The following is a 144,179-nucleotide window of genomic DNA, read 5'->3' on the forward strand; positions in this document are numbered from 1 at the left end:
ACTGCAACTCTGTACACTCCATTTGACAACTTCCAGGTGATGCACTTATGTCAACCGAAAATGGAATTGCAAATATACAAAAAAATACAAGATTTTTTCAGCTGTCTTGAAAGTTGTTCTCAAGTTGCTGTATTGAGTCAAAAAGCATGGCTGCATATTCTTTGCTGTTCCCAGGACTGTGTTTAGGCCATGAATCAAAATGCACAATATTATTTGCTATCACTTGAGCTGGCATTGCTCGGCCCTGCCCCTCCCCATGCCCTGGTTTCAGCCCAGACGGCATTAGCACCACATCGAGGTTGGGCTGCTCTGTGTGATGGCTGTGCGCCACTAGGCCGCTCGGCAGGACAGAGCTACCACCATGATGGCACTGGGCAGGGGGTGGCTGCAGAGCGAGCTGTGCTGGGCCGCATACGGCCTGTGGTTTGGCCATCGCTGCGCTAAGCCTAGGTAATATTGCATCTGACAAGGCCCAGCCCTCAGCTGACAGGAACAGGTGAAATCCCAGTGTCCAGCTGAAGAAATCCTGTCTTTCTGTTTCCACAGGAAACTGAGCAAAGTGGTAGAAGTGAGCTAATGGCTCCTGTGGGGTGAGCAGGTTGCCATAAATTGGTGTTCCCAATAGTCTTTGGGAGGTCCTCTAGAGCAGGTCAGTGATGCCAGCTGTCTGCGATCATCTCCTCCGGCATAACTATGTGGGGAAAAAGCCCATTCCAGCTCAGGGCCCCAGCAGCGCAGCTCCAACTAATTTGGAAGCAGTGGTTTAAGGTATTCCCTTGAGCTGAAGCAGAGGAGATGTGCACCGTGGAGGAATTAACGCTCATACCTCCCTGACCAAGCAAGATACCATCCCTCTCTGGCCAGAGCTTTTCTGCAGCCCACACTTTGCAATTCTGGGTCCCCACAGCAGTCCCACAGTAAATCTGGCTTCTGCCTCCTTCCACACTTGTTTCTAATTATGAGGAGTGTAAGCAGGATATGGGACGTCCCAAGACAGGCTGGTAGGACCAGGGCTTCATTGGCCATGTGCGGGCAGCTCCCTGCACCCCTGCCCCAGGTGAGCTCTTAGTACGTGCTGTAGCAGGACTGGGCTGGCAAGCTCTGATTCAGACCTTCCTCATCATCATCAGAGCTTCCAAGCCAGCAGTAGCATTTTGGCTAACAGTGAGTTGCTCAGCTCAGATTTGAAGGCCACTGAGTTTCTTATCAGAGCTAGGATCTGAAATGGTAAATGTTCTCTCTAGGACGCAGGGCCTAAACATAGAAATACTTCAAAAGAGAATAGCTTTTTCTTATCTTCTGGTTCAGAGAGGGCAAATGATTTATGGTTACCTGTCTCCCATATTAATGATACACCTTACTCTCTAGCCTTATTTCTTTCCACCTCCTGTGCTCACCATCCGTAATTCTGAAACCCCTCATTATCACACCTGGCAATTCTCCCCCTGTACTTATCCAAACCTTCTCTTCAGAATACTGAAGCACGGCACTTTTGTTCTTGCTTGCGCTGATATGGGACAAATTAACATCTTCTACAAAGCCATGTGATGAAAGGAGACCCTTGCAAAAATCTCTAACACTGAATATGGAATTGTATAAGAAAAAAACAAATTAACACTGTTCTGTCTCTCTCCATGCTCCTGCCAGAGATACACTGAAATGGTCCCCATCTGCCACCCCACTGCAAATTTAAAAGTGGCAATACTCCATAGATCCTTGCAGCTATGATTAATACTATCTGGGAAGAAAGAAAGCCTCAGAATTCAATGAAGGAGTTACCACATACAAAAGAGATGTTGCTTAATAGTGGCCCGCTTTCATTTTATTAAAACTATAACGCTGAAATTAGTTGTTAGTGTTTTGAGGTCTGCCTTTGATCTTAATAATATATGTGGTGAGAATTGGACAAATCAGTAATTGGCTCCAGCTGGAGACAATGCACTTGGAAAAAAAGCCATTTCGGGATCCTCTGTAGTTGCTTAAGTAAATCCTAGGATTAAGGACATGCAAATTTTACTGGGGAGAGGGCAAGGAGATGGGCTTGCAGTGCTGAACAGAAAAACAAATGCAAATGATTTTAGGTGGGCCAGAAACTGAAAATGCTTCATTTTAATTAACTTCAGGAAAATGGAAAACAGCTTTGGCTGGGTCTATCTGCAGTGAAAACCATCAACCAAGTTCAGTGGTGGGGGAAACCTATCCGAAAGGTTTGTCAGAGCTGGTGAAGGAGGGTGAAGAGTTTTGATGGAACCTGGTTGTGGAGCTACGTCAGAGCAAAGATGGGAACTAAGACTTCCCCCTGAGCCATATCTGCTGATCACCTCCATATGCCACCCGGAGTGGGGTCATCCGAACATCACCTGACGTAAGTGTGCTAAGATCTACAAAGTATTTTAGTATTTAGACACAAGTAACACCTCCCAGAGGAATGCTTTAACCAACAGGCTATAGAGTACTCAAGACTGGATGTGGCTCTGGGCAGTCTGGTTTAGAGGTTGGCAACCCTGCCCACAGCAGGGGGTTGAAACTAGATGATTTCTGAGGTCCTTTTCAACCCAGGCCATTTTATGATTCTATACTTGTTCCTCAGAGGCGAAGAGAAGACACCTGGCCTAGCCACCCCATGTCAGACACCCAGCCTTCTTGCCACTTGTGAGTGATGCCCTAAGTCCCTCAAGAGTCCAGCCTAAAAAATCCAGGGAATTCAGGTCAGAGTTTAGATAGGCCAAAATTACACTTCTTAACAAACAATTTGCTCCCTTTAAACACTCATTAGCATCCCCGGTAGGATGTTGCAACATAATCTTTGATTTCCCTGCTGCTGGGAGCTAATAAGGACATGCAAACAATAATGGGCTAACATCACATCGACTCCCTCCTTCATCTATCATGCCACGGCTCGGGGATGCATCTAACTAAACCAGACACAATTCCCTTTGTCTTTTTGTGCTAAATACAGACATACCTTTGGAACAGCAGAGGTGTTATCCTCTGCCATGCTGTTTTCCAGCAGGATTACAGAAACACTACCTTCAAGACTACCAGCAGGCAGAGTGGCAGTCTGCCAAACAGGTTTTATTCCACAAACACATCCTTTATGCTTCAGTGTTGTGTGCTGTGCACGGATTTCATGAATGCAATAACAACAAAACAAACAAACAAACAAAACTGTTCTCTCGTCATCTCAGAGGTTGTCAGCAACAGTTAAAAATAAGATGGAAATATTTTCATTTTGTTGCTCTGGTTTCAAGGGAAAGATCTTGCCCCATAGGAAAAGAAGAGAGACTGTGCAGCTGGAACGTATTTATAGACTGCAGGGAGCTGTTTGCAATTATCATTTGTAGAACATACCTTAATGGAACCACACTGAAGTGGTTTGCTTGTGGTTCAAAGGCTGAATGTTACTCATACTTTATATATGGCAGTCACTATGAGGTTAACTTGGGCAGGAGCCAAAACGCACTTCTGCTCAGCCGCATGACGTGCATGATACAGCCATGGGGACATCTCCAGGTCTCTGCACAACAGCCAGGCAGGGCTGGTAATCTGTTTTGCCTCTGAAGAGGGATTTCCAGGCTCCAGCATTTGTGGTTAGATTTTAGACAGGAGATGGAGGAATATACAGAAATTCACTATTTGCTTGTACCTTTTCTTGCAGGTAGTGATTTTCAAATGCCAGTTCTTGCCATGCTGTTTGAGTAAATTGGAAGCTTAGTTACTCTGTGTAACTGCAAATACTTAACTCTTGGGGTTCTTTTTTTTTTAATCTTTCTCTCTCAGCACAGTCTACTACACATTCTTGTTTGCTGGTATCTATTTTCTGAGCTATCTACAGATACACAGGGACACTTGGTCAGCAATAACTTCCCTGCATGTGCTCTGACATGCACGAGCCTCTCTCCCTGCCATAGACCTGCATCTGGCCACAGGGTCCTGCAGTTTGGCTTGCAGTCCAGAAATACAACCATACCAAGCGGAGAGATGTAACAGCAGTGCCTAGGGATGACGCTGCCATCTATCTTGAAAGCCCACTCCTGTTATGCTTTTTCCTGTGGAACAATCAGGGCTCACATGTTGCGAAATTGGTGCTTCATTTGGGCCATTTGTGCTGTGATCCTGTAACAACAACTCACACCTACGTGCTCAGTGATTGCAGGTCCTGGCTTCCAGGGCTTGAAGCAACATGGCTCTGCTGCATCTACCATTAGGCAGGCTGCTGGTAACACAGGAGACCAACACAACTTTGGCTCCAACGCCTACAGCCCGGCTCATGGTTTTGCCTGGCTTTTGAGTCACATCCCGGCATGTCTGCTCTGGTGTACGTCAAATGTGTAATGCACCCTCAACCCCCACAGTGATGGCAGCAGTGGGAAGATTACACAAAGTTTCATAGCCTTCCCTGGCACTCCTGCAGCACTTCGGCATTCTCCCAGCAACATACAAATACCTACAGCCCAGTTTCTGCCCTGCAGTGGGTAATGTACAGAAGCGGATAAAAAACAGGACAAGGACAGAGTGATCTTTTTCTCAAGACGTGCTCCCAGCTTCAGGCAATCATTGATTTCTTGAGCTGGAGATGGCACCCAGGGTCTCAGGTACAGAAAGACTTAAAGGACTTATTGTTATGAGCATATCTTAGCCTTTCCAGGACTGGTAAATATGTTTGGCCTTCACAACAGCCTAAGATAACCAACTCCACAATGTGCCTATACATTGGACACATAAAGAGTAGTTGTGATAGAGAAGTTGTTTTTCCCAAGAGAAGCTGTGGGTGCCCCATCCTTGGAGGTGCTCAAGGCCGGGTTGGGTGGGCCCTGGGCAGCCTGAGCTGGTGGGGGGCAACCAGCCAACGGCAGGGGCTGGGTGGGTGGGCTGTGAGGTCCCTTCCAACCCAACCAGCCTGTGACTGTGATACAAATGCTCCACGTTTATCATGAACATGCTACCTGGTAATTTCATTTGATGGCACTTGGATCTTACCTCATGAAGAATATTTCATAATAGTTTTTCATCTTCTACATAACATTCCATCTATTTTATGGATTTCCATTGTACGTCTGCTCAGTAGTCTTCATTTCCAGGCTGCTGAGTGCCATTCTATGTAATCTTTACTTGCAAGGAAGTTCTTAATGTCTCTTACAAAACTGCTGTTTTACTTCATCAAAGTTAGGTAATCAGAACTAAACTCCCAAGGTACAGGAGCACTGTGTGCTTGCATATGGCACAGATATTTTTTTCTTTTCCTCTCCTCTCATTTCAAGTAACATTTGTCTATGGTTGAAATTGGTTAAATATGGTTGAAATCTCTGATTTCAGAGAACTTTCTCCAAGATCTTTGCTGAATACCAATAACCAGTTCAGAGCTCATTGCTGTGCCTCTGCAGCAATGCATTTTCCTGCCTGCCTCTATCACTCTGCACAGCTGACATGCTACTGTCGTGTCACAGCATGCCACAGTGACAGCTGTCACTTCAGTTCCTACATATTTACTGAATTCTCTTGCAACTCTTTGCAGCCTTTTTTACTTTTGTATTTTCTGAGTGGTTAGATACCTTTCCAAATCATTTATAACTATATGGAAGGGCACAGGGACACAGATCTCTGGAAAACCCCTCTGCTACTCTCTTTCTGTCAGGGAAATTGCCTTATTGTCACCCTTTCATCCCTACCTATAATAACTCCCAGGAGGATCTTCCCTTTGACTCCGATAACAACTGGCAGAAACCAAGCCTACTTTCCAAGCAAAGGGAAAATGCACTATTAAGAGCTTCTCAGAAAATCAATTGTGATGAATTATTTGCATGCTTACAGAAATCCCAAATACGGGGCAGCTTCTGTACCAGGAATGACAGAATAGTTTAGGACCTCAGCCTCGAAAGGAGATGACTTGAAGGCTTATGAAAGAAATCTAAAGACCAAGAGTGTTGTCAGAGAGGACTACAGAGAAACAGGTGCCTCACTTTCCTCAAACTCAAGGCCAGGAGTGAAACTGAATCAAAGGCAACAGAGACAGGCTCAGCACCAGCATGAGGAAGGGGCTCACCATGCAGTGGCCACAGATGTTGTGGGTGCTGGAGGTCTGCAGGCTTCGAGGGGAAGCTGGACGAGTACACAGAAGCTAAGGCATCAAGGACACAGCCTTCATAGCCAGCAGAGTCTGTCCCCGGGAAAAACACCGCTGATAGTGGTGTGACTGTTAGATGGAAAGCACTATCGTATCCCTAAGCAAACAGGAACTGCACCACAACTGTATCCCACTCAAATAAATGTTTTGCAATTGCTCTTAAAAAGGTCAAAGTAAGCCTGAAGTACCAACATCTGAATCTGCAAGTATTCATAGGATTTTCGTCTCTCCCCAAGTGCTCTGGCAGTTTGCAATCCTACTGCCCTTGCCTAATCCTATAACAACGTCAGAAACCTATGCAATCACCTACAGTTACTGAACCTATTCTCTAGAGTAAAATTCAAAGCCTTCTACTTACAAAAACTAACCAACGATGGCATGTCAGACCTAAACTGTTACTGAATGAGACAGCAGACACCTTTGCAAATGGAAGCCATAGAGTTTCAAGGGCACAAAGTACAAAAAAAGTTGACTATGCTGATTTCCCTTTAGCTTCCCTTTAGGAAGTAGAAACAGATTAAAGTTTCTTTCTCCCTTTCTTTTTTTCATCCTTGATTGTATCTTCTCAGAGAAAAGGGTGTCTCTGGTTTAAGTCCTTAGTAACAGAAACCAGGACACAGAGATGTTTTGACAAGTACTGTCTCTAATTAGATCACAAATTTCAGAGAGCAGGGAATGTACCTTATTCTGCCTTCCGCGTTAAGGCAGAAGCAATTTGCATTTAAATGCTAATAAATAACTCAAGAAATTTTCAGTTGAATAGTATGAGTAACGACTCAGGGCCAAAAAATGCCTTTGCTGTATTAGCAATAATCCCTGCAGCATGTTGAGAAGGCTTCACTAGAGGTGGTCATGCAGGAAGCAATTACCTTATGTGCAGCTAGATTAAGGCTGGATGCAACCACAGTATGGACAGCACCCTCAACATCACAGTGCAGCATCACTATGGGACAGGGCAGCGGCCATTAGGGCTCACCACACCGATGGAGCCATTTTCCCTTGCCATACTGCAGTATACTCCTTGCCCCCACTCCCACCTACCATAACCATACAGACCTACTGGCAATCTAAGCCAGACAATGCCTTGCAACTGTCACAGACAACACGCAGCCAACACCATTCCAACACTGGCAAAAATCCTCCAGTGTCAGTGATTGTACGGCTTGCGTCAAAGCAGCAGGGCTGATCCTGTTTGGGGCTGTGGAGGTGGAAAAGACAAGACCTGCAGCTGGAGTCAAAGCCTTAAAAGAATGAATTGAGAAATTAAGCAGGAACAGTTCAAGGCTCTGCATGTGGGATGAAAGCCGGCTTATGTTTAATGAATCTAAGAAATTATTCAGTAATAGTTCATCCTCTGCAATGGGATCCCTATAATTAATGTAAGCAGCATCCATTAGAGCCAATACAAATTAGGTACTGGTCGTTCAAATTAATTCTTCGCCTTTGGGCACCTTTAGTTACACAACCAAGTAAAAACTTTTAACAGAGAGAAGAGTAAGCCCATCTTTCTCAACAACTACAAACTAGTCAACCCAAGTTACAGACCTGTAGTTCAGGGAGCCTAATCTGCAGATATGGAGCACTGTCATCATAGCAAGCACACATGGTATCTTGCTTCTCTTCTTCCCTGAACCCAGTGATCAGCTTTTCCTTCCTCTCAGAGACCCTCAATACTTACATGAGGACAATAAAATCTACTACAGACAGATTTGATTTAATGCTGTTCAGCACAGCGTTGAGAAATATTGCTTCACAAAGCATGAGGTCTGAAGCACTGACAATATGTCTGGAGAGATTGGTCTCAAAAGGCACAGATGTATTGGAGACTTCCAAGAAAGAGCAGAGGGACCGCTCAGAGAACTGCTGTAGAGGGAAGGCCAAAAGCACTGCTGCTGTCAGGCTCTTCAGACAGCCTTCATAGAATCAAAGAATCACCAAGGCTGGAAAAGACCTACAAGATCACCCAGTCCAACTGTCCACCTAAAGGATGGTTCACCTTCACCTAGGACTCAGAGCCGCGGTCAAAGCAGGGATAAGCCTGCGCTTTTAGATACAAACACCTTTGAACTCTGAGCAAGTCTGGAGGCCAGACCAAGTTCTGGGGACATGCTTAGCCAAGAGGCAGAAGTTTTGACCTATGAGAATTACAGTCTAATAACAGAATTTTGTTGGCCAGATGAGTACCTTACACAATGACAGATTCTTAAGCCCATCTGTTTCTTTAGCCTGGTTTATTCATCTGGATGTCCTGAAATGCATTAGTCAGTGTAGACATGAAGTAACACATGGAATGCCAGAGGTATGGCTGTCTCAAAGTCAAAAGCTCCAAAACATGCTGAGATTAAGACATGATTTTCACATAGTTCCTATCAACTGTCACCAAAGCCTAACTACACCAGAATGAAACATCAGCAATGATCATCTTCCTTCTTAGTATCTCTACTTAGTGCAGAAACTGGTTTGCTGTTAGGACTTAGCAGCTACAGGCATCCTGAAGAAACAAAGAGGTTGTCTATCAAACATGTAATGTTTGATATGTAATCAAACATAATGATTCTGCCCTCTGAACAGTACTCACTAAAACCATTTTTGGTCAGCTGAAAGAAATCTGGGGAACCTGCTGCTGGTCACTTTCTTGATGCTGTCATTGTCAAAATATGCCTAACCAGAAAAAAGGGAAGGTAGAAAGCGTTCAGACAGCTCAGCACTTCAGTGGTCATACTGCAGACACTTCAGACTGCTGCTTCACACAGGCATCCACTGATTCAGGCCTTGTGATTAGACAGTGCTCAGCTATCCCACCCCAGTAACTCCACAACTCTATGGGGGGAAAACAAGACAATACACATATCAGTGAAAAAGTTTGAAAGAGGTCACATTACTATTTCTGTCTGACCAGCTCTAACAGCATTGTTATGTTGGCTGGACGAATCCAGTGGGACTTTGTTGTTGGTTTTGTACTGTAAAAGACATGAAATGCAAAAATCAATCTCCAAAACAGAGCAGGTCGGGACAGGATTCTACCCTCTAGTAGAAAAGGGTGGTAAAATTAAAAGCTAGAAAGTCTTTGCTGAAAACCCCAAACCAGAACAGATTAATTTCAGCTCTTGGAACTTACACTGTTGCATTGATAAGCTCTTCTCTGTTGGAAAGCGTTTCAAGAAAAAACATTTGGACAGATCCCAAAGGATTTTCCAGCTCTTCTCTCTCCCTTCCTTCCCAGCTGATTTACTGGCTGCTTTACTTACGCTACTCTCTTTCCATATTATCTCTTTCTATGAGAAATTCCTCTAATTTCATGGGGATTGGTGGCTTCTTTGTTCTACTTCCCAGGATCTTCAAAGGCAAAGGGAAATTCAATTTCTTAACTGACATGATAGGCCTATTGCTTCTCCATGATTAAGAGGAAACATGAGTATCATTAGAGACCCAGACACCCGTCCATTGCTGAGCATTACTCTCCAGAAATTGCTTCAGTAGACATCCCATACACTCACAGAACAAGGAGGACTAGGAAAGCTCCTCTGTAAAACTGCTGGGGCCAGCAAGCTGCCTGCCTGGCCCATTTGGTTATTTCATCCTGGGTTACATTGAGATGTAACCTCTTGAATGCAAAATCACACTTGTTTGGTCACATTAAATATCCTCCAATACTGGCAGTCCCAAATGCTTCCACTGAAGTCAGCTTTCCTTCCCACCACTCCAGGGAGATCAAGTGCTTCCAGAAGAACTAAAATAGCCATATGCCTCATCTCTGCTCCAGAGGAGTTTCCGACTTCTTCAGTTTTGACAGGAGCCTCTCATGGGTTTGAGAGACTGTGCAAGAAAATAAAGAATAATCTCCTTTCAATCCTCATAAAAAACTTTTCTCTAAGCTTATCAGTACCTCTGGTTTCCTCTCTAACTGGCTACAGTCAGTTAGTTTAGTGATACTGGTCTCCAGCCACATGCACAGTGGGATGCCGAACACGGTGTTCTCTGCCCACGTCTATGTTTGTAAACTAAACAGTGCCAGGCCCAGGACAAAGCACGGGAGCACAACCCAGACTCTGCTTCTATTAGTTTTTAAATTGCTGTCATGCAGTTACCGTGGTATTGTGCAAAAGAGATTTGTGGTAACTTGTCTAAAATACCTCAGATAGAGGATATTTATTTATTTGCTGTGGAGAGCTGTTCAAAAATACTGCCTCATATTTTCAGTGCAATTGTGTCACAGCCCTGTTGGGAAACCCCATGTCTACATGGGAAAGGAGAAAAACAGAGTAGCTATGACAGGAGTGCCACAACCTTCCCTCTTGATTCCATGTAAAAGAATATCCGTGAAACCCCAACAGACAAGATAATCACTTTTCACTACACTGTCATTTGCATAAGAAGATAAAATCCTTACAGGGAAGCAGGCGGTTTGTTATGGCCCCTACTATATATACTGCACTTGAAATATACAGTTGCAGTATTTCAAAGGTTACAATACGTAAGAAAATACATTTACAGAAGAAATATAGGGAAATGGTACAGACATAATATTCATTACTGAAATATGAATTATAATTGCTCTTCTGAACGTTCAACTTTTTCTATAATTGTACATAACGCTTCAAGAGCTGGGGTCATTTCTAGTAATATAATAGTAAAATTACTGAAAAATTGTAACACAAAACCAACTCCACCCAAAACAACCAGACCCTCCCTAAAATAAGGCTGTAACAGTGGTAAAGCACACTGAGCACTAAAAATGGGATTTTTTTTTTGTTAAAATGACATCCGTTCGCCCATCCCAAGAGGCCTGTACAAAGCATGTGCCAGTTCTGAGCCCCCATCACGCACTCTGATGAGCCAGAACTCCACATCTGAGTTTGTACAAATCCATTCTGTTCAACATAATCCTACATTCAATCCATCTACCACTACCATTTTAGTGCTCACTCTCAACACTGTGCTACATCCGTACATATTTTTACTATAGATTCTGATATCATCAGAAAATCTGTAGTGTAGATACAGGCACCCTGCAAGAAATAGCCAGATGTTAAAACAAGAGATAATAAGTAGGAGAGACAGAATGGCTTTGGCAGAAACCGCTGTAGGGAAGGGAAGGGTGGTTCCAGGAACTGGGAGTATAAATTTTGATTAGGGCTGGGCTGGTATTTCCCACTTCAACTGCCTCCTTTTCTCTTTAATGAGGAAATAGGATTTTCACTTTTGCTCCACTCAGTGAGTGATTAAATGGAAACAAGGACTTGCTTTCATAGGTAAGCCAATCCAAATGTCACTTATGTATGCCAACACTGGGAACAGTGACATTTTATACTCACACATGAATTTGCTGCAAAGCAATTGTGTTTAAATTGTAATTGAATGTAACAGTAAAAAAAATGCAGCACTTATCTCTGCAAATGTTTCTTTCAAACAGAGAAAGAAAAATTATTCTTTTCCGAGTAGCAACAGTGTCCAGGATCAATCTTCACTCCTTGAAAATGCGCTGCAGTCTGAAAACATGAAGTAAGCAAAGAATAGAAGAGGAGGTCCTGAAAAACCAAGGTCAGCAACAGACAGATACAGCTTTGATTTTACACTAAAAGCTGCATGGATGATTCACAGCCATTGCAGTTTTCCTGCACTTTTATCAAAGAACTTTGCTTACTTTACCTCTGCTCATGTGAGGATGTGCAAACTCGCCTGTACCAGAGGATACTCACAAGTATTTCATACAGAAACGCCACTTACAGTGCACACAGGACAACGTGTGCTGCTTTATCAATAGAAATTTGCACTAGGCCCCATATGGATCAAGGTCGTGGGCCAAATTAAAGAACAAAAGAGGAAGGAACCTGCAGTAAAACACAGCTAACACGAGCACAGTCACCAAAGAGAGGAAGGGGAAAAGGGAGAAAGCCAAAATTATGTTTGGGAATGGGTAGGGAAATTAGGAATAGCCAGTTTTATAGATGCAGTGACTTAAGAACAGTGTCACAAAGTTTACATTTATCCATCTCCAAAGTCTTTAAAGTGTGAGGATTCTTTTTGCTCCAGCTGTGTAAACTACAAGCTTGGCTGAATCTGATTATTTTCTGCAGGCTGCGCTATTATTGTTCATTTTGGTGATACAATTGGATTGCTTCTTCAAGCTCACAAAGAGACAGTTATTGAGCAAAATGGACTTTGAAACATGGAGATAATGATCAGGAGCTGAAGTTTATTAATAGATTTACGCACTTTAATTCATCTTATAAAACCCATACTTCCCAAGATCAGACAAAATATATTAGCTATGGACACATGCCAAAAAAGTATTTAATCTTTATGAAAGAGATAAAAAGATAAAGCTAGTGAGCAATTCAGTTGAAGGATGGGGCAAAAGGGAAAAATGACTCCAGTCATTACTGCTGCATGCCCGTTCCCTGCACCCTACAACCAACTGTAGTCACCATGCTTGAGGAGTCCTCTCAGGTTCACACATCCACTCCCCCACCTCAGGCAGACTCCTCTGTACCTCTGAGGTTCCTGCAGATGTATCATCTGACACTGCACATCTTCCAGTGAACACCACACAGACTCCCCAGGCAAGGTGTTCTACCACTTGTAGACAAAGTTGGACGTTTGCCCTTAATATTCGAGTCTGTCTTCCTTGAATTCAAGTCTATTACTCATTTTCCCACCTAATGCAAACAGAAAAAAAATGTAAAAGGTTGATGCAAAGGAAGATGGAATAGTTTGAAAACTCTTACTCCCTCAGTACTGGGTCTGGTAGGGATGGAGTTAATGTTCCCCACACAAGTGCCCTGTGCTTGTAACTAGAACAGTGTTGATATCACACCAACGGTTTGGCTGTTGCTGCACAGCACTGGCCCATTATCAAGACTCTCTCCAGTACCCCAAAAGCCAGCAGGCAGGGGTGAGCAAGAGGTGAGGAGAAGGCATCACCAGAGCAGCTGGCCTAAACCAACCAAAGAAATATTCCATACCATATGGTGTCGTGCTCAGCATTGAAAGTGGGAAAGGGGAAGGAGGGGAGATCTTGTTATGAAAACATCTATGATCCCAAACAACTGCTATGTGCGTTGAGGTCCTGCGTTACAAGATTTGTCCAAACATCTTTTGGTGACAGGACGTAGAGAATAACTATTTTCCCTCTCTTTACTTCCATGTGACCTTTCCTTGTTCTTTTTTTTTTTAATTATTATTTTATTTCTCTTTCTTTTCCCCTTAATTACATTATCCTTAACCCATAAGCCTTATGTATTTCATCTTATTTTCTCCCTTTCCCTTTTCCTTTGAGGAGCTGGAATGAGAGAGGCTGGCCAGCAGTGAGAAACCACCTCAGTTCTTTGTGGTATCCACTCCGGGCTCAAGAAATTAAATATAAGAGTGATAAACTTGACTAAGAATGTAACAGTGAAGAATTTATGATGTAATAGTTGTGAAGAATGTGTGAAGTAGTAATGTGGTGATGGGATGAGGAGTACGTGTAAACTGTCCACATTGTCGGCGTTGCAGGATTTAAGTTAATTTTGGTGTGGGGAGTTGTTTTTGTTGATGAAACGAACACACTTCTGGTACTTAGCTCTCCATGTGTTTCTGTTTCTGCCTAAGACTAAACAATTAGTTAAGAACATCAGGCAGGTATCTGCCCCAAGGCAGTGTGGTGATGGGTGGCAAGCTATGTAGGAGGACATGGACAGGTACCTGTCATAGTTGTTATGGTTTTGAATTTCACCTCTGAAGTGCAGAATCCTAAAACAACTAATGGAACATTTGAACAAAATATGCTCTGAGCTCTAGAGCAGAGCCACTACAAAAACAGAAGAGACAGAAATTGTACGCTTCATTCTCTGCTGGATCCTGTCATGTTGCAGGAAACCATCAGAGGTTGAAAGCTGCTGTATGGAGTCCGACATGATAAGATGAGGAAGCCACTGAAGAAGGCAAGTTGAGTCTATTTACAGAGGTGAAAGACATCCAACCGACCCTAAAAATTGCTAAAAGAGAGAAGCAGACAGTAATCTATGCTGGATCATAGATTGTTCCAAATACCCTGTGGGAATGGCTACAGCAATGGAAGCAGAACAACTGGTGGTACAGAGGTGAACTCACCTGGGCTGTTGCATTGTGACAAGACATTGCTGCCCAAGCAGAAAACATTGCTATTAAAGTACAGCACGTAGACGCTCACTGAACCTCTGAAGAATATCAGAATAATGAGCAAGTGGACTGCGTTTCAAAAACTGAAGTGGCTCAGCCAGACCAGGACTAGGAATGTTAAGTTTGAGCTGTCTGTGGCTTGATGGGCCTATGAAACATCAGGATATCTTTGAAGTGATGCCACACACAGATAGGCTCCTGACTGTGGGATGGACCTGACCATCGAGGCCATTACACAGGTCACCCAGCAGCATGAAATGCACTGCAATCAAGTGAGCCATGGGAATAAAGTCCCCCTGGAACAAAAGACTGCGGAAAGGATTCTGATATGGTAAAGCCTAGTGAATTGACTATGTCAGACCAATACCACAAGCCTGTCAGGGTAAGCACTACGCACTCACCATGGTAGAAGCCACTACCAGGTGGCTGGAAACATATCTGGCAAATCACATCACTGCCCAAAGCACCATCTTGGATCTTGGAAGGCAAGTTCTGTGGTGTTGTGGTACCCTTGAAAGAATCAAGTTGCTTCTGAAATAACCTCAGAACCTTCTAGGTCAAGAGGCACAGCAGTGACTGAGTGCTTCACATCCCCCATCTCCCGCAAGGAGAGGAGAGGGTGTGAGAGTGAAGCATGGATTTCTGCTGGCCACCAGTACCCCCTCACCATTCGTTCCTGAAATTGGCAATTTCAAATAATACCTGCTTGGAGGTCTATACGTAAACTGACTGTATAAAAATGCTTAGATACATTTTAAGCACTTTTGTTCTGACATTAAAAAAGAGTTGAGCAGCATAGTAGATTCTTTCACTGTTTTGTGAAACTGGCAGATGCTCTCCATTTCAGCCAATTATACAGCCACAGGAACATAGCCTGCTTCCTGGTCTGTTAACAGCATTTTTGAAAGAAAATTACACAAGTAATTCTGGTTCATTGTTAGTTCAACGACTAAAGGCCTGATGTATACAACAGTACTAGCGGAATAAGGAAGTACTGAAGCATAGGTGACACCAGATTCTGGTCTCTTGCTAGTATTCCACTCACATTTAACCACTAACTGGAAATTTATTTACAGTGAGCTTTTTATTTTTTGGTATCTGATCATCACCACTAAGTTGTCACACGTAAAAAACAATCAGGTTTTCCAGAAGGCTACAGCATACAGTCACTTACCTCAGAGCACGAATCTTAAATATAAAAAACCATCCCAGCAGCTGCTGAGCTTCTAGGAATGGCCATACTGGCTCAATACTGATTCCTGTAGTATGGAAAATGGTATGGTTAGCTAAATAAAAGTTGATGTAATGAGGATGACACCCTAAGAAATGCCTTTTTTTTTGGTTGCATTACAAAGTTAATTGGTTGCAATGATGTTGCATTAATGTCAGCTTCTGCTGAAGCTCTCAAGTCTTCCCCTTCTATCAATGTTTTATCAATGCTTTTTATCAGTCTCAAGAATCTGAACATGCTTCATGCCAGATCCCTAAGTACACCAACAGGCTCTGCTACCTCTTCCTTCGCCAAGGGTTTCGTTGCCTGTACTTAAAGCCAGTTCTGATAGAGTACAGCCAAGTAATTAGGCACCGGACTGCTATGAGAAGAGCTGTGTGAAAAAGCTCTGGAAAGCTTTGCCAAAGGCTTTGATTGGGAACTGAATCACCCTTGGTCCTCCCCTAAGCTATGTTGCAGGCATGCCCATGCCCACCCAAGAACCTCTCTGATCCTTACCTGCTAACTTGCCCTTGGACTTGCCTTTTCATTACAGACTTGTCAATTCAGTCAATACTATCTGAGGCCTCCAGTTTTCTAGGATTACTCTCCAGAATGGCTGGCATCCATTGCTCACATTTCTATCTCTAGTTAGCCTCACTGTACCTACACTGTGCAAACGACATTTTTAAACGAAAGGAAACAATGTAATTAAAACCAGAAGCAAGAAATGGAAGCAGGTACAATTAAAACAATGAGAAGAAAAATCCAAATGTGCTATCAATTATCCTACATCTAAAAGACAATCAGTCTTGATTTAGAAAAAGCATCAGGCTTTAAGAAAGCAAGATTTCCCCTTAGCTTTTTGGTTCAATAGTATGATAAACACTGTCCAGAAGATCTGAATGGATTAATAGTCCTTCTGGTTTACAAAGCAAAACTCTTAACAACTTCCAAGTCTCAAAGTGATTTATAGTGATGGGTAGATTCACTGATTTTTGCTGGATTCAAAGTTCACAGTTTCTTGGATATAGTGAAAAGACAATTCAAAAAACTGTCTAAAAAGCAATAAACAAAGTTCTCCTAAGATCAAAGGTAAAAATTAATTTATTTACTGAATTAGCGAATGATGTATATGAATGAAGGGTTTACTAGATTAAAAAACATTTTAAAAAAAATCAAGAAGAAATGCTCTACCCCGCTTAGGAACAAGCATTCTGTTGGTAATCAAAAACAAGACATACAAAATAATTATATTGTTATATTGTTAACATATGTTCTAGTTTCTTTAATTAGTTACCTAAACTAACTTTGGAGGATGGGAGGTTACTTGCATGGCCTTAATATGCTTCGTATGTAAATGCACACTATTTGATCTACGCTGAATAAGGGCTAGCTTACCAAAACATATTAAACCATTTCTGATTAAATGCAGTGCTCACGAAATTTAACTTGAATATCCTTCTCAAATTCTCCTTTGTACATCAGTGTGGAAAGAGAACCCTCCTTATAGATTGACTCAGAAATCTAAATTTACCATTCTCAGTTGCTCTCATGACAATCATTTTTATCTCCTCTTGGACATACAGGCAACCTAGACCATAAAAGACAAAGCCAATTTCTGAAAAACAGAGTTGTTATGTCATACAAAAAGAAGCATAAAAGAAAAAACTGTTGTGTTCTTGCAAAGCAAAGTTTTGAGACAAAATAATTTTCCCCCGATCATATATCTAAAAAGTCATAAATACAGACTTCAGAAAACAAAAACACACTTTTCTTAAATTAAAGACAGTCAGCCTCATTGTATACATAAGTCCTTATATAGAAAACATACAGGGTTACACAATAACCACTTGCTGGTGATTTCTGCACAAATACAGTTCACTCTGGAATTTATAACATAGCCATACACACCGCGTCCCTTGGACAATACTTATACTTTCATAACCTTTTCTATAACTAAAGACAGAGTTTAGCAAGTTCTTGTTTCTGTCCATCAGTGAAACAAAACACACTGGTACTGCAAAGCCTCTTTTTCAAATGAGAAATAAAAAGTTTCTTGAAAAGATAACATAAATCAATGAAACCGTTGTCCTCTTCCACGTTTACTCTTGAGGTGACTAGCAGAGCGCCTGAGAGCTTTCCTCTCTTGACGATGTTGTTTCTCAGCTTCCTGCTGTTTCTTCTGGTGCTCGGTCTGGTATATTAAAAGAAAAAAAAAAAGACTCAAGTTCTTGTAAAATTATGTACCACGTCATTGTTCAAATACTTACATATCAAGTCAGAAATCCCCTAGGGAAATCTGGAAATGTTCCCAGAAATGGTCCCACATTGTCTTGTCCTAATTTACCTAATTTTACTGAAACAAACAGGTTTTCTAAAACGTGGTCTTAGAATTTCATGAAAGTGTTTGCTATGCTGTGTACAATTCTAGAAACACTTTTAACGTGACAATAAACAAAGATCTCTGCACCTGTGGCACATGCCTTATGAATGTTTTTTCTCTACATCAAAAATGCACAAAAAGGAGTTAACTTGCATAATACACAGATGAAAATGCTCTTACGGCCATAAACTTCTATTTTATTGGGAAGCCTGAGTGCTTGTCTTGAAATTAAGCATGAATTGGAACTAGCAGACTTGAACTATCCATGCTCAGGCAAGTGTCCATGTTATAAAATACTTCAGCAATTAGAGAGATTTCGACAGCAGCACGGGTTAAATGCATTAACAGTGCTAGAGTTATGGTAACTCATACAGCTGCATCCCCACGGCACCAATAATTCTGTAATCAACAGCACTCAAACATCAGCCAATCTCTCCCCAAATCTACCATTAAAAAAAAAATCTTATGTCCATAGCACTGTAAATACTTGAACAGCTTCGGATGTCTGTTTTTAATATTAATTTGCTATGATAGAGCATGCTGAAATTGACAAAAAAAAACAACCAAAAACAGAACTTCACACTGTAGGAACCACACTAAAAGCCCCTGAAAACTAAACTGCAAAATATCAATAGCAAAATTTCACTGCTGAATCTGTCAGTGGTTGCTGAACATTTGTGGGCTTGACTACAGCACAACAGCCAAGTTTAGCCTCAATCCCACTGACTTACAAGATCAGATCTCATGGAAGCACAACTCTCTTCCCTGCTAAACCTAACTAGTTACTCCTAAATACACCTGCAAGTTAAGGTCAGGGCATCACAAACCAGAAGCTGATGATCAGAATAATACTGAATTCTCTTTCAGCTTCTCTTTATCCTCTAAAAAGGAGCATCAAAACAAAGCATACTGCGAAGACTTATTCATAGCTCTCCCTATCTATTCCCCAACACTTTATGTAGATAAATTGTTTTTCTAATTAGACTTTTAAAAGTCTCTCAAGTGCAAAAGAGCACAACTTCTGTATTTCAAAAAAGGCACCCACATCAGTTAGCACTTCATATACATTATTAGCAATGAATTAAAGAACTCAAAGCTATAGCATATCTGATGGACTCCAAATCTTCACAAAGTTTATTGTTTACCAACAATTGCATGAAGTGATGTGACTCAGCACTTTCTAATTTACAGCTGCTATGAAAAAAATTGTGCTTCAGAAGCCCTGGAAAGTCTATTGACAAAGCTGCAAGACACTGATGTATCAGTTACAGCAGATGGTAAAATTGCCAGAATGGTTACCCTGCAGAGGAATCTGAGACTTATTTAGCCATCAACAGACTTTAAATTCCAGAAATACAAGAATCAAAAGCATATGACGGAGTAAATAAACAAGAAAAGGAAGTAATGTAGAAATATTTCAATAAATCTGACTTTTAAAAAGTTTACTGAGGCATAGACAAAGTGATCAGTTAGATAATTTTGTTTTTGTGCTGGTGGTTTTACTGATGAGAAGAATAGTTAACCACCGCTAAGAAGTATCTTTGGAAAAAAAAGCTCACTTGAGGAAAAACATTTTTAACTGAAGTAGATTTTATCAGCTGAAATATCAATTAATATGGAATATGAATCTTCAGCTTTTATAATGTGTCCTTGGTTCTAGCAAAAAAAAACCAACCCTGAGTAGCAGCAGTAGTAGGTGCACACACATTCCATTATAACTACACTATAAAATAATCAGCTGTCTATGACCTACAAAATTCCTGAAGATGGGAAATAAAAACCCTTTAGGAAAGGTAGATGGGCAACAGTCAGCTACACACTTCAAATGGAATTTGGCAAGCACAAGACCAGAGCTCATTCTTGTGATCTGCGTCACACAAGTTCAATGACAAAAGTGATTGGGAGCTCTGTTTTAATCATGCAGCAACCCAGCAGCATTATCAGCCAGGAGAAAGCCTGTCACCTACAGCATCCTGATCGTGCCAGGACCCACAAACCATCATCTGATTAGTCCTGGCACTGACATCATGTAAGGTCACAAGCTTTTGATGACATGTCTGCAAATAAACTACTAAAATATGGAATCCAGTATTTTCCACTGGAATGTAAGATTTTATGAGCGCTGCCTGAGTTATAAGAGTATAAGCACACAGAGCACTACTGGAGGCTTTCATTCAGTTGGCAAGAAGTAGAAGCATTGGCAGCACATGAAGAAATGAAGAGGGACGTGTGTTTGACAGTTTTAAAGTTCCTGTTCCTTCACACTAAACCTAAAGATACTTCTGTATATCTTAAAAAAATAAATATATATAGCGCTCACCTTCTTTAATTTGAATGTAGCCTGCTTGCTGCCTACTGTCGTATCAGATACGCTGAGTGTGCCAAGTTTTTCTTCAAGCTTTAAACGATCTCCGAGAGTTTTCCTGCAGAGAACAATTAACATTAGCCTCTATTCTTGCCATTTTCTAACCATGAGAACCTCCAATAACGCAGTCAAAACGAATCTCAGTTTCCCCGAAACTCTTCAATGCCATATGTCTAAAGATTAAATAATCAGTAAACAGAGAAGAAATACAAGTTCCAATTGCTCCCTCCAGATACTGCTTACATAAATTTAAATAATATTTCTACTGAGAAGTTCATTGTCTTTTCTTCAAAAAAAGCATCAGGCCTCCAGCTGAGAAAGAGACCGCACCCCACTATTGCTGGACTTTTCTAAGACATTTTAGAAGAAGTCAGGTATATTCAGCTGCAGTCACAGTCACAGATAAAAACACGCACAAATACTTAAGGTGATTCAGTTTAGTTGGTATCTTAGAATTCCTAATTTAAGAAACACTTCAGCAGGACGGAAATAATCTTGACTATATGTTAGAATTAATTAATCACAGAGGGAATCATCACTTCACTGTCAGCAGCTACACAGTCTAATTAGAAATGGTAATTCACTGTGTCCCACAACAGTGTAACTGAAATAGTTTTGCAAGTCCGAGAACACCGCAAACAAGCAGGTCTGATAAGTAAAGAGAGAACCTGACCCTGCAGCAGAGTGCCACACGCTTCCCCTGCACGCTGCTCATCAGTCAGCGGTTGTGAGCTATCTGGTCTCAGGCACCGACCTCCAGCATTTCAAAGAAGTATTTTTGCACAACCCTTAAGCATTTTTGATACTTTTTTTTCTTTTTTTTGAAGTGGAAGGTAGAAAATAAATCTTCATAAAAATACACGCAAATAGCAGCCACCAAAGTCAATGGAATTTCCATGGATGAAAGACTCACAGTGTGCTCTATGCACGAAGCCTCTGAAGTCTGCAGAATTTTGGTTAATGAGCCATTTATGTAACAAAGACTCTTCAGATTAACAGTGAAAAATTACTGTCAAGAATTACTTTATTTCTCATGACTAGGTACTTTGATTGTATGTCTTTTTCTGTAGTATATTTTTCATTGCCTACATGTAAAAACTTGTTCCGTCTGCGCGAATCAGGAAGACAAGCTAAGCCTTAGAGCCAACTATGGCAGAGGATCAGTCACAGACATTGTGGTGGGATTTCTGCATCCAAGCGAACTTCCATTTTTCTCCCCTTTGAAAGTGAGCTGGAGAAATATGGCTACTACCCAGCAATTATTTAGCATGACTGCCCAGACACTGCTTCAGTCAGAAGAAAAACTAAAATGAGGAAAAGGCTTTAAGTTTGCAATTTTACTAAATAAACGCAGATATGGCTGTATTTATCCAAAAACACGCGGATCCCAAGTGACGGTGAATCACACACACTGAACACGCAAGCTTAGCACTGCTACCATCTTTTTAAAATCATCCTCAACAAATAGATCCAACGGATACATTAAGAGTGTGACCAGGCACATCTTTTCCTCTTTACAAAGCAATAAAGAAGAGTTTTCCAGGACTTTTCCTGCTGTTGTACTTAACCACTGCTTTGGAAAGCCACTTATGTTTGTTGGCTTCTGTTGACTTTCTTGCTTGTCTCAAAAGATGCATGCATTGATCTATACTTCACTGAGTAGGATTACTTTAGTTTTTCATTTTTGCATGCTCTAGCTTCAATGACAAACATTTTGAAGGGGTATCAAGACAATCAAAAGAGCTCTGCGGACCCTGATAAAAAAGGACCTCTTTCCCTTTATGTATTCCTTTTAAGTTGCTATGTAAGGAAATTATGCATTAACAAAACAAAGAGAAGTTTTGCATCTTTACTAATATTTTCAGCAGATTTTCATGTGTAAGCGTAAGAACACAAAAGGGGGAAGAGAAATGCAGACAGATTTGAGACAAGGTATTTGTTATGATCGCAAATAAGTTTGGCAGCTTTCCCGCACAGAGACACGCGTAGACTGCTGGTCTGCTAAGAAATTTATAGTATGCACCACCACTTCAGAAGCTGGGCTTGGAGCCGTGCTGAGTCAGGAGCATGTCAAAAGAAACACCCAGTTTTATGTAAGTCATAAACTGTTTCCTCAGGTAGAACATTATACGATTAGAGAAAAAAGAACACCTAGCCATTAAGTGCATAGTGAAGGTATTAAGGCACTTAATTATATTGGTCACAGACCATCATTCCATAGCTTGAATAAATCAAATCAAAGACAAACATGCCAGCCTCACCAGATTGTACATGCCACTACAGTCTTTCCAATTTTCAGCACATTAGCTGAATTAATTATTTTTATGCTGACTACTTATCACTGAGGAAGGCCAGCAGAAAGCATATGTAGGTATTTTTCATAAAATTCTGCTGCGTTAAAATGCTTAACAAAACAAGTTAGGTCACAACACACTCAGTCTTACGATTCTATAATCATATCAGCTGTGCAGTATAACAAATGGACACCAGCTGTTAATTTTAAAATTTGCTCCCTGAATTTAAGGAATATTGAGCTTACACAGTCGGAACAATGCCTGGATGAGCACAAATGGCATCACTTTTTGCCTAGGCAAAAAAAAAAAAAAAAGAAAAAAGTCAAGTACATCCCATCTGTGAATCTACTGCGGAGAGTGTGTGTAACCTGAGCAACCCTAATTACACGTCACCCCTTGAAAAATATTCTGCACAGAACTAACAGTGAGTCTTAAGGCAGATTCTCTCATCCCTCAAAGCAGTTTTTTGCAAGTCTTTCCATGGTTTATGACATCACTGATATTCCTCTAACCCCTGGACAAGATTGTGGTATTTTATTTCATTTTTTCCTAGCTGAAGCAATAATTTTTCTTCCCTTAAATTACAGATGAAAGATTTCACTTCATTCTGTGTCACATTTTTTTAAAACATTTTTTTCTAAACATTTATCTTCTCTAAAGCTGTCTTGGCTTACTTATCTAAATTTCAGTATGCTTTTTCATGTTCAAGTGTTCCATATTTTGAATAAAATGAACTCTTAATATTTCAAATTGAGAGTCCCTGAAAATTTCACTCAGAGGTCAGTAACTAAATTTGTGCAAATTACAGTACGCAAGTAGGCTGCAGCCATCCTGCCTTAAAAGGGAAATATTTCAATGACAAAGAGAACACAATGCCATTTGACCACTTCAGCCATTTGTTTCAGGCTCCTTTCACGTCAAACTTTCTAGATGACAATTCCAGCTAAAAACTTGCATGTTTAAGGGAAAGGCTGTATTTTTATGTATCTCTAGAAAATCTCTATCATGACATATGTAGGCTGTATTAGCAGTTACTAGTGACATAAAAAAACAGCCTTATATCATTCTTTTTTTTCCTTTGAATGTATTATTTCATTCTAAGTAAAAAAGTAATGGCTATTACGAGGTCCATCTAACCCAACAACACGTTTCCAACATTAGACAAAATTTTGCCCTGCATCCAACGTGCTGCAAGAACTCTGAAGCTATTCTCCCTCAATGTTTTAATATTAGTGTCTGCTCTCCAAATAATAAAAGGCTATTAAGTCTCATCTTCCAAAGGCCTAAACTCACCTCTGAAAAAAAATATCAACGAGATTTACAGGCATTATTAAGCACCTCAAAGCCAAGTCTTTGCAAATCTAAAAGATACGTGTGCCCTTCATACAGCACAATTTTTTCTTTTACCATCTAGAACCTACTTCAGGAAGAGGCTAATCATGCAGTCCACAGCCTTTTAGAGGATTCTATATGCAGCATTTTACATTCAGACTGTCAGCCTCATACTCACACCAGTGGAGAAATATAAGGAATCTCAGAGACATCACTGCTATTATTTGTGTGAGCAGCAGTTCACCAGCGATGAGTAATGGAGCCTCAAATTTGGCTCAGAATATTAACCTATTACCCATCTCATTCGCATTGTCTCTCCGGCATACTTAAAATGTATTTGTTTAAGAACAAAACAAAGCTTTCAACAACTGTGTCCCCCTAAGTCATATCCCTGAATCACCAGATGTGGCTTTATTAGTAAGTGCTTCCAAGGCTATCATGCTAATGAAAACGCCACTGGCTTGTGTCACAGAGAAATACTTGAGAATCTTCCACCCTCCGGTATTAAAATAGGAACCTTTGTCTTACTTCATTAATTTTTGTTTTTTGGCAGAGTCTTTGAAGCTTCTGAATTCCTCTCCTTCTTTAATCTCAAAAAACTGAGGTTTTAGTAATGTTTGCTGATCCTCCTTGAACCTTTCCTGCCGCTTCACTTTTTCCTCTTGGCGTAGAAGCTTGCGCTGTTTCCTGACCTCTTCAACCCAACCTTTTTCATCATCTGAACTCTCAGAACTTTCTGCATCGCTCGGTTTTCCTTCTGGTTCTTCCTCCTCTTCCTGCAGACAAAAATAGCATAAAATAAGAAATCATCAACTGATTTTATTTTCAAACCATTCCTGCAATTACACGAAGTTACAGCTTTTACTCAGATACAGTTGAAGAGATACAAAATTCGAATGAAAGCACCAACAGCAAATGAAGCAATGAAATCATCTCCACCTACATATTGTATGTCTTTCAAATCTACACTGATGTAGGCATATATCTGAAAACTAGGATAATATAAATTTCATCTAACTAATGCAGCTGATAAAACAGACTTGCATTGGTTCCTTCTTTCAGGATGAAAAATCTGAAAATCTGAAACAGAGAAAAATATGGCTTTTTCCCAGTTCAAAAAGAAAATATTTTACCTGTTCTCTTGTTTCCTGCTCTTGTAAGAGTTTTAGTTTCTTCTTTCTTTTCTCACTTATCTTAGAAACAAGTGGGTTAAGTAGCCTAAATTCTTCACTCTGCTCATCTACCTGGAAATCAGGATTCTCAAACATGACCTTGAAACGATCATCTTTGAGAAGGCTAGGCAGATTCTGGAAAAGAAGTGAAGCAGCAGTTAGTTATAAAATCCAGAACAGACATTGTTAAAAATACGTAACACCTTTTCAGTTAAACAAAGTTCAAAAACAGCATGTGAAACGTCAGTTATTTTATCCTTCCAGGTCATATAAATTAAAATTTATGGTTATTATATTTTAATACTTCCACAAACATCAAAAAAATATCATTCTAAGCTACGTGTAAGCAAGACAGGCTTTTATGCACACTACAGAAGCCTTAAATACACAACTACTAGTATTTTGGATTAATGTTTCTCATACATTCAGCCAGATAGTCTGAAGATGTGCTGGTATCTATTGACTAATCAACAGTACCTCTGAGGCAAATACTCTGCCTGGATGAGAATGACTCTACAACATGTAAAACAAATTGTCAGGGTAAACATTTCTTTATGCAATGCTACTACTGTTTTACTGCAAATACACAGAAGTGTTTCTACATATCTTATGACAAATTCTTCACTGCTCTCATATACAGAAAGGAAAAGATAGTTTCATTCATACTGAAGAAAAAAAAGATGTGAAAATTAAATTAAGAACAGTTCAAACTACAACTTCAGATCATACAAATACTGGCTGTCATTGTTTCTAATCATTAATACACACATTTTACAATAAAAGCTTATCTTTTAACACTGCCAAATTTGTATCCCATTCAACCCACACTAGCACTAGATTTTCACTGTTATCTGTCAAGTGGGGAAAAAAGAGAAAACAGGCATAAATTTCAAATGTGGAAGCTGTTGCAAATGTGTGACCTGCAGTTTCGTTTGGAAACATTCAATCAGTCCAAAAGTCACAAATAATCAGAACACACATCTTTACATACTCTTTTTAATCTATGTAAAGATGCAATGTATTCCTGGGCAAATCACTCCCCACATAATGAACTCAATCCAACATGGGCTTAGAGTCGGAATTTAAGGTTTTACTAACACCTACTTTTTCAGTAGTTCATACTTCCTACTATATCAACATGAAGCTAATACTTGCCTTCCATGACTCCAGCATACCTGTGAGAACGAGCACCTATAAAATGCTACCTACATAAAGAACCCGGATTCTGCTAATATAAAGAGGCTGATAAGACAAAGTTCTGCTATGCCATCCACTCCCATTAGAAAGTAAACATTATTTTTTTTCCTTTTTACTAATTTTAAGATAAAAATGGATTACTTCAACATCAGTAAGATTTTCTGTTGCATAAGAATGAGCTATCTTAGCTACCTTATATAGCTAACTACATTTTATAAAGAAATGCGATTATATTGAAATGCAACTCCAGGCAACCTCCTGCTCCTCATTTCTACCCATTACATCTATCTTGTCATGGTTACCACCAAAATACTAACAAATGAAAAAACTGATTTTTTTTTTTAATTGAAAAACTCTGGTATCGATTCTGCATTTAACTACCTTCTGGATTCGTGAATCTTTTGGGCCAGAAAACAATAAATAAGAAACTGTAAGCATTATCATTTCTGTATTCCTAGTTAGAGAAGTGTCTAAAACAGAAGCTCACCTTTTGTTTCCTTTTTCTAGTAGCCTGTTGTTCCTCTCCTTCTTCTTCAATCAGTTTGAGGGCAAGCTCTTTATTGACTTTAGGAAGTTTCTAAAGAATATAGGTGGAATGTAGGTATAAATAGAATACTGGTATAAACACAATGCTGTTTTTAAATATCTCTTTCCAGAGTATTACTTTTTAATGGCATAAGACATTTAGTTTAATGACAAGTAGAAACAACAAGTTTTACCACTTGGTTATCTGCTCAAGCAGCAGAGCTGCTCATCTGTGGGATTCAGATACATGAGAATTTTATGGCTCTGTTCAAAAAAGTTCTACAAATTAAATCTTCTTGTCTCTGATGATAAACAAATTACACCTCTAAGATACACTTAGGAATATGCCACTCCTTATGAATAATTTTTTCAGAAGCATACTCATTTACCTTCAGCTGAACTCTCTGTGCACGTGTTTCTTCTATTTTCTGTCTTATCTTCTCTCTTCTGTATTCTTCATATGCAAAGGGGTTGGCCATCATTTTTGCCTTTGAATAAGCGTAAGGAAGTAAAAAGAATATCATTAATACAGGATACAGTCCTCCATTTGGGGGAGGGGAAGCACATTTTATTGTTAATAGTGAAAGTTTACAAGTGTCATCCTCTTTTACCTTATGGTAAAGTCTTATGTCCATGAAAAAGCCATGCATATACGCTCTGAGTAAAGACGATCCAATGAGATGAGCAAGGCCTGGGAAAAAAATTACAGAGGATTTCAAAGAGCTTTCATGGATAAAGAACTCCTATTCCAAGCTAGCCACTTCACTTACTCAATTCAAAACAAACAAGCACTGCTGACGCAACACATCAATCTCTTTAACAGTCACACCCAGTACATCAAGACTAAGTTAAACAACAAAAAAATCAGACCAGCAAGAAATCTAAGCTACTTCAGAACAGCAAGATCAATTTTTCTTACATGTTACCATACACTTTTTAAAGATGTCTACAAGCATTGCAAAACACAGGCAGTTTACAAAGAAAGAGAGATTTTTTTAAATGGGAAGTCTATACATGTTTGACGATCACTTTTTTACTGTGGTATAGAGATGTTCTGATTTACAGAATTTTGCCTTAGGTCACTATCTTTGAAGAATCAACGTGGTGAAAGAAATACAGTACCATATCAGATCATAAAACTGTCACCCTACGCTCTAACCTAGAGTAAGAATGAAAATACTTCAAGAGCTTTCAGATATTCCTTCCATGTATCTTCTTAGAAATTCAAAACTGAGAAAAAGGAAATCTTTCATAACAAACCAAAGAACAAAAAGTCTGCTATATTAATGACCAAGATGACTGGAAGAAACTACTGTCAATGAATTTTGAATAGTTCTCCTCATTTCTTACTGATAAGTCACATCTGAACTACAAAACTTAAATGTGTAAATGATAAAAAAGCAAACAAAGCAAACAAAGAAACTGAGCAAAGATGTCAACAAACAAGGAGATTCAAATGTTTTACCTAAATTTTCAAGGTCTTTTCTGGTTACAAATTTGTAGTCATCGTAAACTGTGCTCTCTGGATTCTCTTCCAGTTCTTCAGTCAAGTTGTCCAAGAAGGAACACCATTTTGGGGCAGGTCCCAAAACCTGTGGATATTAATAGTTACAAAATTGCATATTCTTACAGGAAAAAAAACACCCTACAGCTACTTTGCTGTAATGGAAGAATAAATGAATCCCTCTGAAGTCAAATACATCTTAAGAACAACAGCAGTTAGAGAACTACTGCTTGCATTACCAATAAGGAGTACAACTGATTATGTAAGTGTTATTTTAATGTAGGTCATTTATTTGAGTTCAACAATTTAGAGGTTTAAGTGTTTCAAGTGATCCTAGCCTGGCAAGTAATGCATTAAAAGCTCAGAGCTAAACATTATAAATACAATTAAGAAGTTAACTAAGGGCACTAGGTATCAGCTAATCTGTAAAGCACAGCTGGATCGTAAACTCATTAGTTCACTACACAATCATGTTAAATCCTATTCTGCCCTATTTACTTTAATTAAAACAGAACACCACAGGTATATTTAATGTACTTTTATTCAACAAAAATTCAAACTGTATGAAAAAGGGAAATACTGAAAAACAAAACTTGCATATTTCTACCATGAGACAAAGGAATTATTTGAACAATATTATGTTGCGCTATCAACTTACTTTTCCATACATGCTTCCTCCAGCTTCCCAACTTAATCATTATCTCCCTTCACTTCTCCCTCCCACTCTTCTGATTGAAATTCCTCTCTATCTTGATGCACACAGATATATTCAACTATTCCAATATTATTATTTTAGTAGGTGAGCTAGTTGAATGGAAAAATCCAACAGAGCAAATGAGATGGCATTTTAGAACGTACAGTAGTCAGTTAACTCCTAGAGTGAGACTCTGAATGTGAATTCCATTTTGTTTGCTAAAAATTCACATGAAAAACTCCACACGCACACACGTATATACAATATGAATAGTTTCTTCACCATGAGAGGGCAATCAGTAGACATGTACGTCTACTGTAGCAGACTTTGAAGACTACTGTAAGTCTATGTAGTAATCTTTGAAGACAACTGCAGTCAAAAATAATAAACTTGTATTCTAGATCATAACATTCTACTAATATTCTAGACTAACACTCTAGACAATAATACACTGCAATATCATTGTCTTTGTATCTAGTATGATTTGTCTTTAGCTGAGAACTGCAATGCCCTTTTTTTTTTTTTTTTTAAACAGTGCTGCATATTTTATTCCAATTAATAAGAGCTTTCAGGGAAAGCCCTAAGATGTCACTGACAAGAAAGTTTCCACTCCTTAATGTATTAACTGAATTCCCACTTGTGATTCTGTAGCAGCTTAAACATCATACAATTTTCAGATCAATTTCATGTTATCATTGCAAATTTTCCATTTAGGTTCTCCATTTTCCTAAATTCACTTCTAAATATAAACACCAAATTTTTATATCAATTAGAAAGTAGTCAAGAAATATAAAATGTACCACTGTTTTTCATGCCATTGAATAAATCAGTAGTTGTTTCTTCATTACCAGACCTTCAAAACATGACTAGAACAGGGAAATCTTCTTTAAAGTTTACCTAACTAAATATAACTTCTTCTGTAACCAAATGTAAGTATAAGTTTCTGTGCTGATGATTTTTAGAAGTGAGAATCAAGGCTCCTCGACACTCCAATTAAATAAAGAGTTTCCCTTCATTCCATCTCGCTGACACATTATGTAAAGATCGCTATCACTTCAATAAACTTTTTTCATCACTTCCATTTGCATGGCACTATCTGTTCAAGCTTTACACATCACATATTACTCATTAGAATTTAGACAACTGCAACCAATTAGGGTAATCCCCAGATGTGATCTTGACTGATGTAAATCTTTACAAGAAAAACTAAAGCAGAAGTTTCAGAAATAATGGAAAACAGTTTATCTGCTCTTCAGCTATAGCTCCACTCACTGTTCTAAGTATCCCCATACTCAAAAGGGTATAGAGAGTAACACTTTTATGACATTCTCCGTGCCATGAAACACGCAAATGCAGAAACACTTGATTTTTAACTACAATTTACAAAGCAAGTCAGATGAACACATCATAGAAAAGTCAGAGAATTAATGTAAAAAAGGAGTGGCAGAATACCAGGAAAAAATAGAAAGTCCAACCATTATTGAAATTCCGCATGTAAACTGACCAAAAGGAAAACCCTATCATGATGTTTGTGCAAGTTTTATTGCCTTGTTTCACTCTCTCCCACTCCAGGGAAACCACTTGCCTACCTAGTCTGGGACGCCATAGGAGTTATGGTTTACATATTAAAAGGAATCGTTTTTCAAGCTTAGGATGAAATTTAAAAATACAAAAACACAGTGACAAAAACATAAGCAAGAAACTTCTTTCTCCTGCAATTGCAAATTCTTCAGCAGCTTCAAATGCCGCTGCACTTCAGCTACAGAGTTCAATGTCTCTCTGTCATCCACTGCCAACACCACATCCCATGAGAGCACTGAGAACACACTGAAATGAGAGCTCTGCTGTTCTGCACCCAGGTACAAACTCCACAGCTCAAAGGACTGTGCCATGCAGTCCAGTACGAGGTGGATACTGGAACAGCACCAGTCAAAGCTGGATGTCACAGCATGCAGTACAATGTTTTGTAGGAGTATAAGTTTTAGGTGGAAATAGTAAAGAAATAAAATAAAACCTCAGCAGTGTAACTGCGTGCACACTATGGGAACCAGATTACTTTAAAATAAGATTCAAGAATGCACCTTTTCCCCTGTCAGGTCACTGGTTTCCATCCGTGCAGCACTACACGTGGAAAAGCTGGGCTCCACAGCCTCATCTTTACAGCTTTTATGAAATATCAGATAGGTTTCTCTATGAGTATCAGAGAAATTACATATAGCTAATGGGAAACTCATTATTAAACGAGTGCACATCTAAACTTGGCTTTTGCTCAAATATTTCTTAGGCTAGGAAAGCCAGACATCATCACCAACAGTGATCAAAACAATATTTTTGCTATGTTCATTATTATTCCATTTTCAGCAGAATTACCACTTCTTGAAACAAACTCCACTGATTTCCAGCGAAAGTGAAGAAGACTGTCTTTGAAACTATTTTTGCCTTTTAACAGAGCAGCCCAGCCTGTGGGCTGAGCCAGCTGGCAGTGACACAGGCAGACTGCTTCCTGCTTTCCCTCCTTCCTCCTGAAAGGATTCCAAACAAGATGTAATCAAGGCACAGGGATCCTCTGTTGCTGGGCAAGGCCACAAGGTACCCCTGCTCCTCAGGAGCACAGAGCAGGGCACGCTGATGACAGAGACTTCCCACTGCAGCTCCCGTTCAACATGGGTACTACAGGTGACTTGCCTTTGATGTGTTACACCAAACCACATGAAGCAAAGATACAAGCTTTTAAAAAAATATTATTAGTACCATGCCATCTAATGCCAAATTTTTATTAGTACACATTAGAATGTCTTTTTTTTTTCCCCTGTGCAAACACAGAAAACAAAGTAGGACAAGTAATGTAGCATGCAACTCATCTGAGTTTACAAGCTGTTCCCAGGGCAAGGCCAAACTGCTCAAGAACAGGAAAATAAAAACAAGTCGACAAACATTTTGAAAATACTATAAAATAACTTCAGAAAACACAGTTCTATTTTACAAGACAATTCAATTGTCTTGTACCACCACGTACCTTGCGTGGTACAGCTCTGGGTAGCACTGTACTTAGGGCCACGCCTAACTCTTGAGCATCATTCTGCATGCTCCCTGCAATTAATGCGAGGATAAACTAGGTGCTATTCCTAGCCCACACCACATGTTCCTTATCTTCAGTCTGGAGTACCAGGTAGCATTTGCACACTTTTAAATGCCACACAACAATTTGATACCACAAGAATGGGTCTAATCCTATGTCATTTTAAACATGTAATTCACTCAACTTAAAAGCAGCCCAGGATGCTCAGCAGCTTCTACAGTCGGGTGTCATCAGATTTAAATTAATCAACTTTGAATGCACAAACTAGTGTGTGTGCACACAAGAATCTGCTTGAAGACCTGCCAGCAGGTTGAGGGACGCGGTCCTGCTCCTCTGCTCTGCACTGGTGAGACCTCACCTCGATTACTGCATCCAGATGTGGAGTCAGCAGAGACATAGACCTGTTGGAGCATGTCCAGAGGAGGGCCACAAAAATGATCCAAGGGATTCAACACCTCTCCTATGAGGACAGACAGAGAGCTGGGGCTGTTCAGCCTGGAGAAGAAAAGGCTCCAGGGAGAGTCCATTGCGGCCTTTCAGTTTCTGAAGTGGAGCTATAAAAAGGGGACAGATTCTTTAGCAGGATCTGTTGTGATAGAACAAGGGGAAATGGATTCAAACTAAAAGAGGGGAGATTTATACTGGATATAAGAAATTAGCTTTTTACAGTAAAGGTGGTGAGGCACTGACACAGGTTGCCCAGAGAGGTGGTGGATGCCCCATCCTCGGAGATGCCCAAGGTCAGGCTGGATGGGGCTCTGAGCACCTGATGGAGCTGTGGGTGTCCCTGTTCACTGCAGGGGAGTTGAATAGATGACCTCTAAGGGTCCCTTTCCAATTCAAATGATGCAACAATTTAAGGGACCAAGTCTATAGAAGTGAACTCAGCAGCTGGGCTGTCCTCAGGGAATCAGAACAGGTTCCAAAATCTATTTTTCAAGATGCTAAACAGTGAATCCCTGGAAGATTTCATACAAGACAGAAATTAACTCTTTAGCCATCAGATATGATATGTTAGAAACATATTAAGAGTCAAATAGCAGACATTTCACCCAACTTTTATTTATGTATTTTAACAATTAAAGACATGCAAAGGTGTTTATAAGAAGAAGAGACCAGATTTTAAATAACTAAGTAGAATTTGTAAAGCTTAAACTTCCTAAATTCCCTCTAGAAAACTAACAACATGCATGTGGGCATCATTCAACAAAACACTTAAGTGCTTCCAGAGACTTAGCAGAGCAGGAACATGAGCTGCCTTAGCTCTACAGGACAGCACCATGCAGTTGCATGGACACTAGAACTGTGATGCTGTATCATGCCACACCCATGGGAACACACAAAATTACCAATTACAAGTAAGTATGAACATATACCACTATTATAACATAATCTAAAAGTAAAACCTCCTTTCAAAAATCTTCAAATTGTTCATCCATCTTTTATGGATGTTTAAGTTAGACTGTAAGACCTCTACGAGGTAGCAAAAATATTCAACTGCAGTGACAGCATTCATTGCTGTTCTATTTGAATAATGCTGATTACAACAAAAATAGCAGATCTTTAAGGTCCTCGGCACACTCCTGGGCACAGGGTATTGTGCAGAATTACCAGATGGATGATAAGTTTAATAACTGTAAGGCAGGATACGGACTGGCTAATTAGAAACAGTTTATGCTAATTACTGCATAGAAAGGAGGTTATAAGGGAAGCTATTGAATATTTTCACCAGTGACTGCTCCAGAGCAGGAAAATGATTGAGAAATGTACTAATGACAAATTGCCAGAAAAGAAGGGTCAAAATCTCTTGATGAAAAACAGCTACCCTGAAAACTACAAAGCTGCAAATTGGGTGACATTTACAGCCAATCACTACCAGATGTAAAGAACAGAATAGGCAAAAATGATACTGTCTTACCACAAGTCAATAGAACAGTCATAAAGCCATTGTATTAGGATAGGACAGGGATAATAATTCAGCAGAGACGTCTTGGAAAGCTTCAGGTAATCGTGTTCAGGATACATGAATGCAAAGTGCAACAAGGACAGCAAAAAGCCACCGGAATAATTTGTGAAGCAGTAATACTTGCACAAGAACAAATACATGCAGAGCTATCACAGTAACACTGCCAAGTTAGCTAAACATCAGAAAATGTGTGGAGATAATAGGAAGAAACAAATAACTGATTTTAAGACGAAATCTGACATATTCATGGGCAAGATGATACAATCTGACTGCCTGTGATAAAATAGCCTGGGACACCGTGACCCAAGAAAGACCTCCATTTCACTGTTTCCATTTGAAAAAAAATGCCTTGAAGCAGTTTAACACAGAAAAATTCTTTTCTAAATTAAATATACTTTATACATATGACTCAATGCTTTCACATACATATCTACCTGTAGGACACATACATACATATATGACATACATACACACATTCCATAAAATGGCATTATCATTTTAAAATTTGTAACCAGCCATTTGCTGGGGAAAGCAAATGCACATCTATGTGTGCATACATTCAGCTTCAGTTATGCTATTCAACATGAGAGGGAGATTACAGAAGGTCTAATGAGGGAGGAGAAGAAACCGGGCGATCTCCAGGGTGTGGGCAGAGATTGAAATGTGCAATTGCGTTTTCAACATAATTAGCTCCCTAATTGCATAGCCAGGTTTAATTAATGCAATTACATGAGTAATTAATTACTATTCATTTTAAGAGTACTGTTTTTAATGTTTTGTTCTCTAATTTTAAGAATTAGACAGATCTCAATATGTAATAATTTTGAAAAGTTTCCATCATATGTATCGAAAAGGGAAGAGAAAAAACAAGACCTTGCTGTACCCTGTCACTCCTCATGGTTACATCAACCAGTCAGTAACTTCCAAAAACCAGATGTACTATTTCCAGCTTGTAAGTGTGATAACCTCCATCTCTCCATTCTCATTTCTGTGCTTTTGGGCTTCGGTATGCACAGGCCATGTACTTCAGGGAAGCCATGAGATGAGCCTGTGGTAGACAAGAACCCCAGGAAGACCTTACCTTGTTATGTTTCTATCTACTGTGTTTCCATATACAGTACCTATCCCATACCAACCAGTGTCCTCCAAACAATTCATGATTTTCTATATCATCCTGCCATTCCTTTCTATTCTACTTTTTCCCTATGAACACTCTACAACCAACTCCGGTTGTGCCCTTTTAATCTCATAAGTAATCTCATTTGATTTATGAGTAAAATTCTTTAATTCTCTAAGTTAAATGGATTTTGACAACAGACTCCAAATGAATTACCCATATGCTTTCATTTTTCATTTCACGCTTTTGTTCACTTTACATTATTATATGGAGCAGATTTGATACTTTTGCAGTAATTAACTTCCATGGCCATCAAGTAGCTCACTGGAGCACAGTTAAGACCAAGAGATTGAACAGCACTTTTCTTTTTCCCCTCTTCGTTCCTGACAACAGCACTGCATTTGGTTTTAAGCCCATACACTCATACATTTCAGTGAATTATACAATGAATTGGCTTTTTCTCTCACTCTAACTCCAGCACATCCAGACATTTTTGGCAGATTCATTAATCTGAGGGAGGTTGGTTTTTCTACCTTTCACTGTGCTATGGGAGCTGCCAAATAAGCCACTTGGAGGTTTCACTCCTTAAGAGAGCATGTTAAAGGAAATGCAGCTTTTAAGATCTTTCCAGTGTTAAGAAGGAACTGCTGCAGGAACTCACACACATCTTCTAGGAATGAAATACTAAATCTTTCTTCCCTGGTAGTCATCAGATAGTAACGACTTCTTTTTCTAATCCTAAAGAGTCTGGCTTTGTAGGTCGTGTATTGTTTTTTTATTAATCTTGGATTCTCCAAGCTGGCAGACATTAGTCGCATACCAGTCACAGGCCTGCTCTCACCAAACTGTCCTCTCATTGAAACCACCACCTGCTGAAGAAGGCAATGGTCTTGTTCCTTGTAATGTTGAGAAAAACGTGCCAACCAAAATAGGACTAGCAAACAACTTTTCAGCAAAGACAGAATATTACTCGTCAAAACTAAATAACATCAGTAGACTAATTCTCTCTTTCTCACATGACAGGAAGAAGAAGTGATACTTCTTAAGTCAATTACCACCAGTGACATTAAAGAATTAAGTATTAAAAAAAGCATTAACTAATGCTTTTATCAATATCCCCATCATGTTCTGACATGCTGACATACATGACAGATAAGCACTAGACAGCATTGCTATGGTCTTTTCTATTTCTCAAACTCCTCATGGTTTTTTTTTTTGGTTTTTTTTTTTTATGTCTGGACATATAGAGCTGTGAAGATCTGATGACAAAAAATAAATAAAAACCTGAAGAGCAAGAATCCACTGCTTTCATTTTAAGTCGACTAATCAAATGAAACTGAAGAAGAAAGAGAGTGGTTTCTCAAAGCATGTCTAGGAAAACACGACTTTCTCCAAGCACTTCCCCACCACTGGAAATCAACTGAAAGTTCCCCAAACTCTCCAAGCACACCACCACTCTTGCACTCCATTTTCAGCTGTGATGGTAGGGAAATAGATAAGGAAGGTGAGAGAATTCATAATTGCCCTGGATGTATCAGCTACAGCTGGAAAAATCTTCCATACAAGTTCTGCCTGTTTCAACATGGTCAAAAATGTGCATCACAAAATATACCAGCATCTCTTGCAGTACTAAGGGCACGGGCCAACAATGGACAAAACTTCAAAGCTATTACTTACATTGATTTTATTATGTGTGCAATAACTGCTGATTGCAATCTACATTACCAGGCAAGAAGAACTAAGAATAAGCTAGAAATGCAAAATCTCTGACAGAATAGGAAACTTCCCAATTGTCACTCTGCATGGTGACTTGCCTCTCTCTGTGACTGGAAACTGAGGTCACGCAATACAAGCCAGATGGCAAGCAATTTTACAACATAGTTATCTTTAAGCTCATGAAAACCAAACCGACTGTACAGGATTTCAGAACATGACCTGAATTTTAGAGACAACGCCACAGATAAAAAAGTAATGGCAAGTGCAGCTGTACTACTTTACATAGCATACAAGCCACTGGAAATCCAGGAGTATGTGAGCTTCTGATAATTTCCTATCATGGCAGTTTAACTGCTCTTAGCAAATCTGGCAGCAAGACTGGTCTAGGAGTTTATACCACTTCTGCCAGACATCATACAGGAAAGGAAAAGCAGCTACCTGTTAGGAATGTGCAGCTCCTCCAGACAGATAATGAGGATACCTTCACACAAACCAACCTCCAGAGCACAATTATAATAAGTTTTATGTAACTTTGGAAAGAATTTTCTCTGAGTAGGAAATATCTTTCAAAATGTTTCCAAATGCTAGCTTTCATACATTTGATTAGCTCTATTCATCTATCAGGTTTGCATGATAGAAATCTAAAATCCTCACAACTTTGCAACTATTTTTGTAAAGAAGTCATAACTCAGCGCACTTCCTTCACTAGTAACGCAGCCAGGTGACGATACAGAAAAGCCACGAGATTCACTACTTTCAAAAATACAAAGTAATCTTGAATTGAAGTTACCACACAGATAATTATCGTGTCTTTTGTCTCTTCTGATAAAAAAAAAAAGCTTAAAAACCCACATGCTGACAAAACATAGTACAGTATAAAACTTCCTTCTCAACAATTACATCTTTTAATTACTTGTGATTCGGTGCTGCCCATTAAAGAAAAAAGAACACAAATGTTGTCTATCATACTATCACCCATAACAGCAGTAAGCAGGACTCATACTCCTTCACAATCCATTCATGATGCTGAACTACTACATCAGCAGCACCACCACCATCTACAACAAACTTTACAGGAAGATCAGAAATTGCTTCCCAGTGATCACAGATTGGTGTTTTTCTTCTGTGTATGTGTGAAAAGCAGTACCTTCTTTCAGCCAGTGTGTCGGAAATGGAGGATATCCTTTGTTGGGAATAAGCCTAGGGTGTTATTTTTCAGTTTGATAGTGTTTAGGTTGAAAAGAGGAAGTTCACATTTCTGTTTATCAAGATAAACAGTTTTTTTCCTAAGCTTGTTAATACTGTGAGATGGGTAATATATCATTCAGCAGGCATTCTCATTATATTGTTTGCACAATTTTACGTATAAAGGATTAGAATGTTCTGAATGGAAAACTGTTCTAGAAGAATGATATACGAAAACTCAGAATTAGCTTAAAGGCCAAAGACGCACTTAACTGTCTCTTTATTAACGGAAAGTTTTTTTCTTTCAACACCATCCCAAAGCATGGCTGTAATATGCTACTCCGTAACATCCCTGCTTTACAGTCATTTCACAGATCCTGAAATAAGCAAAACTACAGTTAAGACCAACATTCCCCATTCTATGTCATAACTATTGTATTTTTGTTTTACAATGTTTTATTCCCAGGGAATGAAACATGTTTTCTGGATAGAGAAAAAAAATCTCTTGGCTCAAATTCAGTTCCATGTTTGCTTTCCACCTTACCTAAAAGGTCTTGAGGTAACAGCTGCATTGACGTAGATGAACAACCGTCCTCTAAAAACAATTCAGACTCATCATACCGTCTTCAAGAAGACAGTTGAGGCATTTCAAGATGACCTAATATTACCAGACAGAAGACATCCTAAGAGAAATCAGAATCTCACAGGCTAGTGAGAATCTTTTCCACTACTGCCCAAATGCCAGTCACTACAGCTACCTGAAAGGAGGTTGTAGGGAGGTAGGAGTTGGCCTCTTTTCCTGGGTAACTAGTGAAAGAACAAGAGCTAATGGCTTTAAGTTTGCTAGGGAACGTTCAGGTGGAATATCAGGAAAAATTTCTTCTCAGAAGGTGTGGTCAGGCATTGAAACAGGCTGCCCAAGGAGGTGATGGACTCATTGTCCCTGGAGGTGTTCAAGAAAAGGGCAGATGCTGAACTGAGTGACATGGTTTAGTGGTACGGTGGTGATGGGTTGATGACTGGACTAAATGAACTTAGTGGTCTTTCCAACTTTACTGATTCTACAATTCAGTGAAATACAAAAAGAGTTGCACTATTTAATTTATAGCTTTTGCCATGCAGAAGCCAAACCTCAGGTTAGAAGGTGGGTCTTGTAATGCCAAATGGCACCCACAGCCACTTTAATGCTGGCTGATAATACACAACACTGGTCTTCGCACGACCTGTGGGGAAGTGTTTGCCTCTAATCATATCCCCATCATATGAAGATCCAAGAGAGAAAGGACAACAGTTAGTAGACCTCAAAAAAAGAATGGAAGAATGAGAAAGAAAATCTTAGACTGATAAAAATTGATAGAACTGATCTGAAAGGCTGTAACATAAGAGTTAAGTGTGGAGCATGCCATACATGAAGAATCTCTGACACCTTTATGTGAGAAATAACTAAATGTTAGAATAAATCTCTGATTATTATAACCCCTTGTACAGAACTAGTCAATGGTACTGCTGCCAGACGTTTGACTCAATTCAGTCAGAAGTGGCAGATAACTTGAAAACCTACCATCCAACCAAAACACATTCTCCTAAGACTAAGAATTATTTTTCTTTTTTTAAGGAATGTGCATTTTTGAGTGGTACAAAAAGAAAAAAAAGATGGTGATAAAGAGTAATTAATACAGGCAAGTAGAGGATCTAAAAAAAGAAGAAACAAAATAATTTAAAATAACATGCATGAAAGGAAAGAAGCACCAGGAGTGTCTGGTTTGGAAAGCCACTTCATTTGATGAGGACAAAGTCAATAAATATTTCTAGCAATAAAAAGATACACACATCGAAAGAGGGTATTGTATTAGAATCCAGACCCAAAATGAAAATATTCTTGGAGAAACTGAATCATTGAATAGGCAAGAAATACTTGTCCTTGAAACATTTCCACTTTATAACTCCAACAGCTCTGAACTAGGAGAGCACCAGGGTACCAAACGATTTTCCAAAACCACCTGAAGAGAAGCCAGAGATGCTCCAGGATTTATTTTTTCTTAAAGAGCTTAATATCTTCCCTACACCAAAAGCACATTGCTTCTAGCCTCAACAGGGAGTTTTCTGCCAAGACTGCAGGAAAGTAAAACAAAACAAAAGAAAAAAACCATCCAGAACACAGAATATTCCACTCAATTAATTAAACTCTTAATTGCTCTCTTCTTATAGCAGCCTAATGAACAGAGCAAGTTTTAGTTTCAGTACATATATGTAGCCCAAAGTTTCAAGTCCAATAAAGGAGACAAGACTGGTTTGACATATCTGCACTGAGATCAGATGTGTTCATGTAACCAGTAGTAAACATTCAGAGTAAATAACATATGCGCACTTTTCTTTCCATCAAAACCATCCAGAAGCTAACATATAGGATCTGAAAAGGGAATATTACTTGTCATGGAAGCTGACAGCTTAGCTTAAATTTAAGAGAATCCAGCTCATTTTAGATCCCAGTCCAGTGAACCAACACGTGTCAGTTGAGCTTCTTCCTCCCTTCACTTCTTTGGACAGAACCGGGTTGCACTATTGACTCAACTTACGTTTCTGAGTCAGTAGTCTGAAAAGTATCCCAAGGCGCACACAGCTCTCATTTCAGTCTTCCCGAGGCGTACATCAAAGCGATGTACCAGGAAGCCAGCTGGCAAGAAGCAGGTTCCAAATGTTTGCATAAACTGCAAGTTAACTATTAAACTATTGGCAAATGGCCCGATTCCAGTCAGAGGCACTTGCCTTCATTAAAGCCCAACAAAACAAAACAAAAACAAAGTCTCTAAGCAAAGGCGCTCAAGATGTTACCTATATAAAACAAACATATAATTTTAACGGTCAGATTCAGCTGGGATTTTACTCACTTCGTGCGCCATGTACCTGCATGGGGCATCTTCTTCCCATTTAGAACCAAATCTGCCTGCTCTTTCTAGCAAACCCCAAATTGCTGCCCGCCTCTAATAACAGTTTGCAGACAAAAGAAACAACTGCTCTGATTTTTTTTTTTAAGAAAAATACAGTTCTGTCAGACATTCCAAGTCTCAAATGTCATACCTATCATGCTGAAAATCCTGCAGTAAAAGCTGAAGCATGCCATTTCATTTACAGACAATATTATGATAGCTGTTGTCAACTCCTTCATAACCCTGAAGTTCAAGAGACAAGTCATTTTTTGCAATGGAAATTGAGCTTTGGCATTAACAATGGAGAGAACGGGCGCATGTAGACAGATAATTCATTCAGACATGAGCTCAGTCAGGCCATATTCCAAGCTAGCCAGACACAAACCAGCTCCAGTTCAGAAGTCACACAGCTGTGTTAGCACAGCGCTGTGCCCACACCAATAAAACCTGCTGAGAGGCTGGGTATATTAGGCTGGGCACCGTCCTATGCTGTCTGGCCAACTCCAATCAAGGACAGAGGATTCTGGGTCTGTCTGCATCCATCCATGGAGATACGCTTCTGTGCTGCAAGACTCTTGCACATCTCTTCTGAGATGTTTTTTTTTTTTTGTATTTTGTAAACTAGAGCCCAGCACCATAAAATTCAAGATTTTAAATATCTGTGGTACTCCCTTGTAGTTAAAGACAAAAAAAAAAAAAACAAACCACCCCTCAAAAAAGAGTAATAATTACTAGCACTACAGGGCAATAAGGGCTGGGGCAATCAAATGGATTCTGTTTACACAGAAGTACTTTCAAGAGCTCTGAAACACAACTGTCCTCCATGGCACTAGTTTTTCCCTCAGACATTTATTCTGTTGTGGCATTGAAGAATTATAATTTTGTTCTTGTCAACATCTCAAAAAGAGAGGATGCATCTTAAATTCTATTCATGGCTATCTCAAAGCAAACAAACAAATAGAAAATTAAGCTCGTCTCTGGAAAAAAAACAAACAAAAAACCACCAAACCATAAAAACAGTGAATCCTAGTTCTTAGGAAAAGCCGGAAAATTTTCCTATGAAAGGAGATCAGGTAAAACAGCAAATCACTTGCTCTCTCAAGCTTTGCTCCAAAGATGCACACAACCAAACTCATCTGTGTCTGTACAAAGGAAATCACTCAGTGTTCCAAGTACAGGTAGAAGATGAGCCTTAATAACCTACTGACATACAAACCAAAGGACAGGTGTGCATTGCTGAGCTCAAAAAACGAGCCCCAAAGATCAAGGAATAAAAGCAGAGCACGAACACATTAATAACATTGAGTTTTCCTTAATAACAAATGCCTTGGAGCCTTAAGGCTGACATGACTTCTCCATTTTATATTTTCTTCATTTAAAAAGAAGATTAAACAAATAATAATAATAATAAAAACAGCCAACAAAAGCAGCTTTTGTGAGCTACATACTCGATTTTTAGGAAATGTGTAACCCTTCAATTACACTGTGCTATTTGTGCCAGCCCTTTTGTTCTTGCCAGTGAAAAGGCAGACAGCAAGTTAGCAGGGTATGAAACTTCTGCCTTTATATCAAAGTCATTTCTTCTATCTTTAACTCTTCCATTGTCTAAAATAAATATTACACGTTTTATACTATCTGAAAATATTCATTTGCAGCGAACTAGAGATTGTTGAATAAAACAATCAAGCCAATACTTAAGGTATCTTCATCATCCTTCAGACCGAAGCCACTGACATGAACTGGAGAAATTCAGCTTATTCAAAAAGCAAATGCAGCCTGCTGGCAGCCTTTGAATCAAATTTTAAGTGTTCTTCTACATACACAAAATAAAAACAACAACAACAACAACACCTCTTATTGGTATATATGCTTTAGAGTCATCATCTAGGACCCAATCTTGGATCCATTTGTATGCTCATGTGTCACTGCGAACCTAAAACCCATAAAAAGTTATGATTCAAACAAGTTCAGGTGGACTTAATCAGAGAATGCTGAAAAAGGAATACTGTTTAACATTGATTTTCATTGGAATAGCCTCTACCCTGAAAAAGTACTAGACAGTATTAGGCAGTATTTATGTTTGCAGTCAATGCCAGTTGAGCATAATCTTAGATCTAATACAGAGTGTTTATTCTTCTTAGCTGAAAATTCCATATTCAATTTCAGAAACATAACTACAATATTCAGAGAGGATTCTATGAAAGTGAAATTTTTTCAAAGATAAAAAAAATTATTTTTCTTTTTTTTTTTATAGACTGTGTGAGGATAATCAAAATAATACTAACTAGAACAAATTCTACCATTCACTGCTAATCACAAATCAAGAAAACAATTTTTTTTCTTGCTAAGTGGCAAAGTTGAATATGCACTTCTAATGTACTCCTCTAGTGGTACAGTTCATTTATCACGCACACCTGCAGACAAAGAAAATCGCAATGCACAATTTTCAGAGAGAAGCTGAACCCTTGCCTTAGTGACAGAAAGAACGTGGGTTTTTTTTTCCATCCGAATTATTTAATGAGGTAACTAGTCCATTCAAGTTTTAAAAACTGAGCAGACTTTGAAAATGTGGGAGTTTGCCTTCTTCAATTCACTAATTAATAAGCAGATAGATAAAAAAGGTTTGAAGACATACTCCTGAAACCTTACAAAGGAGAAGATAAATAGAACCACAGTGTGTTCAATGTCTAACTACTGGTAATATGTGGTCTAAAACAGAGAAATATTTGTCCCTCTGCCCCTTGTTACCTAAAGCACGGAACAGCCCCATACTATAAAGTGGTTAGAATTCAAGAAATAGACCATTTACCACCCCCAAAACAACCTGACGTGACACACAAAAACCTTGTAGATATAATTCTACATTTCTTCAGATGCAAAAACCTGACAACATAGCTCAGTATAACTGGTGTTCAGAATGGTTCAGAGGAGTATGCTAGTGTGGTTAGACACATATACACAACATGTGTATAGTGCGTATTCTATAATGGAAGAAGTAACCTAATGAATCTATGCCTTAAGTGTAATCAAGACCCTAAAGGGCAGAAAAAATAAGAAAATTAAAATTGATCTCTGATGATCAATAGTTTGTCCAAAATGTGAAGAAGGTGACATGGAGAAGCATACATAATTTCTAAGCTCAGCGTGCCCTTCTGCCTGGAACATTTGTACATACACCCTAGTATTCAACTCCTACCAGGCAAGAACATCCTAGTGACAGCACTGTAGAATCAACAACAAAACCAGAGTGAACTGCAAGTGCAGTTTGGGTGCAGTTTGCTAACGCCAAAGATCTGCTGCTGAGTCTCCCTGAAACCAACCCACTGCAGGAACATGCATAGATACCAGTAGAGCCTTTGGAGAGAAGAGCTTCTCAAGCGAACAGCTCCACACTGGGCACGGAACAGAAGTGACTGTTGACAACCATACATGAAACCACACAATAACATTTCCTTCTCAGAACAGAGAATAACATTTACTGCTGTGACTGCGTCACTGTGTACTACAAACTGAAGACACTAATGAAATATTTTTCAACAGAGCAAAACGGTCACCTCAAAAGTAAGCTATGCAGGAATATCGGAATTCTCTTCTGACCAGTTATCAAAAACACTTGACATTTTTTTCTCTTCAAAGCACTATAAACATTTCCTTCCACCACTCACCAGTTTTGGAATCAGCAGGAAAAGACAAATTACAAGCTGTTTTGTTTGCTTGTTTGTTTGTTTGCTGTGGGTTTTTTGTCTTTAATTAGCTCAACATACTATATGAATAAATTACGGTTAGCTTAAATGCACTTTATCATGAGAAATCAGAGAATGTAGACATGAATTTGCAGAAATCATTTTCCGACATGAAAATATGAATGCACCAAACTACTGACAGATTTACAAGAGCACTATCGGCAACAACTTGTCTTACTTACTGGCATATAATAGATGTTCATTCTAGGGGCTTCATTGGCAGTCATTAGCATTCCTAAAAAGAGATTTCCACATTAAATATATTAATCACAAGAGGATAGCATTACTTTTTAAAAATAAATATATATACATACATATATATATATGTACTTTTAATATAATTTACAATAATTTAATTCACAAGAAGTAGATTTGTACACGGGACTAAGGAAAGAAAAGTCTGATAGCAGCACAATTAATAAAGCTTAGTTTCCAATAGATTCATGCCCTTTGTCCTCTTCCTTAGCTTGGCATCACTAAGCAACACTAAGCTCTAAAAACCACAGACTGTCAATTTTCATGACAAACTGAAATAGTTCATCTCATAATACCATTCAGAACAAATTCAGTTCTCCTTACACTTAAAACCTACTTTGGGCACAAACTGTATTACTAACACAAGCAGGGGGTTGGGTTTTGCTTTGCTTTGTTTTCAGACACATATCTATAGTCTAACCAAAGTCATAAATCATAGTAAGGTTTGCTGCTTTACTCATATTTCATCTTGGGAAATCAACAGGAGATTGTCAGCATGAGAGACAGGATACTATGGCTTCAAATCAAAGTGGTATTAGTCTAGCACAGAAAGCAAAATTTGAAATCTCTATGAATTTACCTAAGGAATGCTGCAAATAAGGGTTGCAAATACTCTGAATAGAAAAAAAACAACTGTATAAATATTAAAATCCATGCAAAATTTTGAACTGTCGCAAGACTTTGGGTACATTCAAAATGAGAAATAACACCAAGTTTGTTCTAGACAGGAGCTCAGTAAGGACATTTGGCATATACTTGTATGTTTGTTTCAGTTTTGACTTTCCAGCATAGCTGATCTCTATGTAATACATGAAGACAGAGCATGAAGAACAGAAGAGTAATCGAGTTAGATAACATTCTGGTCTAGAAGTAACACATGCCACTGAGACTATGAATAACTGGGGCAGTTACCACACACCCGGAAGGCAGAAATACAATTTACACCCAACTACAGGAACACAATTAACATGGGTGGAGTAATCCTTCCTACCTAATCCTTTTATTAAAAACACACAATGCTGCTGGACTCTTAATATCAGAAAAAAAGGGGGCTTGCTTTCCTGGCAAAGCGAGAAATTTGTGAAAGCTTAGTCAGCAAACTGAAGCTTAATACCAAATCTGGAAAGAGTCGCAGGCAATTCAAGGAAAAAGCAAGAATTCGTGGTATATTTTTCAGAGATGATGTGCTGCCTTAGTATATCAGCACGTTCACTGCTACTACAGGAGGCAAAGCATTTCTCTACTGACTGAATATGGATCACTAGAGATAAACCAATGGAAATTAATTCCGCAGGTGCTTCAAAGATGACAGTAAAGGGAAAAACTCCTCTTTGAGAGTCTTCCACTAATAATTAAAGGTGGGAAAACCGTCTTCAGAAGAGTACATGGGCGTATACTAAGGGGGAAATACAAAAACAAAAAAAAGGAACAACTCCATGAAAGATATCTGCGCGCACTTTCATCATTTCAGCTTGTTAGTTCTAACCAATTTTTATGAGAAGAAAGACCACACCCTACCAAGCTACACAGCAGACTGCTTTGATCACTTTAAAAGGGAAGTAAAAGAGAACTCTTCTTTCACAGAAGTTGTTTTTGTTAAGACTGTCCTTAGAAAGGACAGTGACTGTCCTTAGTGATCAGTAATAAGGTATCACTGATTTGAAGGAATGAAAATGTGAATATGAAGCAGCAGTAAATGGGAGAAACAGTTATAGAAAAAGTGAAGTTTCTACTTGCAAAAAAAAAAGTATTGGGGAATAATTGAAATTGTTGCTACCTTCCGCAGTTTAAAACACAACTTGAATATAGTCAGTAGTAAAATAAAATTACAAAGATAAAAGCAGAAGTAAATCAAGTAGAAATACTAGGCATCAATTTTCTCAAAAGAAAAGCCTTCAAAAATAGGTTCAATGACTTCTCGTTCGTGACATTTCTGATACTGTTCTCTTCAAGTCTGAAACAAAACCTGTGTGTTTCTCATGAGAGAAATTCTGAATTTTGCCCATGTCAGTGAGATAAAATAGGAAAAAGTGTTTTGTTTCACACAACAATGAACAGCAAAGCTTTCTTAAGTGAATGAGAGAGGATAAGGGTTAGATTAGGGTACAAGTTTTCTGAGCAGTAGCTTCAAGTTAAGTACAAGAACACAGGCCAGGCAAAGGTCTTGGGATTTCCTGTGCTGTGTCAGCTCCTGAACTTCCAGGTGTGCCCTGGGAATGCTGGGACCCAATGACAACACGGAGCTTTGCCATACTGGCATTCACATGTTATTGCCTCTCCTGGCTTCCCACAACTGCAGCGTTGATATGACTGGAAGCGCTTCCTTACATTCAAATGTTTATACTTTAAATTCTAATCATCTATGAATTAGTGCCAGGCATCCTAAAGTTTGCTATCCTCTTTAGCACTCAGAAAAACCCAGTCCAATTGCTAAGTACTGGAAGACCACTCTGTTTCAGAGGGGTGGGATCATGAGCATCATGACAGTAAGCTAGTGTTTTCATTAGCAGGATCCTGCAGACCTTATACTGCTGCTGCTGCATAAAGTCAAAAATGCCTGCTGTCTCAGCAGAGCTCTGTACTAAAGTGCTCATCTTTTAAAAAAAAAAAAAAAGATTCTTAACTGAAGTTGGCAGAAAAGAGAAGATAAGTTTTAACTCGTTAGAAATCTCAAACTCATTTATCTACAATCTTGAATTGAGCTGTTAGTATGAATCAAAATCCAAGTTCCTCTGTCTTCACTGCTACCACTCCAAAACTAAGATAATAGCAGAGTTTGCAACAAAGGCATTCTCTCATCAAGAACTTTGTCCTCTGCCATCCTACAGGCCATAATGCTTCTTTTATCTTTTCCAGTGCTGCTTTCTAAACAGGAAGTGTGTATCATACACTAGTTAAGAGCTAAGCAACTACGGGAAAAATTAAGGTCAGTTGCAGTCAATCTAAAGCACACGTTCACATACAATCACCATTTTGTAAAATATTTTTTCTCCCATGAAATAGAATCTGGGAACAGGTTAAAAGTGGCCCCTTTTTGACCTCGAAACATAATGTTACGAGACACGTCAAATTTGAGAAGTCACAAAAAGCATGCAAATCTGTGGACTCCCCAGCACTTAAAGTATTCCATCTTAAGCAAGGGCACAGTGAGTACCGCACTTAAAAACAGGAAAGATCAAATGGTTGTAAACACTTGTACAAATTTGTAAACTTGCTGAAAGAGTTTTTTTCTAGCTCTAGAAAGTAAGCCCTAAGTTTTCTGGAGCTCAGCTTAGACATAATGACAAAATTCTTTCTCTTATGAGATATTTAAGACACTTGAAAAGGCAAAAGAAGTCAATCACTCAATCGAAAGCACAGCAGCTTCGAATTGCAGTCTTTGATTTAATGCAGATGCAGAGGAAACAATGACACTAACTAGCAAGTAACCATTTTTTCCTAGCTGCGTAGTAAGGAGGAAAGCAGATCTAACTTGTATCACTTAAATTTAAAAAAAAAGCCTGCACTATGGGCTAACACTCACTTTCCTTTTTGAATTTAATAAGACATTAGTACATCTAACATACCTGAATTTGGATAAAGACAGACATCATTGATATCATATTCTGGCTCCATGGAAGTAAATATCTTCCCCTGTAAGTGAAGGAAGATAACGTATTATAAAGAATTCCAAACACCATGATTAAATTTAGTACATCTAAAGATTATTACTGGCCATTATAGAAGCTAAGGATGATGGAATAAAGATAGCACAGAATCTGCAGAACAACAAAGTGTTACTAAAATATCTGATCGTAACATAGAAACTCAATATTGTATTCCCTCTCTGATCAGGTCTTACAAGTAAGTGTAGCCTTCTGGTTACTGAGGACACCACAATGTACAGTGGCACTTCTGACTTCTTGGTTCACAGTTCCGTGTAGAAAAGATACGTTAGTTTCACTTCACTTTATTTTATACAAAAGGAGGACGAGGTCCACAAGCTCCCAGCACACTGCCAGCATAACCCTCATTTTGTTCAAGTCTCAGTGTGATAATCTTAAACCATCTCATTTTGGTCAGTGTATTAGCTGAAATGATGGATTGGGAGTGGAGTTTTATTGCGCAGCTTGGTACCTCCAGCCTGCCCATGTCTATGTAAAATGAATTATGGCTTGGCACTTTATTTGTAAATTACAAACTCAGTATTAAAGAGGTCTAAGCACAAAAATAATAAAAGCATCCACTGGTGTGTAGCTTAGCACGATAACGAAGTTATAATGGTAATTTAAGAAAATGGTAAAAGCGGGAAACAACATTTTCAAAAACTAAGAACTGGAACAAAGTCTGAAAAATCCAGACAAAATACAGGTGCTCTTATAAGCCAAGACACAAGACAGCCAGTCAAAGAAGTGTGTCTAAGAACTGGGCCACAGAATACGAAGCATGAGAGTACATGCCTACACGGTTCTAAATGAGCGACAGGAACAGAGCAAATTTTCATCCTATTCCTCTTTTCTCTTTCCCTGCAGCAATCCCACCTACCTTTCTGGGCCCTTCCTTTCCCACCCAGTTATATGCCGGTACCCCACCCATCTCTGGTCTCTCCCGGATGATTAATAAGAGTCCTCCCCCACCCCAGTCTTAGCAGACAAAAGCCTCACGCTCCCCACCCCAAGGCACGTCTCAGCATGGGGCTATTCTGGTATCAAAGCCATATGCTCTCCACCCCACAGTCTGCCTCTGCAGTTGGTTCCCAGCCAGAGATAGTCAGGAACCAACATCTGGGAGAGGTGGAGCCAGCTGGAACACACTCTAGGAAAGAGTCCAAAGCTATCTTTGCCTTCCAGCACTAATAAACCCTCCCTTTTCCCACTGCAGAGGCCACCTGACTAACCTTGCACTGTTTAATTCTCAGTGAGGAAAATCTCTATAGCTAGGAAAAATGGAGAGAGGCTACTGCAGATGTTTTAAATAATAGCCAATAAATTATTTGCCTTTTTAAACAATAAAAAGTAACTGAAGAGCTTAAAAAAATTGCTTGCAATCCTAGAAAAAAAAAAGAGCTGTTGAAAATTCATGAAGAAATACAACAATAGAGAAATGGCTGCCTGAAATAGTAAGAAAATAAATGCCTCTAAACTAATGTAACTGCTCTTGATAAGTTTCATTACAAAGCTAGAAAATCATACATACAGCATGGAGTAAGTTTTTCAGAAGGAATACAAGGACTAAAGATAGCCTCTTTGATCAAATTACAGTAGTATTAGATGAATCTACACGGTAACATATTTTGTGCAAGCTGCGTTGATGGAAAGACAAGAAAAAGAACAGCATAGTGGAACAAAAGAAAGTCTTAGAGTAATTAGATTGCAACTTTGCCTATAGGTGCAAAAGACAGGGATAAAGATGTTGTGTATTACAACATAATCCATTAATACAGCATAATGCACACTGTTACTTGGATCTTGGCATAATATCTGCCTCAAAATCCAGGTAAGTTCCTGTAAAAGTAAGAAGCACTTGATTTTAATACTTCATAAACTAACTGATCTACATTTGAAGATAGCCCTGTTTTGAGCAGAGAACTGGAATGAACAACTTTTCTCTCCATTGGATGTTTGTAGTCCACTTAAAGAAATACACACACCAAGGCAATGGCTAAGATATCACTTTTTCGGTTTAAATCCTTCTACTGAAAAAAGCATCATCAGCAGACATACACAAACAGATAAAAAAAAATGCTAAGACTCTATCTTTATTTCTGACAGGCTGTTGAATACCTTCCTTGCTTAGCCAGACAAAGAAAAATGCTATATAAATTAAGACACATTAATAACCCAACTTCCTACATTGAATTTCAGCTTTATTGCTCAAATTGCACATTAAATTAAAAAAAAAAAAAGGAAATGATATGAACACAGCAACAGAAAAACACTTACTGTATCTTTGTTCCACATTTTTATGATTCGAGAATCTGCAGAGATTATTAAATCCAGCTGATGCTGAAACTGAACTGACTTAATAGGCAGGCCATACTGGTGATCTTTGACTATCAGTGGGTTACTAGACCGAAGGTCATACAGTAAAACCTTGAGGAATAAAAGACATATTAAATTTTCAGTATTTTAAGATTAAGAGAAAGTCAAAATAGGTCTTCACTAATGATTTAACTCAACTTGAGGTTTTTTTGGTTTGTTTTCCATAAAGAGATCTTTTCAAGTTTTGAAAATGACTAAGTAAGCCCATTTTATTCTGTCAATATATTTTTAACCACAAAATGTTTTAGTCTAGAAAAATTAAACTTGCATTCAAGAGTTTACCTTCTAAAGTCTTTTTCATTCCTATTGCTATTAAAATTGAAAAAAATGAAATGTTTTCAAGGCTCTCAGTATTTCTAAATCACTAATATCTTACTTTCAGATTCTTTTACTACTCTTACTCGAAAGGTTTAAATCCTCAGATGCCCTTCAGATTCAGTGAGCATCCCTTTCACTCAGAAAAACAACAGAGAACGCATTTTTTTTTTTCAGAGAAGTGCTGACTACAGGCTGTCTTCAAGAAATACGCACTTTTATCTAAAAAATTTCCAATGGAATCTGTGAAGAACCTTAAATTTCTCATATGTATGAATACTAGTAATTTGATGGAAAAATATTATCTATTTGCTTAGTTCAGATTATAAATATATCTCCAGTAAAGCTTGCGTGACACATATAATAGCATTATTACAATTCTTATACATGTAACTGTCTCTGAGAAGTAGTTTTCTTAACACATTAAAGGACCACTAAAGGCACGAAATAAATTTCCAAATACTCCACTTGAAAACTAGCATGAAAACAACGAATAAATGAATCAAAATGATCCTTCATAGGATAGGACAAAAAAAAAATTAGCCCAAGGAGGTTGTGGATGCCCCATCCCTGGAGGCATTTAAGGCCAGGCTGGAAGTGGCTCTGGGCAGCCTGGTCTAGTGGTTGGCGACCCTGCACACAGCAGGGGGAGGCTGAAACTAGATGATCATTATGGTCCTTTTCAACCCAGGCCATTCTATGATTCCATGATTAGTTGAAAAATGATCACTTCTGCTTGTTTAGCCACCATCAAAATAAGGTATAGCATACGTACTGCACTGAGACAGTACTGACAGCCTCAAGAAGAAGTAACTTCCTCACATAACTGATTCTTAAGTCCTAAGAAAACCAAAAGATTGAAATTTTATCGTATGCAGATTGGAGGTTGTGATGATATTAAGCCAACCCTTCAGTATTCTGAAGAACAGGACCATCTGACAAAATCAATTTGCAGCTTAAGACTGACTATTACTGCTCTGTACATGTAATTCAGAGTCTTAGAAATACTTGTATTATTACACATTACATTAAGTGCACTCAGCGTACAATAGACCTGGACTGGCAATGGCAAAAGGATCTCTTAAGAACTGCTGTAGAAATAGTTATGGCTACCTGCCCAGTAGATGTTCCAACAGCCATATTCAAAGCTCCATCAAATTTCAGTGCTGAAATAGATGGCAAACAATCCACCCTGCAAAGCACAATTCTTACAGTTAGATGTTCTCTCTCTAAATGACAGAAATGTTTTTTATATGTTGAAAATAGCTAAAACAATCATGTAAATTATTCAGATGTACCACTCAGAAATACTACTTCAAAAAGCTGAATCTTTTACATTTGTACCTTGTATAGAAAATTAGCCACTACTGCTCAGATCAATATCTAAGAGTTACTTTATAACTAAGAAAAGCCATTTACACTAGCAGTGAGATGGCAATAGGCACTGTAATGCTGAGTGGGAACTGTTTTTAGAAGCAAAACTTTTCAAAACAAACAAACAGACAATAAACACCAGAAGAATGCCTTTTGGAAAGGCTGCCTTTACTCACTCTGTGTCTGCTGTGACACTGCTTAAAGCACAATCCAGCAGCCCAACTCGATTTCTAGTTCTAGGATCCCAGCATTCCACTTTACCCTAAAGAGTTTAGAAAATACATGTTAAGCTTATGCAACAAATATCAGATACTATGAAAGTCCTTAAATAGAATTATGAATTATTTTATCCATGAATAATAAATCAAATTTTCTAGCCTGACAAGAGTTGTACTAATAATGGCATAGAAGCTCCACACATTTCATCTGTACTTAAAACAAATGTGCTCTGAATGAAAATGGTTAAGAGTAGACTTCCCAAGACTAAGTGGGCACACAGGCTAGGTAATTTCAACTGAAAGTTACATTCTTAGGCAAGATAACATTTTCTCTCATCTGCAAAATCTCATGCAACTCAGTAAGCAAGACATTTCAGAAATTTTACCTGCACTGTGCTCTAAAAGTCTTCCTGTTTAACAGATCTGTACTTAATACGGCAAATGAGGTCAAATTAATTACTTAGGTTCCTGTCGTGATTCCTTCTTATCCTCATGCAAACTAATACAAAAGAGATACAAACACTGCTGCCCTTTTTATAGAAGGAATGCAAACATTTACCTCAGCTGTCCCGGTAGCAAACAAGTAGTGTACAGGATTTATGTCACAGACATTATTCTCTCTAAAACAGAAAAAAGAATAATTGTAATGACCTCAGAATAACGTAACTAAAAAGATTTTTGTAATCACATACACTATTGTTTAGCCTGGAAAAGCAAAAGTGGTGAGTGGGGGGAGGGTGTATAAGTGGATGGCAACCTAATAGCAGCTTCCCCCACTTAAGAAGAGCTTACCAAGAATTTGGAGCTAAGAGAGAAAATCAGAGACAGTGCTGATATCTTGAGATGGGTGAGGTTCCAACTGGATGTAAGGATAATATTTTTATGCCTTGAGGGTACCTAATCATTGGAACAGGCTGCCAAAAGAAGCTTTGGAATTTCTACCCTTGGAGTTTATAAAATCCCCTGGGAAAATCTCATCAGAATTCAGTGCTGGCCAAGCCTTGAGCAGGAGACTAGACTCAGGCTCTCTCCAACCTCAGCAATTCTACGATCTTCTGCCTGTGCCCGCCACCTACCACCAAACCTTGCCATATTGCTCTGCTCCACTGTATTCTTGAACAATTCAGTTACATCAAGAGGTCTTCCTGATGACATATGTTCAGAATCTTACATCTCCAACGTGTTCTGATGAACAGCCCGTCTACTCTTTCCTCTTCCAAGTACTCTACTTCTTAACGGCTCAATACAGAGCCCCACATTTCTCTAAAAATTCTTTCCAAAATAGAAATATTTCTCCTTACACCCCTCATCCCAACTTCTTCTATATTAAGAACATCACCTCCAATTCTATAACTCATCCAGTTCCCCAGCCTCAGTCTTTCCAAATCTTCAATTCTCATTTCCCTGATTCAGATTTCATGCATGACTCAGCTCTGCTGCTCCAGGATTTTTTTTTTTTCCCCCACTGCTACTAGGACTCTATAGTTGTGCCCACCCAAATATTGCTATGTTCCTTAAGCTATCCAACCCACTGAGCACCACCTGTTGCTCACCAACTAGCAACTTTATCTGCTCAAGTCCGTTCTTCTCATCTGCCTCTCCCTGCACACAAGAAGCCCAGCTTCTGCTATTGCTATGGTTTTCAAAAGAATCAAACGCATGCTGGTGATATTAAAAAAGTCAAACAAACAAAAAAGAAAAAACAACACTCTTTGGGCTACTCCAAGAGCAGAAGGCCAAAGACATGTCTGGGAAAGTACATACCCTGTGGGCAGGTCTCTATGTGATGGCTAAATTGAGTTGGAATGGTAAAGTTATATAATACTATTATAAGTCTATATTAAGCAATTTTAATTGAGTTTTCTTTTGTAGATATTTTAAAATATAAAAACTAGCACAAAAATTATGGGACATCAAATAAGATGAGGTTCAGACTCGGCTTTTCAATTCCACTTTACTGTGTATTTGGGCAGTATTCATGTACAGTTCTGATGGTGAGCATATTAGTGGTTTGGTTCCACCTGGTGGACAGAAGACAGACATCATGCATTACAGTTACTTACGAAGCATCAGTTTGCAGGGAGTTCAGAAACCTTCCTTGTTCCAGATTTAGCCTGTATACTTCAGAACTACAAAGAAAAAAATCACAATTACTTCTTTCCTGTACACTGAAAAAAGGATAATTTGTATGTTCATCAAAGATCATAGAACAGAATCATAGAATCCTTAGAGTTGGAAGGGACCACTGAGGACCATCTAGTCCAATTGCCCTGCAATGAACAGGAACAACTCAGCCAGATCAGGTTGCCCAGGGCCTTATCCAGACTTGCCCTGAAAGTCTCCTGGGATGGGGCATCAACCACATCTCTGGGCAACCTGTTCTAGGGCCTCACCACACTCACTGCAAGAGATTTTTTCCTTGTATCTAACCTAAATCTATCCTCTTTGAGCTGGAAGCCATTTCCCCTTGTGCTGTCACCACAGACCCTGCTCAAGAGTCTGTCCCCTTCCTTCCTGTAGCTTCCCTTCAGATATCGAAAGACATTTATTACACTGCAGTAATAAATCCTATCAATTACTTTACTGCTAGGGAGAAGATACATTCAATCCTTTCTTAACATCCTAAAATTTCCTACAATTGATGTCACATCTTGAACTGATAAAAAAGTTGCTCAAAATTTGTTCCAAACTGTGAAGATCATATTTTATTTTTACTGTCTTTCACAAATTCTGTTAGTTACTTCACATCGTTTCACTCCCATTTTATCAGTAAGAAAACACCAACCTAGACAGGAAAAGCTACTTCATTTTCCTTAGATATTCATCACTTTTAAAAGAGAGCACACTGAATTGCAATTCTGACAACGAATTTGCAAGTACCTGAATCAAAGAATAAAAGTGTTAATGCAGGAAACTGAACTCATTTTGGACTTTCACATTTTTCACTCTTTGCAAGCAGTCTCCACCTGGAAAGAATTCCTGCTTTTCCCAATACAATAGCATTTTTAACTTTTCAGTTGACATTCATTTTTTCTTGGAAAACATTCCTGACAGAAGTGAAATAAAATAATACGTTCAATCACTACCTTGCTCCTACAAAATACAGGTCACATGATGGATAGTGATAAGAGAAGTCTCTACCAAATTTTGGTATTCTTGTCCTGTAGTAATGTCCGTGTTGTGAATGAAACTCCACATATCTGTCACACTGCAAGAAGACAATCTGAAAATAAAACGGAAAGAACTGAAACATATAGAAGAGAAGCTCCTCAACTTGTCTCAGAAAACAATGTCCAGTGACTTTTCCATGCTCCATACAATCACAATCCACTTAAATAATCTCTACAAAAATGATAGAATTCATTCTTTAATCTCATTAACCACAGCAATCTCTTTATTAATAAAGATAAAATGAATATTTACAGTAGCATATGTAATAACCTGGAAGTTTTTTCCTGAATTTAGACAAACAACTTGCTCCTCATAGTCTGCAGTAAGGCATCGCTAGAAAGCTAGATCTATACTAGTAAATAACATAACACAACTCATATCCACATAAATGAATTCTTCCCACTCCCATCACACTCACACTGTACTTTAAACCTTGCCCAGACACTACGAGATGCATTAATCATTGCTCTGGCTCAAAATCGCTCCATGATACAGGCAAACAATTAAGTGATATGGGTAATTAAAGGTCAATAACTGACTCTGGGGCTCAGCTCTCTTTAGCTCAGACTAGAAAGGTGCCAGTTTAGAATGTGAGTAATCCATATATCTTCACATGATAGTAAATAACTAAGATTTTCAATTTCCCCCAACTGTACTACGTTGCTAGCTACACTAATAGTGAGCAGCTCAGGAAAGACAAAGTAAAATTGTTGTTTTGCATCTGTCATCTTTATTTACACGTTTTCCCTTTACATGAGATATGTACACAATACTGACCTGGGTGACTGCTTTATGCTTATTAAAGTCCTCTCTATATTTTAAATTTTTCTAATATCAGAAACCCTGGTGTTTCAACTTTTATTCGAGGGCTCACTCTTTTGAGATCCATGATGAAGTGGAGTATCACTTCTCACAAGCGTAATTACTATTTCATACAAGATTACAGATGCAGCTGCACAGCTGATGTTATACGATGCTTTTCATATACAGCCCAATCAACCCCCTGTGTGCTTAATGTCTTTATGTTTTTAACTGGAGGTTTAAGCAATCAAAGCTCCTTACTTCATTGCTTCAAACAACAACTAGATCAAGTATTTTCTGATTTTGTAGTGACAACAGTGAAATCTCTCTACCTCTGTGTAGTATACAAGTTAAAAAAATCATGACAAGAACATAAAATTAAACTGCATTTAACTGAAATTATCAGTATCACCTTGTTAGCTCACTATCAGCAGCTATCAACACACTTTTACCAGGAATACAGAAGACACAGTTTGCTGAGTTTTCTTGTAACTTGCTACCTCCAAAAAGGCTTTATTTTCTAGTAGCTGCCAAAAACAAGCAGATATGCTGCTAATAACTATGTTACCTCTAGTTATTTTAGGTCTTAAGCTGAAATATCTACAGTGTGGGACTTGAAGATAATTATGTCCTCTTTTATTAGAAATGGATACAACTCAACTGGAAATCATGCTTGTTCTTCCTTCGTAATAAATTAATTCTGAAAACTACAAGCTTGGGGTAGCAAAACTATAGCCACTGGTGTGTGGCAAAAAAAGACAAGAGGAAACACTTGCGTTTTTGGAACAGATTGTAGTAGAAGAGATAACACTCTCCTAAGTCTAAAACTTAGTCCAAGTCTAAACCCTGAGAGCACAGAAACATAACTGACTTTACAGATACAAACACAAACAAAAGAGAACAGTATGCTCTGTGAAAACGCAAATGAGCCTCAAAATGACACCTGATAAGGTTAGTGGGAGTTGACTGGGGAGGACTTATTTTCAATTTTCTGCACAGTGCTCATGAGGCACTGTATTTAGTGTGGGGGCTCTCAATTCAAGAGGAATGTTGAGAACATCAACAAACCCAAGCCAGACAAGGGGTGGAATACAAGCCCTAGAAGAAAAGTCAGGAAGAAACTGAGTTTGTTAGTTAGGCAAAGAGGACACTATGGAACAATCCAGTGGCCTACAACTGAAGTGCAGTTACAAAAATGACCATGAAACTCGTTGAAGTAGCAGTAGCAAAAATTTCGGGTTTTGTAGGGCAGGCTGGGCAGGAGGGAAAAATACTTTAGGAGGAGATCACAGAGCGTCAGTTCTATTTCACCTTATTTATGCAAGGTGCTGCACTTGGGCCAGGGCAATCCCAGGTATTTACACAAACTGGGGGAACAACTCCTCGAGAGCAGCCCTGCAGAGAGGGACTTGGGGGTCCTGGTGGACGAGAAGCTGGACATGAGCCAGCAGTGTGCGCTGGCAGCCTGGAAGGCCAACTATGTTCTGGGCTGCATTAAAAGAGGAGTGGTCAGCAGGGAGAGGGAGGTGGTGGTCCCCCTCTACTCAGCTCTTGTGAGGCCCCATCTGGAGTACTGTGTCCAGGCCTGGGGCTCTCAGCACAAGAAAGACATGGAGCTCTTGGAAGGGGTCCAGAGGAGGGCGACCAAGATGATCAGAGGGCTGGAGCACCTCTCCTATGAAGAAAGGTTGAGGGAACTGGGCTTGTTCAGCTTGGAGAAGAGAAGGCTCCAGGGAGACCTCATTGTGGCCTTCCAATACTTGAAGGAAGCATATAAACAGGAGGGGGAACGACTGTTTACATGGGTTGATAGTGATAGGGCAATGGGGAATGGTTTTAAACTGAGACAGGGGAGATGTAGGTTAGATGTTAGGAGGAAGTTTTTCACTCAGAGGACAGTGATGCACTGGAACAGGTTGCCCAAGGAGGTTGTGGATGCCCCATCCCTGGAGGCATTCAAGGCCAGGCTGGACGTGGCTCTGGGCAGCCTGGTCTAGTGGTTGGTGACCCTGCACTCAGCAGGGGGGTTGAAACTCAATGATCTTTGAGGTCCTTTTCAACTCAGGCCATTCTATGATTCTATGATGATGATTCCTTGATTTCATGCAAGAAATGAACTCTAGATGTCTCCTTGTAAGGAATATTTTTATGATTTAACCATTTTGAGTGTAATTTCTCAAATTCTGTTCCCTCTTTTTGTCATATTTAAAACATTATGATAACTACCTGAAATCAGTTTTCTTTCTGACAATTTATTAAGTTTTTGGAAAATAAAACCGAAGATAATGTTGTCAAGGTAGGGATTCAGTTTGAAACACAGTACCAGTTTCACTTCAAAACACACATAAACCTTATTGTTTGCTTGACCAGTCAAGAGATGGGTCAACAATAAGAATACATTCCTCAGCCTTGCAAATAATTGTTTGGTCTTCACAACCAGTAGCAAGAGGCTACCTTACCATATCAGTCACACTGAGTTCACACATTCTTGGAAAACTTTGAAAAACCTCGAGCTAGGTTAGAGAACACCTATGAAAATATAAGACAAACCTGTACCTGTAATGCTTAAGTCTCCGAGAAAAAAAAATTACAGTAACAATTTAACTACTGACATGTTGTTTTCCAATGAAATCAGCAAAATTATGTGCTTAAATTTCCATATTTCATTTTAGACTTAATACTCTGATGAATCAGCAGAGTAAAGTTTATAGAAACAGGTAACACCTTTTATTATATCAGCAGCTGAGGCTGGAAAAAGCCACACAAGATTTTGAGCATGTTTCTGGGGGTCCTGCAAAAAATTAGGAGTGATAATTGTACTGAGCCTGAAAAAGGCCCACAGTCCTAACAACTCAACCGTTTCCTCCAGGTATAGCAGTTCATAAAACAAAAGACGCTACTTCTCTCCACAATTTTTGCCTCATTCATATGCTTAGTTATCATTGCTATAGTAAATCAGTCTAATTCAGCTGTAGCTATCCCATTTCTCAGAAAGGTGCATGTTGGCTACTGTCAGAAGCAATTATAACCAAATGTTACCCTAGCAAGAACAACTAATTATGTTTTTCACGTTAGTTTGATCATAAGATAGCTGACTATTTGAAGCTTTTCTCTACTGCAGACAAAAGACTTTACAAGTGGTAAGGCAAATTATAGTACAAAGAGGCAAAGAAAACAATGTTTTAAAGGTACAAAAAATGTTTATCCTGTTTGTTTTTTGTTTAAAAAACAATCTGTTCCAAAAGTTGTTCACTGACTACCTCTACTATATATGAAAATGTATTTTAATATACATATTACACAATTTTCTCATTTATACATTGAAAACATTAAACATACCTTTGAGTAATCATCTGATAAAATCTCAAATGTAACCACTAGAGGAGAGAACAAGAGAATGTTAAGTTAACTAAGTAAGCAAATATATTTGCAAACACTGGCACAAATCCTGCAAATAACATTTACTCTTACGCTAACCTTTAGCCATATAAGTATTCCCCACAGGTGTCAATGCATAATGCAGACATCACGATAAAATCTTTAATTAGACAACATTATTTGCAAAATAATAAGTAACTTAAGAAAACTTCAGGAATTTATGAAGCATCTTGTAATCTTTTTATCATTCTTGTATACTTGACATGCTCCTCAACGCAATGCTCAACCGTGTATTCACTGGCTCAGGAAAGGTCTAATCCAATGCTTTTCAGTGAGAGTGTGGTCCACAGACCTTTGGTGAACCATCAAAGATGGCAAGAATAACATGGGATCAAATGTACTACGCACACATCTTCAGACACGGCCTTTCTGAGGTGTCATCTTCCACAGAATGAACTTTGAGGGGCCAATAATCACAAATGTAAAAGCTACTGTCTCTGTTGAAAACCGCAACACACTGAACTTGGCCTAGCTTTACATAAGCTGAGTCTGGAACATTTGGGAGTAGCTGCTTCATCTTAACTGTTTCAATTTAAATAAGGTAGTTCATTTAAGGTGACTCTACGATACAATGCAAGTTAAACATACTTTTAAAGTCTTGTAAGAAGTCGGTTCAAAAAAATTAACTTTGAGCTCTAATTAACAGCAAGCATTTACTATTACAATGACTCATACTCTTTCAAAGTGGGTCTCTCTCATGCAACGCCTTTCTCTCCCCAGCCTTCCTGACTCTCCCTCCTCATACTACTTTGTAGCACTCTCTACACCATACAAGATTCCTTGCAGTACTAAGGAATCAAGTAAGGAAACACCACTATGCTCTATTTCCCTTTTCCTGACCTAATTCAGTAGCTATCTTTTTTTTTTTTTTGCATCACGTATCAAAAATAGGCCTGTTCCGTTTCTCACTAATGATTCAGGTCTGTGCTCAACCCTGCAGTTTCATTAATCTCTTTGTCTTCTGCCATTAGTCTCCTAAGAACAAAAATAAAATAAATACCCAACTCTAGAGACCCTAGAACTCAGAGCTATGGCAGCTCCGGCCTCCTCCCCCAGTCTAATTTCCAGCAGATTCTCCCTTTCTCAGAGTCTAGATGGCTCCTTGCTTTCACCATAATAGTTCTCCCTCCAAAATACTAGCAAACAATGTGAAATTGGGGCCTTTCCTTTGCTACTATCTATGTCTAGAAATAATAATAATTAAAAAAAATACAAAACAAATGAAGGAATTCCCTTTAACCGACTTGAGCTGCAGTGAGAAAACATAAGAACTTATTTCAGTAACAATGGAGCAACCACAGTACACTCTCCTACCTTACTGCTTCACAGTGGGAAGAGAACAGAAGGGAGAACTGGCTGCTACCACACACACACAGCACTCCCCAAAAAGAGCAGCAGCCTTCAGCCACGTCACTCTCTGAGCCCCACACCTACTGGCTCAGAGCAGATCTTATTGTCTTCGTACAGCTCCAAGAGAGGAAAGAACTTTACAGAAAAAAGGAGAAGGAAAAATACAGAGGTAAAGACTGGTGAGATTTTATTCTAGATTCTTCTGCTCCCCCAACATATAATATGTCCCCTCAGAACAGGGAGATAAATTTCTGGTTGAGTCCAACCTGAATTGCAGACAAAAGATTTCTTCTACTAACAGCCACAGCTTATACTAACCTTCAGAATCTAAGCACCTTTCAAATTTCTGGGATAACTGATAGGTATCGTAACAGCGGATCCTTGGTTTGTAAGTTCCTGAAAGAACAATTTGTTTTTTAATAAAACAATTAAACAAAAAGACAACACTAACACTTTTTTTTTTTAAATACAATATTTTATGTATACATTCTTTACTACAACTATGTTTCTGTGACTGGATAAAGAGGCCTCTTATTAACAGAACTTAGTAATACCTTCCAGTAAGTCTGAAAGACCAAGCCTCCTGGTGCCATTAAGGCCAACTGAAGTATTCATGTTAGGATCTCACAGTTCCAAATTGCAGTATTATCCTCTAATCTTTAAAAAAATGCTCAGTGATACTCAGATGTTATTTAAAGCAAGTTTATGAACAAACTATAAAAACAAGTAAGAAGTTGCTTTCATAATTCAGATATTTTTCTAATACAGTTGAAAATTAAACGTTTCACAACTTAAGTACCAAGACATTCATTGTATCACATCTTAAGAGTAGGCTTCCAAAACTATGTTCAATGCTGGTTTAAAAAAAAAAAAAAAAAAAAAAAAAACACCTCTTATTTTCTACCTTGTACTCTGTGATAAAACATTACTAGTACTTTTGGCCTCTGCTTCTGAGGGATCCTTAGTTAACTCACCAACTGCCATAATATACTGTCCATCTCTCGATACCTTAATCTTTGTGCTAACTGTGGGCATTTCAAAGTCTTGAATAAGTTCAATTCTTCTACGGATATCTATAAAGAAAAAAAAAATACACACAAAGTCAAATTATTTGTAAAGCTAGTACTATTGTATCAGTCCAAAACTGTAACGAATTCTTATGGAATTATGTTGAGTTCAATGAATAAAACTGGCTATCTTTTAAGATTTTTCTGATTACACTTGATACACTTTGTCTTTAACACATGCTAGCAGAGTGATGTGGTATACTAACACTGAGAAGCCAGCTATCACCATACCAAATAGATGTATGTTATGAGTTGCTAACTATGTGACAAACTATACCATGCATTCACAAACAGGTCACACATTCTACACAATGAAAACGTATAATACACTCTATTATGCTGTTAACTCCATGCATATTTTTTTAGTTGGTTGCTTTATACAGTGCTCATGACAGTATGTAAATATTTTCTTTTGTATTACAAGTTTTAGTTTAAACTACAAAGCTGCACTCTAAGCTGAGCTTAACAGACATAAAGGGGTCTACAGCTGGATTTGATCATAAAATATATGTTGGATACATCCACTGTACAATCTACCATCTCTCAATATTTAATGCCTGAAAACGATGCCGGCAATGTTCAATCAGCACAGCACGATATAGGAAGCTAAAGTATGGCCTTCTAGCATTACCCATAGCTTTAAATTTGTGTTTATTAAAATACATTGCGCATAACTTCCTTGTGTCAGCAAACTGCCTACTTCTGGATTAGCATATCAGATGTGTACAGTCTCATTCTGTAAGGTATGTGATGGCAAAACTCACCCACATCTTTCTTCTGCAACGCTCTTTTCTTCCTGTCTGAGAGCCACTGTACAGAAACACACACATTAGTATTCACATTATGGCATGTGAATGGAATCACAGAATTGTTACAGTCTAACAAATTTGAAAACACAGAGAGTTTAGCATCTGCTTGAAACATCACTTCATTTTTCTTAATTACAGTAAAAATTCCAGTAGTAAGCTTAACCATCCTACCTTTCAGTTTCTAAAGGGAGCTCATAAACGGGGGGGGGGACACTTTTTACACGGCCTGCCAGTGATGGGACAAGGGGGAATGGCTTTCAAATGAAAGAGGAGAGATGCTGGGAGGAATTTCTTTACTGAATGGGCCCTGGGCAGCCTGATCTGGTGGGGGCACCCAGCCTACAGCGGGGGTGGGTGGGATGGCTCCGTTCAGAGGTCCCTTAGCAACTCAACCATCCTGTAACTCTACAAAAAAAAAAGAGTAGTGTCCATGGAGTAGCTCAGCTCAAACACTCGCCAGTGCAAGGCAGCCAACAAGAGCCGGAGGAGCCCACGCGTCCCACCCGTCCCCTCACGGCTCCGTCCCGCCCGGGCCGCCCCTCACCTCCGGGAGGCTCCTGCCGGCGCTGAGGCTGTAGATCTTCACCTCGTTGAGGCTAGAGACCTGCATGGCGACTGTGCACGCCTCTTCCTGGCCGCAGAGGAAGCGGAAGGCGGGCGCGGCTCCGACCCGGCAGCAGTGCGGCGGGGCGGTGCTGCTCCGCCAGCTTCCTGTTCGTGGCCGGTCCGGAATGTCGGCAGGCGTTGGGCCGGGGAGTTGAGAGGGGGTTGTTAGGCAAAATCGCTTTCTGTAACGTTAAAGCATAAAGGCGGCTGGCTGACGCCGTTTCAGGCGGTGCTGGGATTGAAACCACAGAGAAGGAAGGAGCTGCTTGAGCAGGCGTGGCTGAGGGTGTTCGTTTTCTTGCACCACACAAATCCTGGAAAACAATCACTACAAAGTCACAGAATTGCAGGAGTTGGAAGGGACCTCTAGAAATCATCGAGTCCTACCCCCCTGCAAAGCAGGCTCCCTAGACCAGGTTGCACAGGTTGGCGTCCAGGTGGGACTTGAACGTCTCCAGAGAAGGAGACTCCACACCCTCCCTGGGCAGCCTGTTCCAGTGCTCTGTCACCCTCACTGTGAAGTTCTTACGCACATGTGTGCGGAACTTCCTGTGCTTCAGTTTGTGGCTGTTTCCCCTTGTTGTATCACCATGCACTGCTGAAAAGAGTCTGGCCTCATCCCTTTGCCTCCCACACGTTAAATATTTATAAACATTAATCAGATCCCCTCTGAGTCTTCTTTTCTCAAGGCTGAACAGACCCAGGTTGCTCAGCCTTTCCTCATAAGAGAGGTGCTCCAGGCCCCTTATCATCTTTGTGGCCCTCTGCTGGACTCTTTCCAGGAGATCCCTGGTTAAGCAGCATCCTTCCAGCAAACATAAATAGTAGGACACTGTTTAAATTCTTTGTAGCATCACTTTCAACAAGAGTCACAGAATTGTAGGGGTTGGAGGGGACCCCTGGAGATCACCCAGCCCAGCCCCTGCTGAGGCAGGCTCCCTACAGCAGGCTGCAACAGGGTCACAGAGTTGTCGGGGTTGGAAGGGCACCAGGCCATGCCTATTTTGACATAGAAGAGCAGCAACAAATACAACTATGATATTTTTCCACTCTGTGAATGTTGTTGAGTAACAATGAATGTCACAACTGAATTTCCACCATGACAGTACACAACTGGTGTAAGAGCTAACTGAAGCCGTATCAAGTCTTTCTTACGTACAGAATTCCCTGCATAGAATAATAGAATCATTAAGGTTGGAAAAGATCACTAAGATTGTCTAGTGCAACCATCAGCCCATCCCCACCATGCCCACTGACCACGTCCCTCAGTGCCACCTCTACCCTTCTCCTGAACACCTCCAGGGACGGTGACTCCCCCACCTCCCTGGGCAGTCTGTGCCAATGCCTCACCACTCCTTCTAAGAAGAAATGTTTCCTAACATCCAAACTTAACCTCTCCTGTCACAACTTAAGGCCATTACCTCTTGTCCTGTAGCTGTTACCTGGGAGAAGAGGAGGACCCGCACCTCACCACAACCTCCTTTCAGGCAGTTGTAGAGAATGATAAGGTCTCCCCTGAGCCTCCTCTTCTCCAGACTGAACAAGCCCTGTTCCCTCAGCTGCTCCCCATAAGACTTGTGCTCCAGACTCTTCACATCTTCGTTGCCCTTCTCTGGACACACTTCAGGGCCTCCACGTCTTTCTTGATGTTTTTCTTTATGTATTTCAGCAATGATTCTACCAATATCACCACTTTCTGCTTTGCATTATAGGGTGCCATAGCTGAGACCCACACACCTAAATATAGGTGTCTATGTGGGTACTAGATGTCTAAGCTCCCATTTCAGGGAGCTAAGGCTTCACTCACCTAAATGTAGAGTGTCTGGTGGCATTTGAGCTGCCTCATGGTATCCAGGACACCTAGATGGGGTGATACAAGACCTGTGGAAAACCCATGTGCTATGCGACGTGAGCTGGAGGACATCTCAAATGGCACTAGAAGCTCAGGCAGCTGAATTGCATACCTAGTTAATCCCAGTAATGAAGCCTGAGGAGCAATGTGGCACAGTAGCCACCTGGTGTCTACTTCGGGGTGAGTTCAATTTGTTTCTAGATTCTACCGTGTCATTCCTTAGACTGTCACTGGCTGTTAACTGACTTTTAAAGCTGAATAGATTTGCCCACATATAGGTGCCTCTCACAGTTGAGGACGCCTCAAGGAATCCCAGGCATCCTCACCAAGTTATTTGGTATGACACAAGGATGCATCAAAATGTTTAAGACAAGGTCAGGTGGACTGGACCGATGAAAAATTCCCAGAGGTTTAAAACCCGCAAGGTTCTGACATACTGAGGAGATAGGTGACTTTGGGTGAGACTGCCCAAACATTCCTGATCCCTTCTTCAGTACTCCAGATGTATTTCAGCGACCATACAGCAGAAAAAGAGGAATATGAGTCCCTCTGTCCGCACAGCAGAAAATAAAATTGTATTTCAAGATTCTTGATATTTATTTATTTATTTATTTAGACATATTTAGTTCTCAGGCAAAGTGGATAAATCCAAGCCTGGCATGACATATATTTAAGAATTTTTAATTTTTTTTTTTTAAAGAAAATGTATAGGGAAAATATTGGCTAGAACGTGGGCTATTAAAGTTCCAGTGCAGATAACTTTAGAGCAGCCAGATTTGCTTGTTACACTTACACAGATAAGTTAAAAAAAATCTGAATCTGAATGATGCATTTGAAGCTTTGATGAAGATTTTTGCTTCATGTATGCCCCAAATATCTGTTGCATCTAGTAATAACACTTCTAGATTTTCAATTCAAGTGACTAGAGGTGAGCAGATAGGTATATTGACTGCAGATAAATGTGATACAGAATGCTTTCAACTAGGAGCACATAGTTTTGCCTGCTTTTTCTCTTTTTTTTAGTATCAGAATTTGCTGTACGTGTTACCTTGTGACATGCACGATACAGTGGTTTGGAACAGCAAACTGGAAGTAATCTTTACTGGTTTTAATGGTAACTAGACAGTGTCCATTCATATACACACACACGCATACAGCTAAGGAATTCTAACAGAGAAGTAGTTTGCATGCTACACTTACATGCTTAAAAATACACAGAAACTGTTTTCAGTTAAATAACAGTATTTTATAGAACCACCGAATGGCTTGGATTGAAAGGGACCTTGAAGATCATCATTATTGTCAATAATATATCAAGTCACATTATGAGTTCCTTCACCGAGCTATTTTAGACTTCCCAATAAGTTACTGCAATAATACGCTTGCATGAATAGGAAATGGGATTTTAAAAGATTCTTTTGAAGCAGAGGGGAAAAGAAACACAAATTAATGGAAGACTAAGTAGGTAATGCATGTAACGTAGTAGTTGTACAAATTGTTTTATTGAGAACTGCAGCTCTGTGGTTGCTGTTTTGCAAGCTAACATAAGCTTTCCCATTAATGTCAATGTCATAATTGTTTAGGTAATTAACTGTGATTATTTGTTAGAGAAATTTGCCTCGAGAGATACTTCAGATAGGGTATTAATGCTTTTAATGACTGTTTGGAGGCTGTGCTTTGCACATTAGTGTGACAGAGGAAGGAGTATTCATAAACATAGAGAAAGGCAAAGCCACAGAAAGCTTCCTTGTGATGACAGATCAAAGGCAGCAGGGAGACACGTGGTGATCACAAGGGAATTAAGCAGCTTGGAGATCACACGGTACAGCACTCAGTACAGCTGAGGAAGTGGCAGGGGCACAGGAGCTGCCACGGCTGAGTTACCACTAGTGAGCACCACACTGCCATACCCCATCAAAGGGGCTCAATGATCCTGCCCTCCTGCATCCCCACTTCATCCAGGCCTAAAAATGTGTAATGGGGGGAGGTGGGGAGGGGGGGTGGAGATTAAAAAGTCAGAATAAAACCAGAAGACATGGTAATAGAAAATAATAGGACTTTGTTTCCTTGACAATTTTCAATTAAAATAATAAATTATGTAGTATAATAGTTGTCACTATAATAAAAGGAAACATGGCAAATTATTCCTCATGAAAAAAATGAGAATCAAAAGAATAAAAACATTTAGAAAGAAAATGGCTTGTATTGTGGAATCCATGAATCTGACAACCCTTCAGCCTGGATTTTACTTTATTCACTACAAGTGTTATCAGACGACACAATTCTAAATTTATGAAATCTGTGGGAACATAATTTTTGTAAAATTAATCATGTGAAGCCTTTCCAAGTCTTGAGACTGCAGCAAGGATCCACGGCAGTTCTGTCTGTGGTTTGAGATGGGCAAGCTCTGCTTTACCTTGATGATGAGGCTTTCTGCATCTTTCAGATCACTAGGCTGTAGGGTGAAATATATTATGTACATACCTGAAATAATTCTGTTTTTATTATTAAAATGTAGCCTAAAGAAAAAAAAAAAGGGGGAGGGGGGGGGAGAAGGGGGAGGAAGATTAAACAATGATCCCCATTATTATGAATGCCAGCAGACACTTGGCTAGTTTTTTGTACAGCTTCACTAAAGTCCTTCTGCTGTGCCCATGGGAACACCGTCGCTGAAAAGAACCAGAATAGAATCATAATATCATTAAGGTTGGAAAAATCCACTAAGATCATCAGGTCCAACCGTCAACCCCTCCCCACCGTGCCCCCTGACCATGTCCCCCAGTGCCACATCTCCACATTTCTTGAACACCTCCAGGGATGGTGACTCCCCCACCTCCCTGGGCAGTCTGTGCCAATGCCTCACCACTCCTTCTAAGAAGAAATGTTTCCTGACATCCAAACTGAACCTCTCCTGTCACAACTTAAGGCCATTACCTGTTGTCCTGTAGCTGTTACCTGGGAGAAGAGGCTGACATCCACCTCAATAATAAACCAAAAATTGCAAGCAGACAAACTGAAACAGTGATTATTTCAACCAGAATTCTTCTTTGTCTCTTTCTGGAGAGCTTTGTGTATAGACTATCCCCCTCTATACCAATATTTAATTTTATGTCTCTCTAAAAATGTTAAAGGGAAGCAAAGGAAGAGATAGGTATGATATATCTTTCCTGATCCAAACAGCCTATACATTTAGAGTCTAAGACCTTAAACTTTCCATTAGCAATGTGATGCAGGAACAGAACTATCCAAGTCCAAGGCTGTGATTGAGGACATCTCCCATCAGCTGCTTCTGCCTTATGCTGGAGACACTTATTCTAGCATTACTACTTTGGGGCCTGATGACATGCATCGCAGGGTTCTGAAGGAACTGGCTGATGTGGTTGCCAAGCATCTGTCCATCATATTTGAGAAGTTGTAGCTGCCAGGTGAAGTCCCTGGTGACTGGAAAAAGGGAAACTTCACTCCCATTTTCAAAAATGGAGAAAGGAAGACCCTGAACTATAGGCCCATGAGCCTTACCTCTGTGCCTGAGAAGACCATAGAACAGATCCTCCTAGAAAATGTTAGGGCATATGAGGGATGAGCAAGTGATCAGAGACAGCCAGCATGACTTCACCGAAGGCAGACCTTGCCTAACCAATCTGGTGGCCTTCTGCCATGGAGCGATGGCATTGTGGGACAAAGGAAGGACAACTGATGTCATCTGCCTGGACTTGTGCAAGGCTTTTGATGTGGTCCTGCACTACATCCTTGCCTCTAAGTTGAAGAGAGATGGATTTGAAGGCTGGACTACTAGATGAATAAAGAATTGGTTGGAGGGTCACAGCCAAAGAGTTGCTGTCAATGGCTCTATGTCCAGCTGGAGGATGGTCACAAGTGGTGTCCCTCGGGGGTCTGTCTTGGGACCGGTGCTCTTCAGTATCTATCAGTGACATCAGTGATGGCATCGAGTGCATCCTCATCAAGTTTGCAGACAACAGCAAGCTGAGTGGTGCAGTTGATACTACAGAAGGGAGGGACACCAACCAGCAATTAAAACCCTCTCACTCTCAGTTTAGGACACTTATGGGAGGAAAAAAAAAAAAAAAAAAAGCATTCTCTTTAATTTCTTGAGGAACTTCATTTACATTTGGTACAGAGAAACAGAGGGAAATGCATATCCACTAAAGAAAGCGAAATGGAGGATTGCCCAAGAGGTAGCGAAGCGAGAAGCTGCAGGAGCCGAACCTGCCACCAGCTTTCCGCGGCTCTCTCCCACGAAGCTCAGGATCCCCGCCGTCCCGGACGCGGCCCTCACCCCTCGCCCCGCGCACCCACCGCATCCCGCGGCTCCGCGCCCGCCTCCCACCCGGCCCTGCCCCGGGCGCCGCCCCGACCACGGCCGCCCCCGCCCCGCCGCCGGGAGCCGCCCGCTGTGCGGGGCCTGGGAGGCTGCGGAGCGAGCACCCGCTCCCCGGGTTTCCCGTTCCGTGCACCTGGGAGTAAGGCGTGCGGGGCGGGAGGGGTCCGGGAGGGTCTCTGCATGGAAGAGCCGGAGATCGCTGCGTGTGGTTCCGCTTCTTGCTGTCCTGCCTTCATCTGTTTGCTTAGCACCAGCGCAGCTGTCACACGTGGATTTGCACCACCGTTTGCTTTGTGTATATTGTTCTGCTGACAGCGTCTCTTCTCCGCTCCTTGCTACCCAACCTGGAAATTAAAACATAGGGGAAAGTGATATTCCAGTGGCACCTCCTGCAGCCTGTAAGTTCAGAAGTAGACTTTCTACATCTTGCTTGCACTTTCGCCCAAATATTTGAATGCTGATATTGATCAAACAGAAGTCCTTAATTACATCCTTATGACTGGAGTCTGCAGCTCTGCAATGAGCCTGGCGATGGGGACCACAATGGAGCTTGGCGTTGGGGACTGCACTGGGTGCAATGCGAAAGGACGAGGAGGGGAGGGAAAGGGGAGGAGAGAGCTTTGGTTCTTCATTCAGAAACTGGATGGAACAACCCTGAGAAAGGAGGAACTGCTGCGCTCTGTGTGTGACATTGTGGAGAAGGTCATGTTCCATTTCAGGCTGAGACGGGAGTGACTCACTGTAATTATGCCTCCAAAAAATCAGTAATCCACTCCAATTCTTTCGGTTCTTAGGGAAGAACACGTTCTATGCAGTACTTTTTTAGCCTCTTACTTGCTTTGTGTTCCTACAGTGATCAGGAGTGAAGGGAAAGTACTGGATCATGTCGGAGTTCTGGCTGATTTCTGCCCCGGGAGATAAAACAAACCTGCAGGCATGGGAGAGAATGAACACGGTGACATCCAAATCCAACTTGTCCAGCAACAGCAAGTTCCATATTCCAGACTTAAAGGTAAGCGAGGAGAAGCTTTGGGTATGGGTGACAGAACAACCCCAGCCAGGACTAAGGATTTATGGGATAAATGTGGGATTTATCATTTCAGAGAGCTGAAAAAGATCGTGACTGGGGGTGGGTTGTGTTAGATCTACTGAAAATTGATTAGGGAGAGACAAGAGTCGTTTTGCTTGAAGCTGACCTTCACGTGAGAGGGATACATGTGTAAGGAGTGAAGGTGACCTGTTAAATACAATGTACTGCATCTGATGTACCATTTGCTTCCCATCACAAAAGTCATACAGCATTGAACCTCTCGGATCGCTAATGCACGGGGAGCAGCTCAGTATCTAGGAGTACCCCAGTGAGACTACGGACAGAGTGGACAGCCCTATATAATGCACATTACTCTGTAGGAGATGGGTGTGTGTATATCCAGCTATATTACTGGCTTTATAGCCTCAGATCAATAGGAAGAGCATTTACACATGACTTTTTTTTATATATCTTTGCCTTCTTTAATCCTTCTTTCATAAGATCTGCACCTTATTTTTATTTCATTTGCATCTATGAAAACTCTAAATATGTTTCACTGAAGTCAGTGGTGCTGCAACAGATGCAGTACTTGGTTCCCCGGGGAGCTGCCATCACCCATCTCTTACAAAGCTACAGATGGTGCAGCCAGGGTCTGGCTTTAGTCCACAAGGATTCTTAAGTTATGGCTTGAGCTGTTCCAGTTACTGAAGGATGCAAGTGAGAGGGGAACATGGCCTTTTCTCAAGTGATAACCTACTGAAGTAGCACATGGATACTGCAGACTGCACGTGCTGCTTTTTACACATGCGCCTGAGATTGCTGTGATTTTACCATCTGTGTGCCGCCAGCCCGGTCAGTGCTGGTGTGAGTCCATTAACAGTGGGGGAAATGAAGTATTGGCATCTTCTGATGATACAGCCAGCTCTTTGTGTTCTGCTAATTGTTCTGTGCAAGACTTGTTTCTTCTCCTTTTCTCCTTCAGCCTGACCCCTCGTAATATTGAGCTGGCAACGTCACAAGAAAAAAGTTTGGCAATATATTGCAATACCATAAACATAGAATTATGACTATGACAGAGTCATGCAAAAAGCAGATGTTGGTCCTGGAGGAAATGGCATTGTGAGAGGCTTAGTCTTTGGCGACAGGAAAGAACGCAGAGACCATCTTTTGAATACATACTGCTTCCCTTGGTTCTCTCAGATTTGTTTTATGTGTATGCTGTGTGCATCCCTATTCATTATTTTGTCAGGTAGAAGTCTATACTACTCAATGATTCAGGGATGAAAACAGGAAGGAAGACATTTATGCGTGATCTTGAGACATCATGTATGCTTTTTCCTTTATTGGAAAAGGCCTTTTGTGCCTGGGTCTTGAGAAAAGGAATTGCTTTATTATCCACAGACTGAATAATGTTCTGCAGAACTGTTGAATTCACAAATCAAAGTTCCTAAGACTGCTGACAGAAGCCTTGGACATGTGCATCTCTCACCTGCTTCTCGTCTCTTGTGCAGGTGGGGACACTGGATGCTCTTGTTGGTCTGTCAGACGAGTTGGGAAAACTTGATAGCTTTGCTGAAAGGTAAAATGGATTTTATTTACCACCTACAAATGAGGAACAGACGTTGTTTTTATGGGATGGTGGAATCCTTGGATTCACCTCAGTCTGAGTTGGTTTAACCCAGACTACAACTGGACTGAAGCGGATGGGTTTGTGTCATAGTTTAACCCCTGTGTCGGTTGCCACAGAATCATCACAAGCATGGAGCCAGTGGCAGTTCTGTCTGAACAGTGATGTCTGAGTGGCTGTTCTCAAGGAAAGCTGTTCTCAAAGGGAAACAGCTGTGATTTTTTTGTATTCTTTTTAAAGAACAACCTCTCCCTCCATGCGGAAACTCGAATTAATAAAGAGGTATTTAGAGAATATGAAGCCCGCTCCAATTTTCTTTTCCTAGAATATTTCTCTTGACGTTTTTTTTTTTTTCTAACCAGATATAGGAGTTCTAAGGAACAAATTATTCTGAATGAAATCGGGTACTCTTCCTCTCAGACTGTTGAACTCCTGGAAAGCCACGATATTGACTGGCATTGTGTCAAAGCCATTTATGCAGACTCATATGATCTCCTTGCTGATCACTGCCAAGTTTGCCTTCTAGGCCAAGCTGATCTGAGTGGACAAAGGATAATAGAGTACAGAACACTAAGGAAATGCTGGATTTTAGGATACTTTATGGCACCAAGCTGACTTTATTGATGAAACTTTATTTTGCTTTGGGAGCAAACCTCGCATGCAGCTGTGGTCACGTCAGCTCTGGGGCTTTTTGCCTTTTCTCCCCTAGCCAGGCCTAGTGAGGAGCTGCCTGTCTGAATATGCTTTGCACTTTCATAGATTTTGTTTGGTGGGTGCAAACACATACAGGGATGCTGATAAAAGCTGTTCAAACCTATGTTAGGCAATCTGCATAAAAGTAAGTCTGCCAGAATATGTTTCTCCCTAGCCTAGTCTTCTGCCTTTGCTGGTACCACAGTGGGGCTGAAATAGGATGATTACATTTGATCACTGGGTTGCATACAGTGTTGATCTTTTTAGAATCGCTTTTTCAGAATCTTTAGCAGGACAGAGCAGCTTAATAGTTAATCAATAAAACCTTCTCCATCGTGACTCTCCCCATCTGGTAGGGAAGCCTGCCCCAAGGTCTTTGTAAACATGTTTGTGCCTCTGGTTCATACAGCAGATTGTTCGTGCTGGAGTGAAAAGGGAATGGGAGTAAATCTGGAGTGAGACAGTGCCAGTGCCATCTATCTATTCCAATGCAAACCTGGAAAGCTACTTAGCAGCAGCTAGTCAAGCAACTGAGCGATCTGAGGCTGAGGGCTGCAGGAATCACACAGAAGTGATTTTCAGAAGGGCTCGACTAATTACGACTTCTGCAAAGCCTCCTGTGGGGTCCATGTAAGATCAGTGAGGGGAGTTTTAGGTGACAGGATCCCACTGTTACCTTTGTCTTAACTCAGCGTGGTAGTACATAGTTCCTTGTTCAAGCTGAATGCCACTTTACTCCACTAACTGTCCTGTTAGTGCCAGCAGTGGCACTTACCATGTGACGTGCTGTATGCACTGAGCAAAAGAGTCACAGTGAGCTGTTGGGTAAGGACTCCTCCTATTTGTCGTCTTTGTTTATAGAGCTAACTGATCAAGAAGGATCAATGAGATTTAAAGCTAAGGACAGTGTTTAAAAATAAGAAAAATGAATTAGAGGAGAGTAATAGTGAAGAATAATCAAGATAAATGTATTGGAACTACAATGTCATTTTGTGTTAAATTAACGCCCGAGATTTTGAGTATGTAATTGGGATTCAAGGGTTAAAATGCCAAGCACTTGTACTTAGCCAAAGAAAACAGCATCTGGAGAGTTCAAGCCTGTTCAAATGACCTGAGCATTTACATTCCTGCTCCTCTGAGGCGGGTACCTGCTGCACTGTTGCTAGATAAACAGGACTGCCAATAAAGGCAGCACAAACCTGTCAACGCTGCCTCCTGCCAGGACAGCAGAGAAGGGGCAGGAGTTTGCAGGATCTATTGTTTCCATGTACTTTTATTATTTATTTACACGGGGAGGTGGAGTGTTTTTCCATGTCGCCGTGGGGTAATGTGGTGCTCTCTGAAGCTGACGTTCCCCTCAGTGACTCCTACACTCCTACCTGAGCACTCTCTGGATCCCATGTCTGCAGGGCATTGTGCAGAGGCTGGAGATTGCAGGGTTCTGTTGCCTGCAGCTTTCTGTGCCCCCACTGGGAGTGATGGTTAATATACAGTGTTACCTAAAGAGTGTTTGACTTTTTTTTTTTAATTAAGTAATGGCATTGCAATACTTTCATAAGCAAAATCTGAAAGAGTACATACCTGTTACACCTGCACTCTCCCCTCAGCATGATGGTGGGCAAAATATGGAAAGACTCTTTAGCAAGGTTTGTAGAGATGGGAAAAGAGGAAATAGTTTCAAACTAAAACAGGGGATTTAGACTGGATATGAGGAAAAAGGTTTTTACAGTCAGGGTAGTGAAGCACTGGACTGGGTTGCCCAGAGTGGTGGTGGATATCCCACCCTTGGAGACGCCCCAGGTCAAGCTGGACGGGGCTCTGAGCACCTGATGGAGCTGTAGGTGTCCCTGTTCATTGCAAGGGAGCTGGACCTGCTGGCCTTCAAAGGTCCCTTCCAACTCAGTATGAGTCTATGAAAATGCAGTTCTCCACCAGGACACAGCTGGCCTAGGGTCCCTAAACATCTGCAGCCTGACAGTGAAAACTAGAGCAGCGCTTAGAGGGCTGTGAATTGGGGTGAGATGGTGTAGATTCCTCCCAGAGTAGGGTACAGCTGTATTTGGTGCATCAAGCAGAGACTCTCATCTGTGCCTGTCTGGTGTCACAACAACTGCAGAGGTTTATTTAGTATCCCATGGAGCAGATTCTCAACCAGGGTTAGTCTGGACTGTTCCGTGTGTAGCCTCTTGTCCCTCCATCACCTTCAGAATGTGAACATGAATTTCTTGTCTTCTGGTTTCTGCAGTGAGTGGCATGAAATACAGCGTGCAGAAGACTGAATCTGTATCTTTTGGGAGTCTTGAGCACTGGGGAGATGGTATTACTGATGTGTTTGCAGAAATCAGTGCATTTTAGCTCTGCTATATGCCATAGGTTGTTTATTGTCTTTTTAATTGCAAATTTACCTGCCTTGCATCAGAAGTGTTTTGTTTGGGTATCTCCGTGTTTATCAGATCATTGCAGTATCTGTTTTATATTTGCGTTGTTTCTTTACTAACAAAGCTTCTCTTGTTATACCCAAGCGTAATTAAGAAAATTGTCCAGTATATAGGAGAAGTTATGGAGGACTCCAAAGATAAAGTCCAGGAAAATCTTCTGGCTAATGGAGGTAGGTGCTGTGAATGTGGATATGTTAATGCATTGATGCTGCCTGTATTTGCTTCAGAATATGAGAATTCAGAATTGAAACACTCAGCCATTAGAAAAGACAACCATAAGGAATATTTTCCAAGAGCACATTTAGCCACATTCCATTTTTTCCAGAGTTAATAGAAACTCTATACAGTTCCAGCTCTGCTTCCAGGACAATATTCAGTGTCTGGTACTCTTTTATGGAAGAAATATTTCCAACACCAGAGCTGAGGAGTGAAGAGGAAGCCAGGAGACATTCCTAAAATGACCTAGCAGTTTTTTGTGGCCTTCATGGGCTGAATCATTTCCAGGCAGCTAAACCATGTTCAAAAAGTCTGCATGGAATTGATTAGTGCTATGTTAGTGTTTTGCTTTCCTCGCTGCAGTGCTGGGACAGAGTCTGTGCTCTGTCAGCTGTGGATTTCTGACATCACAGGTGGACATGGGGGGCAACAGTTCACATCCTGGGGAGTCATGAGTGGGTTGGGAGCAGCAAGACCAGAAATACTGTGTTACAATCAGTGTTGCAGTAACAACCAAAGCCTGAGGAATTTCCTGCTCTGCTAGCTTGACATATGTACTTTCTCTATTAGTGGAGCTGTGGTGCTGTTCTACAGCAGGTAGGCAGTGAGGTCTTGCAGGCCAGTGCAATCAGCATTATGTGAGACCTCCACTGCAAGACGAGGGCCCTGCCACTGCCCTGCCCTGCCCATATGCTTCCTTAGGGGAGCCAGGCTGCACTCACAGGGTCATGCCAGAGGCTGCTGGGACGTGCACGTGTTGTTCCCATTACCAATAACTTCTCTTTGGTTTCCCTTGTGATGTCCTGCTCTGGCTGGCAGCTGTTGTATAAGAGAGGAGAAGAGCAGGCAGTGACAGCACGGACACTTCTGAAATGGTGAAGGGCCACTGGAGCCCACTGCTTAGAACACAGAATATCCCAATTTGGGAGGGACCCACGAGGGTCACTGAGCCCAACCCCTGCTCCGCACAGGATCACCCCAAATCCAAATTCTATGTCTGAGAGCGGTGTCCAAATGCTCCTTGAGCTTTGGCACTCGGGGCCGTGCTCACTGCCCTGGGCAGCCTGTTCCATGCCCACTGCCCTCTGGTGCAGAGCCTTTCCCTAACCTCACCTGCCCCTCCCCTGACACAGCTCCATGCCGTTCCCTCGGGCCCTGTCGCTGTCACAGAGAGCAGAGCTCAGCGCTGCCCCTCCGCTCCCTGTGAGGAGCTGCAGCCGCCATGAGGCCTCCCCTCAGCTCCTCTGCTCTGGGCTGAGCACACCGAGGGGCCTCAGCCGCTCCTCACACACCTTGCTCTCCAGGCCCTTCCCCATCTTCATAGATTGGGGAGAAAGTTATTTCAGAAACATCCTTTGTGCATGAAATAACACTGGCATTTGATGGGTGCAACTACTGGCCAAGTACAATAATTCTACTTATTTATGTTACAGGGCTAAAGGACAAAATGAAATGTCTAAAAAGTATGTTGAGAATTGCTGATTGCAGTGTTGCTACAAGCATGCATTTGGGTGTAGTAGTGCTAGAAACAAGTCTTGGTCTGGTTGTAGAGATACAGTGATCACGTTACGATGGATTTCTCAAGTAACAACCTCGTAGCTTGATCACGATATCCCTATGACTTGAGAAACAACAGGTTGAACTTATTTCCTTCGTTTCTTCTTTTTACGCTCTTTTCCTTTCCTGTCAGCTCTGCATGTGCTGTAATAGAAGGATATGGAAGTTTCTTGCATATGCTACTAATTTCTGTCCTTTGGTCATCCAAAGGAGTCATATCTAACTAAGACTTTTGTAAAATTATTGATTGCATCTTAAAAAATAAATCGATTTTAATATATAAAAATACATATTTAGGATTCCCCTGTTACAATCCAGTATCATTCCTCACAAGCAGCAGCAACACTGAATTCTTCCTCCTTCCCTTTTTGGATGGCAAAAGGACCCTAAAACTGAAGGTCATGAAATCAGAAACAAAATTGTAAGACGCGATTTCTTGCCGCATAGTCCCATTTCAGGCTACTAGACCATGCACAGTCAAGTTTTCTATGACAAATGTTCTGGTTTTAGCTCAGTTGTGTACATTCCTGGCAGCACTTTGGTCCACCAGCCGACTGAATTGCTGGCTGTGTCTAGCAATTGGCTGGTTAGAGCTGTGTGAAGGAAAACTGCAAGCATCAGCAAATACAGCCCTTCTAGTTAAATGAATATGCCTGCTGTATCCCAGTGGGCAATAGCTGGAAGCAGCCGCGTGGAGATGTCCCTCTTATAGAAGGAAAACTTGTATTTTTTTTTTTGTATACTGGGAATTTTATGATATTACAGTAGCAGGAAATGCTCTCTTGCTTATGACAGTAAAGTAAGTAAAGATTTTTTTTTAAATGTTCAGACCAAATTCTGTTTCTTTGTAGTAATGTGGACCCAAAATGACTTTAAAAATTTGGTAAGTAGTAGCATAACACCATTCTTTGCAATGAGCTCCAAACTGAAATGAACAAAAAAGCAAAATGAGAAGCATAACAGTTTTGAAGAATTAAGTATTTTGTAGGGAAAGTAGTTTCAACTGCTGCTTAGAGCTGGATGAATGCAGCAGAGCTAGCAAGTGTTCAGCCTGGGAGATTCCTGGGCTGCTGAGGAGGAGGCATCTCTCCTGGGTGGCAGCAAGGAGAGGCACTGTAGAAGGGAAGGGACTTGAGGGCACTGGCGAGGAGTGCGCTTGAGAAATGGGCTGAAAACTCACACTGTGCTTAACTGCTGAACAGCTGAGTTCTGCTGAGATGGAAGGAATGTGAGGATAAAAGGGGCACAGGGAACTTCTGTATCTCTGCAGTTATAAATACATCAGTGATTGTCTTTAAAGAGCCTATGAATACTCTGTTGCTCTGCACAGCCCGATACCATGCTCTTTTCGGGTCTCATTCTCATTGAAGTTAGCAAAGCCTAAGCAGGAGCACTTTGAAGAGAGGCAGCAAGATGAAACCCCCCCGTCATGTGCCCTGTGCTAAAAACACTCCCAAGAACTTTGAGTTTTTGACCTCCCTGCTCTCTCTCTGGAGGTCTGAGCCAGCACTGCTTCAGGACAGGGCGTGCAGCAGCCCTGCAACAGCTCCTGCTCCTGCTGCAGCTTTGCCCCCTCCCACATGCTCCCTGTGCTGGTCACACATTGGCAGGAAGGGCTGAATCTGTGCATTGAATGTGAGGGAGCGTTGCACAGCTGCGGCTTTCAAAGGGAGGGAGAACGTGGTCATGCTAGTGTTTTCTGCCTTCTGCTCAGTTTATCCTTTGATAGGAAGTTGTCTTCCTCCTTTCATGAGACTTTCTGTGCTTTGGAAATCTAATAGGGTAAACTGACTCTGTTGTGGGGTGAGTGAAACCCATGGAAAGGACAGTGCTCCCCTGGCAGGGTGTTTGATGTCACTTCAGCCCGGCACTGTGGCAATTAAACAACTTTTCACATTCCTTCTTGTGCATCTCGGTTCATACAGTGCTCCTCACACTGTGTGCAGCCCTCAAGGATTTGTGTTCAGCCCTTGCCGTGGGAATGGTTAACTCTGCACCAGGCAGTGAGGAGCGCTGAGCAACCCGACTTGTCCTTCCTTTCCTTAGCTCCCTGACATTGTTCTGCTCTCCATCTCCCCATGGCAACTTCCCACATATTCTCCATCCTACCTGTCTGGAAAGAAGCCTACCTGCAGCGAACAGTATCTCTGTTTCAACTGTTTTGGTTTTTTTTTCACTTTGGGGATGCTTAGATTGAGCATTTGATTTGTGCAGATTTGATCTAGATCAAATTTCTATGAGAATTCATAAGTGGGCCAACCAAAGCTCTACGTAGGGTATAGCTGGGGGCTGCCACCCCAGCTTTGAGCTGTCATCATGTCAGCTGTCTGCTTTAATGCATTTCTTTGTATTTTCAGTTGACCTGATTAGCTACTTGACCCGGTTTGAGTGGGACATGGCCAAATATCCCATAAAGCAGCCACTGAAGAATATATCAGAAGCATTAGCAAAGGTAAACTGTGCTCCACATTGTAAGAAGATCTCCGAATGGGGAACCATGTCTTTTGGCAGTTTTTAGTCTCTTCTGCCACAGCAGTCAATGAGAGTTCTGCCTTTGGTTTGGGCAGGAGCACGTTCAGAAACTCACTGTACTGCAGCAGTTGATTTAATTTCTACTTTAATAACACCTATAACTATGTATCTGTATCTATATAGAGATATACAAACCTATCCATTCCATAAATGTATGGACCTTTATCAGATTTGTTAGACTACATTGATACGTTCTGCACTTTAGTCCCCTTCATTGTAATACTTGCTTGTTTTTTTTTTTTTTTACTGTAATGTTATTCTCCATGTTGGGGTTTTCTTGTGAAATCACTGGCCTACATTAAATCCAACATGTTGAAGGTTGGATGAATTATTTACTCTGGCAGCCTGTTTGGGAGGGAATGAACTGTTGTTCAATGCAGATAGCAAATGAAATACACAGTAACAGCTAACCAAGTCCTTCTTGCTGCAGGGACCATTGCCCACGGGCAGTTCTGTGGAGCCCAGAACTGAAGTGGGCTCCCACTGGGCTATGTTCAGATGGTTTTAGGAGGGGCTGGCAGCTGTGTTATCTCTCTGCAGTGCAGAGGTAGGAGGAGGAAGGTGAGAACGATGCCTCGAGCAATTTCTCAGTTCACTTTTTTTACTTTGTTTTAGCAAGTTACTCAGATAGAAGCAGACCTAAAGACCCGATCAGCTGCATACAACAACATTAAAGGAAATTTGCAAAGCCTGGAGAAAAAAACTGTGTAAGTACAGTGTGTGCCTGTTGAGCTCTGGAACACTGCATGGCTGACGTGAGAGCAGTGCATGCCACATCCACTTCTGTGCAGTGAACTGTGTGTGCTGCAATGGGTGCAAATGTAGTGCCTGACTCTGGGGCACACCAAGCACCTGGAGATGAAGGGGAAGCCAAGGGGAAGCAGGTGTGAGCAGCACGTCTTAAAATCAGCTCAGGGGAGACTGCAGCTCCTAATAAGATTTTATGGGCAGTGGGGGGACAAAGTATTGGGAAAGAGTCAGAATCAAATGCCACTGTATTGCTCTGATGGGATTTTAGGGAATCAGAAATTACATCAGCTGCGTCAACCAGCAGATTCCCTTGCAAGACACAGCTGTTTCCTCTGGGAGCTGTGCAAATGCTTTTCAGAAAGCCAGTTTTACAATATTCCAGGCAAAAGCATTTATTTTCCTTCTCTGCTGTGCCTACCTCACCAGCATCTCACTTTCATTTTGCTTTTGTTCTGTTCTGCTGGTCGAGGCAATACTTTCTCAGAGCTTCCAAAATATTCTCTCTACCATCTTCAATTGCTTTACCTATGTGCTGCTACCTGGATTTTCCTGCTATCATCTCTGTTAACCTGGATTTTCTCTAGGGCATCACAGGGAAGAATGGTAAATTCCAATCAGCAGTAAATTTAGAGCAGCTTAGAAGATACGGTGCAAGCCTTCATCCCACACTTGCTTATATGTGCCACTCTTTTGTACTCAGACCCTTGGTCGGGCAGCCAGCCTAGAGAGCGGCCTTCTTTGCTCAAGGATGGTACTCGAAGGGGCTCAGAGCTCACTCCAGCATGGAGTGTTTGGAGTTGCAATAACAATAAATAAATTGCCTTTTCAGAAGTGTAGCTGTGTCCTTTAGCCACCTCATTCCCAGTGTTCTTCTACTTTAGTGCACACTATGGACAACCACATCTACAGCACGATGCCTCTGGTGCACTGCTGCTGGGTTCCTGCTCATGTCATTTTTTTCTTTGTCTTGTTTGCTTTAGGGGAAACTTGCTGACCCGGACCCTCGCAGACATTGTGCATAAAGAAGACTTTGTTCTGAATTCTGAGTACCTTATCACACTGCTAGTCGTGGTGCCAAAGTAAGGCGATGGTGTGTGCACACACTCAGGTGTGATGCTGAGTTGCAGGCCTGAGTGCTGGATGCAGGCACTACTGGATCAGTTGGGGCAGCTGATCTGTGCTGTGTCTGGGGAACAGGTGGATCTGTTAGCAAAGGGAACAGACTGCTCCATGCTCAGAGCAGGACAGAAGTGGGATGTAGGTGTGTAAATGTTACAGAATGGTTTCTCAAGCAGCCTCCTGGTAGGAGTTAAAAGAACAACAACAAAAAAAGCCAACACGGAAGAACAGATTTGTACTGGAGCTGAGGCAGTTTATAAAAGGAATCAGACCTGTCAAACTCACAAGGGCTCTGCAGGTCACATCTTTGTTAGTGCCTGCATATAGAATAATTGCCATCACCATCAGCTGTGAAGGTACAAGGCATCCTTCCTTCTGAAAGCCTACACAAAACTTGTCCTCTCAGTACAACGCTATCCCAACACGCACACACAGTACCATCACTTTTCCATCTGTGAAAAACATGTTACAAAAAGCTATTCTAGGTAGTTTCTTGAGTTCATTACCAACATGTTCTTTTAGGTTCCCTCTATAAACACACGTCTCACTTTGCAAACTTACCCTTTCCTTGGCTGTCTTCTCCCAGTGCTGGTGTTTGCTGTGTTCCCAGTATTGCACCATGTCAGGGCTGGACCATGAGATACTTGTGTGGAGCTCCTGGAACACAGGACACATGGCAGCCTGTACACGGAAACCAAAAGCCTCAGTCTTTCCAACCATGAGCTTCCTGCTTCACACTTCCTCATCCCAAGACCCAGAGAGAGGACCGAGGATGATGCGTTGGGAAGCCTCTCTCCAGCTAGTGACTAGGACAGGAAAGGACAGAAGAGGCTTTGCTATCACATAACCCAGCGCAAAGAGCTCCCACTCTAAGCAATTAGCTTCATTATTTTTATCAACACATTCTCTTTCCAGTATATTGTATTTATTTACTCTGTTTTGCTTTGTGTTGCTCAAAGGTCAAGCTATGTACAGTGGCAGAAGACCTATGAGTCCCTGTCTGATATGGTAGTGCCTCGCTCCACCAAGTAAGTGACATCCCAAAAAGGAAAGTACAGATGAAAGCCACAGTCACTGTTTTTTCCTACAGTTAGCTTCTTGTTGTTCCCTTTTCCAGTAAGCTAGTTCTTTCTACTTGCTGTGATCATATGAACAACAAACCAGGGCTTTTGCTTGTGTTACAAAGGTAAAAGCTTGTTACGGTAATCCAGGCATAATTCAGACATGCAATCATGTACAACTTTATGAAAGCTCCTTTTAAAAAGATAAATCACTACTTCTGCATCTTTGTTTTCTGCAGTAAAACAGGATAATTCAGTGTACTGCCATTTGCATTAGCATATCCCAAATTAACACCTTGACTGAAAAAAATCCTTACTAGGAATTAAATATTCCTCTCCTCAGCTCAAGGGAGACATGATGTCCAACCCAGGGTGTAAGAGGTGATGGTCACACTATCTGAAATGGAAGAAGCAGAAAGCACAGGGAAAGCTTTGTGCAACTGCCTGTCTTAAAAACACATGCATGTAAGCATTGGAACATATTAGGAAGCAGAAAAAATAACAAACTGCAAAAGGGAAAGGCGAAGCAGGCATGAGAGATTTGCCATATGAAATCACAGCAGTGATTTTTCCCTCCCACAGAATGATTGCTGAGGATGCTGAGGGAGGACTCTTTACAGTCACCCTATTTAGAAAAGTGATGGATGACTTCAAGGCTAAAGCTAGAGAGAACAGGTAGGCAGTCACGCTTTGCAAGGAATCCAGGAACTGTTCCTCCTGCTCTCATGGAACAGACAGCGGGACGATTGCGGGACGATTGCTTTCTGGAGGTGATTTCAACCCCCACCCTGCAGATACTGTAACATGCTGAGTGGCCAGCAGCTTCGAAACATCCCCATCTTGCTTCTTCAGAGGCCAAAGAAATGATTGTGCATACTGTTGGACTATGGCTTGTGAGAGCAAATGTCATTCAATTACAGGTTCATGGTTCGAGAGTTTTATTTTGATGAGAAGGAACTGAAATGTGAGAAGGAAGAGCTGATGAAGCTAGCTTCTGATAAGAAACAACAGTATGTAAGTAGCACATCAAGTTGACAGCCTTTGCTACCTGCATGTAAGGATCTCACTTAGAAATGGCTTTAAAATCCCACTGCGTTCCTCTGAGCTCCGTCTAGCACTGAAAACTGAGGCATGGGATAGGTAACACTGTTTGCCCAAGGTCACTCAAGTTTCTGATACACTAGGGGACAATAACAGGCTGCCTGAGAATTAACTCAGCAGCCCACGATGCCTTGAATGGCATTAGCTACTTCCTGCAGCAAGGGATGAATCACAGCACCGTTACGTTTTTTCTCACAGGGCCCGTTACTGCGCTGGCTGAAAGTGAACTTCAGCGAAGCATTTGTGGCTTGGATTCATGTGAAAGCCTTGAGAGTTTTTGTCGAATCAGTCCTGAGGTAAGCGGGTACACATGCAGCGCTGACAGAGATTCCTGTCGAAGTTAAAAAGTACCAACTCACTTTCTTCGTGGGAGGGAGCATCCCTTACACACAATTCCAGGAGCTCACAGGAGATGATAGAGATGGCTACAGAAAGGGTGACATGCAAAGCTTTGGGGTCAGGATGGTGCTTAGTTCCCCTATGGCTTCAAAATGAAAGTGCTTTCAGAGAAGGAGGCAGCGCAGCACAACTGGAACTGTGCACTACATAAACTATCCACTAGGGAATGCAGCAGCAGGCTGAAGAGGGAGAAGGGCAGGAATGGAAAGGGGTGACCCCTGGCAAATGATGTGTTTGCAGGTATGGCCTTCCAGTGAATTTCCAAGCAATGCTGCTGCAACCAAATAGGAAGTCTGTGAAACGTCTGAGAGATGTCCTGAACGTGGTCTTCAAACATCTAGATGAAGTTGCAGCAGCAAGTATAATGGACGTACGTATTTAGACTACAACTGCATGTACTGTAGCTTGTCCCAGTTTAGTCCAGTGAAGGCTTTTGCATTCTAGGGGTTGAAGCAAACACCTCATCGCACCTCGCAGTGCTAGGAGCCCTGGATCCAGCTCCAGTCTGTGGTGGTTATGGAAAGGATTAGAATGTCAGGCAGGGGCAGGTTATCCTGGAGAGCTGCAGAGAGTGCTTCCAGTTTCAGTTGAAGCATCTGATGCTTACAGCTACGGGCCTGAAACAGGTCTGCTCAGTTCTGGTAGTTCCTCCAGGTAAGCTTCAAGTCATCTGCAAACGTTCAGCTCAGTGCCAACAACAGAACTGATGTAAAACAAACACTGCGACTATGAGACCTCCCTCATCTGCACAAGGCTGTCACTGACTAAACATCTCAGCCTAGGACTTCACCAGGCAGCAATACTTGCTCCCTAGATCCTGAGTACACTTTTTAGATAAACCAAAAGGAGTTTAAAACTGCCTAAAACCAGGCAAGCTAAAGATTCCCAGTGCATAAGCCAAGGAGATAAAAGGAAATATCAATACTAACTGTGTTAGCCTACCAAAGCCACCGAGCAAACACCAGGTTCTCTGAAAATTCGGTGTTAAGCATAGCAAGTACAAGATTCCATTCCATCTAAGCGAAGCAAACAATCTGCTTTAGCTTGGAACAGCGCAACACTTCTACTGATACTGAAGTCATGTTGTTTCCTTTTGCAGCCTGGCATAGACATCCCTGGTTTACAACTGAGTAATCAAGAATACTATCCTTACGTCTACTTCAAGATTGACCTCAGCCTTCTCGATGGCAGTTAAGAAAAAGCAACCAACCATTACACCTATTAATTTTCAAGACCCTAATGTTATAGTAGAAGAATCTTTAGCTGCTGAAAGTCAAATTGAAATGCTGATGAGTAAGATTTTCCTAACACTTTCAGTAATTTTTTTAAGTGGCTTCAAACGTCTTTAGTTCATAGCGTTATAAAAACATATTTCAGAGGCAAGTGATACTATGGTAGTATTTATTATTTTTTGGTAAGTTACAAAGATGGAATCTCTATTGGACTTAAAATTAAACAATTTTGTGACTAATTTTTGGTGTGGTGGCTAATGTTTCTACTAAGTGTACAGGACTGGTTTTGTAACAAAGCAAACTTTAACCAGGAAAAAAAAAAAAGGGTAGAACATCAGAGCAAAGCCCCAAGGCTTTTGGTTTTTTTTCCTTAAGTTTAAATATCTTAGGAAGAAAGAGTTTCAAAGACTGCTGACTGGAGAATGACTTGTAGTTCCAAGTGCTCCCAAGTTCAGTTTTTGCCAAGATGCTTCAGTTAGAACACATCTGTTAGAAGAGCTCATGTGCTGGGACAGCGGAGAATTGGAGGTTTCCTGCCCCACATCAGAGGTCAGGCTGCCAGCAATTATAACATTGCTCCTAGCTCATCCCTATGAAAGGCAATCTCTTACGGACAACACTAGATGATGTATATCCATTTTAAATTATTTGCTTGAAAAAACAGGAACTCTTAGTTCCTTCATTCCTTACTTAGAATGAAACTGATCATGTGAGGGTCACTCTACCAGACACTGATACACAAGACATGGAAAGCTACAAAAGGCTATGGTGTTTTTTTATTAACAAAAAAATGGAGCACTAACTGTCCTCACTCCCAGTTCTGCTTCCTTTTAAAAGGAAACTGCAATTTCATATCAGAACAACATCAGATGGAAAGAGAAATACCAGATCCAAGCTGCTAGAGACAGCACTTTGGCTTTTTACTATTAGCACCTAGAAATACTCGTGCCCTAAAGATGGGGATTAGTTTCACTGCCAGTCCTGGGGAAAAAACCAGCAGCTCCCAGCTCAGCAGTGTTTTCTACTGGATGGCAACTCCCATTGCAGCAACAACCCAACTCCCACTGTATTAATGACCATATCAAGTCTGGCACAAAGAAAGAGAAAACCCCTGAGAAAGAATAGGAAAGGGCAGCCTGAAGAACGTTTAAGCTAAGATTACCTCTCTAACCAAGCTTTAGCACAAACTATCAATACCTTTCGCAGCTGAAGAGCGAGGTTCAGGATAGCTCTCTTCACCAGCCTCCCCCTTCTGCCATTGTTTTTGAAGTCATCCAAACCAGGCTAACTTTTAGCATGAGCACCTCCACTTCTCTGTACAAGACTAACACTGTGTGTCAAAAATATTCTGTTTTATTTAATCGAAACAGAAGCTGACCAGGTTCCACCTCCACAGAAAAGAAAGAAAAAACATTTAAAATTGACTACACTAACAGCCTCCTGTAACACTCAACCAGCACGCTACCAATAAAATAAAACCCAAGATGTTTTGAAGAAAAAAAAAAAACAATGTTGTCCTCAAAACATTTGTTACATAGAATACAATCAAGTTTACTGGTAATGACAATTCATAGAATTTCTGCAATGTTTTCTTGAGTTGCGTACAGTTCACTGCTGCAGTGCATCACATAGCACAGTGTGTCACGTGCTATTTCTCCATGAAAAGGCCACTGGAATATCCATCTGAATGTGAACCAGGTTGCAAACTGCTGCGCAAACTCTCCCAAGAAAAGAAGTCTCCTGAAGATCTCACAGCTCATCTTTCTCCCAGATATCATCCAGATCCACATCGCTGAGATCAATATCATCTTCAACTGGAAGCTGTGAGAAAGCAACAGTTTTGAGCAAGCGTTTAATCAGCAAACAGCGCTGGAGCATCACTGACTTGGAAAGATCCTTCAGAGAAAAAGCAAAGTTCCTTCCTGTCATCTCTGGTTCACAAAAAACCTCACAGCACTTGGAGCACAGGACAGCTGATCAGAGTTGAGACTGGAAGAGGGATGTTTGCTACTTACTAATTAAATATAGCCCATATAAACGCAAACAGACAAGGTAACAGAATATTACCACATTCTGTATTTTCACCATCTGAAGTAGGCCAAAGGATTGTACTAACTGACTTTTACAGCAGTGCTGAACTTTAAACAAGAACGTACTCAGATCATTGCGTGGGCTTAATTTATGAATTGAGTCAAGTCAGCATACAGCAAAATCTCCACAGCTTTTGGGTCTTGCATACACTACAATCTTCCTTACTCAGCATGGGTTAATAATGCATGTTTCAGCCTGAAGGGACTGAACTTTTCCTGTTACATTCTAACTGTTAGACAGGAATGCCTGTCCATAATGTCACACAACAAACCTGGTGTCTTTCTTCCCCTTAACTAATTCCTGCCACCCGACCATCAGGATGACTTGCTACAGTTTCTCCCACCCAGCACACTGCCAGTTCTTAGTTACTCTGTCCAGCTACTTCTGAACTTGGCAAAACATCAGCACTTTTAGAGATTGAGCACTTCTTACCTCACCATCTTTGCCATCCCAAGGTTCAACTGCATGAATTTTAGGGAAAGCTCCACCTCCCACTGGTGCTGTGGAACCACGACCGACAGATAGTTCCCTGAGAAGAGACAAATTAAAGAATTTTCTCCAGTCTCCATCCACCTGGAACAGTGCCTGCCTCAGGTTACAGGAAGGCACCTGACTACACTTCTTACGAGAGATAATTTAGATCTGTGATCTCCTTATCTTGAAGGAGAAGGAAATTTGAGAAACAGAAAATGATAAATAGCCCTTAAAGCAGCACTGACAATTTATAATTAGATTCAAAGATCGAGAGAGACAAACAAACATTTTAAGCTACAGTGTTCTGTATTTCATCAGTGCCCTCTGTAATACTCATGGACAAAAGCAGGCCCTTAAGGAGATGCACAATACGCTGTTAATACAACTCAAAGAAGAGCTTGTAATTCCAGTTTGGGGAGTGATCTATTTTATGCAACTTTAACCTTAAAAAGCTAGAGATAATGTTTCTTTTAAGCAGACTCTAAGCCTCTACTGTCTCCAAGGGGTCCAGGATAACCAGCTCCTGCTTGGAGGAATCCCATCCTGCACCTGCTGCTTATGCTTGCTGAAGAAATATTACAGAGCTGAAGAGCTAATCCTTTTGCACTCTTTCAGGGCAAATAAGACATAGAACAGGACCAGAAAGATCACTCGTAAGAGAACAGCACTCATTACCAAATCCTAAGAATTCTTTGGATTACTAAAAAAAAGAGTTTTTCACGATGAAAGTTCTCGTCTTTGTTTTCAAACTATTTTCAAAAGTTTTAGCAAAACCAAAATTAAATTCTAAGTAGCCAACTTCCTGACTGTATGTGTTCACTACAAACAGGTATACTGCTTAATAGTTGTAATGCTATTGAAACCATTCCCTTTCTCCAGTCTTATTGTGAGCCACAGCCTCACTTTGAAGGATTTCTTACCTGAGAAACTCATTAATCCCTTGCTCACTGAATGATCCTTTCAGAAGGGCAAATTTCATCTTCCGGGCATTAACAGCTGCCATTGCTGGATACCCAAAGCCTCCAATTCCCAAAGAGCTCTCAAGATCTGACTGAGCACCAGCTTCAGTCCACAGCCACCTTGAGGTAAAAATAAAATAGAAAACAGAAATCAGGAAAGGCATTACAGTCATTTTAGTCACACACATCTTGCAGCCCTGCAGTCAGCACTGCACTCTGACTTGCTCTCAACAGTGCCAACCCATCCCCTTGTTATTTCCATCAGCAGGGAATAGCAGGGTCTTCAACTGGTACAAAACAGAGAAGTCCCTCCCGAGCAGCTCCTCCCAGCCATCCCCACCATCACAGCTGCTTTTCAGGTGAATCAGAACAACTACGTAAGACATCCTAAGGCAAGAACTATGCTACCGATCTGAACAAAATCCCACACCTCTAGCCTACATCAAGCAAGGTTTATCTAAAGCATGACCAAGTACCAATCAAATCCCACTGTAGAGGATTTCTGGACAAACACTAAGAGACCAACATTTCACCCAGTATTTTTTTTCCTCACTGGTCAGGTCTCAGTTTCTCTAATGCTTATCAAGTCCTCAAGGATCCTTTGGAACCAGCAAATCGCCACATTTTTTCCCCCACACTTTCATGCCATTTTGCCCTTTTCACAGCAGTCAGCATCTGAACAAATCTCACTTTCCAGAGAAACTAACAGGCATTTTAGAGGAAGAGGTTGAACCTGCTGGTCTGCTCCTTTAGGAGCATGAGATTTGTTAATAAGCTGCTATTTTTATTTGTTGAGAATTCCACAGTCATACCGGCAGCATTACTCATCAGCAAAAAACTCTGAAAGAGTCTAAAATATCACCCTAAAATACTGTAACATTCTGACAAGACTACTTGATCACATTAATGCTTAGATATAGCTTGCCCATGCAAGATTTGAGAGGTGCATTAAGAAATGAGGGAAAAAGTCAAGAAGTTTATTCTACAGCTGCAAGCAGCCCTCAGCCCAGTCAGTGAAATGCCCAGGCAGAGAATCCAGAACAAGGAACAACTCTATCTGCAGGTACATCACTGCCACATAAGATTCTTTCCCCCTAAAGATGTGCACTTTTTATAAAAAAAACACAAAAACAGGCCACAATGCCACTTACCCCCACATTTTCTTTTTGTATTTCTCAGCCATTTTTAACATGACATCCAGGTAAGAATTCCTCCCCGAGGCTCCTGTTTGTCAGACAGAATTGAACAAGTTAAACACAACCACAGGCTTAAAAGGACAAATTCCCATAGGAGACTGCTTGCTTGTATGCCTACCTGTGTCAAGAATATGAGGCAGGACAGAAATGATGCAGAGCTGATGAGCATCGCAGGTAGTCTTCAGAACATCTTCACTAATTATCTAAAAGAAACACAAAAAAAAAATCACTGAAAAAGAGATTTTTGATTATCCTGCTGCGACTGCACTTCCCTCTACAGCTCATCAGCTCCATCCGATGAGGTAATAAGCACCTCAAGCAATACAAATCTTAGAAGCACTGCATACTTCACTCATTACTCAAGGTAAGACTAAATACAAAGAGCTCATCATGCCTTATGTTAACACTTGCAGAAAGAGGAAAATAAGCAGTACTACATAAGGCTTACAGGGAACACAGCAAGATGTCACTTCTGCTCAAGACTGCTGTCCTTGGACCAGGGCTGGTGTAAAACAAACCACTGGTCTAATTACTAATCACTGCAAACAGCACACCCAGACCTACTCATGTGCCTGGAGTTCCTTCATGCTGTTGCTAGTGTAAGGAGAGCCAGCAGGGTGCAGCACTTGCTGAAGACAAGTAAATTTAATTGCTGTTTGATGGAGCAATCTCAATTTTACCTGATCTACTACCTTAAAAAGGGAATCAATCCAGTTACTTAGACCAGTGATTGACAAACTCTGACTGTGCACCACTCAGTGTGCAGCCTTGAATACATTTACAAATTGTGTAAATCTGCTGTTAATCTACTAATACCCTATTTTATAAAGTATGTGTAAAATAGAAATTAAACAATGAGATGAAAATACTCCTCATTAAAGCGTCATCTTATTAACAATGAAGATTTTTTTTCCTGCAGCTCAGTGGGTCATCTTGCACACCCACAAGGGTGCACGTACCCCACTTCAGAGACAACTGATTCAAATTACCATTTCAGTCCTACTTCCATCAAGCCAAAACCAGAAGACACCATATTGAAGGCAGAATTTTTTGCACAACAGGCTGTGTCAGTCTTCATGCAACTCCTAATGGACAGCATAGATAAAATCCTACTGTCTTGTTCTTCACAGAACTTTTCAGTCATTTGCTAAGAGAGAATTCAGATGTAGTGGCACCAGCACTGTTGGTGCCTTCACTGTATCAATTCTCAATCCTTCAGTGAACAATACATTCACAATAAGAATAAAATAACAGAAAGCTAAGAGATCAGACTTGCCATTCTTGCCTATTTCTGCCACAAAGTGGTGCACAAGCAGCACAACTTGGCTGTTTTATTTACCATCAATATAGTCCTGTAAAAATTGCTACAAAGGATATAAATGGAAAAGCAATTTGAAAAAAAAAATGAAGTAGAGATACCTCCAGGAGCTCAGGTGGTGGCGCATTATCAGAAAACAGATCCAGAGCACGAGCAATGATATCAGATCTAGTTCTCCCTCCATCATAATCAACAGGGTCTTCTCCTTTCTGGAATATTTTAATCGTGGGAAATCCACGAATCTGGAAGAGAAGTTACAATAACCAGCTAAATAAATCTGAACATTCATGGTAGATGGCATCCACTACTCCACCGTGCTCTAGATTAAGAGGAGGAGAAGAGATTTAACATCTCCATGAATCAAGTCTTACAACACCTAACAAGTGAACTTTAACAATCTTGTTGCTTCTGCAACAATTCAAAACAGTGTTAACACACTGAAACAATGTTTTAAGTTTAAGAAATGACCAGCAAAGGCTTCAGCCTCAGCTCAGAGCCACGGAGCACTGTGTACTGCTTATTTCTTAATACTGGTTTCCCAATTTATCTCTGGAGAAACAGCAGGGTGCCTACAGTGCAACAAACAGGCCATAAGCTCCCTCTGCTACACTTCAAATACAACTCATTTAGTGCTTCTGACTGCCAGCTACCTGCACTCACGGGGAAAATAAGCAGCACACTGTAAACACTCCCATATCGTATTAAAAAAATATAAGCCTGGCAGCTTGCTTTGGATGTGCAGCGTAAGTTATCAAGGTAGCTAATATCATTGGAGCAACTCCTGACACATGGCTCAGAGCAGCACACGTTCTCTGAGTATCTCCAGAACACATACAAGTCTGAAGGAAGAGACCTCTTGCTTCAGGTGATAAAGCTATTCAAGATGTTACGATGACAAACAGCTTTTTTCCCATCAGTAACATTCAAATTCACTCTTTTCCTCTTACCCCTTTTGTACTGCTACTGACATTCAAGAATTGTGTATAAACTGTATGTGCCATTTAACACTTTTAACACAAAACAATTGAGTAGTGCCAGCTTAAGATCAGTAAGACTGAAAGAAACTAGGGACAGGAAGGAAATCGCCATCACTGCAAAGCACACTCACCCCATACCGGCTTGCCAGCATCTGATTGACTGTTGCATCTACTGCAGCCAGCTTGACTTTTCCCTTGGTTTGCTCCTTCACCTCAGTGGCAGCAGCTGCCCATTCTGGCTCCAGACTAAAAAACAAGAAGATTATTGGTGTTCCAAGCCCTCTCAGAGTTAGCAAAAGTATACCACATTCCAACACTACGTAGCATGCTCCGCTCAGAGGGAAAAGAAAGAGTCTGTGGAGTGTAAGAGCTAGCTAGATTATTCCAAATGGAAGTCCTGCATCAAAAGAGCGAAAAGGTTAATCTTAACTTCTGAATCTTATTTCCATTGGTAACCAGCAATTTTACTGCTAAGGAAGCGTGCAGCCAGAGCAAAAGCAAGGTACCCTAAGCAAGAGAAGCCCACACATTTTTGGTTAAGCTCCTTACATAAAAAAAACAAAACCACAACCACCACCTCTGACATAACCAAAGCCCCTTTCAGGGGATTAAGTGTACTGTACACAACAACAACAAAAACAAAAGAACTCATTTACTTTTTGCAGTGCCCACACCACGGGGCATAAAACTCCACCATCCACACATCGTCACTATTTAAGACATTCTTATCGAAGCTGTCATCAGTCAGTTCAATCACATCCTTTTTATCTCCACCTCCGCTCTCTCGGCTCTGTAAGAAACAAACAGACCCTCACGTATGAGGCAACCAAAACAGGTTTCCCACACAAGCTATTCCGTGTCGCGTTGTGCCAAATGGTCTTTATTTGAATACACAAAACAGGGAGAGTTAGGTCATACAACTTTCCCATTTTGGAACTGACAACAAGTCTATGCAGCCTATTCCCACAGCACTTTCAAGAAACAGCAAGTGAACCTTTTCTTATAAACAGCATTCAGGTCAAACAGGAAGATGCAGGAACACTTCCCCAGTTCTTCATGCTCAGATCAGTCTGAGAACAAAGTGCTCTCTGCTTCCCATCACATCCATCTCTGTGCCCTGCTTCTGATATAAAACATGCCAGTGGGATATAAACCACATGGCACAGTCTTACAAGGGCTTCTATTCTTGCCAGTCTGAGGATGCAGATGCAAGAAACTTGTTCCATGATTTAGAAACGGTAGTACGAGTCAGAAGCTTTTCAATGCATCTTCAGGGAAAAATGTAGGAATCCAACTAGAGCAGAACGCTACCAAATTTAAAGAAAACCCAACAAACTCATCCCAGTGCCAAGCAGGCTTCAAGACCCTGAATCTCTGGGAAGGTAAGGGAGCAAATCCTTCCGGAAGGGATTTCCAACCATATTAAGGACACAAAGGTCATTAGGAGTAGTCAGCAAAGATTTACTGAAGATAAAACATGCTGACCTGATAGCTCTCCGTGATGGATAACCAGTCTGGTGCATGAGGGGACAGCAGTGGATGTTACCTGTCTTGACTTCATGAGGCTTTTGACACTAACATCCTCACTGAGGAACTGAGGAAAGTAGAGGTTTGATAAACAGCCAGGGAGTCAGAGTGCTGAGCTGCTGCATTCAAAGGACTGCAATCTGCAGCGCTAAGTACCACCAAGTCACTACTGGTATCTGCCAAGGGTCAATTCTAGCACACTGGTTCTACATCTTCCCCACCTGGACAGTGGGACTGAGTGTACGCCATCAACAAATTCCTCCCAGCAAATGTCTGATGCACCAGATGGATGTGCTGCCACCCAGAGCTACCTCAGACAGTTGGAGAAGTGGAATACCTCAAAGCTCAACGGAGTGAGAGGTAAAGTAATGCATCTGAAGAAGAGTAACTCCATGCACTGGGTCCTGGTAGAGAACAAGTTGTACCTGAGCCACTTAGGCACTCCTGTGGCAAAGGAGCCAGCAACCTCCTGAGTAGCATTAGGCAGGAGTTACCAGAAGGTTGTGGTAGGTGATCTGCTTTTCTACTCAGTACTGGTGAGAAACATATGTAGTTCTGGGTCCAGTTCTGGGCTCCCCAGTGTAACAGAGGCAGGCACACTCAGGAGTAAGTCTAGCCAGGGGGCAAAGCTGATTAAGGGCTTCATGCATCTGACATATGAGGAGAGGCTGAGAGAGCTGAGATTGCTAAGCCTGCAAGAAAGAAGGCTCAGTGTGAATCCTTTTCATGTATATAGATTCCTGGGTGTAAGGGAGTAAAGAAAATCCAGACTCTTCTCTACAATGTCAAGTGACTAAACGAAAAATAAGGGTTTAAGTTGAAATACAAGAATTCAATTTAAGCTTCTAAGAAAATGTTTCTACTATGAGGGTGGTCAAACACTGGCAAAGGTTGTCCAGACACTTCAGTCTCTGTAGTCCCTATGTCCTTGACATAGCCCTGAGCAAGTGCTCTAACTGACATTCCATGGAGCAGGAGATTGGACTAGGTAAAATTAGAAAGTCTCTTCCAACTTAGAGAATAGGGAGCACAAGCTCCAGTCTCCTTCTCCTGCGTAGGACAGCTTCCAGTTAAAAACAAAACGACGCATTTCCTCAAATACCTGTCTCCCAGAGCTGTATCCTCCACTTCTGCCACTGAGACGATCTTTCACCAGGGACCGAAGAGCACTTAGAGCAGCATCAACAATGGCTTCACTTGTCCGGCCACCTGCAATGCAGCCAAAGGAATGATTAAAGCACCAAACTGCTTTCCAGTCAGGCCACCGACTGAATCACAAATGTAAGGAACAAATTCTCTCCCTAGGGATTCTTCAGGAAAAGCAGGGCTGGGCTGTAAGAGATACAATACTAGCAGTGGGACACAGACTTAAAACACAAGCAACAAGATTCATTTTCTGCTTTTCAAATATGTACTTCATCCGATGGGGAGATGACTGTGGCAAGCTCCCAGTAAACAGCAGGAAATAAGTAATTTTCTGGAACTGCTTGTTGACCTCCATCAACTATAAACTGCTGACAGGACACATACAGCTGGTCAAACAAATCTCACCCACCTGTCTCTCTCCATTACCATACCACCAGACATGGAAGAAATGCCACGCAAGCCAGCACTAACAGCTAGCATCATTACTATATTCAGGCGTGCAGCACATGAAAGAGTATCACACTTACCCTGATAATCTTCTGCTTTGTTTTTGTTGGCTCCAAATATCTTGATAGTTGGAAATCCTCTGACTCCATACTGTCCACCCAAGGACTGATGCTTATCTGCATCTACTGCACCTACTTTCACTACACCCTGTGGAAATAAGAACTAAAACTAAGACAAACCTTCCACGGTGATGTAACACATCTTATATACCATGCATGGTGGCAAGATAAGTTATTAGTAAGGTCAGATAACAGCCACCAAATGAAAGGTGCAGCTCCCCAAGAAGCACTGAACTAGGGAATACCTCATAAGTTCATTTCTTTATTCACCCTGAAAGCTTTACATAGTTTTCTCCCAAAAAGGGAATATATATTTTACATCCCCCTTTTCTGGGAAAGAGCTCAGCAAATCACTGCACAACCAAGTTTTCTACAATAAAAGAAACACTCATCACCAACAGTTTACAAAGCTGTGCTCAAATACTCAGTTCATGCTGTTCCTGTCCTTCAAAAGGAAGGGACAAGACGGTGAGAAGAAGAAAAGAGAAACATGCTATTTTGGGAATGGCTGGATTCTGAAGTTTTGTGGAGCTGTTAAAAGCAGACTTGGAAAACAACAATGGAAACCTACTGGGACAGAACCGACTTGCTTCCTCAACAGTTTTTCTTAATTATTTTTTATATTTTTAAGTAGCCTTTTCAAGCACCTGGGACAGGCTGCTTCTGCAGCTGGACAAGTATAATTAACTACTACGCTACAATTTAGGGGATTTCCATTCTGCTTTCATGTTTCCAAGTCAAATGATGAACAGCTAGACTTTCTTCAATCCACTGCCACAAGCTCATTTGTGAGAAGTCAAACTTACTTTTAATGCTGTTGCAGCTTTCTTCCACTCAGGGGTTAGCCTTTGACAATGGCCACACCTTTTGAAAGAAAAAACAACAACAACAAATAACAGTAATATTCCTTCAGATCTGCATAAGTATCTCATGAAGTAGAGGGCAGCCTATTTGGGTTTGAATTACAGAACACCTGCACACTGAAAACCACAGGAGTTCTACCCATGAAGAGGGGAAGAGACTACACTGCATCATATCATCCCCCAGCCACCTGAAGAGAAAGATGTACTTTACACAGATACATACACATGCACACCTCTCACAAGAATTCCTAACATGTAGGTAAAGTGAGCACCAAAATCCAGATTTGCACAAACTCCCTCTGTTGCTAAAATGCTAAAAGATAAAACGGATCTGTGATGAGGACTGAAAAGTTGATTCCAGAGGTAACTCCTTAATTAGGAAGAATTTTTGGCACAAAATCTCCCACAGACATCTCCAGGAGAAGACCCACGACTGACTGGTAACCAGCAAACAACCATGGCATAATGAATTTGCAGGGTAAGAGAAGCTGGCCCTTTACTGAAATTACACTTGATTTCCACTGTTTAGCCTGAAAAGCTGCAACAGCACTAGAAGAGGCAGTAGGTAAGTCTTCTCCTAAGCCTCCCAGTTCAGACACTGTCAGCCTGTTGCAACAAAAGGCCCCTCATCAGGATGTGGAAGCTTCGGGCAGCAATGGTGCAGAGGATTTGTGCAAAGATGGAATACGCATGATCAGACTTCACAGGCAGGATGAACAGACTGCCCTGAACAAAAGCTGCATGGGAGAAAAGGGCAGTAATTTAAGATCCACAAAGCCAGTATTTATAATGGTGAATGCACATTCAGCTCTGTGCTATACATTTGACTGAAGTTAAGACAGAAGTGAAGAGCAATCTAACTTACCTATTGCACTTATATAGTTTCTAATTTTCATTTCAGCTGAAAAAGTTTAAGTAGTAAAATGGTATATAAGGTTTGCTGTTACAGTGTTTGCTACTTTTTCCCTTTTACTCTCAGTGAGGACATCTGAAAAAGGAATCTCAACTACAACGATTTTCTAGTCATGAGGCTACCAAGCTGACACGTGTACTGTCAATGACTGAATCAAACCCTGGACTGATCAGCAACAGGATTCCTATGTTTGCTCTTATCTTGCAGAAGCACCAAGTACGCAACTGTAATGCTCACCATGGGGCATAGAACTCCACGAGCCACAGGCTCTCGCTCTGAATGACCTCCTTGTTGAAGTTGGTTGGTGTTAGCTCTATCACATCGTCGCTGGCTGAATATAAACCGTTAACTGCCAGGAATAAGGTGCAGCTCACTGTGCCTAGAAGAAAGAAAAAAAAATCAAAACAATCAGCATTCCTGGAGCCATTTACAGCTCCCCTGTTCATGTGGCTAAATCATCTCCCCTCCTCTAGCAAGTCATTACATGAGCAAAAAAAAAAAAAGGGAAAAGGATTCCAGCTTGACCAGCTAAAACAGAGGACAAAGTATATGTTACTCACTCACCACTTATATCATGATTCCATTGGATCATATAATATATTCTCAGTGCCTACACCTAGCTGGACCTATGCTAAGCTGCAACCCTAACCACTACTGGCACCATACAGGCAGGACTTCCACGTGAATCCCCAAGATAAGCTACAATTTTTCCCCCAGTTTGCTCTCACAGAACCTTTAAAACCATCCACACACCTCTCCTGCACAACAACCTCTCAGCTGACTGCACTACCACGCACACCTTTCATAGCATCATGTAACACAGAACCATCCCAGCTAGTGTTAGCACAGCTATCCTAATTTTAGGACCAGCACCAGAATGCATCCAGCTTCATTCTTTCTGAGGATGCTAATCCAGCACTGATTTGCCCATCTAGCAACAGACTGGAAAGCAGCTGCTAAATATCTCTAGTTAACAACTCAAACACCCTTAGAGCTCTAACAACAAAACTCCCCACTGAAAAGGCACAAGGACGTAGCTATCAGTTAAAATGGATTTCATATTTCTGGTCACTTCTGGATCTTATTACTATTTGAGACTTTCCATGTACAATCTCACAGTCCTTTCTTCTGCCTTGTCAGAATTAAGAGATGACTTGATGAAAGACAACAACAAGCATCTTCGTAATAAAATTCATACAACAGAAGACTTTCTAAATCACCAAAGGCTCAGGGAAGTAAAGGCTCAGACAGTGAAGTTGGAACTAGGCAAAAATAGTTGGCTTTTCTGCAAGTGGCTATAATTTGCACAGCAAGCCGGGGTGCATTAAGAAGAGCATGGCCAGCTGGTCACAGAAGGTGATCCTCCCCCTCTACTCTGCCCTGGTCAGGCCTCACCTGGAGTACTGTGTCCAGTTCCTGGGAGCCCAGAACAAAAAAGACAGGGATTTCCTGGAAAGAGGCCACCAGAGGGCCACAAAGATGATAAGGGGCCTGGAGCACCTCTCTTATGAGGAAAGGCTGAGCAACCTGGGTCTGTTCAGCCTTGAGAATAGAAGACTCAGAGGGGATCTGATTAATGTTTATAAATATTTAATGTGTGGGAGGCAAAGGGAAGAGGCCAGACTCTTTTCAGCAGTGCGTGGTGATACAACAAGGGGAAACAGCCACAAACTGAAGCATAGGAAGTTCTGCACAAATGTGAGTAAGAACTTCTTCACAGTGAGGGTGACGGAGCACTGGAACAGGCTGCCCAGGGAGGCTGTGGAGTCTCCTTCTCTGGAGACGTTCACGACCCACCTGGACGCCAACCTGTGCAACCTGGTCTAGGGAGCCTGCTTTGCAGGGGGGTTGGACTTGATGATCTCTAGAGGTCCCTTACGGCCCCTGCAATTCTGTGATTCTGTGAAGCTGCACATTCACTTCCTTCAAGACTGAATATGAAAGATATAGTTCAATGATGCAAAAATTCTACAGCACATGGTACACAGACTGTGCAGCATCACCTACGCATTAGCAGTCGTGCTCAAGAAGTCAAGTTTCATTATACATATTCTGCAGATGAGGGAAGCGGAAAGAAGTAACCTATTTTGGGTGCTCAGACAGAGGTCAGGGCTGAACTACCACACTGCAAACCAGTACCTTATCCACTGCATAACACCCTCTTACCAGCATCTCCCAACCCTTTCTCTTAGGGTGACCCTCACTGGTTTCCACCAGAGTTGCACGTTAGGTTGAGTCTGTCCCTTCAGTATCTCCTCAGTGCAGACCAACCCACTTTCAGAGCTGTCTCCCCATGTTACTGTGACTGCCAGCAGCAGTTGCCACTGGGGTGGAGCAAGGTAACAAGGATGTAAAATCCTACTGGCATGTTACAAGCAATCTCAACTGAGAAACCCTTCCCAAGATGGAACGAGATGACTGAATTGAAACCAGCATGTTTTGTCATCACCCAAGAGACCTGTGTCAAACACATTCAGCAACTGAACAGAGCTCACTCAGCCATTTCAGTCACTTCAAACACAGAAGTTCCAGCTCATGAAGAAGAACTTAAGGGAAGAAAGCATATGGTGAAATTTACCTATGCACGTACTGGCACATTTTGGGTTTTATTGTAACTCTGACTCATGAAACATACAAGGCTCAATTCATCCACAGCAAATAATAAGATCCTTTTCCTACAAGCATTTAAGTCAGGAAAATACACATCTGTGACTGCTTGAAATCCACAGCGGGTGCAATCATAGAATCACAGAATTGCTCAGGTTGGAAAAGACCTTCAAGATCATCAAGTCCAACCACATCCTAACCATACTACTCTAACAACCCACTGCTAAATCAATTCCCCGAGCACCACATCCAAACGATTTTTAAACACATTCAGGGATGGTGACTCAACCACCTCCCTGGGGAGCCTGTTCCAGTGCTTAACAACCCTTTCTGGAAAAAAGTTCTTCCTGATATCCAACCTAAACCTCCCCCGGCGCAACTTGAGGCCATTTCCCCTTGTCCTGTCACCTGTCACCAGTGAGAAGAGACCAGCCCCGCTCTCACTGCAATCACCTTTCACGTATTTGAAGAGAGCAATGAGGTCTCCCCTCAGCCTCCTCTTCCCCAGACTAAACAGCCCCAGTTCCTTCAGTCTCTCTTCGTAGGGCATTTTCTCCAAGCCCTTCTCAAGCCTTGTTGCCCTTCTTTGGACCCATTCCAGCACCTCAATGTCCTTTCTGTACTGAGGTGCCCAAAACTGAACACAGTACTCAAGGTGGGGCCTCACCAATGCCAAGTACAGGGGCAGGATGACTTCCCTAGCCCTGCTCACCACACCATTCCTGATACAAGCCAGGATGCCATTGTCCTTCTTGGTCACCTGGGCACACTGCTGGCTCATATTCAGCTGACGGTCCATCAGCACACCAAGGTCCCTTTCCATCAAGCTGCTTTCCAGCCACTCCTCCCTAAGTCTATAGGGTTGGCTGGGGTTGCTGTGACCAAAGTGCAGGACCCGACACTTGGCCCTATTGAGACTCATATGGTTTACCTTGGCCCATCAATCTAGCCTATCCAGGTCCCTCTGTAGAGCCTTTCTACCCTCCAGCAGATCAACACGCCCTCCCAACTGGGTGCCGTCTGCAAACTTACTGAAGGTGCACTCAATCCCCTCATCAAGAACATTAATAAAGACACTGAATAGAAGCAGCCCCAGTACTGAGCCCTGGGGGGCACTGCTTGTGACTGGCCGCCAACTGGATTTAACTCCATTGATCACAACTCTTTGGGCCCAGCCATCCACCCAGTGTTTCACCAGGCAGACCGCATGCCCATCCAAACCATGGGCAGCCAGCTTCTCCAGAAGGATGCTGTGGGGGACAGTGTCCACGGCTCTACAGAAGTCTGGCAGACCACATCGACAGCCTTACCTTCATCCACTAAGCAGGTCAATCAGTCACATCACCGGATATCCAAAGCAGTTTCCTCACGTAACCAAACCAGCCAGTCAGCAGTGCCCTCAGCCCAGCTTCACGGCTCCGCACTACCACCAGCTCCCACCAAAGAGCCGCGTTACACCCGAAGGGCCAGGAAGGAAAGCTTCTGCCGTGGGACGAAGACTTCGTGACCCTCCTCCTTGGCCCACCCCCCCGCACGCCGCGCGGCCCCACCTCACCCCGCGGCCCTTTATCTGCCGTTAACTCACCCCTCGTCGCCCTCACGGCACCGCGCCCCAGCTTGGGGCAATCAGGTACGTGAAAAAAAAACCAAAAAACTAATCACTGGAAACGAGAGCGGCTTTTTTAATCGGAGTAAGGGCCAGCGACTGCTCCGCTGCTCCCGCTTGCAAGGACCGCCGCCTCCTCCTCCCCACCGGGCCCTACGGGCGGACCGGGCCCTTCGCGCTTCCTCCACCGGCACAGTGGCCACGGCTCGGCTCCAGGCGCGGCCTGCCGCCCCCCTCACACACTGAGCCACACACTGAGCCCCACACTGAGCCCCCCACGGAGCCCCCGCCTTCCTGGTCACCGCACCACGGCCCCACTACCCCCCTCAGATCCCCTCAGCACGGCCCTTACCCCACCAGACGCCGCCCGCGCCGCGCACCCCCATCGCTCCTGCCGCCCTTCGCCGCCGCCGCTCCTCACAGCCCGCTCGGCCCCGCCCCCGCGATCCCCGCCGTGGCCACCGCCCATTGGTGGATACGACGCAGGCGCACTGGGATGACCAATGGGGAGCGGCCGCGTGAGGGTCGCTGGGCGGAGGGGAGAGGCGCTGGGGGGAGGAGTGCGGTGGGCGGGAAGGGGAGGATTGGGGGTGTTGTGTGCAGTCCGTTGCATTCCACCCGTACGGTTTGGAAAAGTCGTTCTGAAATCATGGACTCGCAGAATCATTAAGATTGAAAAAGACCACCGAGGTCAACTAGTCCAGCCGTCAACCCATCACTATCACAACCAGTAACCTTGTCGCTGTGTATGTCACTGTGGAGCCCTATTGAGCCATTGGGCAAAATCCTCAAAACAAGAAATTATTCAATGATAGGTTTTACAGCACGTAGGTATTGCCAGAGAAAATTGATAACTCTTTTTGGTCAGGCTTGTGAAAGGAACTGCATGGAGATAGCGCACTTTATTTTCCACCTGTGTTATGCAGCAGTAATTTCGATGGTGTTGCCTGGTGCACACAGCAGTCTGTTGAATGATGAACATTTCCGAAGCACTAAGGAGCATATCTTGAAGTACTCATTGCAAAATAAGAAACTTTTAACGCGTTTTTGAATTCAGTAAATTCCTGGTGATTTAATATGGGAAACATTTCTACACCCAGTGATTAAACATTTTTATCTGGAATTGCGCATAAGATAGCACTGAGAAGGCCAGCACTAACACAAATATTAGTAGAGTGATAAATAACGATGAAACACGACAAGGATGCAGGCTATTTGGTGAATGAGCTGCATTCAGACACAGTACATTAAGGATTTTGATGAGTTTGCATGAGGATCTGCTACCTCTGTGAAGACAAAACACTCTCCAGCCCTTGAATGAAGCCTCTGAAAGTGCTGTGATACCACTGGCAAGAGTGCTCTTGTGATTTGTGGGTACATGAAAAGGGGAATAATGGAAAAATGCTTTGTCTGCAGAAGTTCGTGAGACAAGCTATTGGGCCTATATTTAAAAATACATGAAGGCCAAGGGAAGTTATCCTCCTCCTGTCCTCTGCCATGATGAAGCTACATCTGGAATACTGAGTACAGTTCTGGGCAGACAGAGAACTGCTAGTGAGATCCCAGTGGAGGGACACAAAGATGATGACGGCCTGGAGCAAATACACAGGAGGAGCATAGTGTACAGAGGGGCTTTACAAATGTTGATTGCCTCCTAACTTCAAATCTAAGAACTTCTAATCTAAAGGAAACTGTAAAACAAGAAAAAAAAAAAAAAAGAGGTAAGGGTAAGGACTGCTCCCTGGAACAACTGGCTTTGCTTCCAGCAGATGTCGGACAGGTGCCACTTGGCCACAGCAGGAACAGCAGATGGAGATTGAGATAAGCTGCTGTCTACTTAATGAGGCTCATTTTCTGTTTAGGATGGATCTGAGATGAATGTTTGGAAGCTTAAAGAAAGCCTTTTGCTGTCTAATTTGATATACATGACTAGAACCATACTTGAAGGAGAGGAAGGCATGGGAGCAACAAATATGCTTAGAGGCCTTCACTACCTGGCAAGTGTAGTCCTACAAGTCTTGCAGGCTCCAGTACCTACTGTTCAGAGGTGCCATTGGGCAATAATGATACATTCAATACCTTTTACTAACTGCCATAGATTGAACTTCCAGGTTTCAGAAGCAAAAGGAAAAGTGAAATGGTAATAAAGGTTCAGATCCTTGAGGATGCTTTTGTGCTGACTGGAAGCTTGAGAGAAGTAAGGAAGCAGATGATGCAGGAGGAGACCTCTCAGACCAGAGGACCACAGAAGATGAGCATCCAGTTTGGATTAGAAGCATGAAAGCTTTTCAAATCCAGTTAGCTAATACATAAGAGACTTTCCAGAATTTGTCTGGAAGGGTTCATGAAAACAAGGCTTAATAGAAAGTCTCAAACTTTCTAGCTGGAAGCTAGAGGTAGCACTTTTCAGCAACCATGGAAAGATACTTAGTATCCTCCTGTCAGATGTACCAGAACATTAAGGATTTAAAAAAAGAAAAGTCACAGAGAAACAATTCAAGTAGACCAGTATGTTTTTCAGAAAGTAACATGCCGGGGAGAGGACCATGTCCCAGGCCACAGGATCCTTTAGGAGTACTTCCAGGTGACTGGCATTGCTGCAGATGGTCCTTGTTGTAGATCCAAGCAGGCAGTTTTAATCTCTTCATGAAGTTCGAGGCTGGCTAAAACATGTGTGGTTGTGTAGGAAGTGGGACTGGGTGGCTTTGTAAGCCACCTTGGGGGTGTCAAGAAACACAAGTGTAATAGGGATCCAATGTTATAAAAGCTCACTATGTTTCTTGTCATTTTCAGTTTAATGGATGGGTTGTTTTATCTGACCATTATGGCATGGAGAAAAATCTGTTTTAATAAGCCAAGCATAGCTGCCTTTCTTTAAGAAAAAAAGTTTGATTTGAGCACATCCCATGTAGACTGACCTGTTGTACTGAAGGGCCTTGGAGCAGACTGTGACTTGCTGTAAGCACAGTTCTGATTCGAGGTTGGGAAAATATTAAATGGTAAAAGTCTTAGTGCATTAAAAAAGTGACTGGATGAAGTGATGGAAACAAAATTCCCTCTTGCGTAGTTAGCTATGGATGCTGTCTGGGAACGTTCCTTAAGCCCACCATGAGGGGGATGAGACTACACTGGAAAAATCTCTCTATTTTTTGGTTCTGTATCTTTCTGTATCTGTTTCTGTATCTGTGTCTTGATGCTTTGATGGCTTTTTGGTCTGTTTGCTTATTGCTGTCTTTGTGTTCTCAAATGCTTATCTATCTTTCACGAAGAACTTTATTTTAGGAAGGAGGTGGCAAAATGTGTATGGCATTTAACACCATGTTTTTGGAATGTCTTGGCTTGAGATGATATTGGGAAAACCTTCTACTTTGCTTGCTGAACAATGTAAAAGCCTGCATTTATTTGCATTATGACAAAAAAGTTGAAATTACTCTGCTAAAAAAATGCCAATACATTTCATCTTGACATTGGCTGTCTTGTGACATTACCACCTTGTGACATTACCTGTTCTGCTGCATGCAAACATCTTTAGTTATTATTTAGTCAGAATGATAAAAAAAATTAGTGAAGTTTAGTGCACCCAGTGACACACAAAAAAACAGAGAATCACAGAACTGCAGGGGCCATAAGGGACCTCTAGAAATCGAGTCCAACCCCCCTGCAAAGCAGGCTCCCTAGACCAGGTTGCACATGTAGGCGTCCAGGTGGGTCTTGAACGTCTCCAGAGAAGGAGACTCCACAGCCTCCCTGGGCAGCCTGTTCCAGTGCTCTGTCACCCTCACTGTGAAGAAGTTCTTACTCACATTTGTGCAGAACTTCCTATGCTTCAGTTTGTGGCTGTTTCCCCTTGTTGTATCACCACGCACTGCTGAAAAGAGTCTGGCCTTTTCCCTTTGCCTCCCACACGTTAAATATTTATAAACATTAATCAGATCCCCTCTGAGTCTTCTATTCTCAAGGCTGAACAGACCCAGGTTGCTCAGCCTTTCCTCATAAGAGAGGTGCTCCAGGCCCCTTATCATCTTTGTGGCCCTCTGGTGGTCTCTTTCCAGGAAATCCCTGTCTTTTTTGTTCTGGGCTCCCAGGAACTGGACACAGTACTCCAGGTGAGGCCTGACCAGGGCAGAGTAGGAAATGTTCCTTCTGTCTCAGGAGACACCAAAAGGTGGATCTCTTCCTCCTCTCAGAACGGGCCAGGACCCCTCCAGTCCTTACCTGTACAGGTCAGGACAGCAGCAGGATACTCTGAAAAGACCATTTTTTCCCAGCTGCTCTTTTGGAACAATGTCCACCTCTCAGGTTGGCATGATATGGTCACTCTAAGGCTGGCTTTGTTTGTACTTCTCTGCCAGTGTCAATTTGCTGTAATTATTGCAAGTCAGATATCTTTGTTCCATATTCAGCTGCTCTGAATAACAATCCAGTGGCAGTGATCTGCACTGACAATAACAGGCTGCTTGGGCCCTTACTAAGCAGGAGGCTTTTAAAGGCAAGTTGCATTTAGCTTCCACTGCATCGGATGGTTGTGTGCTATCAAACATCTTTTCAGTATCTCACCAGCAGCCAGTCTGCATATGAAATAGATTCACAAATCTGTTCAAGAATCTGGCAATAAATAACTATGCTGATGAGCGTTGAAGCAATGGCAATTTCCTTGGGCCTCAAAATAGATAAAGCAATAGCATTTCAAGCACAGGGGCTCTATTTTACTTGATGAATAGGTCACATTCTGCAATCTGTCTGTATTACACCAGTCATGACAATATAAGGAGACATAAATGCAGATCCTTGATTAAGTGAATGTAGTAAATCAGTGAAACAAGGTGTAAAACAACTGTGTGTTTGACACTGCAGCAAAGAAAAGACATACAGATACAGAATTTTGCAGGAAAAATGCTAAAATGAAAGGGCAACCAGTTTCACTTGAACTCATACAGTACAAAAAGACCTATGTGGGGGGAGGCTGAGCAGGAGCAGAGAATGCAGAGCCCTCCTAAATGCAACAGTTCCTTTGGCCTTGCAGCTGGCCAGGCTGTGGGTCTGATGAGCCAGCAGCCAGCCATCCCTAATGTCTGTGGGCATCTTTTGCTACTCTTTTATTCCAAATTCATTAATGTATCCTATATGACAAAGAGCCCGAGGGTCCTTGCTCCTCTGCCTCAGCCGGCTGGTTTAACAGGTGGCATCCATGCTTTCACTGGAGTCATGCCCTTTATTTTTCAGCTGCTTATTCAGTTGTCTTTTAGTTTCTGCAGTTTCTCATCTGGGTGACAAACAAGTGACATGTAAGAAACTAAAAAGCCTTATCTCCTGGCACCAGCTGCTGTTCTGTCTGGACTAAACTGATTGCACTAAGGGGTATGGAGAAGTATGTGAAATCTGTATTAAGTAATTTTATAAGGAATGTGCTTTCTTTGTGCTGGAGTTTGGGTCCTGCTGGATTCTGGCTCTTGCTCCACCACATGTTTTCTGTGCCTGAGTTTACAAGACTGCAAACTAACTGATCATTTCCTCTGGTTTGTCCAGCCCCTGTCACTAATTAAAACTTGTCATCCATGCGAAATCTAATTATCCTGACTGTACAGGGGAGCAGGCTGATGAAAGGGTACTGCTGGCATATCAGAGCAGTGGCATGTGTATATTCTTTGGCAAAGGTCTGGAGAACTATCCGTTTTTCTCCTTTAGAAACAAAACCCCAGAGTCCTGAGGAGTCCTGGGGTGTCTGTTCTCCTAGCTGACCTCCTAGAAGATGCATTGATCATTTGGGAGAGCAGAATATGAATTATCTATGAATGAGTGAGATCAAGTGGGTGTTTAGTCTCTTACCAGAAATCTGTCTCGGACCTCTGAAAACTTCCCCAGAAGTCTTTACATTAAACAAGCATGTAATTTAGGATGCTTGTTTGTTGCAACAAATGAAAACATTCTGAAAAATATATTGTAATTTGGTGCATTTCACCCCAAACTTCTTGATTACTTTGAATCACAAAATGATTAAATGGTACAGAAGCAGGTATATATAGTACAGGACATTATAGGGAAGTGAGGAGTGTTGGGGGGAATGACCATTTCTCACCCGCTGCTGCTGCAGGATCGCAGCTCCTTGCAGTGCCTCAGAGCAGCATGAGGTGGTGCTGGCTGCCTTTGCAATGGTACTGGCTGCCTTTGCAGCGCAGCGCACCTTGTCATGGGACAGCGGGGTCTGCCAAGCTGGTCTCATTTGTTTATTCAGGGAAGGTAATGCTGGGGAACGATATGGGGAAGAATAGGAAGGAATGAACCTCACAGTCCTTAACATCTTGATTACAGAAAACAAAAGTAAGAATAGTTGAACTACTGTGCTAATGTGACAAGATGCATGGTGTTTGCTAGTGTTCAATTGGAAAGCCATATTCTGCAAGATAAAACCTTGTAATCTCTGCTTTCACTGAGTAGTCATAAGTAGATGTAGATACCAACTTTAGGGCAAGAAGGGCTCGTTCTGTTAGTCCAGACTGACTTAGGTTAAAACCAAGGGATTCTTATTAATTCCTTTCAGAACTAGACTATCTCTTCTAGACCAGCAGACAATCACCATTTAAAAATGAATAAAGGCCAAATGTTAAAATAGCTTTAATTTTTACTAGCTAAGCAAGTGGCACCTTGTGTTTTGTGCACTGAATTTTGCATTGCTCTGGTAGAACAAAGAGATCACATTGCCTCATACTGCATCACATAAGAAATAATGCTGCAGCATTGTAGAAAAGCTATGGTAAAGCTCAAGGCCAGATGCTATATGGATTCATTTACAAAATAAAACGGTGTCTCCCATCATTATACCTGCATGGTCTGAAGCATCAGGGCACAGGTGTCCAAGCAACCTGTCCAGTATTCATGTGTCTGGAAGGAGAGCTCATGGGTCAGGAGACAAGATACTTAGTCGTGAAAAAATGTTCAGTGCTCTCCTTAGGTTGATAAACATTTGATGATTTTGGATAAGTTTTTTCTGCACACAGAGGAGCTGACAGTGATTTTGATTTTTGCCACACCACTGTGCTGCATTTCAGTCATTAGAATTTACTTGTGACCCTTTGTCTTCCTGTGGGAAGATGTTAAGGATCCAGCCCCATTAGAATCGCAGCATGCTTGGGGTTGGAAGGGAACTCTGGAGTCAGTCCAGTCCCATACCCCTGCCCAAAGCAGAGTTAGTCAAAACTTATTGCTTAAAACCTTATCTAGTTGGGTTTTGAGTGGAGACACCGCAACCACTGTGTTTGACCAGCCTTTCAGTGAAAAACTTTTTTCTTGTGTTTAAATGAAATTTCCTGTTCCTCAGCTCTTCACTATTGTCTTTTAATGGCTTGAGTCTGTGTTTTAGTCTTGCAGAAGGCTGTAATTTGTTTTAGAATCTCCTTTTTCCCTTCCTCAGCCTGGCTGTGAAGCATGCGGAAGGTGTTGGTTGGTAGACATGCTATGATCGTGATGATGTTCTAATTGAGGTGACATCAACATATGCCACTCTCACACTTCCACTTCTTCCATGGGTTCTGGTGCATCCGTACCCAGACATTTCCATCTTTTTTGTCCACTGGGACCCATCCAAACATTTCTGTTACAAGTCTTAACATCATCAGTGTCACATACAGTCAGCACTACACAGAGACTCTTGACTAACAGGTGAATGTTGGTGTTGTAAAAGCAGGTATAAGGGAAATGGAGGTAGCAGAGTAAGAGTGAATAGTGACATATTCCTTTTCGTCTAACTTAGAGACATTAACTTAATTGCAGAGAACAGGGTAATACTTCAAGTTAAAAGCCACGAGTTCTCTCAGCTCAGTCTTAGGAAAAAGAAATAAAATCTTGAGTGTTAATTTAAGAGGTTGACAATGTGGTAATGAAAATGAATGTTAGAACACGTCCTTGCAACACTGCTAAAACTGGTAACAAGTGGTTTCTTGAATATGGAAGAACATTTTTTTTTTATGAGCAGGGCCCTGTATATATGCTGAGAGATTTGGAAAGAAGACTCGTGAAATTGGGTGTAATTGTCAGCGACTGCTTCAGAACATCTCTGCATTATTCAGAGGAAATACTACCCATGTAGGAAGGCTCGTGGACATGTAATTACTAGAACTGAAATGTATTCCTATTGTGAAATGTGAAGTTTTAGGAACACAGTACTCTTCATTGCATATGTCAGCTGCTTGAGTGAGAGGTAGAGAGAATATTTATGTACTTGACAATTCCTGATTCTGATGGGAGCACAGTCTTGAAGGAAACTTTCAGAACATCTCACTGCTTGGGACCTGAGTGCCACAACTGATTTTTTTTAAAACAAGTATTTATTGTCCTGTGTTTACCTTTGAGTTGACAGAGCTTCACGGCTAGTTCTCAGGTCAGTAGCCACCAACACACTGCCCTTCAATAGGGCAGAGAAGAAAACCTGACTAATTACAGCTGAACAGCCCCTTGGTTTAAAGAGCTGCGTGAACTCACTGTCAGTGAGAGTGATGAAAGTTCTACATACAAGTTTGCGTGATTAGGAGGCAATGTATAACTTGTACAAGTATCACTATTGCTAGAGCCGATACATGAACCCTTGATTCTGGGCAGCTCTGGGGTTACCATCTGGCTCTCTGCTTTCACAGTAAACTAACTGAAGTACCACAGTTAAATCTCTCAGAAGGAAATCAGGTTGTTTTCCTAACACTGCTGCATGTGAAAATTGGATTTCACAAGGCAGAAAAAGAGGGGAATAATTTACAGTCCATTTCATATTGTATTTTTATTCTTAAACATATAAGGCAATGTTTCCCCTTTTCACCACCAAACGGATCAAATCCAACTATGACAGAACTGCTGAGGGAAGAACAAAACTCTTGGCTTTGGGTTGCTGATGTGCTGCTGTTACGCTTCCAGTGATTGAGCAGAATCTGGATCTACTTTTGGCCTTCAGGCCAGATGGCCTGCTCTGGCCATTACCACTCTATGGACCCCTTTAGCTTCTGAAAAAAAATGTTGTTTGCATGTGGATTGAAGCCTGGCTCACATTTACTCCAAAAGAATACCCAGGGATTGTTTAGGAAATTGCTTCTTGACCTGAGAGAAAATTGTATCATGGATTCTTCTAATAATGTAGAATATCAGTTCCCCTAGCCTAACTTGTTAAAATAAACATAATCTTACAGCATTGCATAGCTTGTGTTCTCCCTGTAGTGCAGTTCTTACATGACTTTGAGAGTCAGAAGATGAGATGCAAAGCAAGATTTCCACGTTACACTTTCTCTTCCAGAAAACCCAGTAACTTTATTTACCAGAAGCCATCCAAATCCGGTTTTATTTTGTTTTGTTTTGTTTGTTTGTTTTTTTAAGCCATTTATTTGTGTTTCATTCTGATTAGAAAAGCTCATGGGACAAATGCAGAAAAGTAAACATCTAGTATGGGAGTCATCTGCCTGACTTCCACATCCAAGTTATATACGTGATGGGGACTGCCAGCTAAGCTTTGGTCTCAGGAGCTGGAGCAACCTCAGAGCTCATCGCAGAAGTTGGAGTAACCACAGGACCTGTCGCAGGAGTTGGAGCAGCTACAGGGCTCATTGCAGGAGCTGGAGCAATTACAGGGCTGCACCTCTGGGCAAAGTGCACCTGCCCTGGGAGGAATATTTTTCTTTTTCTTGTTGCAACACTTGGAGCAGCCACAGGACCTGTAGCAGGGGCTGGAGCAACTGCAGGACTTGTTGCAGAAATTGGATCTGCCGCAGGGTCTATCCCAGGAGTTGGAGGGTCTATTGCATTGTCATCAGATCCAGAGGTATTCTCTTCCCCTTGAGGATGCTGAATAGTGTTGAACAGAGCTCGATAGGCATAGGCCAAGCCCCAGTATGCTGCAGTGGTTTGTGACTCTTTAGGACTGCTAGGGCAACAGCAGACCTTTTCCAAATATTCTACTAGTTTTTCAGGATTCTGCAGTTGTTCAGAGGTGAAATTCCAAACCACTGGGGGTGCCCACCACTCTAGGTACCTGCCCGTACCATCCCACACTCCCTGCCACTCAGAACTATCCCACCTCGGGGAAGATCTCTGGGCGCTTTTCTTAAATAATTGTTTAATCTTAAACATAGCCTGGAACATGACACATAGCAATAGGAGCACACTGGTTTGAACATCACAAGGATTTTGAAAATCTCAAAAGCTATTGTAACTAGTCTAGGGAAAGGTGTAAATGTGAAAGAGAAAGGAAGGCTGAGGGACTGCTGGAAAATGTCCTTCCCTGTCTCCTCCATAGCCTGGTTCCCCAAGGAGACAAAGCAATGAGTGTAATTACTAATAGCATCAACAATATGGTTCCCAAAACCCAGAGATGATTGCAGTGCCAAATTCACATATCACATTTTTTTCTCCACTGCCAATTTTATCATAATATAAGCCAAGGCCACAGAGTATAGCAAAATAAAAACCTTAATCCAACCCCCAGAGACAACAAACAACACAGCAGGGAAAATAAGCAGCAAGCAAGGTGCTACACAATATAGTTCCATGAGAAGTCTCTCAAAAAGCTCCATATGTAGCAAAAAAATTAGAACTGTGGCCAGCAGTTATCAAACTACCACAACACCCTGTGTTGACATGCTGTGGTTAGATCTGCTCTTATCTCAACCCTTTGAGTCCCACGTTGGTTGCCAAAATGATTGCAGTGGTTTAACCCAGAAGGTGGCTTAGCACCACCCAGTCATTCTCTCACTTTGACCATACTTAACTTTATGGTAAAACCAGCTTTTAGAAGGATTTATTTTCTCCATTTTCTCAAAAACTTCTTCTACTGTGTTGCCCCATGCAGTAATGTCATCAATGTATTGGAGGTGTTCAGGAGCTTCCCCCTGTTGCAGTAGAGTCTGGATCAGCCCATGACAATCTACCCTTGGGACAGTTGATTCCAGGTGCATTGGACACCCCCTCCAAGTAAAAGCAAACTGTGGCCTGCACTCTACCTCCAGAGGGATTGAGAAAAATGCATTGGTGATGTCAGTTGTGGCATATGACTTGGCTGCCTTTGACTCCAGTTCATGTTGGATTTCTAGCATCTCTGGCACAGCAGTGCTTAGCAGTGTTGTGACTTCATTCAAGCCATGATAGTCCACTGTCATCCTCCACTCTCCATTGGACTTTTTCAGTGGCCATATGGGACTATTGAAGTCTTGCTGATTACTCCTTGTTTCTCCAGCTGACAAATCAACTGATGAATGGGAATTAGGGCATCCCAGTTGGTGCGATATTGTCGCTGGTGCACTGTTGTAGTAGCGATTGGTACCTGCTGTTCTTCTACTCTTTGCGACCCCACAACAGAAGGGTCCTCTGAGAGACCAGGCTGCTTCACGTCCTCCACCTCTAAGGGAGCTATTCCAAAAGCCCATCAGTACCCTTTTGGGTCCTTGAAGTACACTCTCCTGAGATATCTATACCAAGGGTGCATGGAGCCTCTGAGTCAGGCTCAATGAAGTGCTATTGCCACTCTTTTCCAGTTAGGTTTACTTCAGCCTCCAATGCAGTTAACTCTTGGGATCTCTCTGTCACTCTAGAAATACGTATGGGTTTTGCCCCTCTATAACTTGATGGCATTAGAGTACACTGTGCACTGGTGTCCATAAGAGCCTCATATTTCTGTGGTTATGATGTGCCAGCCCATCAAATCCACATAGTTCAGTAAACCTGATTGTCTCTTTCCTCCACCTGGCTGGAGGCAGGGCCCATCTAGTTCTGGTTGTTACTCATTATCATTACTCATATCATTACTCATCTCTTGTGTATGAGAACCAGAAAGCTCATTGTCAACCTCACAGATAAGATCAGATCATTTTCTCTCTCTGGGGAGCTGCTTGCTGGAAACTGGAGCTGCCATATTCCTGGGAGGACCCTCTCTTGTGGTTGTTTTCCCTTGCAACTCACATACCTGTGCCTGTAGGGAAGAAGTGGGTTTTCCATCCCTCTTCCTCATATCTTGTCCATGCAGATTAAACCACTGGATGTTACATGGTGTGTACCCACTGTATCCTCTCTGAGCAGAGTAATTCTTATTTCTAATAGCTGAGGTATTGTTTTGTAGAGGTGGGAAACAAGATATATCATCTTTGAATTGCTGGAACTCCCTGGACAGTTTCTCCACAGCTGAGACACAGGCCTGTAGGAAGGAAGAGAGACTTTCTTCATACTGTCGAAGGAGGCTAGCCACTTCATCTGCCGCTGGTCTTTGGTTATCTTTCCAGTTCATTCCTGCCAGAGTGCTGGCATATGATGGTGGTGCATTCTGTATGACTCTCTGCCACATTGGTTGCATACTTACCATGTCATCTGGATCTTAGGAGTTGGTATCATCATCCAAGTTAATACAATACGTCATCTCTACCACAGCCAGATCCCTCAGCTAGTGGATTCTTTTCTCCATGGTGGTCCATTTGCCTGGGTAACATATCGGATCTTCCTTGAAGGGATATCTTTCCCTCACAGCTGACAAGACTCGTCGCCTTAGGGTGAAAGACTATGTCCCTTTTACAATTTCTTGTCAATGCCACTTTCCCTAGAAAGAGAGCCCAGCTCCTTGGCTTCACTGCCTGTTAAGTCCGGGCTGCTGGTCCCAGTAAGACGCTAAGAAAGAGAGAAAATGACTGCTTTCATATCAAGACAGTATCTAGACATGTCAGATGAGGTGCATATTTCTGCCACTGACAACATCAAAACCTGGATGAATGCAATACCTAGCCTTCCTATAGATGAAGCTTGAGTAAGTGGGTTCCCACCCACTCTAATAATGTGTGCTCCAGACACTTTACCCTGGCAAACTCGATTGTTTTGGAAATATTCTGTTGCAGATAACTGCAGTGATGTTGGTGACTGTGGAAGTGTTGATGAAAATATCTCCCTCTGCTTCCCCAGAAATGTCACAGGCACCACCAGAGCTGTGGGACTGCTGCTTTCCCCTTTGGTTTACATGAGCCGTGCAAAGAGAGACTTTAAAATTTCTTTAATAATCAGTGATTCATCTCCCATGGTTTGCGTCAAGTAATAATTCACTTTACTCTGCATATCTCGTTAATGCATACTCTAAATATGGGAAAATAAAGAGCCATCACTCAGTCCCACTTCATCCTGTTTGTGCTGTGAGGAGATGGGAAGAGCTATGCAGGGGGACAGGTAGTCCTGAGAGCAGCAGCACGGCTGCAGCCACTGCCTCCATCCCCCTTCCTCAGCCCTATTTTCCTTTCCTTATTCATGCTTGCTAAATGCAAGTGTTGGGCTGCACCTGCAGTAACCCACAGAACTGGGCAAATGAGTTGTGTCTAGTGAGGCAGGGGTTGAATCCCATCTATCTCCTCCTTACATCCCTGATGCCAAGCAGGAGGCAGCACAGGAGAACTTGCTGCAAAAAGAGAGGTTTCAAAGAGAGGCTGTGAACCTGCTGCTCTGCTCTATCAGAATGAGATGATTCCCAAATCTGAACTTTTCCTGTTGGAGAAAAAATTGTTTAGGATTCATATCAGGTAGACATAAGGAAGCCCCATTCTTGTGTGCGAGTTTTAAGCTGATCTTGGTCTGAAGAAGAGGCCTAAGGACACACGGAGGCTGGGCTGCAGGTGATTAGATGGAATTCATAAAGCTGGAACTAAAATCCAGGCTGGAGAAATTATTACCTAGCAATAAACAGGGGAATATTTTTCTAAAAATATGATACAGACAATGTAGTAGTCCCCTGAAGAGTTACTCCCAGAGATATGGAGAGAAAATGTAATCATAGAAGTCTGAACTAAAGGGATTTTAACTCTGCTCTAAGTACAGATTTCAGTGAAGCACCTTTTATAACATTGCTACCAGCTCCTTCATCCTTGGCAATTACACTGGTTGACCTTCCAGGGATGAAGGACACCTATGAATTAGCAAAGGCCTTCACATAATTTGAAGTTGTCTATTACTATTTCCTAGAATACATAGCCTTGAGATTTCACAGTAGCATCAATAAATAACAAATCATGCAAGGCATAACTATTGGTTGCTACTGGCCCAAGAGGAACTCACCTTTCTGTGAGCAATGTGCTCTGCTAGGTCCAGACGTGGCCAGAGCTGTGGCTCCTTGAGCCATGATGTGATAAATGCTGCATGACACAGGCAGCAATGTGAGAGCTGCCAGCAGTTACAGATTGCACTGTGAGGAGAGCTGGATTTCACAGGTGGTTGGGCAAGAAATAGCCAAACTTCACAGATGGTTAGAGGGATTTACTGGGGAGTACTGACTGGGGACCCTTTGGAGAACAAATCAGCAGTGCCTAGGGAAGCACATCAGTAGCACTATGGAAGTCCAAGGTGACCTAGATAACAGAATCAAAATATCAAATTTAGGTACAGCGAGACTGAGACAATGAGAAAAAAAAGCATTTAGGGATGGGTTTATTGGGAGAAAACTGGGGTAGAGAAAGGGAGGTACAAAGATGGTGAAAAGGAGTGTTAACATATAGGAAAAGGAATGACAAGGTACACAGATCTTGTAAGTGGAGCTGTCTGGTGGTGCTTTTTGGGCAGCCCAGTGCTTGACCAGTGCTGCAGGCGCGGGATCATACACCATTCTGGCCATGTCCCACCTCTGTGAGCAGGGCAACTGGGGTGGAAGAGGGAAGAGATGCTCTCCTGGCCAGTGACCAGATGTGCGGATGGATGGATCGAGCATCCTGGTATCAGTGTCAGTGCCTGTTGCAGGGCTGATGGCTTTGGCACTCACTATTTTGAAGCCACAGCTTCATAACACCGTATCTACTTTATCTGGAAGATGGAACAGATGTGATACAGCTCAGCTATACTGGAGCAAACGCTGAGTAACTCAACTCTTTAACAAAGGTAGGGTTTACCTACTCCAGGTAGGAAACAGACATCTTTTAAAATATTTAATGCAAGTTCTTCATTTGCAGACAAAGAAAGACAGTAAAGCCAAACAGAAGTACAGTTTCTTCCATCCCTACTTCACATCCTGACTACTCAGGAGGGTAAGCCTTTTGGGTCAGTTGGTTCTGCTCTTAAACTCAGAGCAAAGCTGTAAAAACTGTGTGCAAAGACAGCAATGGATTGGATGCAGAGTCGTGTCCCTGGCTTCATTCCCACATTTCACTGCATGGACTGAGCATCCCCATTAAGATAAGAGTACAGCTGGATTCATGTCAAAACAGCCTATTTTTTAAAAAAAGCATGGGAGATAGCTCTTAATTTTTTCAACTGCAACACCGATTAGTGCATGGTTACATCATTGGTTGTAATGAATGTTTTGGTTGCATCAGTGTCACTCTAGAGCACATGTGTTACAATGAATTTTCTTGGTGACAGTGGAGCTCAGGATGTAGATGCGAAGTGAACATGACTGCCTATTTCTGAGCTCAGCACTTGGCGTCGTGTAAGGGGATGATAAGTTTGCACAAGGCACACATATATGATAAGCAGAAATTTCTTTGTTTAAAAAAAGCCTTTTTGTCTAATAAATAAGCAGATAGCATGCTACTTGCAGTTATTAACAATCAAAGTAAAAGGCACACATTAAAAAAAATCATATTCAGCATATCCAGTGGGCTGTGTTGTTCTTCCATTTCTTCTTCATGCTTCTGGGCTACCTCAGTCTCCTTCAAAAGATTACGTGAAAAATGTTCAATTCATAGCTACATCAAACTTTCTGTAGTGGGCAAATGACTCAGACCTTTCTGTATAAAAATAGTGGATCAGAATCAACAATCTAAGTCTTCCAAAATCCCATGCAGTTGCTACCAGAGATGCTGATGCTTGAGCTCTAAGGGTAGCTCAGCTGTCTAAGTGGTGCAACCAACTGCCTGGAGTTCTCCTCCTTTTGTGCCCTCTGGAATAACTTTGGTTTTATGGAGCAGTGCAGTGTTTATCTCACACCCATGGCCTGTCTAGATCCAGTAGTTCAGCAGATTTAACAGATGCCTTACAGAGTCCAGTCCAACCAGCTGGGTAGGTTGGAAGCTGCAACAAAATAGGATACAGGAAACTTACTTATACCATTATCTTAGATATAAGGATAAAATTTTTTACAACAAGGGTAGTGATGCACTAGCACAGGTTGCCCAGAGAGGTGGTGGATGCCCCATCCCTGGAGACACTCAAGGTCAGGCTGGATGGGGCTCTGAGCACCTGATGGAGCTGTGGGTGTCCCTGTTCATTGCAGGGGAGCTGGACTAGATTGTCTGTAAGGGTTCCTCCCAACTCAAACAATTCTATGAGTCTATGATTCTGTGATCTTTTTTGCCTGATGGACTTCAAACCTACATCTCATGTAAGCGAAATGCAACCATCATGGATATCCCTAACATGGTTTTGGTCACATCAAGCTGGCAATCCCTGAAACCACTCATAAGAACAGCTGAGGAGCAATCCCAAGCTGGGGGCTTTTTCCAATAAGCAGTTTGCATATTGCCTGCTCTTCCTGGAGGCTATGAGAGCATTTATTTTGTCCAGTTGGCTGCAGGCCCAGTAAAGGGGCCCTGCCACTTCTTATATCATTAGTGTAGATGTTACTCTACAAGGCGTTCATTTGGCCGAGCGTAGATGCCTACAATATACATTTAAATCATTGTCACTCTCAGCTCTGTGGTGAGAAACAGATGGTTTGAAGAAGTGACTCTGCCGTGTCAGATGGAGACAGCATGCAGCAAAGGGATCAGCTATGAGTGCTTGACAGAGGGACGTGGAGGAATACCTTCACAGGAAAGGATCTGGTGGGTGCTGGGTGCTGTGTTGTGTTGTTTGGAATGTGCTCCAGGAAACTGGACTTTGTGCACCCTTTGTGATTTATCAGAATCATGTTTATTTGTTTCCTACAATTGATTTTTCCTTTTTATTGAAACAGACTGGAAGGCCTTTCATATTCCTAGCTGCTTAGAGCAGGAATATCTTAATTTGGGAATTCAACAGCCATGATTAATCTTTCTGTAACAGGTCATTGAAGAAAAATTCATTCATTTTAAGTCCTTTAGCTGAATGGAACTTTCCTGACAAGGTGAATACCTTTTGGGTAACTTTGTACTAAGTCATTATGGCAATTAGACAGTCACAAAATCTAATACAAATGAAGGTGATGCACTAATAACAAACCTTTGAGGTTCACTGATAATAAAGGAGAAGGGCAGTAACAAGGGAAAATGCTGACTGTTCCTGGAAACTTTCAGAATCCTCCTTGTGGCCAGGTCTAGGAGGGGGATGAAGGGCTGCAGGACTTTGACTGATCTGGAGGCCAAGGGAAGATGAAGGTTTAGCTGAGGGCACAGACCTGAATGTCAGGTTAAGAAATGTATAATTAGCATAAAGAACAGTGCAATTTTTAACCAGTATAGAAAAAGGGAAGATTAATTAACATTCAGCTTTGGAAAAAAAGCACCTTTTTTTTTTTTTTTTTTCAAATCTGTCTTATAATGAACCTCTGGAGCAAAGAAAAAAGATAACCTCTAATTAATTTCAGGAAATGTTGGGCTGTTTTTTTTTTTTTTTTTTTTCAAATCTGTCTTATAATGAACCTCTGGAGCAAAGAAAAAAGATAACCTCTAATTAATTTCAGGAAATGTTGGGCTGTAACCTGCTCAGAACCGCAAAGCAAACCAGCACATGATAGGTTTTGTGTTTTTTTCCTCCTTTTTCTTCTTTTAAAACAGTCTGCTACAATCCCATAATATTGTGAAACCCAGATTCCAATGTTGCTGCATCCCTCTGGTGCTGCAGTGCAACAAAGAATTGAGTGCAGCTCATTCCTGTCGAGTGCTGAGCACCTGATCAGAGAAAGCCTGGAAAATAATCATGCAGACTTGAAACCCAGACCTGTGATTTCTTATGCTTTGTAGATTATACAAATAAATGATAACTTCTTTCTGCCATGAATGATAGAAGCAAGTCAGCATTAATCTCTGCTTACTTAACTGTCTGAAGGATGGGTATCCAAGTGAAAACTAGTTAACTGGGACTCTGTTTACAGTCAGTGGACACAAACAGGCTCTTCCAGAAGGCAAGTTCTCTCAGTTAAAGATATCTGCATACATGAGTCCCATGAATTGCTCTCTGCAGTTGCCTATTGACTGTGATGTGAGTGTGGCTGAGCAGTTCACACATAGGCACCTTTTGCTCAGACGCCTTCTTGTAAATCCTACAATTTTCACTCTTGCATGCTTTGTCACACTGGGACTCTCTGTATTCCATTTCCAAAATGGTAATGGATTTGAGAGGAAGGTATCACTCATCAACAGATTTTTAGATGGAAGCCAAAACTTAAATACCCTTTGTTAGGAATCCTTTGAGCTTAGCTGAGCCAAGGCAGGATTTCAGAATTCAAAATTGCAACTTTTCCCCAGTACCCACTCAGGATTTTCAAAGTCAAGTAGAAAAACTGAAATGGCCACAGAGAGGACTGATCCATTGCATCCAGTTCGAATCAAGTCCTACAGAGAAAAAGTCATTATAATATAGAGTTTCTTGGACAGGAGTTCATTTTGGTGACAGCTGCAGCATTTCCTTTCAGTTACTATCCCAAGATTCACAAGGGCAGCACTTGCCTCTACAATTTCATCAGTCATAGAGAGAGACCACAGATCTCAGTATAACCATGATAGGTGATTTGAAACAACTCGCTAGCTGCCTGGAGGCAGTTGGGTATTGATCTGTTCTTGTATTTGGTGAGTATGGCAGATAAAGTGGTTCCAATTTGCTCTTGAAGCCAGCACATGGAGCTGTGGATCACCTAAAATCTACACAAAATCACTCCAGGGCCAACCAGGGCCAAGTGGTAAGATTTGCTTTGGTGAAGATAATGGTGCATTATCACAGAGGGGAGCACAAAGGTAGGACACTGAGCTACATCCCGCTGCTGTGCTTTTTGTTCATGTGCTGTGCACTCTTCCTTCCTTATTTGTGTCAGTAAGGAATGTGATACGGAAATAATTTGTGTTATTTTTGAGCAATAAAGCCCCACTTAATTAGCAATTGTGAGATAAAGCCACCAGTTGATCTTCTGAGAAAATGACCACATGCTTGTTTGATTGGATATGATTACATTACAGTTTGATTAGTAGATTATGTTTCATCCTCTTTGTTCATACTGTTCATCAGAATGACAGACAACTGCTTAATGAGAGACTGTGGTTAATAATTAGTAATAATATCTCTGCTAAATTTAAAGCTTCATTTCTACTTCCCACTGTTTGATGAATTAGGCAATGAGAAATTTTTTAATTGGCTCAAGCCTGATGTATGCGTAGGTCTCCTTTCAGCAGATCCTGTGACAGTGCTGGCTTTGATTAACATGCTAACGACAGGATCTGACGCGTGGAGGAGTTTTTATTATTTTTATTTTTATTTTTATTTTTTTGTTTTTATTTTTATTTCTATTTTATTATTTTTATTTTTATTTATTCTTTCTTTATTTATTTATTTTTTCCCCAGAGGACAAGCTCAGGGTGCCAACTAAGCATGTAATGTTTAAATTTATGCATGACTTCATGGAAATCCAGGGAGGCGTGGCCATTGAAAACGGTGGAGGCTGTTTCCATACCAAGAGCAAAATTGATTCTGAAGCTCGGTTGTCCTGTGAACAAGTGCCCCTTCAGGAATAACAGCGTAGGATTAGATCAAAGGTAAATAAAAAGAGCCATGGCACTGGTCCAAGTGCTGCAACACAGTCATCTATCACATAATCACAGAATCATTAAGGTTGGAAAAGACCATTAAGATCATCTAATCCAGCCACCAACCCATCACCACGATGCCCATCACCATCAGAACAGTGACTTTTCAGCTATACTGCTACATCCGCCTGCAGGTATCAGTCACAGCCTCCTGGTTTGCCCATCCTGACTGCTGACCCAAACCATCACAGTGCACTCTAAGGGAAAGAGTCTGTTTCAGTAGTAGTTAGAAGTTTTATGGTCAGCTCAACACAATTCATGTGTAACTGAATGACTGAAAAAATTCTTTGCCAAATTTGTCCTTAGTAAAATTCTACGGCCAGATTTTAGCAGGTATGTAAGTGCCTAACAAAGCAGATGGATGCTCTGAAGGTTGTGTAGGAGACATTGTGTTCTAAGAGTGAACTCCTGACAATTTCAAGCACTGAAATGCTTTTGAAAATCTCCATTAGCATCTAAATACCTTTGGATGTACACAGCTCATACTCTTAAAATATGAAAACTGACTCATACTGCAGGAAAATTAAGCCATATTCTGGGTGCATATCCTAGGGACTAAGGTATGGCTGAAACCCATTAATTCAGAGACCATGGTGACACTTTTCTCATAACAACAAAGAGAACACAAAAGTAATTAGCAACAGCTTGCTGCTATTGAGCTTTTGCAACAAGTTTTGGATCTGAATGTGAGGAAATACTGGTGAATATTATTTATCAGAATGTTCTGAGGCATTTCTGCACAGGCATCTGGAATGACTTCTGCCCAATTAATTTCCAGTCATTAAGACTGGAACTATTGGTTAATGTGGGCTTTGAGTGCTCTGTGTAATTTGGACATTCAAATTGCACCTAAAGCATAGAAGTCCAGTGAAGCACTTAGTGGAAAATTACAATAATACGATCAGTTATAATGAGATTAAAATTGTTAGAGTATTTACCTTCACATAGAGCAGTGCTGTGAAAAAGATAAAGAAGTGCACTACAGCATTTTACTTCCAACCAAAACAAAACCTACTCCTTCAGTGTCAACCTCAGAAGTAAAACACAAACTCATACAGTACAGACAAATGTTTTTGTAAATGGAGCCCTATATATTAAGTAAATTATGGCACTAATCTTTTTATATTCACCTACATGCACGTAACTGCCTTCTGAAGCTCTAACATAGATCAGAGTGGTGGAGTTACCGTCCCTGGAGGTGTTCAAGAGAAGGGTAGGTGTGGTATTGAGTGACATGGCCTCAAGTGGCCACAGGCATGGGTTGATGGTTGGGTTAGATGATCTAATTGGTCTTAATGATTCTATAGTTCTATGATTCTATGATCAATTACCAAACATTATTCTGAATTAATATTCCTCATATTTTTATGTAATGCACATATAAAAAGTACTTACTTGTGGTCATCAGTGTCAATTCTGGAGTCTCATACTGAGTACCTTTTGCTGTAATGTATTTCCTTACATATGAAAGATGTGAAGCTTACTCAGGCATGTGTCTGCGCATGGTCTGCTGCCTGCTCCGCCATTAATTCCTTGACCAGGAGGGTCCCGGTACTGAGCAATAACAAGAGGGAAGTACATTGCCAGTGTAATCTGCAAGTGAAATGCTTTGTTTATATGATATGAGTGCACACTGCTTGTAGGCTCGCCTAATGCATGTGAGCAGGCATGTAAGTGTATATGCACACACAGAGAGTTACATTTACTTTACTGAAAGTATTTTATATCCCAGGGCCTATGCACAGTTTAATATCTTGTTGATCTCTCTGTTTTCTCATTACTCCACAGAGAACTTAATAATTAAATAGAATCCTTCTTTAACATGTAGAGAATCGACCTCCTGAAGCCATCTTAAAAATTTAGCGCCATTACAGCTGCCAGCGCCGCAGTTCTGAGGATTTATACCACTCACAGGAATGTTTTTCTTTCTTCCTGCTTGTTCTGCTACACATAGCATTAGATCTCCCAGTGCCATTTTCTTTTTAAAGTAATTTAACATACACGCAGACCAGAATTCACCTGGCTGTTATTCATTCTCCTGTGGCACAGCAGTGTGGCTGCCTCTGTGTGTCTTTCTCTCCCTGGAAGGCAGAGGGCTGCGCTCAGCTCTCAGATCCCTTGGCAGGACGTCCCCGACTTCTTCAGGCAGCATACACAGAGATCCCTCGCTGCAACATAGCTGTGGAACTCCTTGCTGTGGGATGTTGTGGCAGCAGCAAGAGGAGGGCTCCAGGAGGGGACTCAGGTTCATGAAGGAGAGCTCCACTTCTAATTTTCAAAATTTAATTGTGGTTGGTTTTCCCTCTCAGTAAATGAGCTCTAGGCCAGGGAATGTCTCTGAATTCTCTGACGTTTTACAGTCAGTAGGTCTGTAGCTGTTTTTTCAGACACTCAATAGCAATGTGCGTTTAAAAATCAGAGAAGAGTCTGCAGAAATAAAGCACTAAAAATCAGGTGGTGACAGGATGCACTCTACACACTTTGCTTCTTTGGAGTTTTATTTGGAGACAGAAAGTATTAAAAATGCACAAGCAGAAAGGAACACATGGGCAGTGAGATAACTCCAACTGCCCCACCTCTTTCCCCTTTCCAATGGTATCCTGGGGCACCTTAAAAAGAGCGCGGCCGGCAGGTCAAGGGAGGTGACCCTCCTCTTGTCCTCTGCCCTGATGAGGCCACATCTGGAATGTTGTGCCCAGTTCTGGGCAGACAGGGAACTTCTAAAGAGAGCCCAGCAGAGGGACACAAAGATGATGAGGGCCTGGGGCATCTCCTGAATGAGGAAAGGCTGAGAGAAATGGGGCTGTTCAGCCTGGGGAAGAGAAGGCTGAGGGGAGATCTTGTAAATGTTTATAAATATCTAAGGGGAACAAAGTGGATGGGGCTGGGCTTTTTTCAGTGGTGTGCAGCAACAGAAGAAGGTGCAGTGACACAAACTGGAACACAGGAAGTTCCATACAAATATGTGGAAGAACTTCTTTACAGTAAGGGTGACAGAGCACTGAAACAGGCTGCCCGGAGACGTTGTGGAGACTCCTTCTCCGGGGGTATTCAAGACCTATTTGGACCTGTGCCACCTCTGCCACCAATTGTAGGGAACCTGATTTAGCAGGGGGTTCAGTGATCTCTAGAGGTCCCTTCCAACACCTACAATTCTGTGATTCTATGATTCTGTGATTATAGGATGCACCGATTGCTGCCATCACTTACGCAACTTCAATTGCCATTGCTATTGGAAAAAAAAGTTATAAAATGATGGGGAATGGAAGAGATACAGAAAGAGTTCAGAGGGAAAAGTGAAGCAGAAGGACCTATGGAATTATGGTGAAAGGTAATGGTTTGTTTGGGATTTGCAGGACAGCGTATTTTTTAGGGAACATTGTATGCTTCCTTGGAAAAACAAGGGAGTTCTTAGAAGTACTTAGGTGAAGTGTTTCTGTCCTTGCTGCAACTGCACTCTGTTGTCTGTTCTTAGGGGAAAATAAAAAAAAGAAAGAAGAAATGTTGATAATTCCCTACAGGAATGCCCTGGTTTCATTGAGGTGTGTGCCCTACACCTTGTGCTGACCTCTCCTCTTGGCAGGTGAGTCCCTCCATCTGTCCCCCCCCCTGCTGAAGCCCACACACATCTCTACATCACGTTTCCAGCTCCCCCCATGCTCACAATGTGGGAGGGCCCAGAGCAGCCCCCAGAGGCACCTTCAGCACCCAGCACTGAGCTCTCCTCAGCCTATTTCTGTTCCAGAAACATTGCCTGCCTTGTAGTGTGCAAAGGAGCACAACACTGGCATTTCTCAAATGTCAGCTGAGGTAACTTGTTATCTGGCACATAATTATATATTTTAAACATTACTGGAAAAGGAAGAATTGCTGGGGCATACAAGAACCCATCTTCTCCAAAGTTGCTGCAGAGCTCTGCTCAAGGCAACAGTGCTACAACGCGATAATGCAGTTTTGTTTGGCTTAATGACTGTTAGACAAATACTTTGGAGAACAGTGCAATTAGAGATATAAACAATATAATCAGAGTAAATAATGAAGGGTGGGAGTGGGGGGAGGGAGCAAAAATAACAATACATTGGCAGCCACCCGTGACAATGGATTTATGCAGTCATATTTGTCTCTGCATCTCCCTTCTTGCTCCCTGTTTACATCTGACACCCTGTTGAAATGCAGTACTGTGGGAAACAGAATGAAAGAACAGAATCACAGAATGGATAGATTGGAAGGGACCTCACAGCACACCCACCCCAACCCCTGCTGTGGCCTGGCTGCCCCCCACCAGCTCAGGCTGCCCGACCCGGCCCCGAGCACCTGCAGAGATGGGGCACCCGCAGCTCTCTGGGCAGCTGTGCCAGGGCCTCACCACCCTCTGAGCAAAGAACTTCCTCCTAATGTCTAACCTAAATCTCCTCTTTTGGTTTAAAGCTATTCCCCCTTGTCCTATCACTAACGGAGACCACGATTGGCCCTGTTCATTGTGTGAGGTATGACAGCACTCTAACACCTTGCTCTGGGCATCCCTGCTGGAGCAGGGTTTGAGCCGGATGGATCCAGATGTACCTGCCCACCTCAGCGATGCTGAGACCCTGTGAAATGTCTGAAAGGCTTCCCATTAAAGTCTTTGTTATAGTTCATAGCTTTTCTCACAAAACATGGATGTATCTAACTGCCTCACACCAATCCCACAAGCTGAAGATCTCTCAGACTCTTCTGTGAGAGCAGTTCCTTGGCAACTTAATTAAAAACAAAAACCTTTCACTGTAGAGGATGTTCTGCCTTAGGAAAGTGAGTTGTTTAATTATAGCTGGCAGCTGAAAATAGTCTCTCTCTAACCAATGATCTAGTTGCTGTTCTCTGCCTCAGAGCAACTTATTTAGATGTGTCTTGTACCTGTGTTTTTTCTGCTTCTATTTCCTATCAAGTCTTTGAGCCAATCATATGGTAGAACAATATATGAAATGGGTAAACTGTATGGTATGTGTTTTGTCATATCTCATAGATGGTGGTGAGGCCCTGGCACAGCTGCCCAGAGAGCCGTGGGTGCCCCATCCCTGCAGGTGCTCAAGGCCGGGTTGGGTGGGCCCTGGGCAGCCTGAGCTAGTGGGGGGCAGCCAGCCCACGGCAGGGGTTGGCTGGGCAGGCTGTGAGGTCCCTTCCAACCCAACCATCCTGTGACTGTATGAGCAAAAGGTTTCCACACAGATACAAGGGCGGGAAGTTTGCTCCGAGACATGAGGACAAATGTGCTAATCCCTGAACAGCTGTGCAAGCAGAGAAGTGGAAAAGCTTCTCCTCCATCCTTGTGTGAGAGCTGGGTGTAATCCCTATGGCAGTACCCAAGGCTGCAATGTCTCCTCCTGACTGCTCTTTCAGTCACACCTGGTACTCTACTGGAGCAAGATGGGCAAGGCAGGGCTGAAGAAAAATGCTCCTTTGAGACCTGGGAGCTTGAGTGAAGATTTCTGCAAAAGGTTTTACAGCATATTGCTGAGTTTTGTCTCATTGTTTCATGAATGGAGTGTTTCCAAAATGCATATCAGAATGTGAGCTGTATCCCATGTGATTTAGAACACATCCCTCTGGTCACTTGAATCAAATGTCTCTGTCCCAAGGAAGACAAAAATTGACTTTCCCATCATGTAAGACTATACGTTCTGATTCTGGTGACACCGGGGACCAGTCCACTAGTGTTTTGTTTCAGATCCCAGGAGGTTTTAGCACGCTTATGTAAGGCAATGTGCAGTGAGCTCTTGTACTGCTCCAGGAGTTAACACTGATTCTGGGAGCTTATTGATTGATTATGTGAAAGTTAGATTGTGTTTTTGCAGTAGAAAACTTCTAGCACTAAGGTATAGGCCTGATTAATTTTGATTTAGCATAGAAGTGCTAAGGAAGGATTTCATGTAATAGATTGGAATCTTTGTCTTTGGTTTCCACGGCAAAGCAAAGTTATTAAGTCTCTAAATTAAATACGGACTTTGAAACCTCACTTTTACTTATTCCATTGCTCTCTACAATGGCTCCATTAACGTTAGTGGAAACATTCCTATTAAGTCTATTAAGGGACTGAGGCTGCTGTGTAAAGTTGAGAAGATCACCAGAGAAATCAAGATGTGCACCATGGAAGTCATAGCACTTCATGCTCTGAAGTAAGGCTGAGAGCAGCATCCAACCTTTGCAGCATAACACTTCAGTGGCCTCATATGGACAAATAGAATCTGTAAAATGAGCCCATCTGTATCTGAAACAAAGATCATGTGGAAATGATGCTCCAAGTAAAACCACATTCACTGCTAGCTGGTACTGATGCAGCAGAGCTAAAAGATGAGCTCCTTTTAAACTGTGGTTAAAATCAGCTAGTTCTCATGCCGCTCATGCAGGCAAAACCTGGAACTTCATCTAGCATCTAATCAAATCACAAACATTGTTTGTGGGGGTCCAATTTAGTACCAAGTGTAGAAATGAGGTACTCAAAAGAGCAACTTTCCATTGGCATGCTTGGTAATAGCAATGAAAAGCTGATTTGTGAAGTTAGAAACAAGAAACTTAAATGTTCCAGAAATGTGATTGCTTTTTATTGCATAGTCTGAGTAAGAGTCTTTTCCTGCTGTTTAGTCCCAATGTCTACGATCACATTTTAAATGCAGTTAATTGCATGAGGAAGATCCTCCTCACCCCCTGACTGACAGTTTGGACTTAATTCATCAGAAATACGGGTATGAATGAGATGATGCATTCATAGAACCATAGAACCATAGAACCATAGAACCATAGAATCATAGAATCATAGAATCATAGAATCATAGAATCATAGAATCATAGAATGGCTTGGGTTGGAAGGGACTTCAAGGGTCATCAAGCTCCAACCCCCCGCCGTAGGCAGGGCCTCCAACCTCCATATCTAATACTAGACCAGGCCGCCCAGCTGATTTTCTGCAGCTCAGAGAAGGGTCTTCTGTATGTGTAAATGAGGATGTCTGCTTCTGGGGAGATTGTTCTGAGATAATACAAAGGTACTTGTGGTACTGATTGGGACTTTTGTTAAGAATTCACTTGTAACTATTGCATTATTATATGCAAATAATCTAAAAGATGAACAGAGAAGGATATCTGCCCTGGAGGTTTTTATCTGTCCAACAGGATCATGTTATGGACGATGTTATCCTTGCAGCAAGGATGTTGTACTTAGAATACTTTGCAAGGATATCATTTTCCTGCAGATGAACAGAGATTTCAATCTGTCATAGACTCAAATTCATTTTCCTTATCTAGGGTCCCATGTCACAGCAATCACCATAGTGCCTTTATACCTATTCGGAGAATATTATGCATTAATCAACAGATATCATAAATCCAGTAAGAAACTAAGACAAGAAAAATCTACAGAATATCTCCCTTGAATTTTCCATTGAAAACAACTACAGAAAACAACCTTGAGAATACATGATAATATTTAAAAGTAAAATCCAAAGGTGAGAGAAAGAGAAGCCATCTGAGACTATTGTCCCCATTCTGCACAGACACCTGATTACCTGGTTTTGTGAAAAGAAGTGATTCAGCTGCTTCTCATCACACAGAAGGATGACTGCAGTACCATTATTTCACACGACGTTCATTTAAGAATGAGCAACAGGAGAACTGCTACAGATTTGATGAGACTCATGTTGAAAACATGAAGTGCAAAGGGTTTCATAATACATATTTTGAATCATTTGAAACATTCTGAAATATTAAATAATCCCTTACTGGGGTGGTTCTTAGTACTATTGCCCCAAAACTCACACTGAGTATGAGCTGGGAGGTTCACACTAAGTATGGTCTATCTCAACTGCAGAAGTCTACTTCCAGACAGTTAAATAAATTAGAAGATAATAAAACAGTGGCTTGATTAATTCCAAGCCAGCTAGAATTCTCCTAGAGGATTTCTGAGCATGGTCTGAAAATTATCGTGAACCAGGGACTTCACCCATTTGGCAATTGGGATGTTGTTGCAGTATATTTTTTAAACAGTATGGATGCCGAACAGCTGTGTCTGTTGATCCTAGGGGTAGTTAATGGCTCTAGAACTGTTTAGTTCATCACATATATATGAAGAATATAGATGAACTCTACGAAATCAGACCTCATTTTGCAAGAAACTTTACAAGACTTTTCTTGGGAATGACAGTTAAGAAAAAAGAGCCATAGAAAAGTGATGAACACTATATGGCAGCTGGCAGAAAGTGTCCTGGTTAAAAATATCTTTGTGGTTTGAGCCAATCATCCAAGGGCATCTCACTTAGGTGATCTGAATCTATGGTTTGCCAGGGAGTTAACCACACTTGTGTTCTATGTTATATACCAAGTGACAGTCCATACTGTCACAACTCAGTTTCTTAGGGTGCAGAAATCATGATGAAGGTGATGATGGCATCTGTTTCAAATGTCCCCTTGGACTGGTGGAACATTAGGAAAGACAGTGTCCCTGGGTGTTTCTGTAAGTCACTTGTAACAAAAAATTCCCTTCCTTTAGTCCCTCTAAAGGAAATTCCCTTCTCACCATAACCTCCTAGCCATTCTTTTTTGTACAGGACTTCAACATTCAGCTCATCTGAGCAAGGAATTACAGGATCATAGAATCCTTAAGGTTGGAAAGATCATCCAGTCCAACCACAACCCATCCCCTCCATGCCCACTAACCACCTCCATTTTTCTTGAATGCTTCCAGGGCTGGTGACCCCACCACCTCCCTGGGCAGCCTGTGCCAATGCCTCACCACTCTTTTTGAGAATAATTTTTTCCTAATATCCAACCTGAACCTTCCCTGGTGCAACTTGAGGCCATTAACTCTCATCCTATCGCTGTTACCTGGGAAAAGAGGCCAACTCCCACCAAAGCATCTCTGAAGGCTACTAAGGTAACTTTAAACACTTCTTTGCTTGCCTCTTCAGTTAAAGATACTTTTTGCTGGATCCTTGGAAGCTCCATGGAGATGTCAGCTGGCAACAATCCTGCTTGTCTCCAGGCTGATGGGATCACAGTGAGCAGTCCTGGGGCTGGAAGGGTGGCAGGCTCATGTTTCTGCCCTGTCAATATAACAGTCAGTATTTCTGTGGTTGATGGACTGTAAGAGCAGCAAATTACTGCACACTTTTAACTAGGCTGATTTCCTTCTCAGCAAGCTGTAAATCAGCTTTTGAAGCCATGTTTCTGATAGCACTGGGATGTGGGATGCAGAAACCTGTACAACGGGAAGTGCTTCCTCATTCACCTATACTACTTGCATCCTTAAACTGTGTGGTTAACTAGGAGCAGCTGAAGATTTATAACAAATAGGGATGCATTTCATATTTCAAGATACAATAACGAGAAAGAATAGCAATAATGATCAGTCTCTGGTATCATTAATTAGAATTTCTGGTAAGCCCATTGAGGACCACCACCCTGGACTTGTCCCAACAGCAGAATGTGATTTCCATAGCAGATCTGTGACACTGGCACTGGGAAGGAAAGAGGAGGGTAACAGAGCAGTAAGGGAAAACAATTCCTTGTTGCTTTATTGTGAGAAGTTCAGTTCCTTTAATCTCCTCTTCCCCCTTGAGGAAAGCAGAGGTTCTTTTCTCCAGCTCACTGAGCCCTGTGCTGAAGATTATGGTTGGTCTTAACCATGTCTTAATTGTACACAGGTTTGTGTATCTCAGTAGACAGCAGCCTGATTTGGCTTCTTACCGTGCACTGCTGCATGGTTTCTCCCTTCCACCACCTCCCCACACTCAGGAGCTTTCTGGAGGCTGTGTCTTTTAAGACACACATTAGAAGTTTTCTCACAGTGCATTTATGCTCAGGGGAGCACTGGTGCATACATGCTGTGTGATGGCCACACTTTCTTCTTACACTACCTGGTCAGACAGCAGCCTTCACGCCAGGTGCCCTGCTTAGGAGAGGGATCCTGCAAGCTTCTAACCATCTGAAAAGCCTCAGGTTCATCTCCCCGTGGTGTGAAACAGGGTGTAGGCAGCTGCCTGCATGCAGCCACTTTCTGAGGAGCAAATAACACCTTGGGACATTGGAGGAGCCCATTCCTCATTCATCAGTGGATTGCCTTGCATCTTGTACTTCTGCGAGGCAGATTTTGACATTCTCACATTTTTTTCCCTCCTATTTATAAGCTCCCTTCAAGTACTGGAAGGCAGCAATGAGGTCTCCCCAGAGCTTTCTATTCTCCAAGCTGAAGAAGCCCAACTACCTCAGCCTGTCTTCATAAGAGAGGTGCTGCAGCACTCTGAGCATCCTCACGGCCCTCCTCTGGACCCGCTCCAAGAGCTCTACATCTTTCCCATACTGGGGGCCCCAGACCTGGAAGCAGTACTCCAGATGGGGCCTCACAAGAGCCGAGTAGAGGGGGACAGTCACCTCCCTCTCCTTGCTGGCTACCCGTCTTTTGATGCAGCCCAGGGTACTGTTGGCCTTCGGGGCTGCAAGCGCACACTGCTGGCTCATGTCCAGCTTCTCATCCACCAGGACCCCCAAGGCACAGAATCACAGAATCATAGGGGTTGGAGAGGACCTCTGGAGATCATCAAGTCCAACACCCCACTTAAGTGGTTTCCCTGCAGCAGGTTGCACAGGTATGTGTCCTGGTGGTTTTCAAATATCTCCAGAGAAGGAGACTCCACCACCTCCCTGGGCAGCCTGTTCCAGTGCTCTATCATCCTCACAGTGAAGAAGTTCTGACTTGTGCTAGTGTGAAACTTTCTGTGTTCCAGTTTCTGCCTGTTGCCCCTTGTTCTATTGCTGCATGCCATGAAGAAGAGTCTGCCCCCACCAGCTTGACCCTTCTTGACAGGGCTGCTCTCAAGGAGTTCTTCTCCTAGCCTGTACGCATATCTGGGATTGCCCTGATCCAAGTGCAGCACCTTGCACTTGGCCTTGTTGAACCTCATTCAGTTCAGGTGGATCACTTTTCAGGCCTGTTTGGGTCCCTCTGGATTGCATCCCTTCCTTCTGTCATATCAACTGCACCACTCAACTTGGTGTCATCAGCAAACTTGATGAGGTTGCACTCGATTCCTCTGTCTATGTCATTGATAAAGATGTTAAAGAGCACTGCTCCCAAGGCTGTCCCCTGGGGGACACCACTTGTGACTGGCCTCCACCTAGACATAGAGCCGTTGACAACATTGCTCAGGATGCAAATGTCCAACCAATTCCTTATGCACCGAGTAGTCCAGCCTTCAAATCCATATTTCTCCCATCTAGAGACAAAGATGTGGTGTGGCACAGTGTCAAAGGACTTGCACAGGCCCTTGCTCAGCCATGCTGGTTTCCTGCACCATGGAAAGATCTTGTGATCTCAGAAAGGTGTCCTTAAAGATCTGCAGGCTCGGTTCCATTCCTGTGTCCCAAACCTCCTCATCGAGAGGCCTGAAAGTCTCTGCTCTGCTCATGAGGAAGAGTTTGTTTTACGATCCTTCAGTTTTTGCCTCCTAATGCAGTAAACTCATAATCCCATCAACAAATCACCAAACCCTGTCCCAAGAATAATGATGCTGGCAGTTCGGAGTGAATTACTAATGCATTTTATCATTTCTTTAGCAATTACAGCTCTATTTAAAATGGAGAGAATTATATTGCAATTCAGTTTTGGAATGATAAATTGCAGGATATTAAAAGATTCTTCTCTCAGTGCAAACAATAGAGAACTTAATTATTGCTCAGAATGTCATTGTAGCATTATGGAACAATTTGAAATTCAACTTGCCTGGCTAGATTTATTTTAAGCCTGACATTTTCAGCCCTAGCTTTCACTCTCTGGGTCTCTTTTTCACTCTGACAACACGTCAATCTATCTTCTAACAGTTCTTGCATTAAAATAATCTCTCTTAATCTGAAGTTTTTCTCCACTGTTTTATATTGTGAAATAAAGGTTTCTCTTCAAATGCAATCTGGTACAGGGAATGTGTTTATGTAGGACAGAAATTCAGACCATCAGCAGCAACTCTGATCCATATATACTTTTTGACATAAAGTGCCTGAGATTCTTGAAAAACTGGCTCACAATGAAAAATGCAGCTTAATTGCAAAAAGTTGACTATGGGAACCAACTCATTTCTCTAGCATTTCCAGTGAGAAGCCAAAGCACTTCATTCTAGCTTTACCAATGCACTCAGCTACCAGGCTGCAATCCAGACTATTAGATTAAAATATTCATTTTAATAGCATACATATATTTCCTATTACGTAGCATTTTATCCATGATATAGAACTGGAAGAGATATATTTAGAGTATTTTTTCCAGTGATCCCAAGTACAGTGTTTTACAATTTATTTATTGGGAAATTTAAAAATGTTGTCCCTCATCTTGATCTGGAACAATTTGTGAAGTCTAGGTGGGTGTCACCCCTGCTGGAAGAGCACTGTGGTTCTGGGGTACCCTCATCTGAAAGAGAAGGATCAGAGGTGACATGATCTGCAGAGCACAGCAGGCCCTCCTGCACTGTAAAACACAATTTTCTCGTGCAGTTCAAGGCCAGTAGAATCATAGATTCATTTGTGCACGTAAAGCCAGCCAAGTTTGTCCCCATGGCAAACCTGAAGGAGAAATTACAACGACATGAGACTGAATGGCACAAAGTCTGTCACTAGGGGCAGCTCCACCCTCTGTTCCCCCTCCAAAACCCTCTGGGTGGATGTTATCCCACTCAGCCTTGGTCAGGTATCATGGTGTGCCAGTCATGCTGGGTATATCTTTGGAGAGATACAGGCTCTTCTAGAGGTTGACTCACCCCAAGGCACGGGGATGAATCTTTCAGAGGTGCCATTTCTCTCCGTTGACTAGAGAGGATCTTTAGCAATCAGAAAATCTCTGGCTTTTGGGCAGATGTATTTAGGGATATCCATCTTTTGCACAGCCCACACCTGTGAGGTGATGTCACCCAGAAATAATCCTAAAGGACCAGGCAGTTCTATAGATTTGAGTCTCAAGATGGTCACACAGTGTTGGATTAGCGCAAGTGCTGACGGAGGGGCAGACAAGACAGCACGTTTAGAGTTTGGGCAGGACTTTCCTAAACTGGCACTTTCACAGAAGGACTTTTCTCATACAGTTGGTGGGGGTGGTCCTGATAGAGCAAATTCTTTACTGACTGTACAGCTCTAAGCATACAATACAGGTATGCAAAGTGATGCATGTCCTTGAACGCTCCACACCAGGGTAACGTGTCTGAACCCTTCTTTTCTTTTGGCTCAAAGCTTGCTTTCTGAGGTATGTTTTGTGATAAGACTCTAATTGACTTACCAAGGAGGCAAATGGTGGCTGTCGCCGTGTGACAATCAACATCACCGTGTGAACATTCGAAAGCATTTCCTTCAGAGCTGTTTGCCCCAGGAAGAGAGTGCTCAGAAGTGTTTACTGGCGGAAGATCTGGCCTGTGACCAAGTAGTGCCAGCTTGGTATGGGAGACTGGGGAATGCTACCATCGTATCCTGTGAAAAATAGGATGCAGGTGGGCACCTCCCTGCTCCCTCTTATCTGCTGGTAAGGCCCGGAAGATGGGAACAAAGGAGTTTTCTGCTGAGATCCCAAAGCCAGAAGCTGCCACTCCAGAGAGAGCTGACTCAACCACTTTGGATTTGAACTGTCACTCGAAAGAGAGCTGACTCGACCAATTTGGACTTATAAATAAGTTCGTACTGCTGTTGGAGGTCATCGTCAACCAAAGGAGTCGTCAGCCGAAGTGGCTGGCAACTGAACAACAAGCCCTGATGACCCATCACCCAAGAAGATCAACATCTACACTACAAACAATGCTGGACCCCTGGTGGTGACTATCTCTCTTGCTTTCTACAAAGACTCCTTGCTTTTTTTAAATCTCTTTTCTATCGCCCACCTTCCCTTCCCCATCTCCCTAAGCTACTAGGATTTGTAATAAACTGGTAGGGCTAACATTTGACCCATTTTGTCTTAATCTTGCCATCGGGTATACATATATTAAAAGAACCCCTTCTCCCTCCTGTAAATTGGAGCAAGACACAGGGCTGTGTGCCTTCCAGCGCACCTGGATGCTTTACCTATTGACCTGAAAGCACATCTATGTGACCCAAGATGGGGAGCTCAAGTCTGTTGGCAGTATGTATCCTCTGCAAAGTGACCTGAGGAGATCTCAACGCTGCTTTAATGAAGGGATATACCTGCTGAGATTTAAGTCACCTCTGCAAGGAACACAAGGTACAAAGAACAGACATTAAAAATAATGAAATTTTATTAATGATTTTCTAGGCCTCATCACAAGGACAAAATACTATTGCCAGGTTTCTCAAGTTAGCAGGTTATAGCCTAAATTCTGTGTTTTGGTTCATTAAATCTCATTCTTCTTCCCTTGCAATAAAAGTCCAGGACAGCTCCCCCAGCACTCCATGACAGCAGCTTTGGAGGGACAATGGATCTGCAGAAATCAGACCTGGAAAAATCAGCTGCATTTTTTTCTGTGGTAGCTGAACTGTTTCTGGAATTACCTGTCCTCCAGTGAAGGATTGCAGCAGGAATTTTGGGAAGCTTTTCCCCCTACAAAAAGTCAGGGCTTACTAATCTCCTGCCCCTTACTATTATTGTCATGCCTTTATGTGACAAGGATAAGAAGATTTACAGCTGCTTATCTCTAGCACTGAACACAATATTTAGTGTGAAAGCAAATGGTGATTATCATTCCAAGTCATTCCCTCTCCTGCTTCACCAGATCCAGCTTCTCTCTTGGAATTTCACAGCCCCATAGCTTTGGTTTCTTCTCCCTAGATGTAAGGAGACTGGATTCCCCTTAACCTCCTGCCCCTTCTTCCTCCTCCTCTTCCTCCTGGCTACAGCCACGGCTCATTTCCTTGGCATGTACCCTCTGAGTCACTGCTGACTGCGTGCCCTTCTCTGCAGGGGAAAGCAATCAGAGTTAGCTGCCTTGAGGCTCTGCAGCTCTTCAACTTCTGACACCAACAAATTACGCTATGTAGTAAAGCTAGATCTCTTTTTTCGTTTTACCCCTAGGCTCCAGTTTGGGTTTGAGGATAACATGGTTCATTTCTCAGTTTTATTCCACTGCTCAATAAACTGTTTTCTTAAAAAAAGTCTGAAAAGAGATGGTTTTTACACAGACTCATGAAACATTTATTTACTGTTTAGAACTCTTCAGTAAGTAGCAAAGTTCTCACATTTGGAGAACATAAAATTCCTGTAAAACCAAGCTGCACTTCCTAGCCAAATATTAAAACGTAGAATGGGTGAATTAGTAACTAATTTGTTTACAATAAAAGCCATATGCTTCCAGAAGTAATTAGCCTACTATTTTGTTTTGGGGAATGTTTGCTTAACAGCCTCAATAACCACTCACTTTCCCAGCTGGATTAACATTAACATACAGAGAAGTGACATTCAGCTAAAATCAATCATTTCAATAACAAGAAATTCATATTTTGTTGATGCTTCTGTAGATGATCTGAAATCACTCACTTTTAACTTTTCTGCATCTGGGAAATATATAGTTGTTTGCTTAGGGCTAAGCAGGCTCCTTAGCTCACTTAGAACAGCAACGTAGTATTATAAAAATGAGGCAGTATCAAGAAGTAAACACTAAAGACAACTGCTTATACATGTGGTCCAGGTAATCTACGTCCAGGCAAGAGATAGTTTGTGGTATGAGTATGTGGGACAGGCCAGACCTTACCCAACACCTTTTATGTGCCAGTGTTGTGTTATGGATGGCTGAGCTGGCCTCTGAGCCTCCCCCCAAGGACCCCAGCACCATGTGCTGAGTGGCAGCAGCAGAAGTTTTGAGGGAATCAAAGCCTAGGTTTCCCAAAGCCACCTATCAAGCGTTATTGCCAGGCTCTCCTTTCTAGCCCTCTGTAATGAAAGCTGAGAGCTCTATATGCCTTTTCCTCTGGAGATACACACGAATTGTACCTCCATTTCAACTCAACAACTACTACCATTTCGGTGACTAAAGAGTACCTCACATAAAGGTCTCACAACCTTCAAGACATGTCAAGAAATCCACGATGTAGCACTTCATTAAGCTGTGGCTGCATTCTAGCAGTCAATAGGGTCAATAATGCATGATGTGACATAATGGGGTATAATACAGCTGCCCAAAAAAAGTTTTGCCAAGGTAGACACTATTTTGAGAGGGGTAGAGCTAGATACCCGCAAATTAGGTTCAGGAGCATTCAACATGGAACTGCCTGGCCCAGGGAATTCAACAGGGTCTAGAATGGGATTCATGGGAGGTCTGCACAACATATAGGGAGGGTTCATCCAGTTTCAAATTGAGCAATTAGTAACATCTGTCAGAGGGTGACCTGAACTAACAACTGCCTAAGCTTCAGCTGTCTACTCAATACTTGTGTCTAGAAAAATTACCACAATTTAGTTATTTGAATGTCCTTGTTTCATCTTAAATTGAGGGTAAATAGGCTGAAACTAAGTTAAAGTAAGTTGTAACTAAGTTAATTTTTTTTAATTCTCACCTGTATGTTTTCAGTTTTATGTGCTAGAAATATAAGTTGCTCAGGTTCAGAGTTAACAGGGATGGGATAGGATTCAGTTCAAGACTGAGAAAACAATCTTTACATGTTTGCATACAGATATTTACAGGAGTTTGAAGTGCATAAACAACCCTTACAGTCAAGGAAGATCTAGAGTGGGTTCAGTTGTCCAAAATTATGGGTCTAGTGTGATTTGAGACACCCTAGGATAGCCAAAACTCTTGCACAAGTATAGCTATAGATATGCAATATAGGATAAAGTCTTCCATCATTTGCTTTGTTATAGGTGTTGATCACTTTGACCCTTAAAGAGCCTTAAATTCCCAATAAACCCTGGAAATATTTCCCCTTGGTCATAAAAATCTCCATCAGGGCTGTCATTGTGGTGCTGGTGGGTCTGAACAGCTTTTTGGATGCTGAAGTTGTCCTTTGACCACAAGCCAACATATACTTCTCCAGTATGAGCTGGTCTGTCTCCACATTGTACTCATCTTGAACTAGTGGACAACAAGAGTATTTCTTTTCCTGAGACTGTTATGCTTTGAAATTAAATCTAGTCAATATTATGTATAATTACATATAATTACATCTATCAATTTAATTACTCTAAAGCCATTTTGTCTTGTTTATTTACAGCATGGGTGCTGGAAAAATGGTGAGGTATAAAAAAAAAACAACAACCAAACAAGCAGAAAGAATAAATGAGATGGCCAAGAGTGAATTCCTTACATCCTTCCGGAGTGTGGTGAAGTTTAGTTGTCAGTCTAACAAAATATCCCTAGCACAATTCCCTTCCTTTCACTTGTCCTTCATTCTGAGTGGTATTCTTCTTCCTCTTTTCATTGCCTATCATTTTTCTCATTTTTAGAACTTCTTCTGAAACAGGTTACATATCAGTGACAAATGTTTTTGAATACTAAACCAACTTGTGCTGATAACTCAGGAAATGGCCATGTCATCTTAGAAATGCGAGTTCAGTATGTTTGTAGCTCTTGAGTCAACTGGCTCCCTCTCTCACCTATGGAGTATAAGTGCTTGCTTGCCCATGGGTAGATTCACTTTAAGCCCCCTTTGGACGTTGCCAGGACTTCTGAGGATGAATAGAGGAATTTGGAGGTTAGGCTCTGAAGAAAAACCTAAAAATCACCCCAAGCCATGCACAGATCCTGATTTTGGGTTTAGCCACATAAGTGTAATTCCTTTGGCTTCAGTGTAATTAATCCTTCATTAAGCCAGGGAGAATGGATCAGAATTAAGCTCGAGAATATTAATTAAATCATAGTGAGGTTTTACTTGTGAAAGCCCACTTGTATAATACAGCAAGATGATGATCCCAAAGTGTGTAAAGTGGTCCTGACACTAAGCACAGCTTTATCTCCCTGGGGCTCTCCTTACTGCAATGTGATTTCACACTTTGCATAATGCCAAGGTGACAACGTGCCTTTGGTCTGCCTTTGGTTTGGGGAATATACTTGGTTCCAAAATCAAACAGAGTTATGTTGGGAAAAAAAGTACATTCTGTTTAAAAGTCAGAGTGAATCTTTCTCATCTGAGGTTGACATAACTTACTAGATTTAAAAACTGGTAGACTAGAGAACTGCTGAACACACTAATTACAGCCGCAGATCAACATTAAAAACAAGGGGTTATTTTTAGCTACCAGGCGCCCTCATCTTTATTCACTTTGCTACACTGGAATATTAAACGGTAATGCACAGTTCATGAATTTTGACGTCTTGCTACTCTTCTCTTCATTTTCTTGTCAAAGAAAATGACTTAAAATCTGATCTGGTTCACAGACAACATTAATACTGTGCTGAGTGTCCTTAAAAGCCAACCCTACTCCAAAAGGGATCAGTCGTTTTGACTAAATAGTAAATGGCAGTGCAAAATTCGCTCATTTTTCATTCCTCAAGCACCAAAATGCATGCTGAGTTGCAGGAGGCTTTTGAATATGAAAAGTTCAGATTTATTCATGTAATGTAGACTATTTGAGAAGGAATCCAGACTGTACTGAACACTTGAAAATAGAGGGGTGATGTGTGGAAACAAGAATCTGTAGGAGTCACTTATGTGACCACTGTGCCAACTCAACTAATGCTCTTTCCACACTGGAAGAAGAGTTGTTTGCTAACGCTATGTTGTTGGTTTACCCCAGCAAGTGGCTCAGCACCACACAGTTGTTTGCACACTTCTCCCCTTCCCAGTGGGATGGGGGAGAGCATCGAAAAATAAAAGTAGAATTTGTGGGTTGAGATAAAACTATTTAATAAGAGTAAAGGAAAAGGGTAGTAGTTATAGCTATATATGTATTTGAATGTATATAACAAGTGATGCACAAGCAACTGCTCACCACCCCCCATCCAAAGCCCAGCTAGGCCCTTGAGCAGCAGAAGACTGAGATGAACTCCCATCTCCTTCAAAACTCCTTCAGCATGATGTCACATGGCATGGAATACCCCTTTGGCCGATTTAAGCCAGTTGTCCTAATTCTACTCCCTCCCAGCTCCTTGGGTCCTTTGCTGAGAATGACATTGGCTCTGTCCAACACTGCTTATCAGCAACTATAAATGTTGTTGTGTTATCTCCTCGAATCAAAATGTAGCATCATACCAGACATTCTGAAGAAAACAATTCCTTCCCAGTTGAAACTAAGACACACTAAATGGCTGTTAGGATAAATTCTGACTGTGGATAGATATGTTTGAAATACACTACTTCGAAGTCACAGTTTTCATACAGTTTTAAAAGTTTCTCCTTTAACTGAAATCACCATTGCACCATTGAACCAAATTGCTACTCTAAAGCTTTTAAAAAATGAGTAACACGAGGAACACAACAAGGGATTTTTATTCTCTATCTTCACAAACTAGATGCTGACTTGATATAGGCCTTTCACTGCACTGCAAAAATTTGATTTCTTAGAAATCCTTTAACACACGTAAACCTTATACAGTGTTAGAAAGGGTTGCTGGGAAATTAATCAAGATTTTTTGCTTCCTTTTCTAATTTCAGGTATATAAAACAGTTAATGAAGCTGAAAGCTGTTATTAAACCTGTTTATAATTTAGAAATAAAGCATTTTAGAAGGAGGTTGAAAAGAGATAATTAGATATTGGAAAGCCCACTCCAGGGCTAGAGCTTACCTGTAGGATTCAAGCAGTTCTCTGCACAGAGCAGTGTGGTGTAAACAAACCTTCAGTCACGGGAGAGGTGTTGGCTGTAGGCTTTCATTGCTCAGTCTTGGCTGGTTAGTTTGCAGCCCAACCAATGCCCTGGGCAAGGGAAGAGAGGGATATTTTAGCCAGCAGAGAGGTTTGCCAACTTTCATCAACTTCCACTGAAGCTGACAAAAGCAAGGACAAAGGTGATTCCCTTTTGGAAGGGGAGAAAGTAGAGGGAAAGAGTGGTCTTCTCTTGGAGCACTGTTCTGTGGGGACTTTCTCTGGAGGAGGCAGCACTGGCAGATGGGATGATTATGAGAAAGGGCTGAGCTCTGCTGTGGCACCTTCATATCTGGAGGTGCCACAAAGCACAAGCTAAAGCCACTCCTTTTTGGCCACAGATCTATTTGCTGTGCAGTCCTAACTCTGGGATAAAACAATGAGCATAAAACACAGAGATACAACCTATAAAACAAGGAGACATGGTATGGACACACAGTGCTGTGGTATGGTGGACAGGCTCTGACTGCTCTTTCTCTCATGTGGTCCAAGAGATAAGGCCACCAAAAACTTAGCATGAAATGGATCAAAATAGCTTCGCAGACATTAGCTGCATCTGTGGGGAGCAGGCTGTCCTGCCCAGGACTTGCTGTCCAGCCAGCTGCTCTGCTGGAGCTAAATGCAGTACATAACACAAACCTTTGGATTACTACTTTAGTACATGTTATCCTGTCTGCATATTTGCTAGGGAGAAAGTACATGGATATATGAGTGTTAATTAGTGGAGAGGGTTTTACAAAATAATGGAGAGCTGATGCAACTGAAAAACAGATGCTGTGAATACTGTATTTGCATGCTGACGATTTACAAGCACCAAAAAGTGCATGTGCAGCTCCCAAATCAAGAGATTTTATTTGAAAAATGAAGCTCCAAATGTTCCTTTAAAAGTGCAGGCTGACTGCACAGAGCAGTGTCTGTGTTTCATCAGCTGGGTCCTTTTAAGAGACGCTAAATTACAAGGTGCATGGCAGACTCATAAGAGTTGTCATGGAGTTATGATTTTTTCTTTTTATACCAATCAAATGGTCCAGCTGGAAAAAAAATAAGGTTACTTTCCTCAAGATTTAACTGTGTATATGAAGTTGTTTTTGCAAGAAAAGATGCATGAAATAGCCAGAAAATGCACTGTAAACCTTCCTGTCTTGAAATTCGAAGGGAAAATCTTCCATGTTCCAGGACTCCTGACAGGAGGAGCCCATCATGTATCTTCTCCCTGCACACCCAGAATTTCAGCTGACCTTGAGCAACTCCTTCCCCATCTAACTCTGACTGCCTGTGGCTTGGATGTGCCACTGTCAGCTTATCAGCATGTCTGTGGTGGTGGCCAAGCAATCAAAATCACAACAGGTTTTTTTGAGGCAGCACAGACCTCCAGGGATGACGTCTGCCGAGATGATCATTATTTTTCACAAATGACAGCACAGAAAGAAGCCCAGCTCTGCATCAGGAATAGTATTTAATCTTCAGTGCAATGGTTCTGTCACTCATGGAGATACTTTTAGTTTTAGGGCTTAGTACTGTGCTAATAAAACTAATGGGAATTTTGTCCTTGCCAGAAAACAGAGCAGGATGTGGCCTTTCAGAGCAACGCGCTTAATTCTTGTGTGCATCCTGGCTTCAATTTTTAATGAGAAAATGGGAATAAACAGAACAAAAAGTGTTCCACAAGTCCCAGATCCTCAATAAATGCAACATAATGGTAGAGCCAAAATTAATGCTATTTTTTACAAACTGGATGAGAGGGTGAGACAGTCGGAGGAGCGTTTGCTGTGTCACACAATGCAGCAGAACTCCTTGCTTCTTCCCATTGGTCTGGACTTGCTGGGTGTCTGAGTTTTCACCCAGTGAAGCACTGTTATTTCAAGGCCAGGACTGACAGATGTTGGACAGCTATGCTGGGCTGATGTCGGACTGCTACAAACAGAGTGACCTGCATGTCTGGTTCAGTGCAATTTCAGTGATGCCTTGTTAACCCTGAGCCCTCACTCACCACTTCTGCCTGGCAGAGAAGATGCACCACGATCTCTGAGAATGATGGACTTGTAAATGTGATGAGTTTCCAGGGGATAGCTCTTTACAAGAGGATGAGCTGTGCCCCCATAACTGCACCTAGAAGGACATCACATCTGGATTTGCTAGAGCTGTGAACTATAACGTTATTGCCAGCGCAGGCAAACACTGCAGAAATACAAGTCTGTAGGAACCACCTTCGGCCAGCAAATTGACAAAGAACCTCTGAGTTTTTCTTATTTTCCAAAATAGAAAATATTATGCTAAACTGCCTCAAGAAAAAGTACTGGATCACCCAGTAACTGTTGTTCAGCCATCACTGCACAGGGAAACAAAAACATCCCACTGTTCTTTTTAGAACTGTTTCAAATGTAGTCCCTTTCAAAGAGTGATAGAATGGTTTGGGTTGGAAGAGACCTTAAAGATCAACTGGTTTCCACCCTTGCCA

General features: G+C 41.6%; 3 protein-coding genes and 1 long non-coding RNA gene across 8 annotated transcripts; 1 reads left to right on the plus strand and 3 right to left on the minus strand.

The window, feature by feature from the left end:
* Positions 16,561–64,204, minus strand: NOL10 (nucleolar protein 10). The gene is made up of 21 exons (XM_021391276.1): positions 64,041–64,204; positions 63,452–63,497; positions 62,595–62,693; positions 61,939–62,016; positions 60,172–60,209; positions 55,947–56,083; positions 54,924–54,989; positions 53,420–53,480; positions 52,819–52,904; positions 52,382–52,460; positions 50,855–51,004; positions 48,500–48,566; positions 44,861–44,913; positions 28,213–28,339; positions 27,359–27,438; positions 27,137–27,235; positions 26,710–26,799; positions 24,987–25,160; positions 24,382–24,629; positions 20,183–20,285; positions 16,561–17,673 (listed from the first exon to the last, which is right to left on the minus strand). Exons 1-21 carry the CDS (start codon positions 64,104–64,106, stop codon positions 17,554–17,556), a joined length of 2,067 nt encoding a protein of 688 aa, XP_021246951.1. The 5' UTR covers positions 64,107–64,204; the 3' UTR covers positions 16,561–17,553.
* Positions 68,187–70,927, minus strand: LOC110395781. 2 transcript variants are annotated; one of them, XR_002436628.1, is made up of 3 exons: positions 70,786–70,927; positions 70,430–70,640; positions 68,187–69,957 (listed from the first exon to the last, which is right to left on the minus strand). It is a non-coding gene; the product is annotated as an uncharacterized LOC110395781 (long non-coding RNA). The 2 variants fall into 2 exon arrangements; XR_002436627.1 differs by lacking the exon at positions 68,187–69,957 and having other exon boundaries at positions 70,036–70,640.
* ATP6V1C2 (ATPase H+ transporting V1 subunit C2) lies at positions 70,555–86,290 on the plus strand. 4 transcript variants are annotated; one of them, XM_021390606.1, is made up of 13 exons: positions 70,555–70,694; positions 71,150–71,308; positions 72,838–72,905; positions 76,169–76,254; positions 80,215–80,309; positions 81,005–81,096; positions 82,120–82,218; positions 83,218–83,286; positions 83,902–83,994; positions 84,240–84,333; positions 84,619–84,716; positions 85,060–85,189; positions 85,919–86,290. In XM_021390606.1, the coding sequence occupies exons 2-13, from the start codon at positions 71,180–71,182 to the stop codon at positions 86,012–86,014; spliced, it is 1,149 nt and encodes a 382-aa protein (XP_021246281.1). In that variant the 5' UTR covers positions 70,555–70,694; positions 71,150–71,179; the 3' UTR covers positions 86,015–86,290. The 4 variants fall into 4 exon arrangements, with proteins under 4 accessions (XP_021246281.1, XP_021246280.1, XP_021246283.1 ...); XM_021390605.1 differs by lacking the exon at positions 70,555–70,694 and adding an exon at positions 70,896–71,037; XM_021390608.1 differs by lacking the exon at positions 70,555–70,694 and adding an exon at positions 70,903–70,998.
* Positions 87,383–102,764, minus strand: PDIA6 (protein disulfide isomerase family A member 6). Its single transcript, XM_021390604.1, has 13 exons — positions 102,647–102,764; positions 98,319–98,460; positions 97,112–97,169; positions 96,267–96,393; positions 95,696–95,802; positions 93,723–93,856; positions 93,198–93,312; positions 92,191–92,331; positions 90,890–90,974; positions 90,727–90,799; positions 89,537–89,695; positions 88,575–88,671; positions 87,383–87,872 (listed from the first exon to the last, which is right to left on the minus strand). Exons 1-13 carry the CDS (start codon positions 102,678–102,680, stop codon positions 87,801–87,803), a joined length of 1,344 nt encoding a protein of 447 aa, XP_021246279.1. The 5' UTR covers positions 102,681–102,764; the 3' UTR covers positions 87,383–87,800.

Source organism: Numida meleagris, chromosome 3, assembly GCF_002078875.1.
Source record: "Numida meleagris isolate 19003 breed g44 Domestic line chromosome 3, NumMel1.0, whole genome shotgun sequence".
NCBI classification, from domain to species: domain Eukaryota; kingdom Metazoa; phylum Chordata; class Aves; order Galliformes; family Numididae; genus Numida; species Numida meleagris.

What these genes read in the sequence shown, in the direction of transcription:
- NOL10 (XM_021391276.1), bottom strand. Translation starts at nt 64,106, where the DNA reads ATGCAGGTCTCTAGCCTCAACGAGGTGAAGATCTACAGCCTCAGCGCC. An exon ending in CTGTATTTTGTAGGAGCAAG is followed by an intron (nt 54,990 to 55,946) that starts GTAGTGATTGAA and finishes TTTTCTTTGTAG; the next exon opens with TTCTGAAGTATACAGGCTAA. An exon ending in TCCCTGCAAACTGATGCTTC is followed by an intron (nt 53,481 to 54,923) that starts GTAAGTAACTGT and finishes TTTCTGTTTTAG; the next exon opens with AGAGAATAATGTCTGTGACA.
- ATP6V1C2 (XM_021390606.1), top strand. Translation starts at nt 71,180, where the DNA reads ATGTCGGAGTTCTGGCTGATTTCTGCCCCGGGAGATAAAACAAACCTG. An exon ending in AGCCTGGAGAAAAAAACTGT is followed by an intron (nt 81,097 to 82,119) that starts GTAAGTACAGTG and finishes TGTTTGCTTTAG; the next exon opens with GGGAAACTTGCTGACCCGGA. An exon ending in TTTGTCGAATCAGTCCTGAG is followed by an intron (nt 84,717 to 85,059) that starts GTAAGCGGGTAC and finishes ATGTGTTTGCAG; the next exon opens with GTATGGCCTTCCAGTGAATT.
- PDIA6 (XM_021390604.1), bottom strand. Translation starts at nt 102,680, where the DNA reads ATGGGGGTGCGCGGCGCGGGCGGCGTCTGGTGGG. An exon ending in CGCGGGCGGCGTCTGGTGGG is followed by an intron (nt 98,461 to 102,646) that starts GTAAGGGCCGTG and finishes TCTTTCTTCTAG; the next exon opens with GCACAGTGAGCTGCACCTTA. An exon ending in GTGGAGTTCTATGCCCCATG is followed by an intron (nt 97,170 to 98,318) that starts GTGAGCATTACA and finishes TTCTTTCAAAAG; the next exon opens with GTGTGGCCATTGTCAAAGGC.